Consider the following 132,883-nt stretch of genomic DNA (forward strand, 5'->3'; position numbering starts at 1 on the left):
ATTTTGATTTCTTCACGAAAACATGACAGTTTATCACCATTCTCTGTGAAGAAAATCCAAAAGGGATTCTGACGCACTTCCAAATTTCCTCTTCTTTTTGAGGGGAAAACAAAAATAGCAGGGATTCCTTCATTTAGAAATAAAATTTTTTTAAAAAGATCAACTTTCCTTTGGTCATCTGTCCCTCTATATGCATATTAAACTGGGAAAAAGACAAAAAAATGTTTGGCATTGTAAAGGCTTTTAGATCAGTCATAAATGGAAAATTGCATGTTCAAACTTGCTTTGCTATAAATAGTAGAAAATTTACAATAGTCAGTATGCTTCCTTCCAAAGGACCCTAAACCTTTTTAGAAGAAAACCTCTGAAGAGTACCATGATGAATTACTGACATTCAGTCATTCCGCTGAAACTCAGCACCTTGTCAGGAGCAGCACTACCCAGTTATTTAAGACAGGAAGTGAAATATATTTCACTTAATTGCAGGAATAATGCATATGGCTAGAGTAATACTTAGACTTGGTATTCGGTCACGTCACACATTTAATAGCAGTGTTGTTGGGACAAGTGTTATGCAATTCTCTGCCACCCAAGAGGTCAGCATCATTTCATCTGAATAAAGTGCCCTCAGCAGCAACTGGAGCACTGCACTGGCTCGGAAAGGCTGTGCTCATCTGCTAAACTGCAAACACTCTTCTCTACTCAATCCATTTCCCTGATATTTTCTGCTCAAAGCAGGATCTTTGTTAAACTTACTGGTTTTGAGAGTTGAAGAAGAGCTAGCACATAGGGTGTTGAAGCATCCTGTAGTGAGTTAGAGTCGCCTCTCACTTTTAGCTTGCTATTCTGATCTATGTATGCTTGCAAAACAAAAACAACATAAAAAAACAGTGCAAATTCTGCTAGATTTCAGCATGGACTTAACTGTAATATAAATCCTCAAATAAATTATCGCTAAAATTCATTCTGCTTTCCAGAATTTTTCTGCAAAGTTTCCTTTCCTTAAAAGTGATGTAAATAGCAAGATAAGTCGTGCAGGTAGCATCATCCAAACTTGCACATGACTGATCATTTCCACTGCAGGAGGTACCACATCAAGTATGTGCCATGAAAAACCTCTTGCATTTCAACCAAAAAGCATTTGTTATTTGCAAGTTTTCTTTACCTTTTGGCCATCCCCTTGTCCCAGAAGAGTTTTCTAAGGTATGTGTGGAATCATGGTCTCTCAGTTACATCCCCCACTCTGTTTTGTGAGAGTACGACAAGTTAATTGTGCCTGATGATATGGATGGCCCTTTCAAGTCATGGAAAATGATACTGCTTTGCTTATCACAGGTAGATAACCATTAATATTATGTGTCTCATCTATGGGAAGAGAAAGGGACTTGTTTGTTTTGAAAGTTTTCAAAGGTAGGAGACAAAGGGTTCTGTGGGGACACCAGCAACAGTGCAGCCATACAGACTGAAATCAGAAGACTGGAACCTGCAGTAAAAATGGGTAAAAAAAAAAACGCAGAAACCTGGCTGTTTCTTTCAGAAAAGCTAAGCTATTACCCTAAGGAATACAGCGATGTGGAAGTAGAACAATATCATATTCAACTCAGGCAGAGCTCCTGGCTGAAACTTCTTCTTGGTCAGCTCCTATTTTAACTGAACAAAATTCTGAAATCTGACTTATTCTTACTTGGGTCACCTGTAGCAAAATCTCTTAAAATAATTGACATACCTTAGAATGTGAGCCAGAAATACTCTTTTTTTTTTTTTTTTTTTTCCAAGAGAAGAGAATGTGGAGATGGAAGCCTTTAGTCTACTCTAGTATTAGTCATTATATCTTTTTTAGTAGCACTCAATGTCTATCTCACTCTGAGGAGTCCTATATTTTAAGTCAGTGGAAAATGTCTTATTAGCTTTGACTGGCTTTGGATCAAGCAGTAGGTGCCTGAGGGCTTCAGACAGTCCCATTTTCACAAGTGGAGTACAGCAGTATAGCAGTGCTATTTTAAAATCATATGATGTGCACCACATCACGGTAGCAAGTAACTTGATAACAAATAGCAAGTTTAGATTCCATCTGACAGATTTTGTGCCATTTGCAGAGAAAAGGTGCATAGAATTGCCAGGCAGGCAAGGAGCTGATTGAGGAGAGGAATCTCTCAACAGAGCTCAGTGGAACCATGGTGCTTCAGAGGAGGATGAGGATCCCAGACCCCTGGTGCCATAGTACTTTGCAGTAATTAGGGGTTCACTTGCTAAGGGTCAGAACATTTCTTTGACCTCTAAGAACTTCCTTAAAGAAGCAAAAATCAAACAAGAAAGCTCACTCTGCCTTTTCACATGAAAATAAAAATATATGATTTCTCTGTAATGATTTAAAACATTCAAAACTGTTTCTCTTTTGAAGCCTTTCAAAAAGACAGCTTTTGCCTCTGCTGACTGAAAAGATAATATTTCTCATATCTTGCAAAGAAGCAATGCATTTTATAGTTCTTCTAAAGTAATATTAAAATGACGAAGTTGGAGACAAGTTTCAATGATCTTACAAATAAAATAAAATAAAAATGATGTTAATCAGTTATTAATAAATGACATGTGTGTAGCTGATTTACAGAAGGTTGCAAAATACATATATATATCCAAAAGCATTTGTAGAGCAACAGAATTCAATTCTGTTCAATTCCAGGTCTGCAGGGTTGCAGTGCTGACTTCGAGCAACAGCTATAATATGTACACAAGTTCAGCTCTTCTCCAGAGTAAGACCTCCGAAGGAAAAAAATAAAAACAGTTAGAGATCCTTCAACTTGAAAGAAAATTGAAATCATACCATTATATGCTTGTATTTTCTGTGTGCTTTGCAGAACAAATGGTTCTTCCGATTCTCACTGGGCACACTTGACACTGAATCATAGAATCATAATGCTGGGAAGAAAACCACTAAGATTATCTACTCCAACCACCAACACATCCCCACTGTGCCCACTAACCATGTCTCTCAGTGCCACATCACCTACCCATCTCTGCAATTTCTTTTTAAACAATTACATTAGAGATTCATTCTTCTCAAAATAAATCTTACCATTATAAGAATTGGGCAAACAACAATGATATTAAATTACCAACTTCTGTGAAATTAGGACTTTTCCCGTGATCCTAGGAATAAATTTCTCAAAAACAAATGCACAAAACATCATGAAATAACCTTGCTCCTGTTATTGGTGCTATGTAGAGGAAATTTCAAAGATTCTCACGCACCTTGCCTCTCTGAAAACATGATAGTTGTTATACACTTAAATAGTGTTAGTATTTAAGCATTACACTGCAGTTTTTCATAGCTAGCAGAAATACTGCACACTCTGTCATTTTGAAGTAAATCTCCCATTTGAAAAAACTTTTATGAAAGAGTTCATTTTATCCGCATGAAAACTGAAGTATTTTGAAGAATTCTTTAGAAAAAGCCCTATTTACTAACTATAGTCTACATGCAAAATAATTTGTGAGAAACCACTGTGACTATAAATTTTAGAGTGCTCATAAAACTTTATGTGTGGGACAAGTGAGGCCATATTACACTGAAAAGTGGACTCTGTCCATGGTGTTATCAGTTAGGTTAGTGGTTAATATATAATCTTCAGTCTACAAACCCTGAAAAAGGAACTCTCTGCACTCCGTGTCACCTAAAAAAATGTGTGGGTATAGTCACTTTCCATGATCTCATAACTTTATCACTGATATTGCTAACTTCAGAGAATTAAACTAATCAATAAATTTCCTTCCTTCCCTTTTTTTTTTTTTTTTTTTTGTTGTTGTTGGCCACACAGCATCTTTTCAGGCTAAAAAGCTTCTTTAATAGTTCTGCTGTTCTCCTGCTGAATTCAGCTTTTTATTACAGAATTTGTACCTACATAAAACATTGAAACTATTTTATCTTTTCATATACTATGTGATCCCAAACTGCAACACATAACATATAAGTATATAGATATATAATAAATATTTTCTTAGGTCTCTCAAAGATCTAATATACCATCTCTGATAGGATCCTCACGATATCAACAAAATTGGTCAAACAAGTTGTCACTGGTTTTAAAAATGAATTGTGTCTTTCGTCAACAACTTTTTAAAATGCCATGCTGTATTTTGCCAGCCTAATCTCTCTCCCCAGCCTGATTTAAATGTGGAGATTCTTGTACTGCATTCTCTTCACAGACACCCCAGGACCGACATATCTAATGCAGAATTATGCAGACACCTCTAGATCTACGTTGTTGCCACTACTGCATGTTAAAAGTAGAAATCTTGCAGAAATACATTTTGTGCTAGGTAAGAGTGGATTTGGCTACACTGTTTTCCTTTAGTATGATACCCAGAGGAAGCTGTTACTCAAATAGCAATGGGAGTGCGTTCTTCAAGTTTCAGGGAGACATTGTGTTCCCTAATAGACCCTAAATAAAGACCCTATTCCCTAAATAAAGAGCTGACAAACCTGCCTTAGAAACTACGGAAGTTACTGAACTTTTTTTGAACCTCAAAGTTTTGGCTTATCACTTGGGCAACGGCTGGGTTCGTTCTTATTTATATCCCTGTTTAAAACAAGCAGATTAATTCTTAAGTTTGCTTTCAAATTCAGTCATAAATGGAATGTCTTAATTGTTTGTTAAAGGAACAGCAGGTTGTGGTCAGGGTCAAATGCCCCTGTGCTCAACAGATTTTAGCTTTGCATAGTACTAACTCTTGAGATGATGATAAGTAAGCAAAGCAAACTCAGAGGAGGATCTTCATGCTTTGTATGAGGGAAATGCTGAGTATGCAAGAGTAGGGAAGAGGGAGGAGGAGACCTGATTCCTTTTGACTGGGAATTTTTCACTACATTGGGCAGCACAGTATGTACTAGTACCTGGGCTATTGGTGCATGCACTTCAGCAAGTATGGAATTCTGCAAGATTAGCAGCAGAATAATGCAAGATATCTCTGCTGGAGAGTTGACTTGAATCTTGGCAGAAAGGTTTAGGTATATGAGCTGGTTTGCTCCTAGTAGCTCATCACTTGCTTTGTAGTGAATCTGCTGACAGGAGCACAAACCTAGTGATGGTCCTCTAGCAGTGCTACTCCATAATTGCATGGTTTTCTAGAATGGGTGAACTCCTTTCTGAGTCACTGTGAGTGATCATGAGGTTTGCAAAAACTCAAGAACTCATATAGGTATTGCAGAATGGCTGTTTTCATCCAAAGTACGTTTGACATGTGTAGGCACCTACAGCTGTCTATTTCTGCTGAGGTATGGTGAGATGTCCTTCACATGTTCATGAGGAAGGGCGAGGGCCTGGTGGATGGCAGAATAACAAGGCAGAGCAGAAGAGCTACCAGCAAGTGTGAGCTCACTAGCTGGGCCATGATCTGGCTGGGTGTTTTCTAATGTAGAGCCCTAGGAAACAGGGGGATGAAAACACTTTTCATTACCTCATCACTATCATCTTAGACCTGATTCTGCCTTTTCATGGATGGATTATGAGAGGGCCTGGAAGGGTCAGATAGCAATATGGAAGAAATCGAGTATTTTCTTTTTATGTAACCTAGGAAGCATCAGAACAAGTGTAGCACACCACGCAGTCTCTGAGTCCCTCTCCCAGAACACAAGCAAATCTTTCCAAAAGGGAGAACTTGGCAGAACTAAATAAGGGGAGTCTCATCCTTGCCCCACAGCCATGGAAGTGGGTGTCAGCAGATTGCTGCAGCCTGGTGGCTGGCCCCTATCTCACTTGAGTATCAGACAGACTGCAGGGAAGAGAAAAGGGTTATTTCAACTCAGCCAAGAAGGATTTCAGCTCTTTGCTCTTCTGCTCCCAGTGTTTGGGTCTGAGGGACTAGTTCTGTTTGTTTTCCCTCAGAGAAGACCGATTGCCAACTTTTTCCATTTCTTGGAATGAAGGAACTGGCTTCGTTTATTTTCAGCACTCTCCAGGAAATGAGGCTGTTACATTTATTATCCTGAAGCTGGAAGGCCAGTTCAGTTACTTTAGTAGGTGTAGGGGCACAGTTGTTAAATTTATTGTGCTTTTTCCAAAGGGCTGAGCCTTGGAGCAAGTATGTTATTCCCACTAATTATGTGGTGCCTTCCCTGTGTCTTTGGCTGAACAGGCCAAATGTTCAAATCATGACCTGCCAGCAGAAGCAAAGACCTTGCACGGGCAATTCTGGTAAAAGAAAAATCCTATGAGCTGTGTAGAAATATCTCCATTGCTGCATTCCTGCAGCAGTGTCTGTATGATAGTGAGCGCAGCCATAGTATCAGCTCAGGGCAGTGAGGGCACAAGTGACTAAGGCTTGAAGCAATATGCCAGTCTGCTGCAAGACAAAAAGAAAATCCAGGTAACATTACACAAGAGAAAGGTACATTTCTTTCTCTGATCTCTTTTAGTGCTTACAAGATTTAGATAACACACTTATCATGAAGTAAATGGAGATATTTTGCAAGTTTTACTTGGTGTGGTAACAACTATTACCCTTTATACCTCTGTAAATACTCTGAAGTTTGCACGACTAAGGGCATAAATAAAGCTAACAAGCACAGCCTAACATCAAATACCTCCTAGCTTTTCATATGCATGCCTAATTAAATAATGAGGATGAATTTCTTTCAGGTTGTAATAAAATAAAATTGTATAAATAATTATTTAAACAAAGTACTCACATGTCCAGAATAAATTACCATCATGTTTTCTGATTACTAATGTTATGTTAGGAGTAAATGAATAATATTAAAATATTTAATTCATAGAGGGGTTATTTGCAGCACTAATATCAACAACAGTACATCTAACATTATTAGTGATCAAAAGAGACTGCTACAACACTAACATCTAACACAATAAATGATGAAAGTTTACTAGGCAAGCAAGACCCTGCTTGTAGAAGATATGGTCTCCCAGTCTTTATTTCTTGCATTTCTCTCATTCCAGTTTCTTTCCCAAGTACTTTCATTTCATCTAGACCACTAAAACATTGGTAATTAAGTAAGTTTTGTAAGGAAGCAAATGATCCGCAGCAGTAGATTGTTAGTTCTGTGATGGCTGCTGAACACTGACTTCACAAGATGCACCTGTGAGAGGGATGGGGCAATGGGAAGGACATGGTGCTGTTACTTACCACACACACTAATTTCAACATGTTTCCCAAGATGTATAAAAGGTCCTTCTGGGTAATCTCAGCAGAGCTTTGGTGTGGTAGGGCTGCCCTATAACCAGATGTTATATATTCACCTTGTCTTATGCCTTTTGATGACTCTCAAGCAGGATTTAGAACAGGACTCCTGACAAGAGATTATGAATTAGATTAAATTAAATAGATGAAAGTTCCTGGGGATTTTTTGTGCAATTCTCTTCCTCCAGAACGTGCCATACATATTTCTGCAGTTTCCTTGACTTGCTCCACGTCTCCTGACTGTACTTAGGAACCTGTTCCAGTCAATGATGAAGATGTCTCTTCCTCCCAGAGTGAAGGCAAAGGAATTACATCTATTAAAAACGATCAGAGGAAGAATTTATTTTCACAGATTTTGTCTCAATTTCTCTTTCTTCTCACTTTTGTCAGAATTCCAAGCCTTTTAAATAGAAAAATTAAAGGAGATATAAAGGCTTGCAAAAGTGTGAAAATGTCAAAGCAAAAATAAAATGTTATTCTTGTTTGAATATCTATTGGGTCATTGAAACTGCTGCTCCTTTGACATTCCTGCACACTCTACCATGAGGAGGAAATGATAAAATGCATGCAAAGCATTTGTTTTCAGCATTATTGTTGCGACCTGAGAAAATTCATCTTCTAAACTGTCTGTCTACTCTGTAAATCACATACAGTTTTTCTACCAGCTTTGCACTAGATTAAAATCTGTGCATTAAAAAGTTTTGGTGGCAGGATTTAAAATCACATAGGTATTAAAAGATTTTATTATCAATAAATCTCATGTGTAAATAGGTGAATAATGTGCCTTCCCTCTGTTGAGGACTCCTCCTCTCTGGGTAAGCTCATCTGTAAACACAAGCCCAACTGCTCATGCTGATGATTCAAATCCACTCTTATGCTCCTTTCTGTCCAAGCCCAGATCTCAGCTGTCTTCTCTCCGAGTGTCTAGCCATCGGCTCAAGCTTAGTGCAGCTCACCAGAGCTCTTAATCTTTCTTCTAAGCTTTCTTTGCTTCTTCTTTTTGCAGCCACAGTGGCTAACGTGATTGCCCTGTCTTCTGTGTAGTCCTTGAATTTGTCAGCACCTTCAGACCAGATCTTTCTCTGCCTCAGCTTCTCATATCAATGCACTGTGTAAATGACTGTACATAAAACTTCAAAGCTATAACCTTCCTCATACTACCATACAGATAAGATTAGCAGTCTGGGTTTCATTCTCCTGCATGTCTATTTCCACAAGATGGCCCTCTCTTGTTTTGGCAAGTGAGTGTTTTCTCACTCTTCTTTATCCGCAATTGAAAATAAGTTTCTTCTCCTCTCATTTCATCACAAGGACTCCCCCATTGCCAAGCACAGCATAATTTTCCTCTTTGTAGATTCCAGCCCCACTGTCATCTCTGATAAACAAGATATGTGCCAGCAATCATCACATATTTCGCATCATTACTTTTCCTACACTGCCTTCCCAGCCTGGGAAGAGTTCTCTGTAAAAAATGCACTGCGCACATGGTTCGTGTCTGAACTGCATAGACAATACAATGACAGAAATACAGAGATTTCACATTCAACTCTGCAAATGTTAGGAATGTATTCCTCAGTTACAGAACTAGGTTTAATTCATACTCCCTTACAGGAGATGTTAATGTCACCCCTATATGTTAAAAATATTACAATTGGATTATTTACAAATGTAAAAATTTAGTGCCTATCAAAATTTATACTGTTCTTAAAAGACAATTATGGAACTAGAACTATTTTCTTTCTAGGAACTAGAACGATTTTCTTTCTTCTTATTTTTGTCTCCATTGTGGAATTGTAATGATATAATTCATTTTAAATGAATTATTACAAAGGGTGGCCAGAGCACAGTGATAACCTAGTACACTGTCATAAATAGTTTGCATTTCCAATTCAAAGGTCACAGATTTCATAGTTTTACTTCCTCCTTTTTCCCATGTAATGAGAGGTTCTTCTCAAAAGCATGTTAAAGCTTGTTTGAAATCGCATTTCTGGTGGTCTGAATTTTATTTTTTCTTCAGGGAACTATAGTTTCTATAGCATTATAACCCAAACCAAATGTTTTCTGAGGCACAATGCAAAACTCTTCCTCTAAGCTATTTGAACACATGTATATTTGAAATGTGTTAAATATGGATATATGATGGCTTCAGAAGAAGATATTTCTAGATATGAAGTCTTCTAAAAGGAGCTAAAACTGTTTTCCTCCCTTCCTCCCCCCTCAACAACAAAAAAAGTAAGTTTCTCTATGTTTAGTGTATTTCAAATTCTGTCAATAAGTCATAAGCTGTTACCAAGAGGTTGCCTCCTGTTTCACTTGTTGCCAAGATTAGGGCTGACATTTCTACTCTCTTGAAATCAGTGACAAAGCTTCCCTTGACTTGAATGGGGAGAAGATTTCATTCAGAACAAGATAATAATTATCCCATATTTTCTGAAATGTAAGGAATAAATAGCTTCCTTTAAATTCATATTTATTTTCATATACTATCATCTAAGAATTATTTATATTGTGCTTGTTTTTTTAATATAGGAGTTATTTGAGTTGGTTTTAAGATCTGAATACAATGATAGGCTTATAAAATACTTTTGCATCACCCAACAGCCAAAAAGAGGAGTTTAGAAAAACCAAAAACCCCAAAACAGCAACAACAAAACCACATCAGAATAAGCACTTCCTTTTCCATTTTATTAATGTGGATTATCTATCTTTCCACACACACAGAATAATTAGATTAAAAATGCTTATAAAGATAGAGTTATTTTTACAGAATGTTACTTAGTGGAAACTGAAATAGGTGGGATGAAAAAAAGATAGGTAGAAAACCTCTTATTGGCAGTGTTGGAGTTTCTTACCTGTTAAACTCTGTATACCAACAAAAGTTCAAACCCTTCTAACTTATCTGCAAAAGCATTTTTCAGAAGACAAGCAAAATGCAATAGAGTTGTAGACGAATTATTGAGACAATAACATCAGGATGCATTTCCAGAAATGCTGAAATATACATAAGTGTCAGGACTACACCATGATCTGGTTCATAAGTACCTAATTTTGCAGACTTTGAAGGACTCTGTGGTAAATTATAAAAAGACCCAAACATTCCAAATATCCAGCAAAAGCTGAGAATTCAGTATCTACACAGGGATACAAAAGCCCAGATTCTCCTATGTGATCTCTGCTATTTGGCAAATCTTTCTTTTAGTGGCAAATTGGTATCAGATAAAAAAAATTAGGGAATAAAAGCAAAGGATCAGGTAAGAATTCCTTGGACATTAGCCTCTTCCAGGATTAGAATTTTGTTCATTCTTCACTTCACAAGAAGGTCCATGCAGAAGCAAAAGGTAAGCAAGCCTAAAACATCTCAACACTTATCCATCTGAAAAAAGAAGAAAAAAAAAAAAAAAAGACAACCCCAATTCCTTCAGTCTAGGGAAAGATAGTTTTAATTGGCTGTATTTATACTAAGATGATTTATATGTCAGTGCTCATATGTCTGTTTAGATATGGTTTATCACACCATAATGATGGTTTAGAATTGCCTGCTCGATTAAATGCTTTGAAATAGCTACTCTGCGGTTGCTATTCCATGCTAACTCACCATGTAAATATCCCTTATTATCTATTTGACTTCATAGCTCCAAGAGTGTACCAACCCACAATACCAGAGAAGGATAATACGATTCTGTAGCATACCACTGACTTTAATGCACCTATCCTGACCCTCAGTGTGCAGAGCAGTTAACCATAACAAAACAGTGTTTTGCTTGACTGCAGTTTCAAACGTAGATCATTTCTACATCATGTAGTAGTGTCTATAACTGAAATAATGCAAACTTGCTCTATGTTATGTAGGTACTCTACAAATCAGCTCAAAAACCGAGCAATCCTTCTGTTCTCCATAAACGATACAGAGTTTTTTAATTAAAATGTAGAGTAATATTATTTAGAAATTAAAGACTCACTGCTAATCAGTAAGACTAAGGCTTTCAATTAGTGTTTTCAAAACAGAAATCCAGCAGGGCAGACACCTTCAGAATTGCTTTCTGCTGAAACTTGAATTATTTGTATGCCTCAGCACATGTTCCTGTTAGTGAAAAACTGAGGTTCTGCTGACATCTGTTGATAAATGTCTGAACAGCAGAACCGTGTCTTACAATTAAGTAAATGACATTTTAAAAACACAAAGAGAACAGAAGTAAATGTACAGACCTGGCTTCTTTCTATAGCAAAAACTTTCTAGTCATTGTCAAATCATGGCAGTAGAATCAGATAGGGGAAAGGATGAAAAGGAAAGGTAAAAACAAAATTTGCTGGTATTTTTTGGTAAGATGTTCCCCACAAGAAGGATGAGGTCACTTCCTACTGAGTCAATACACAACTTGCAGTGAGTCAAATTGGATATGCTGATTAAGCCGAAAGAAATCGGCTAATGACTGGATGATCAGCAGAAGTGTAATTAATATCAGCAAAGACCAGAATGTGTTTTTCTAATGATTGAATTCATGCTAACATGGAAATGTGATGATAACGACAACCGTGAGATGTTAAAGCTTGGGTTTGTTTTGTTTTGTTTTGTTTTTTGAAGTACAGGAAGAATTTTTGCTTACTCAGCAGAGTATCCTCAAAACTTAGCAAAAAATCATTAATAAACTCTATTGGAGGGTTTTTGAAAAAGTAATTTCTTTCTAGAAATTTCATTTGCTGCTACAACACTAAACAATTAAATCTGATCTCAAAGCTAAAATTATGATAAAGTCCCAACAGTAATTCTTTTAACTTTGTGTTAGTTATGAAAAGGGAGTGTGTTAAGAAAAAGGGAGAAGATGGCTATATCTTTCATAGTAAGTATTTCTGTTAACAAAACGTGTGCTACATCCTCTTCCATTTATACAGGGAGCACATGCTCACCACTAAGAAAAACATGTTTTGGGCAATGTTTTAGGCACTGTGTAACCTGTAATAACTGCTTTTCTGATAAGGAAAGCTCAGATGGTGCAATTTTGCTTCTTTATTTACTGTTCACATGTGAGCCCTCCTCCTTCCTCCCACCCATAAGGAACAAAAGGGAAATTTACGTTAAAGAGAAAATTCACTTTCTGCCCATCCCTGGTGCTCACCTTTGAAAGAATATTAGTAGTTGTAAAATACGAGCCAAGTGATCTTATCCTGGACAACCATGCATGTGGGTATCTTTGTATCTCCCCACTTTCTCTGTATCCGGGATGAATTGAAAGGTATTATGATGGATAATTACTGTGACTACTTGGATGCTTGCCAGGTCATGTTGTAATAACTGTGCACTGGTATGAGAGCATTGCTCTAGACTGAAAAATAGGGGCATTCCTGTGCCAGCTGCACAGAAATGTGTGGTCTGGCTGCCCTCTCCTGGCACATCAGAGCTCTTCAAGTGCCTGAATAACATCTGTCCATAACTCAGTGTGTGACAGCTGGTCTGCTTTTACTGCACAAAGCCGATCTACAGATTGTGGAAATGTCTGGGATGTTTGGATGCATGGCTGGCTGCTAGGTCAGAAGTACTTATAAGCATAACCAAGATGCTAAACATCCAGGAATTCTGGACAAATGTGGAATGTTCACATTAACAATGGACAACATTTCCATGCTGAAGGAGATGACATTTTTTTTTTTTTTTTCCTGCAGGAAAACTGCAGCTCTGAATCAGATTCAAAGACTTGGATGTGTACAAACTGAAGTTGAGAGGACTCAGAACTCTGCCAGCTGGACAGCCAGACTAAGAGGGCAGTGTCATTGGTGAAAACCCTGTTTGGAGATCAGTAACCAGCAGAGTACCCCAGGAGCTGGTTCTGCATTTAGTCCTGTTTAACATCTCTATGAATGTTCTGGATGATGGAGCACGGAGCCTCCCCAGTAAAGTTACAGATAACACCAAACTGGGGGGACTGGCCAACACAGCAGGGGGTTGTGCTGCCACCTGGAGGGGACCCCAACAGCACAGGGCTGACAGGAACCTCCGGGGGTTCAGTGAGGAGAAGTGCGAGGCTGCACCTGGGGAGGAACAGCCCCAGGAACCAGAACACCCAGCTGGAAAGCAGCTCTGCAGGAAAGGGCCTAGGGCTACAGGATGCACTAAGGTCATGAGTCAGCAGCTGAGTGCCATGTGTGCTGAGATGGCAATCACTGTTCTTGACTGCATTAGGCTGAGTTTTCAGGAGGTCAAGAGAGATGATCCTTCCCCTCTAGATTGGTGAGGTCCCAGCTGGAGCACTGTGCTGGGCCCCCAATACAAGAGAGACCTGGACATACTGGAAAGGGTGGCCAGTGGAGGGCCACCACGATGGGACTGGGGCACCTCTGCTGTGAGGAGAGGCTGAGAAAGCTAGATCTGCTCAGCCTGGAGAAGAGGAGGCTCAGGGGGATCTCATCAATGCCTGTAAGTGCCTGAAGGGAGGGTGCAAAGATCCCATACTTTGGCTCTTTTCAGTGGTGCCCTGTGCTCAGACAACTAGCAAACTTTTGGCGGCACAGGGAACACCAGGACACCTCCATTACCATGCTGGCTGCATTTTGTGAGCATGAGTGCAAAAGTTGTAGTTGGCTTTACACAACATTAAATAGAGCAACAAGGTAAGAAAGAAAACTGACTGAAAGAGAAGGAATGAGAGACATGAAGACTTATGGATGTAAATGAAACTGATGGATGTAGTTAGATCAGTTATTAACAGTGATCGCTTTTGTGTGGCCTTATTCCGTCACACATACACAATCCACCCTCAAAGTAAGTCCATTTAGAGATGGTAACTCTTCTCATTAAGTGTATCGAATCAAGACGCATTTCTGAGTTGGTAAGTGTGAAGGTTTGATTCAATTTCTGGAATACTTTATATTATTGTCATACTAATCACAACTTTATCGGGGGCTAAGCTGTCTTTGGGCTGCTCTTGCCTGTAGACTCTTATCATGTGTAAACATTGTTGCCTCCATTGTTGCCTCTGCATCATGCATCAATGTACACGGGAGTTGCCTTGGTAGAGAGCAGTCGAACTCACCCCATAGTAAGCATGGTTTTGTTGGGGTTGTGAGCTGAAACTTGGAAGCAACATCAGTTCGGAAGGCAAGCAATGTGGTCATGCTGCTGGTCAGAGGACCAAGAGCTACATGCTTCCAGTATTTTTGTGACACTAGAGATCACTATGTCACTTCGAAGAAAAACGGTGAGTTTTCTAACACAAGAATCCCTACTACAAATAAACACCGGGATGACGATGCTCGAAGCGATCAGCCCCGTACTCCTAAGGGAGCGCCCCGGGGGCAGCCGGCGTGGCGGCCTCCAACAGAGGGCGCTGCCGCCTCGGTCCGCCGCCGGCCTTCCCTGGTTAGGGCGGGTCTTATGGCGGCCCCGCTGCGCCTGGGCCGTGCTGCACGCTCGCTGCCGGCCGCTGCCGCTCGAGTTGCAGCCCCGCAGCCCTTTCCGCTCCTCTCTTCCTCCTCTTCTCGTCTCTCCGCGCCTACTCCCGCCATGCAGGCCTTCCAGTACCCCGAGGTGTACCGCGACGAGGCCGCCGTGAGTACGGCCGGCTCGGGGGCAGCCCGCCGTGCGCCCGATGCGCCCCGCACCCGGAACTCCGATTCGGGGGCGCCTCGGCGGCCCGAGCGGCTTTGTCGGGGGGAAGCCCGCCGCGCTCCCTTCCGAGGCCCTCTTTCTGTTAGCGCCTGGGGTGGCTGGGCGCGGGGATGGGCCGTGCGGGGCCTCTGCGGCTGCGGCCCTGCGGAGCCGGGTGGGGGGCTCGGGGGCGGCTTCCAGCGCGGCTGGGAAATATGGGCCTGCCTGGCTGCCTGAGAGGCTCTGCCGGCTTCTCCGTAGTGGTGCGCCGGGAACATGATGTCTCCGTGCGTTCCAACGTGGTACGCGCGTGGATCGCAGTGTGAGTTTGTCCGGAATTGTGCGTGCTTTGCAGTTCTTCTACATACTGCTGTGCTTTGTACACCAGGCCAGGAATTATTTGCAGCACGAACTTTGCTTTTAACCCAAAATGTTGGCAGAGGTGAGCTGGCGCTGGAAAGACTTGAGTATTTACTCCTGTAGTTTAGTGGAAGGCTGAACCGTACAACTCCAGGTATCTCGGTGCCTTTTGTAAGCTGGAGCAAGTAGGTAGATAGGAGACTAATTTGAGTGCTAAAAATGGTTTTCTTTTCATCAGTGTGTGTACTTTGCTGGAAGTTTGTGAGTATTAGAGGGAGGGGTATAGTAACTGCCAGGGGCAGAACCCAAATTTACACTTCTGGGTGCATCCTGTAGTCAGGTTTTGAGATTTCACTTAAGCATCTGGATTTGAAGGAGGTCTTGTTTGTTTGTTTGTTTTTAAATTAGTTTTCTAAGCTACCTTGTGGAAGGAGTTAAGGTTTGTCCTGTGCATTTCTCTGGTGTTGGTTTTTTTCCTCTAAGAATTATTGCTGCCTTAGTTCTTCCACCAAAAAATGAAAGAATTAACAACTTACCTGAGAGCAAGATGCTGGTGTCTTCTTCTTTTGCTTCTTAGCACTATGTGCTTCTGTTGAAATTCCAAATAAGCTTTGTTTCAGTGTGGCTTGTTCCCTGATAAATAGTTCACTTGTATAAATGTCCTTTTTTAAATTATTTTTTCAAGTATTGTCTCTTATTAATTCAGGTATTGGATTACCATGGACACAAAATCAGTGACCCATATTGCTGGCTTGAAGATCCTGACAGTGAGCAGACAAAGGTAACCTTTCTTTGTACAGAAATGGCTGTTTCAACATAGATCTCTTTTGTAGGCTATGGTATGTATTCTGTTTTTAGAAGACCTGCCAATAGGTTTAAAAATCTTACCATTGTGAATGTAGGTGTAAGGTAATACACCTGATGCTTAAAGTTGCCAAGAGAGCAATGCTGTTATTTTGCACCTTTGTGTTAAGGTGGGTATAACAATTTGGAAAACTAAGGCTCTGTTTGTCTTGTGCTGATTTTCTTTGACAAGCCAATTTTCCAGTTGCACTATAACACTGAAGGGGAGTGCTCTGTTCTTAAGATCGCTTTGCCTAATGTCCTAAGTACATCTAAAATTGCCATATTAAAACAAGTCAGAAGGGGTAGGAAGAAAGCTTTTCATTTTCCTTTCCTTCTTCTTACAGTGACAAGTATGTGAATCCATTTTGTATGTTTTGAACTATGTCCTCCTTAGGTTAGGCTTTGATAATGGCTTTTATTACAGATGTCACAGTATTTTCAGGGTGTGATCTAGTATAGCTAGACTCTGCTTCTGGAGTAGGTCTTTCACTGAGAGAGACCCTGAAAAATAATGAAGTGTGTCTGTGAGCCAGTTCCTCCAATAGTCATGGCACAGGGAGTTGCAAGGGTAATGGCAAGAAAGTTGTAGGTGGCAGTGGAATGGAAGGGGGTTGTTCTCTTAGAATGGCTAATACCTTTGTGACAACTGTAGTTAGAGAGCTACAGGTCTAGCTTCTACCTACTGACATGACTGTGTTGGAAAGAAGATGAAGGGCTAGTTCCTGTTAAAAATAATTGTGTAGGATATCTTTCTCTTAGTAAGATTCCTTTTAGATTCACTCATATTATGCTAAGCACCTATGACATTTCGATAAGCTATGGGATTTTTAAGTAGGATTTGCTGTAACAGTTAAGACTAAGATAGAAACATACACGGTGTTTCATTCCCTACTTGTAAATGTGTATCTAGGATTTATAAATACTTACCTGCATTCAAAAAGTTATTTGGGGACTGTATTGTAGAGAAAAATTCATCCATAGACATTGACAATGAAAATTACACGTGTAGTAAGTTTGGAGTATTTGGTGTTTGGATTCTAATATGCTTAAGAAATGGTACACTTAGATTAGTTTTGCATCGCATTTAATGGGATTTATTCATAGGGAAGTATGGTTATATCTTTGCTTTATAAGGGCCATGCAAGTACCCGCCCACTCAGGTGGTTTTCAGAACCCAATGGAGGAGAGGTGGCACTGTGAAAATGCCAAGATGTCACCTTTTGTGTCACTGCTTTTGCTACATGCTGTGAGCAGACTGGGGAGAAACAGTTGAAGGCAGGTCAATCTCCTGCAGAGATGGTATTTGTATAGAGGAGACAAAAAAAGAATGGGGAATTGCAGCATCTTTGTAAAAATGAAGCCACCCAGGCATAAGATGTCATTTTGGTGGAACGAAAATTCTGTTACATCATACTTACCTACAGTCTAAAAAATACACAACTTGGCAGTGCTGCAGTAGAACGATGCAAAAAGTGAAAAGAGTTCCTTTGTGTCTCAGTACTTGAGTAGGTCATCTTTTTGCTGTTTCTCAGGAGTTACTGAACAAAGACAGCGAGTTTTTTGCTTTCCTCCTTCTTTCACAGAGGTCAGAAAAGAGTTGTGAAGCTCTAAGCCTCTTTCATTTGCTCTATTACTCACTTTCTTGTGCTCTACAGCAGAGGTTGCTGACAGCTGCTCTTTCTTACTAGCTTTTTTTAATGGTTTTATCTCTGTGTTCTTCAGATTGTTCTGCAGGAGTCCTGCAGAATAACCATTCTGTACTTACTGGATCAAACAATAACCAGACCCTGGTAATGGGACAATTGAATGACTGTACAGACTTCAGAGGGAATTTCAGGTGTGCTTTGTAGACTTTTCAAACCTTGAAATTACTAATCTTGAGACGTGCATCTTTTCTTACTCTTCGTCTGAGTCCTGTGTTCTCTTTATGCTCTATGTAACATCTCACACTTCCATCTATGTTGGGGGAAGATCAGGTGTCCAATGTATACCCCCCACCCATAGGCTAACTTGAATTTTCCACATATTAAATACAGGACTAGAAGAATTAACTCTGGCATTTGTACTCATCTGCAGTGAAAGAACTCCCACTCCCAGTTCCTGTCACATCCATGCAAATCAAGCATGTTGTAAACAGGGAAAATTCTGTTTTAAGCTAAGAGTGAAGGCTGAACTTCATTTATAAAGTTAGGGATCTTTTCTCACTTGAGAACAGTCAAAAGTATTCTATATGTGCTGTTGAATAGCAAGACAATTATGTTGGGTTCTGCTTTAGAATTCTTGACTAAGCAGAAATAGTCAAGCAGTGGAGTGGTTGTGATTGGTGTTACTGTGTTTCTGTTGACATGAGTTGATGAAACATAGTTTATATTTATTGAAGCATGGAGTAAAAAGTGCTAGCGAATGATACCAGTTTCAACTATGGAATGTTCAGGGTTCTAACTGATACATACTGTAGGTTTAATAGGACTGAACTGGAAAGAAAATATCCAAAATACCTGTAAAGAGTCACAGTCACTTTTGCTTTGTCTAATCCAAATGATTTTTCTTTTTGTAATTGGCTTAGTCAGGTGTTTCTCTAGTGTTGTTAGAGTGTAGGTGGTGCTGTGCCTAATCCACTGTATTTTGTAAATTTCCATTAAATTGGTTGACTCTGTGCTTTCTCTGACCTCTCTCTCATTCTTACACTGACTGGAATGTTTTTGTTCCTTTCTTGCATCAGTATAGCCATCACAAGGTGATTTTCTGGGGATGAAGCCTTTAGGCAAATGAGTTTTGTGGTGAAACACATACTTAATTCAGCTCACCCAAAGGCCACGTGATATTTGGATCTAAGAATTAGATACTTCCTTTTCTAGCAGCACACAAGCTATTTTTAATTAGATGAAAGTCTGATAGCTATAGAAATCTTTCAGTCAGGTTACCAGTGCATGTAGCTTCAATTAAAAAACAGATTATTGAAGTCTGCAGGTAGGTAGCTAGTACTGCTTCTTGTCAGATGCACAGTCTTTGAGTTGACAAAGCCAACCATCAAGTAACATGCTTCCATGTCTATGTATTAGTGTGTCTTTTCTTTTGGTTTTGTTTTGTTTTTGGCTTGTATGTGCTTGGTGGATGTAGTTATGCACAGTTACAACTAAAAATCCCTTCTGCAGACACATAAGTAGAAGCCAAGCCTCTACAGGAATTTCCTGTCTTACCTGGGAGAAAAAGGCAGAAGCTGGGTTTCTGCTCTTGTTCTGTTCAGCCTTTGACTTTTAAGACAAACCGAGGAAGATTTTTTTTGTCTCATTTGAAATGTTCTACTACTCTAGTAAAGCTCTTCTGTTGATGATCAAAGTCACAATTGCAAAATCACACTTCCTCTAGTGTCTTCGGTTTGGCTTGGTTGGACTTTAACTTCTTGGCATGTTTTAGAGCTTACATCCCACAAAGTGTAGTTTAGACTAGAAAAGTCTTTTGCTACTGTATATCAGTCAGTTGTATACAGTACCTTAGTTCACGAGAACAGCTTTGTAGACAGGAAGGTGTAGCATATCTTAGATGTGAGGGATGGAGAAAGGATAATAAAGCAGGGGTTGTGTAGCAGACAGCTTACTTTGATATTATGAACTGGTGTATGTATGGATTGAGATTAGAACTGAAACTCTCAAAACTAAGATTAAATGGGTTTGTAGTTACAACTCAACAGTTTTTATACACTTTTTGGATAACTTTGCAGTTAAACTTTGAGTTTTGCTTTAGTAAAGACTGAAGAAAGTGCTAAGGAGCAAGCCACCAGAAATTTCTTAGTTTTATTTTGGAACATTTGATACAAAGTACATGCACTCTTGTAGGAGTTGGACCAGATTATTTTTCACTGAGATACAGAGATTTTTGGAAGGTAACTATTAAATGAACTGTAAATTCTTTATAGATTAATAACAAAGACTTTTAGTATTTTAAAAAACAATCTATATCCCAAGACTTCTCCATGGAAAATGTACTGTGAATGCCTTGTTTTCTTCTTGGGTAGTTTTATTCTTGGATAGAAATCATCTTGTCAAGAGAATAGCATAGTAGCGTGTAGCTGATGGGTTGTAACAAACTATGGTTTAAAAAAAAAAAAAAGTGTCATTTCTTTATTTCTTTTTTCTTATGAAATTTAAATATAAACTTCTTTTAAAATAGCAGTTGGCCTGCTCAAGTGATTGTCATAAACTTCAGCCTTGTGTAGAACATCTCTGGCCTTACTACCACCTTTGCTTTTTGAAATTACCTTATTTTCTGACACATGCAAGTATATACCTTACTTTGACCCTTATTCTGTTCTTCTTTCTGCTAACAAATTGTCTTGGGTCAAGGCTGCTGTTAGTTTGTCAGGTGTAGATTTCAACAGAGGAAGTATTTTCTCTGTAGGTTCATGAGAACATATGGACAATTGCTGTAGGTTCTTTACCCTTGGTTGGCATCTGTTTAACTCAGCATGGTCAACAGAGTTGTCTGCTGTGAGAGTTTTATTGGTAACATCTGTACTTCACGCAGAGCAATATTTCAAATATGTATTGCCTTTTGAATGTGAATGCAGCCTTGTGGTTAAGAACAGATTCCAAACTGGACAGAATGTCTTTCAAAAATCTTTAATTCCTATCTCCTTTTTTAGACAGTGATGATATTCCCTTTTCTAAGTAGTCTTTTCATCTTTGGTGCATACTAAGTGGTAAAAAAATGTTTGAAATTTCTTTAAAAACAAAATTACTAATAATTCACTTGAGTGCAACGGTTAATTTGTAAGCATGTTGTTCTGCAATGAACACTTGAAAGGAAAAGCTTGCGTCTCCTCTCTGAGTGCCAGAGGTAAAAGCAGATGTGGTAAAAGTGTGACTGCAGTTAAAAGTGAGTAACACACAGTCTCAATGTACTCTACAGCAGTGTTACTGTTTGGGTCATACTTAATATAGGAAACAAGGATCTGTGCCAGTTTCTTTCTGCTAAATGCCACCACAGAGTGCTTTTGCCTGTCCAGTACGTTGGTGTTTGTGTGTGTGTGTGTGTGTGTGTGTGTGCGTATGCATATATTTTTTTCCCTCTGAGAATGTCACAGCACTTTGAGTATTTAGCCTACATGGTATGTGCTGTGCTTTTAGAAATTTCTGTATTTCCACTTAGAGGATACAGATCAGATCAAAGTGATTCTTGAGTAGATTTAAGTTCTTTTTCTGATAGAGCCTGGGAGTGTTAGTACAGCAAGATAGAGGCTACACCATATTCTGATTGGATCACTGGGATGTGCTGTGCTTCTGTGCAGGATCTTAAAGCTGCCTTTGTCAATTTAATCCTCAGGGTGAGAACAGAGATGAAAATCAGCCTTCCGCTGGCTTTCCCCTCTTTCATTCTTGGGGGATAATTTCCTGACAGTCCTCACTGATGCATGGAATCTACTGTTGAGTAAAGGTCCATAAATCATCATTTTAGCCTTCTTTTGTGTCTTTCCTTTTTCAGTGCTACAGTTGTTGTTTTTCTGTGTCATCCTTAAGTGGTGACTTGCATGTAGCCAGCACGTAAGTTCTTAACCTAAAGTATTTCTGCACTTAGCCAAGTGTTCTTAGAGCATTATTAATTTTGCACTTGTGTTTAAAGCTTATCAGTTTCTGTATGCTTTGTTGGACATGAACAAATATCTTCCAAATGGAAAATGACCAAAATTAATGTACTTTTCTCCTTATCGTGTAGCCTGACAAGTCTCTGAAAACAAAGCTTGGCAATGCAACTGTTGGCCATGCACTACTGTGGCAGCAGGGTCTGTTTAACCTCTGTGCCTCATGGAGCCACTTCTCACCGTGAAATGTCTGTAAAATGCTACTAACAGACAATTTTGTTTTATTCTTTCCTCTTTTTCACCTGAAGAACTGATAGATGGGTGAACACTGACAGCAATTGGTAAATGCCTGTTAGGTGCTTTGTCTAGCAGCTGTCTTTCCTGAAAGACTGCGAAATACAGGCTGTGCATTATGGTTTGTAGCCCACCTACTCCCATAGGTCATGTCCTACAGTGAAATGTAGCTCAGACATTGCTATGCATTGATCCACCTGCTTTGTAACAGATTCCGGAGAGGGTAGAAACAATAACTTTATTCAAAGAAGCTGGGGAAGAAACCTGTGTTAAGCAGGTGTCAAGAGTCCAGCATTTCAGCCTCGCCTCATTGCAGTAACAGCTAGAGGCTGGGTTGTGCATGGTACTGCAGCTGTCTTTGGAAAGCCTGGTTGTGATTTACAGCTACAGGTACTGTGCCCTATCCTTTCTAGCCTATGCTCATGACAGAAGAGTCTGTGTGTCTGCTTCCTAACAGCTGTGGTTCACAGCATGCTGCCTTAAGACGTTAGGTATTAATTTTATGTTAATGCACTGTGCTGTAAGTAGGTCTGATGAAACACCAGCATAGCACCATTTTTTCCATGGGAGTGATGGCCTCTAACAAACAGCTGAAGTGGCAATAGCTTTGTCCACTGGAGTTAAGTGCTTGCATCTGTTTGGTAGAGTGTTCTAATGAAGCCAGACCCCTTAATGTTCTCTTTCCAGAGATTACATATGTTTCTCTTTTGTAACTAACAATTTATCTTTGGACAGAGGGAAAAATGTATCATCTGTTCTTGTAAAGGACAGTACATTGGGCTTTCCAAGAAAGATTGACTGGGGCTAGTAATCCGAAATGTTATGTTAATAGAATGAACAGATGGTGCACATGACGTTCTGTATCATCATCTAGCTTTTCACAAACCCTGAAATGATAGTCATGTGTATGGGCAAAAGGGACTCTGTACATTATCAGTTTCCTAATTTATCTGCTATAGAGGGCTGGAGCATTGTATATTTGTGGTGAAGTAAGAGAAGGTGATTTTTTTTCCTACGTGTTTTCTGTAACTGATATTTGCTTAAATGGTAGCTGTAAAGCTAAGAATTTCTTTTAAAGAAAGAGCTTTGGTGTGTTGTTTTGTTGTGTTTTGTTTTTAAAAGGGAGTGGCAGGAATCTGGCTTGTCTTTTGCCTGATTGCTGACTACCTTAATGTGTGTCCTGGAGAAAGATAATTCAAGGTATAGAATCAGTCTTATTAAATGCTGCAACAATGTAGTAATGCAGGTCAATATGTGAGATTGTTCAGGTGTAATTCTACACACCCTACATGGGGAGAAAAAATGTCTGTGATTAATTGCATCAGAAAATAGTGTTTCCTGTAGGAAATGCACATTTCTACTTGAACTAATATACTTTTCTGGGGGGGTATTATTTTCTTTCAGGCATTTGTGGAGGCTCAGAACAAGCTTACAGTACCCTTTCTTGAGCAGTGCCCTGTCAGAGGACTATTCAAAGAACGAATGACTGAACTCTATGATTATCCTAAATACAGTTGCCACTTCAAGAAAGGAAAAAGGTATGTGAGGAATGTCTTCGTAGGTGACATAGATGAATGTGGAGCAGCTCAAAAGCAAGTACAGGTTAGATAAATTATAGAATGTGGAGCAGGTCAAAAGCAAATACAAGTTAGATAAATTGTAAGCTATGCTTGCATTTATTTCTTTATTATTGGGAATTAGGAAAGGCATGTGTTCAAACTGGTATTTAAGATGTGGTTGCATGATGCAGAGCACAAGATGCTAGAGTGTCTGTGATTCTCAGTCATATCTTCTTGTGCATTTGTCATCTTTTTAATAAGAACAGTGAATTTATCAAAACTCTGACAATGTAGGACAGCTGCTGTAAAAATAAAACTCTGAGGAGTTTCTTTGAATGTTTATCACTACCAGTTAAACACATTTCCTCCAAAAAAAAAAAAAAGAAAAAACACGAATCTGTCAGGTACATGTTCTAAATGTTTAATAAAACAAAACAAAATTAGTCTGTTCCAGTAATCTCAATTAATTTGATTTTTGTTAACTGAGTACCTACATACACCAGGCATGTTTTCACTGTTATGCACAGGGAAGAGCAAAAGATACCTCAATTACCTTGAGATTTTGCACTGGTACTGAGAGAGATCTGCAGATCTTTAGTTACCTGTCCTATGCTGTGAGAGAGGGCATAGATTCTTGTTATTAACAGAGGGAAAGGATACTGTGTGTGTTTTGGTTTGGGAGAGAGGGGAGGCACTGTTTGCTTTCTGTTTGTTTTTGCTATATTATGGGGAGCTGATGTTGATTTGGCACTTACATGACACAGCATGCCATCTCTTAAAGGTGTTAAATTTAAACCCAGAAGTGGTGAAGCTGCTGTAGGACAGTGCTGTACTCAGAGAATTAAGCCCTGTTGAGCAAGTCAGGAAAAGCTTATAGTTATATGTGATGCTACTGCATGTGTGTGCCAAATCTGATTCTGGAGCAGGCTTGGTCAGCAATTGCTCTGGATTCTCTAAGCCATTCTTCCTGTGCAAAGCAAACATGCCCAGATGTGGTTATTAATGCTCATAATATTTATGTTGCAGAAATCTCATGGCATTGTTGAATACAGTCTCCTAGAGATTAAAAAAAATAAATTCTTGATTTGTTGTAACTGACTGTCCTCCAGAAAGAGCAATTATGCCAGCAACTTAATGTGCTTCAATTTGACACTTTACTTTGATTTTGATAGATGTCTTTTTAGTTTGAGTGTTAATCTATTGATTGGCTTGTGCTGAGCTTAAATCATAGTGGTTTAAAAATTGTGCCCCTAAATTTCATAATTTGGTAGAACCAAGTTAAATAACACTTGCTAAGGGAGATGGGAGTCTGTTCCATTGGATGAGATGTATAAGCTTTATATAAGCTATATAAACTTTAATGTAGACAGTTATGTGGAGCTTAGAACATTTTGCTTTGTTTGAAATAGACTATGGTAAATGCAGCTTTTATTATTAAAAGATGTTTTAGATGCACCTATAGTCTCCTTTATGTAATCTATGTGTCTTATTGGACTGGAATTCCTTTTATCTTCAGAGGCCTAGAAATTAATGCCAGGGCCTCCTCTGTGTCAAAGTGGATCATCAACTCTCTGAGGGTCACAGGGAAAGCCATGGTTCCTGTTCTACTGTGATGCTTGTATTTCCCTATTTACCTGTCTTTTATTCACTTCATGACAATCTAACACAAGTTTTTCTTGCTAGTCTAATTGAAAAATCTGACTTCTTCATAGTCATTTTGCCATCTTTTGTTCTTTTAGGTATTTTCACTTTTACAATACAGGACTACAGAACCAGAGAGTTTTATATGTACAAGACTCCTTGGATGCTGATGCCAAAGTTTTTCTTGATCCAAATAAGCTTTCTGATGATGGCACTGTGGCTTTACGAGGTTGGTGACACAATAGTTACTCCTGAACAAGTCTGGGTCTTCAGTAGTTAGAAATATTTTGCAACTCTTATTGTGTTTAAAAAACAACAAAGAAGTATAACTAGAGTGGCTTGTTAGCATCAAAATAATCACAGTAGCCATATGTTTTTGTATAGCCTTTCAGAAGAGCACTTCTAAGTCTGTTATCTTCGTAATTAACTGGGTTTATTTTTTGCCATATCTTTTTCATAGATCTGGAATGTATTCCACTGAAATATGTATGGATCTTGGGGCTTTCTGTAGCTAGGAAAAAAAGTTTATGAACTTCTATTAACTAATTATCTTAAACTTGCATTCTTAATACAAGCCTGCAAGTTAAGGTAAGAGAATGAAGTAGCATAGTTTTAACTTCTGTGAGAATCACAAGATGATTTGTGTTCACTTCAGTGTTAATTCATGTTAGCTGTCCATTTTCCCATTCTTTGTTGGCTTATTGTAGAAGAAAGGCTCTTAAATCTAGAAACTTTCGAGGTCTTTGCAAGACCAATTGATGAAAACTACACAAAGGACAGAATTAGGAGACACTTCAAGTATAATCTAGTAAGAAAAGAATCAATATGGCTTTTTCAGAGAGAAGTCCTGCCTTTGAAGTGTGGATATCAAATCAGGTTCATGCTGCATTTCTGAAAGGCTTATAACAAAGTCTCTTTCTAAATGCAACTAGAGAGAAGACAGCCCTGGAAAAAGAGGTGAAAATCCTGGCATTGATTTTAAAATAAATAAATAATGTAAAGACAGGGAATAACTGTCTAGCTATCAAAGTAGAAATCACCAGTGAGGCTCTCTCAGGAACTGTGAAAGGAGTTGGGCTGTTCTATATATTCTCATATATCTAGAAAAAGGAGTGAGCAGAGAGGTGGCAGAGTAGGTTGATAATATGGAGTTATCCCATGTAAAGACTGATGAATGACTGTGAAAAGATGCAGAAAGTAGATAAACTCATGATGCACAGAGGACAAAGAACCTTGACCTCATTTGGAGAGAAATGGATGGGATTCTGAGTTGACCATAACTACTTCAGAAGAATTCTTGGTTTCTAAAAGATAATTCCATGATACTCTCACCCTGGTTCCTTGTAGCATCCAAAATAAAGACGCTGAATGTCAGAAATAGTTAAGAAAGAAATGGAGACGAGAACAGAAAACATCATTATATTTGCAACCCAGAGGTTTATGTGGTAGCGTTTCAGAATTAAATACAATGCCAGCCTGGTCAGCTCCCAAAAAGGGCTCTAAATTATAGTTCAGAGAAGGGCAAGTGGAACAATCAAAGATTCAGAACAAAGGTTAGAAACAATTGTATGTGCCCAGATCAATCGATCTGGAAAAGAGATAACAAGGATGTTATAGCAGTCTAGAAAATCCTGCATGGCAATAAGTATGATGGAGAGAGTGCAAAAGGCTTTTTTCTATTCTGAGAATGAGAGGATATCAAATGAAGGCAATGGGAGTTGAGTCCAAAGTAAAGAAAGTGTTTGTTTATCGTGGAAGTAGTAGATTTAATCAACAATGACAGTTGATGTTTGATACAGGGAGCTTACTGTGGGTTTGAAGGTAGAGAAGGTCAAGGGAAGGCACGCACTGATGATGGCTAACAAACTGCTTTGTGGAAAAGAAGTTTCCTAAAAATGGTCAGAAGCTGGTGGAATACTTGCAGGAAATAGGTGTGCTGGTGTTGCTCTTGCTCTTGCAGGCATCTTCTTGTTACTTCTAAAGAATCCTATATGGATTCTGTTCTGAATCAGAATGACCACCCTTGTTCTTAGGGGGGAAGAATATGTTGGGGTGCATGAGTGGTGTGTCTTAAACCTGAAATTCCTATTAAGTGTTTTTTTTTTTGTTTTTTTTTTTCCCAGTAGTTACTTTCAGGTCTTGATAGGCTTCTGATAATTCAGTCTCTTCAGTTGAGTTGATTTCCAGAAGTGAATTTGATCCTTGTTGGCTGTAATGGAAAATCTTCTGAATTTTTTTTAGAATCATATTTTCCTCAAAATTTGGATAGAACTGCTTATATCTTGGAAGTCCTAGCTGACATTGTGGTAATGGATCCATTTGTTTTGTAGTGGGGAACTCAGTTTTGATGGTTTTGCAGAGTCTAGTTTTCAGTGATTGCAATATTGAAGCAGTAGTTTCTTCAGACTTTCGTTTTTGCATTTCAATTCATGTTAACTTCTGTTGTGCTTTTACTGTCTTAGAACCTCAGTTTGTGGTCTCTGCCTATGTGCATTTGCAGTCTCCATCCTTACTACCAACATCAGGGAAGAAGAATAACTATTGCTCAAATTGTATATCATATGCTACTAAACATACTTCCTGAGTACACATGGCTAAACATGAATCGGCAGTCTATTTGAGAGGCCCAAGATAAGAAAACTACTGCAGATCCCAAATTATAGTTGGTGTAGTTGCTTGCATAATCTTTAGAAAATAAATCCTCTTGGTGTTCAGTGAGCACAGTCCTTTTAACTACTTTCAGTTTTACCTCTCTTTTGTTGAGATTTGACTAGCGTGTAGTAAATAGTAAAAAGCCATGTGGGAAAATAGCAAACACTTTATTGAAAACTCTGATTCCTTGTTCTGGTTCTTACTGCATCTTGTTTGTTTCTGATTTTCTAGGTTATGCATTCAGTGAAGATGGTGAATACTTTGCATATGGCCTGAGTTCTAGTGGTTCTGATTGGGTTACTATCAAGTTTATGAAAGTGGAAGGTCCTGAGGAACTTCCAGATATGCTGGAAAGAGTTAAATTCAGCTGCATGGCATGGACCCATGATGGAAAAGGCATGTTCTATAACTGCTATCCAAAACAAGATGGGAAAAGTGATGGTAAGTATGGCTGTACCAGTTGCATGCTATTTGGAAACAAAGTAACTTCTTAATTAATTTGTGCAACAAACAGTTAATACTAGTTTATACAGTTAGATATCAGATTATCTTATATGGCCAAAACCTGTATTTAATTAGTGCCCCTTCCTTTCATTCTTGTCTGTCTGACTCTATCCTTTTCTTAAAAGTTTGCTGGCCCTTTTATTTTTTTTCTTGTGCAGGCTGTGGTTGACTGGAATTTGATGTCTGGAGACAGTTTACTCTAGATCTCTGCCTTGTTACTCAACCAGACCCATTCATCTGTGGTTCACTGCACAGCAAACCTGAACGTTTATGCTAGCAAAACTTAAAGTAGTACAGAAAGTGGAGTAAATTGTTGGAGAGTGTCAATATAGAAGGAATTTAGGAGCTTTCTATTACTGTAAGGGAATGCTACTAATGTTTCTTCTGAACCTGTTCCCATTGTGAAATCTTGAAGAGAGTTGAAACTCTATGTCTGTATTTAAATTTGTAGCATGTAGTTTTGCCAAACTTGTAATTTAGACACCCACCATGTGTTGTGTTTACTTTTAAACATATTTGTAATTTAGAATCTGAAGTATTGCACTGGAATATGTTGCAACAAAAAAAAAAAAAAGGAAAAATCAAATAGCACATTGTGCTGCACCTTATAATGCTTCATTTTATTTTCAGCAGATGAAAATACAACGGTTCCTAAAAATAATAATTAGCAACAGATCTCCCCTTAATTCCCAATGTAAGATAGAAGCAGAAGCATCTTTAAAGGGAGGCAGAGATTGTTGCTTTTCTTTGATTGTTTAGTATTTCTAGAAAGTGTAGTTTGAAGTGATAAACTTTCACATTTGAAGAAACTATTGCCTGCAGTAAAAATCTAACTATTTGAACAAGGCTGCCACATGATTTGAAGACGCATCTTATAGTAGAGAATGTTGATTTTTGGAGGGGAATGGTTGTACACTTCCTAGTACACTAATTATTCCTAGTTCTCTCTGCTGAATGGGTCTCTTCTTTTATATGCAAAAAGATACAGAGGTTTCTGAGGGTTTTATGTGGGTGCTGTTGGATTTCTTTGAGAACTAATTGTTTAATTATCTTCATTTCACTAGGTACTGAGACCTCCACTAATCTGCACCAAAAGCTGTATTATCATGTATTAGGAACTAACCAATCAGAAGATATCCTGTGTGCTGAATTTCCCCATGAACCAAAATGGATGGGTGGAGCTGAGGTATGATGAACGTGCTGAAGCTTAACATCATCTTTTTAAAAAAAAGTTTTTTATTAGGTTAGGTATTAGGAGGAAATTCTTTACTCAGAGGGTGGGTGAGGCACTAGAACAGGTTGCTCAGAAAAGCTATGGATGCCCCACCCCTGGAGGCATTTGAGGCCAGGTTGGATGAGGCCCTGGGCAGCCTGATTTAGTGGCTGATAACCCTGCCCACAGCAGGGAATTGGAACTGGATGGGTTCTAAGATCTGTTCTCAACCCAAGCCGTTCTATGAATTTGTTAGAGTTGCAGAGCTTAGCACTGAACTAAAATTTATTGACTTGGAATCATTGACTAAGAATTGCTGAAAGTGAGACTGGTCTGCTTTAAATCAGTCCTTGAGTCTGTAATGAGACAGTCATGCAGCATTTTTCCTTTTTCATGGACATTGTCTCATGTAAATTTTGGGATAAAAAAGGATCGCTTGGTGGAAAATTTATCATTGTTCTTTTTGCTTCTTGTCAGTGAACATCAGCCTTCATTTCTTACAAAAAGTCTATTTCAAGAAACATGTTGTGGGGAATACTCAGACCACATTTATTTTCTTTCTATTTGCTTGCATAGCCTCTTACCTAAAAAGGAAATATCTTTTCTACTTAAAGAATGATGACAAACAGGAATTCTGTTAATAATGTATGCACAATTTATAGTTCATATCTTTCCTCTTTGATGGACTTCCACAACACAAACATGGTGTGGACAGTGTTACCAGAAAGTGACTGCTGGAAACAATTTCTTTAGTTGTAGTTCAACAAAATAAACTTTATTGTTCAAAGTCCCAGTTAACCATAATTGTACGTAATCATGCTTTGATCATCTTTACTTGAATGATTCAAAATGCCCTAACTCTTGTAATTACCCTCTATATTAGAACTATAGGATAGGGTCTGAAGCATGGATCTTATGAGGAGCAGCTGAGGGAACTAAGTGTTTAATCTGGGAAAGAGGAGGCTTGAGGAAGACATATTGCTATCTTCAACTCCCTGGAAGGAAATTGTAGCAAGGTAGGGGTTGGCATCTTCTCCCAGGTAACAGTGATAAAACAAGAGGAAATGGCCAGAAGTTGCACTGAGGAGGTTCAGGTTGGATATTAGGAAACATTTATTCTCAGAGTGGTGAGACATTGGAAAAGACTGTCCAAAGAGGTGGTGGAGAGTTACTGTCTCTGGAGGTGTTTATATGTGCCACTGAGGGACATGGTTTAGTGGGCATGGTGGTGACGGGTTAGTGGTTGGTGATCCTAGAGGCCTTTCCAATCTCAGTGAATCTATGATTCCAGATTAGAATGGCACATTCTCTTAAGTGCCATTGAATCTGGGTGCAGTTATAATGTTGAGATCATCCAATTGGTCAGGGAATTGGGAAAATTGTTTTCCAGTGGATAATATCCTGTAATTATTCATACTTTTCTGGCTGCCATGCTTAAACATTATGTTTTGCTTTTATGGGAGGTCTCATCAAGGATCACACTTTTCATAAATACGAAAGACTTTTATTTAGATTGGGGTAGTTGGTTCCAGGTACAACTTCTTCCTAGGAGCACCTCTTTTCAAAGATTTGATCATCGCTTTATCCTCACCATTCAGCATATCAACCCATGACATCAACTCCAACCATGTGGGGTTCTTTACCTTGTGCTGCCAGGAAACAAAAGTTCTCTCAAAGAATTTGAGCACTTGGATTCAAAATAGAACAGCAAATAAACATGTAACAAGCACCTCATCAAAGTGACCACACTAAACCTTGTCTATACAAATAGTATTTATTTACAAAATGTAGAGATAAACAACTCTTTTACACAATCTCATCTGTTATTGAGGCATACCTTTACTATCTGACCTGAATATTGGTGTGAACTTGCAAATATGACTTTCAAGCATTTTTTGAACAGCAGTAGCAAGTTGTGTTGAGTTCCAAATTCCATCCTATTGCTAGTTTAATTCATTATTCTTATTTTTCCCCAGTTCTGTAAGAAAAAAGTGGTCTTTCTGTTGGTGGCAGATGTCTTACAGTGATATATCCACTGATTCATACCAGTGTTGCATATTATTATTATTGCTTTGTAGTGTCATGAGCTAAACTACACCCATTAAGGCAAATTAATTTTCCTTAGTGGTGGAATATTACAATGTTGATTTATTATGACCCTGATTTATTAGCATATACTGTTTTTTAGGATAGTGAAAGTTTGCTGCCTTAGATCATACTAAATGAGACAGAAATTATATATTCTATATTAGATATAGAGGTACTCTTGTGTTCTAGGTAAGTTCTTGTTTAGTAAAACCATATTTGAGGTAAAAGGTAACAAAAGGCTTTGTTAGTGTACTAAGTTGAAGAAGCAGGGCTGAAGCATTTCAAGATCAGAAATACAGAACTGAATATGAGGAGGATGATGGCAAAGTAACATGGAGCCTGCAGTGATTAGCGAAGAGTTTACCAGGCCAGAGTGCAGAGGAGCAGCCATCCTGCATCTCCTTCCTCTTCTGCCATGAAAGAAAACCTTGAGACAACCTTAAAAAAAGTGCCTTTTTCTGTGACAGCAAATGTCTCAGGTAGTTTTCCTCATTGATGAGAATATATTGCCCTTGTAATTGATCAAAAAGTCTGTGGGATGGGAAGAGTGCATTGGTAGTAATAACTCTTACTGTAGTGTAGGAGAGTAATAGACTGTAGTTCAGCTACTGATTCGAAGTCTCTGGAATGGAAACATTCCCATAAGTATTGGGAAGAGAGGTTAGGGTGTTGAATAGAGAAGCACCTCACTACTGTTGGCTCTTGTTAATGTATATAGTTGCCAGTGACTTTTCCTAACCTCTAGGAGGCTGGTATGTAAGATGAAATACTATTTTAAGGCAGCAAGGTAAAACAGAGATCCACTTTGGTAAACAATCATGAGCTTGTCGGAGTGATAATACTATAAAACAGCTGACTTTCTAGGACTGTGCTGTGAGCTGCAGCTGTAAAATGTGGCTTGGCACCCTGATATTAATGGAAGATGGTTTTTAATGGTCAGGAAAAGACAAATATTCTGCAATTGAAGTATACCATTGTGATTGTAAAATGTGGTTTTATCTTTGTGGAATAGGTCAAAAATCTCCTTTTTGAACCATTCAAACAAGTTTTCTGGTCAATTTTATTTTTTAAGTACGCATCTGAGAAAGCAAAGGCCCACAAAATAATTGGGAAGAATTAAAATAGCTTTAGTAAAAATCAAGTTATGTGACTTACACGTGCCGCTCTAAATAGTCTTACCTGGTACTATCACTCTGCCAGAGATTTTAAAATCTAGCACAACTCAGTATTTTATGAAAGTCTGCTTACTTGCATTCTTGTAAGATAAATAAAGAAGCATTTTTATTTTACAGTGCCTCATTGGCCCAAACAGATAGAAAGGGATTCTCTCCTGTTTTACTCAAGCTCCAGTAGAGTCAGTCAGATTATGCCATCGATGGTCTACATTCAAATGTCAAACCCTGCATTATAGCGGGATCAGATCTTGAAGTTCGAAATCAGATATAGAGGAGAAATTGCAGGTTTTTGCAACCATTGGGTAGAGGGAGGAAAATACCTGACTTTACCCATGTCAGGCTCTTTTCACTTGCATCTTTCTCAGATAGAGAAAGTTATAATAATGCCATTATACTTCAAAAAATAAGAGTGTCTCTGTGATGTATATTTAAATGGAAAAATGAAATTGGGTCTACAATTAGAACAGAAGAGGGTTGAGTAAAATTTTGTAAGCTTGTTACACCTATGAAACAACATGCAAGCAAATAGCTTCAGTTTAAGTAGTTGACACTACTTATTCACACCATCACTAAGTATGCTTCATTTAAACAAAATGTGTAATGCATAAAATTGAGTTGGCATAAAAATGTAGATGCGTTTCCAGCTTCTCACTGGAATGGATTGCCTGGGGCGGGGGGAGGGGGGAGAAAATATGTTTATTGCTAGTCGTACTTCAAATTTATAGCCAGATCAGTTTTGAAGAGGATGGTATCTAATCTCTTCATTAGTGTAGAAAATGCGTATGTTTTTCTGGTGTGGATTCTAGGATGGTAAGGGATTTGGGAAGAAGCAGGAATTGAGTGAATTTCCAGTAGATGGCAGTATGGGATGAAGATTATTGTTTTTTGGTGTGTTTTTTTTTTTTTTTCCGAACCTTTGCACTGTTACAGATAATCTTTGAAACAGGAGCTTCCCAGGCTTCTACCTCTCTGTTAATGGTATGTTCTTGCTTCCTCTCCAGACTCATATAGTATAACTGTTTTTCACAGACAGACTGTTATTCTCAAAGTTAGTCAGTAAATTATGTAAGAGTCTTTCACAGCTGGTAGTGTTCAAAGTCTCTACTACACAGACAGGAATGAAAGGAGGGCAATGGGGGAATCCTCCTGTCCCACTTCTGCCAACAATGAAGCAAGTACAATTTTTTATGTTGGGTTTTTTTTTTTTGACACACTGTGAGCAGTCCATAACCTGACAAGAAAAATATTTTTAAGTGTTTAGAACTGTCAGTTTACATCAGTGGTTCCCAGCAAGGAAGGTGAACTTGCAGATGAAATTCGGAGTGCAGAGGAACAAGCTTTGCCAGATATGTGCTGGCTGTGGCATGTTTTCACTACAAGATCATGAAAGTGCAGCATCAACGGGGGAAGAATGAACAGTAAAGGCTCAGAGAGTTTGCTTAAGTAAAACATCCAGGTGGTCTTTCTGGCTGCATGTGGGTATGTGGTAGGTGTAATGTCTTATAGACATTGTATCACAGAATCATTACGGTTGGACTTGACCTCTAAGATCATCAAGTCCATCCTTTCTCAATGCCCACTGAGCCATGTCCCTCAGTGCTAAATCTCCACGGTTCTTGAATACCTCTAGGGAGGGTGACTGCCACCTCCCTGGGCAGTCTGTACCAATGCTTGACTGCTCTTTCTGAGAGGAAATTCTTCCTAATGTCCAAATGGCTTTGAAGGGAATTGGATCTAACCTAGACTTTGGAACCTCCTGAATTTATTTTGGTGTAATATGTTTGCAGCTGTGTGACTTTCATTGCACTTGAAAATGAGCTGAAGACCACAGGGAAAAAAAGTGATACGTTAGTTTGTCACCTCAGAAGGCTACAAATTTTACTCTGTACTAGAATTAAAGAGGATGTATGTAAATACCCAAGTGCATATTGTTGTGTTCCACTTGGGAACAAGGCTGTCTCATGTAGAAAATTGAGGAAACGGTGAAACTGAGTTAATGCCCAAAGCAATTTTTCTAAGCTGAAAGATGGAAAGGGAGAGCATATTAGCTTGTTGTTTACATACAATAATGTCCTTAGAGTATATCAAGCCTGCTTGTCAGTATAGAAAGGTTTCTGATGGACCTGATCCAGAAATCCCGCATTCCTGTAGTCACCCACTGTTAGGTCTTCTAATTTAAAAAATCTAATTTATTAAACCAGCGTGATACAAATAGGTAACAAAACAAGTATTTGTAGCATTCTTCAGGGGATTCTCATCTTCTCAAGAACACAAAATACTATGGGAACTATCATAGACTCATAGAATGGCTTTGGTTGGAAGGGACCTCAAAGATCATCAAGCTCCAACCCCCCTGTCTCAGGCAGAGCCACCAACCTCCGCATTTAATACTAGACCAGGCTGCCCAGGGCCCCATCCAACCTGGCCTTGAACACCTTCAGGGACGGGGCATCCACAGCATCTCTGGGCAGCCTGTGCCAGCACCTCACCACTCTCATAGTAAAGAATTTCCCCCTGACATCCAACCTAAATCTTCCCTCCTTCAACTTAAAACCATTTCCCCTTGTCCTGCTGTTATCTACCCTTGTAAAGCATTGACTCCCCTCCTGTTTGTAGGCCCCTCCTCTAGGTTCTGGAAGACTGTAATGAGGTCACCCCACAGCCTTCTTTTCTCTAGGCTGAACAAGCCCAGCTCCCTCAGCCTGTCGTCATAGGAGAGGTCCTCCAGCCCTCTGATCATCTTTGTGGCCCTCCTCTGGACCCTCTCCTACAGTTCCTTGTCTTTCTTGTGTTAGAGGCCCCAGACCTGGACACAGTACTCCAGATGAACCCTCACAAGGGCAGGGTAGAGAGGGACAGTTGCCTTTCTGTCCCTGCTGGCCACCCCTTTTCTGATGGAGCCTAGGATACCATTTGCTTTCCAAGCTGCAGGAGCACACTGCTGGCTCATGTTAAGTTTTTCATCCACCAGGACTTCCTGGTGCTCCTCTGCAGGGCTACTCTCAAGGACCGCTCCTTCCACTCTGTATATATGCCTGGGATTCCCCCAGCCCAAGTGCAAAACCTTGCACTTTGCTGGAACTATACGTTAGTTTGAGTGACTTTAAAACATACAAGTGAAAACTGTAAGAATGCTTTACCTAATTTCCTCTTGTAGGAAAGGAAGGAGCTTTGCTTTTTCAAGCAATAAGCTAATAAAAGCAGAATTTGAATGGCTGGAAGATTACACTGGGGATTCTTGACTGTCATCATGCAGCAGAACTTTGTGGCACATCTTTGACACTGGAACACTTGAGGCCGTTTAAATAAAATTGCTCTGATTTCTTATTGACCAAGTGTTTTGACAGATTTCAATGGATGTTCTTATATCTCCTTCTGCAGAAGGCTTGTGGTTTGTTGTTGTTTGGTTGTTTTTTGTTTTTTTTTTTTGTGCTTAGGATTTTAATTTACTCATCAGTTAGGAAGATTTGAAGTATTTGTAAGTGATGGAAGGCAGGTAATTCCTATATCAGTCTGAAGTGTCTTTTGCGTGTAGATTCTTCAGGTTCAAGTTTGGTGAAATCATGCCCAACATTTTTGCAGCATGTATGTAAAGTTTTGGAAATAACAGCTGTCATCTGCCTGTTTTATACTAATGGCTTCCTACATTCGTAAATGAATATTTATGGGAGGAAAAACAGTTTTTACACAGTCACTCCTCATGGTTTTAAACTGTTGTATGCAGAGCATGTAATGAAAACTGTAGTATTAAAATGTAACTTACCAATGCTATGAGTTTTTAATTTCTAGCTATTGTCACAGACAGCATTGTTTTATCTTTATTGCCACCCATCTTGCTTTCGCTGAAAGGTTTGTTGTTCCTGTGTCTGAGTGCATAGGATGCAGTTCTTACTTTAACAATTTGGCTCTATTGTTTACTTTGTTTTATTAGAAATGTGTTAGTAATGGCAATTAACCTTGTTCCATATACAGAGGATATTGGTTTTTGAAGAAAAGCAGTAGTTCACAAAGGTACCGTGGATGCAGGTCAAGATGCGGGCTATAATGGTGTTAATATCTGCAGTTAAAGAAGAGAAATCAGTTTATCTAATTCTGGATGCAGGCATATTATTGTATGATTTTTACTTCGTTTTTCTACTTATTATGCAGAAGCAGATTATGCAGTGATTAGGAATTTTTCTACCTTGATGATAAAAGAGGGAAAAGTGGTAAAACTTGTCATTGTTTAGTTTAAAATGACATGGAACGAATAGTTGCAATAATAATAGGCATTCAAAGGACCTGTGTTTGTGAAGTAAAAATAGAGAGCTCTTCCCTGTTCTAAATCTTTCAGTGGTAACTACCCAGGTAGTGCTCAAAGAACTAGAATTAATTTTCACAGGAGTTGCTGTCAAGCCACTTTACTTGGAAGGAAAGCATTTTAATGTCTTTCCTATTGACTTTTTAGTTGAGGAGTAATACATAAAGCCAGGAAGCCAGAAAACCCTACAGCCTTCTCCTGTTTGTTCTTTTTTGTTTGCTTGTTTAATTATGTATGATTTTTCGATCTGGAGTGAGTTTCTACGAGACAAAATATTTAACTTCACTTTTGCTGCGGATCCTCATAGATTGTTACTGCTATTGTAAATAACAGAAGATAGGACTACTTAGGGTTCCTTAAACGACTTGCAGAATGAATTACATTTTTCTTTCTTTTACAAAATATGGTTATGTAGTTGGAAAGCTCTTTTTATGTGCATGCACTTCTTGGACTTTAAATAAATGTTTATATCCATTAACTTACCTAAGCCACAAGAAAACTGTTTTCTCCCTGAGTATTTTTCTAAGAAGTGGTTACCTTTCCTGGAAATTGACAGAACAGGTAATAGGAAACAAAACTGCTATTAAAAACAAAAAATGCCCCCCTATAAAGTCTCTGTAGAAGAAGTTTGGTTTATAAGGTGTAATCCGTGAAACAAATAAAGCACCGCTGGTGAGTAAAGCTATTGCAGTGATATTTCTTTGTGTACTGTAGAGATAGTCACTGAAAATAGTGCTGAAATAATGAATCTAATCCATTCAGAATTGCCACATGACTGAACAGTAGCTGCAAAACTACAAACTATGTACCTACACTGTGTTTTTGAAATAATCCTTCCTTTACCAGTGCTGTGTTAGGGATTGTTGCTGTACTACTCCAGTAAAACTGTTCATTGTTAACCTGAAGTTTTGAAAAGCACTGAATGGATTCAAGAGTCAACTCCAGTTGAAAGGGTATAGGACTATTTCTGTCTTATTTTAACAGAAACTAAGTGTCAGAATAAGATGTTTAATTGCTTTGTAACTTCCTTTCCTTTTATCAGTGCATGTTGTCTGAAATAATAGAAATCGTATAATGAGAGAAAATGCAAACTGACTAGTGTTCTAAATCTCTCTCAGAAATTCTCAGTGTGTTTCTTTCCATCTAGGATGGAGGGAAACACAAATTTACTTCTGAGCCAGGCTGTCAGCTCTGATATTACAGCTGTCTTTTTTTTATATTGAACTATGAATGCATTCTGAGATTTGAGTGAAGTGCTGATATGACATTTCAATTCATAAGTTTGTGGGCCAAGAGCAAGGGTGAGGTTACCTTTCTAAGATGTATCTACTTAAGGATAACCCAAATGTTCTTGGGAAATCCTATTTCCTTTTACCATTTGGATAACTAGTCTGTTTACATTATAGAAAAGTTGGGGCATAGCAGCTGAGCTGCCTTCAAAGCAATCTCTGCCCCTATTACTCATGTTTCCAGTTGCTCAGCACAGTATCTTAACTCAGCCATTTGGCAGCTGCACAGTCAACTGAGATACTGGTCAGGCAAAGGAGGCTTTCTCTATATATTTCTTTCTCTCTCTCTCTCTCTCTCTCTCTCTTTTTTTCTCCTCATCCAAGTTTTTCTGCATGGAGCAGTGGGGGCTCGTTTTTGAGCATGTTATTTTTTTCATCTGAATCAGTTCTTCAGTGTGATTTGCCACACAGATAATAAATGCCTGCCCTAACGTGTATGGTTAGGGGAAAGAACTTGCATGTATACAGGTAACACTAGCAGAAAGAAGAGGAAAGAGGGGGAGATGACATACACTGGTGCTGCTGCCAAAATTTGTTCATCAAACTGTAACTTTGCAATGTGGATTTCTAAATCTGCAATATAATACTAAACATTTTAGCATGCAGCAGTCAACAGTGTCTCATTCTGTTTTTGTCACATTCCTTTGGGTTATAGAACTCACTGATGTAAAAACAGCTTCAGTGATAGAGGCAGACATAATTGGCATCCCACCAGGAATGTGCTTTGGGAGTTCCTACTTCAAATTAAACATAAACTGCTATCAGCTCTTCACTCATTCAGCTGGGAACGTGGAAGGAAAAACTGATTAGATGTGCTCAAATTTGCTGTCATGAGAGGTTCCGAATTGCCCTTGCTATGACAACACATGAGAAAATGGCAAATAAGTTTTCTGTCTTGTGTGAAGTGAGCAGTTTTCAGTTAGCTTTTAATTCATAGCATCAAAGAACAAATCTGTTTGGGTTCTGGCTATGACTGAAAGACTTGTGTGTGTCTTACTACTGACTTCTGCAGTGTATATTAGTGTATTCCACTTGCCAGTAGCGTATTTCTTGAGTTAGTGAGGAAGAGGAAGAAACCTTGAGCTCGTACAGATATGAACAGTAATTTAACCAACATATTGCAGTGGTTTAGTTTAATTAAAACTGACACTTTCAGTGGATTTTTGTCTAAAAACACAGGAGATGCTTTTCAAAAAGAGATCATCTAGCCTTGATTTCTGTTCCTGAGCATATTCCACATGGAAAGGAGGTGGCAAAATGTCACAGTATTGCCTACTGTAGGAATCTTGGGTGTTCTTTCCTGTTCATCTAGTAAGCTTGCAGATGTATGGCCTTTTTTTAGTGACATAATTCCTGGTTGGTAAAAATTCTTATCAAAAAGGTAACTTGGAAATGCTTGTTTGTTGGTTTTGGTTTTTTTTTTAGTTAGTTTCCACATACTGAGATTAGGTGCTGTATTTTACAGTGTTCCTTTGTGCCTTCAAAACTATGGATCTGCTTGAATAATTGTATGGCTACAGGCTAATATTCCTGAAATTTATTTTGCTAACTAATTCTAAGAAAACTTTGCACAACTAATGTTATGAATATTAACTCCATAAGCCTACGGACTGATTCCAATTGATGAATAAGGACCTTTTGAAGATGTTTAGCAGCAAATGGAGAGTTTTCAGAGTTCAGTTTCATGTTTTGTAACTAAAGGTTTAAATTTCCATTAGATATTTTTGTGTAAGAATGTAGACAGTAAACAGTCTTCTACATCAGATGTTAATAAAACGTGTAAATCTGGTAATTTTGGAATAAGCTCAAAAGAGCTTAGTAAGGAAAGGGAAACTTTGAATTGATGACTTCCTGTTATATTATGCCTTCCCTTTGTGGACTTGCACTTTCAAAAGCTTTGCAAGGAAGCAAGTTATGTTTGCAAAAATTGAGCAGAAGAAAAAGGCTTAAATGATAACTCTTTGTGTACCAACAGACACAACTTTGGAAATTTTATCTTGTGTTTCTGTAATGGCAGAACAAAAAGCTTCATCTGAAAATTTAGAATGTGTTTGTATCTTGTAATGTTCATTTAGCAACAGAACTAGATTTATGTATAAAGCCTATGAAAATGATAAAAACAATAATTTTTTAAGTGACTGGGAGGAGAGCAGCCAGTCTCTTTGCACGTCTGAAGGAGAGACTTTTAGCAGCTACCTTTGGAAGTTCATTGTAATTAGGCAAACCATGAGTCCAAAGCTATCTTTTATCATCTTGTCAAATCCTTCTGTTATGTGTGCTGCTGTAAATGAGGGTAGGGCAGTGCTTGGCTTTTTCTATTAAAAATAAATTGACGTAGCATGCATGTTTGCCTTATGCACAGACTCTTTTAGATCAAATATGTTTATTAATAAACTTTTTTTAGTTGAAGATGGGAATAAATGGATACAAGTGTTTTGTTTTAATCAACTTAAATTTTTTTACTTCTGTTATTTGCCGATATAAGTGGTGAGTGAGGATTCTTGGTGAGTTCTCATATTCCATACACATCTGTTCATTCAATTAATTGTAGCACTGAGTAATTTTCTTGCTAGAGTTTTAGGGACTGCCTTTTCAACTTGGATTTTTTATTTTATTTGCTCTTAATTTATAGATATCTGATGATGGTCGATACGTCTTGCTGTCCATTCGAGAAGGGTGTGATCCAGTGAACAGACTGTGGTACTGTGATCTCCAGGCAGAGTCTCAGGGTATATCAGGTATGTGTTTTCTTGCTTTGTAGATTTTTCTTCATTTTTCTTTCATTTCATTCTGAGAAAATACACACTTCTAGAACTCGGTTTTCTTTGTTATGTTTCATTAGAAAAAAAACATTCTTAGTTTTGTAGTTTAAAAAGTCCAAAGGAAAAATTGAGACAATATAGACACCCTTAGCAGTGTATGTTCCATTTTTTTCTATTCTACTAATATTTTCCAATGCTTAATTTTTTCACGTTTCACAAGTGCATGTCTCTCTTCAATCGTTAATCTCCTTTTTTTTAAAAAAAAAAAACAAACAAAGCAACCTGATTCTCCAACTTCTATGTAACATTTTCACTGTATAGTGAAATGAAAAAAAGCCCTTTAATGTATTAGTAATAAAACTTGGCTCTGTAGTGTTGTTATTCTTAGTAGATACTTCTACTGTAAGATTTCAAATAAACATTTATAAACTGTTGCCTATTTGTCTTCTAGTTGGATTGCCTTCTGTCTTTTGTGTATTTGCTATGGTAGCCTCAACACTATGGGCAAAACACTTGGTACTTTGATTCACCATAATATGACCATTTTAATGATCATTGGCTTTTGTGTTGCCAGAATACTGGCATTGTTGAAATCTCTTCCTAAATATATGCTTTGCTCTGTACACAACAACTTAATTCTTTGACTCTTTGCTGCTTCTATTTTCAAAAAAACTTCAGGAGTAATGAATACTATAGCAGCTCCTCATTGAATATTGGATTTAAGCAACTTGTTCTCTTGCCCGTAAACAGAATATTCAAGGCTTATGAGAGTGATTAGAACTGGTAGAAGCTCTGCAGTGTAGGGAGGGAGAGGGAAATGTATTTTTGTTTCTCTCTGTCAGTGCCTTTATTGTTCTTATTGGTTGCGTGGTCTTCCCTTAATTAGTTGAACAAGTCTTGGTACAGTAGATTGAATTTCGGTGAGTTAAGTGTTAAAGATGATAGTTCATACTTCAAAACTCCTTCCCATGAATATGGAGAATATTGATTTTTATTTTGTGTTCATGTTATTCTGCCCTTTTATAAATGATATTTCTTAATTACTTTTAAACCTGTCTTAGACAAGTTGCATTAGACAAAACTGCTAAGTTATTTACTGCCCTCTTGAATGTAGAAAATGGCAGGTCTAATGACAATCTTAGAGATACTTTTGGTGGAAATCTATTACAAACATTAAACTGCGTAGATATCACTGTTTAGTATAGTGATGCATTTTCATAAATGATAAATTGGATTGTCATTCAAGATGACACTTTCCAGCTAGAGGCAGATTGAATTAAAAAGAGAAGCTCTTCTCCCATATTTACCCTGCCATATTTAGTCTCCCATTTATAGATACGTTGAACAACTTTGATAAGAAAACTAGCATGAAGCTTTGACAGACCATGGATGTGATAATGAAGCTTCTATTTTATACTGCCTGGTATTAGGTAAAAGTATAGTTTAACTTTTCCAGGCTTGGAAATGCTGCTTTACAAAAAATATTTCCTTCAGACCAGTGTTTTGACTTGCCTTCTTGTTTGTTTGTGAGTGGGAATTCTTTTGCCTCTCTAAATTCTCTGTTTCCCTTTATAAAAGAAAAGATGTAGGTATAACAGTTTGCTTGCACAAATTCTGTTTTATAACCTCATGTACCTTTATTATCTAAGTTGCCAAATGCATTTTCAGTATGAAGACTTATCTTTACCCATGTCTTTCTGCCTTCATGTTAGTAAGCACAGATTTAACAATAGACATATGAGATGTTTCCTAGAGATGATTCTCCATTCACATGTAAGCACCCTGAATCACTGGTCCTCCAGTCTTTGGCCAGAAATGGTAAATTTGAGCAAGCATCAAATGTGTAAGCTTTGTTTTCTGACTAGCAACTTAGACCACAAGAAGTATAATTTCAGCTCAGTTTTTAATTTTCTGGGTCAGCAAATGTAGAAGTAATTATTTGTTAAGTTCAGAGAAACTAATACCAGATTTCATTAAGGTGATTTAGATAATAAATGAGCAGCTCTAGAATATGCATGAAATTGAGTTTAATAACAATTCTGTTTCTTGATTTAAGACTTGCACTTAACTGCAAATTGGGAGAGACTGTTCAATAATATTCCAAGGGATGTTCAGATGGGTTAAGATGGAGAGAATTATGTATGATGGAAGCACATTCTTACAAAACCAAGGGATACAAAAATACTGGCCCTCCTTATGCTATCTATACATTATGAGTGTGTGTGTAAGTAGTGAATCATGCTACCAGTTGCGAAGGCTCAAGAGAGTTAAGTCTTGAGTGTCTGTGCTTTTTAAAGCATGTTACGTTATTCATCTATCTTTTAGCTTTTAGAAGCTTTTATTTATAATGAGAAGAATTTGTTCTTTTGGTTAAGTCTAAGGGATTTCTTACCATTTTTTTTCCCTCAGAATTATTGACTGTTTAGTCTGAGCCTTTTTATTTGACCTGTTTACAATGACCTGTTTATTCAAAAATCTGTGGTAGCATTCAGAATATCACCTTTCTTTCAAAATAAATAAATAAATGTGTGTGTGTGTGTGTGTGTGTGTGTGTGTGTGTGTGTGTGTGTGTGTGTGTGTGTAGGAATATATAGGAATATTATAGGAATAAAAGGAAAAAAGCAGGACAGTATTTTTCCGGTGTCCTAGATTGTACTTGAATTAAATAATCAGTTTTTCAGACTTTTGTTTTTCTTCCCTAATACAAGTTGTCCAGTAATGCAGTCGTTCTTTAAAGGTTTTTAAGTTTTTCAAGTTTTACAGTTCTTTAAACTTACCTGGGGAGCACTGAACAAAAAAAGCAGTGAATCTTTTTCAGAAGATATGAGGTATGCCCTCCCTGGTTTGTTTGTTCATTTTTGTTTTTGTTTTGGAAGGAGTGGGAGAAGAAAAAGCAACTGGTAATCATGACACGTTTCAACTGATTGTTTTTTGAAGTTGCTCCATAGCATATCTTTGTAAATATCATTTCCTCTATATCATCGTGAAATTGTTTTTTAAAATACTCTTTCCCATAGTCAATGTGCCACTGCAGTTGAAATGCCCACACATGAACTCATGAATTAATGGCATTTAAACAGAATTGCACAAAAATGCAGAGAACTGATTCTGATCTGTGATTTATTACCCGAAAAGCCTATTTCAAAATGTCATGTTAACTAACTTAGTCTACCTTTCTTGATTTTGATTGCTGGCAGCACAATCTTTTCCTTTGACAGGAGGCAATCAAATTTCTTAGTTGTTTAAATAGTTTTCTTTAAAAAGGTGTTCTCATAGTCAAGAAATATGACCACTGAAGATTGGATGTACTGGATTGGATTGGCCCTATGATGTACTGAGGGCCTTGTGGAGCTGATTGTAATTCTTTCACTACTTTCCTGAGACAACGATTGCAGTGATAAATAGACATTTGTTTGGCCCGCTTACTTCCAAATGGTTGTGTAGAAGTCATGTAGTTCAGTGTTGTGACCTCAATACTGAATGCCAAAATTGCCAGGTTGTTGTTTGTTGGAAAACTGTGGGAATGTCTGTGAAATTAAATTATATTTATAGGCCATTACTTTGTTCCGAAGACAGGGAAGCATATCTTTCTTGGGAGCTAAATTTTTGTTTTACTTTTCTTGATTCGTGATGTACAGAATGTGAGAATTTCCTATTTTTCAAAAAGTCAAATTATTTTTTTCATTTATGTGTATAGTTTTTGGTGGTGCAAAAGTGAAGAAAATGAGTACTGAAATGCAGAAACTTCTGTTATTAACGCTTTTTACTCCTGAAAAAGCAGAAAGAATGTCTTGGAAGATCGGAGTTGAGAGTGTCTCTTTTATGTTAAGAATTAAAGTAGACAAAAACTGGAGAGAGAGGAGAAGAAGCTCCCATATCTCTAGACGAGAGGTAAATTAGTAGAGGAAGGGTTGAAAATGGTAGAGTATATTGAAAGAGTGTGTGCATGCACATTTCCTAAACAACTTTCTTTCTTTCTTTCTTTTTTTTTTTTTTACCTGTGATGAAGTTTGCATTTGAAAATTGTCTTTTTCAGTGTCAAGATAACAAAATGAAAAAGTTGCATCAAACCTAGGTTTGGTGTGTCCTTATCTACTATATTAAAAGGAAGCTTTTATTAGCAAATATGTATCAGATCTTTTAATTATTGGGTTTTTTTGGGGTTTTTTGTTTTTTTTTCTCATTATTGAGAGTAATTTCTATGTTAGTCTCCAGTGATTCTGCAGCCTCAGGATCTGCTGAATCCTTGAATGAGTCAGAATGAGTAGAATCAGTTTCTTGAAAACAGTGTAACTTTACCCAAAAAGAAGCACCAATTTGTTCTATTCAGGGAAGATTGTATGAAGAAATTTCAATAACACATCTGTTGCCAATACTGTTCTCTCAATGAAATGAGAATTTTTTTCCTTCTCATAAACCTTAGAATTCTTTATTTTATACCTTATGTGTTAGTCTCATTCATTGAAACAGTGAACAAAAAGCAATAATTACAGTGTCTTCCAAAGGTGGACTCAAATTATCTGCTCTTCCAGACTGTTTTGAAAGTTCACTATTATAGGTTAACCTTGTCTAATTGCAAAGTGATTTCATTATTGTACATGAGAGGAAAATATAAGATGAAAAACATTAGGATTCTCCCAATGTGAGGGAACAGAAGACAATATAAATGACCTCTTCAAAAAATAGTGTGGTGAGTTTTCATAGTGTACCTCTTAATTAGCAGTAATCTCCAAAACTGACAGAAAAAAGAATCCAGCTTCCAGGGCAGCTGGGCACTAATGATTCTAATAACACTTCCAAATGCAATTAACAGAAAGATTATCTAGGTAATTATGCTGCCTCTTTGTAAAACTTTAATTATTACTGTCTTCACATTAAAGAAATGAACTAAGGCAGCTCCCATCTTTTATCAACGCATTACTGCAACTTTTATATTATGTTTCATGAAAAGTAGACAGATCTCAGATATTTTGGCACCCCTTTGCAATCATCTGAGTCAATATATCCTCTACTACCCTTTGCTCTTGTTGAAACAGAGACTTAATGTGACTATGTGTTTTATTTGTGTTGTTCTCAGTACCACCCTCGTGCTATAAATCTTGAACCCTTCACATCTTCTGAATGACAGAAGCGTGTATTCTGGCTTCCCACTGCTTCACCTTCGGTATAGGATAGGCTGCTTGTGTAACTCAGGCTATGTCTGTACACAAGCAGGTTGGACACGGCCATTTATGCTCTTACACTGAAGCCAAGAGGTACATGCCAACTCATCTCAGTGTGGTAGAGGTCTCTTCACTCCCAGACGTTGTAACTGTCCAAGTGGTCTCTTGACCACTTGAATGACTTTGGTTAACACCATCCCCCAGACTGTGGCCAAGGGTTCTCTCCCCTATGGATTATCTGAGATACGAAAATCAATAAAAGTTTATCTGTCAGTTGTGATGTGAATAACAGCTCTCTTCTTTGAATTCTTTGAATAATTTGATGGCATCCTGCTTATGCTGAGTCCTACTACAGTTGAGCTAAAATGTCAGCAGATGACTTCATACAAATCTCTACATCAGATTTCAGAATATCTAACTTAGATTAAAAATTCTTTCATTAGCATAAAATAATGACAAATAATGAGAGGAAAGAAACTGAAAGAGTTTGGAAAATTGGGATGACTCCTGTTCTTTTTAAGAGATTGGTCTCATGACTGAGTTACTGTATGAGCTTGATGGACTTATGGTATAGATTAATTTTGTACAGAACTTGTGTACTTACTGGAGGGTGACACTCCCGTATTTTAGTGTAAATTCTTACCTAGAACATAGGTACAGAAAAGCACCCCTTCTAGTGGGCTTGTTGGTTTGTATTGTTGGGTTTTTTAGCAAGGTTTTGTCATTACTGGTAATTACTGTGACGCAATATGGTTCAGTTTTAGAACTGATCCATGGAATAAAAGGAGCAGTAACAAATGGATTGGTTTCTAGAGAGCTCCTTAAGCAACTCATTTTCAGTCTTTTCCTAGATATAAATAAGTCATAAATCAATTAATAGTGTGTTATGCAACTGGTTGTCTGTATTGAAATATCACTGTAAAGGAGGATTAGGCACTGTGTTGGTATATGGTTTAAAGGATGTACAAGGTGGACAAATGCAGGCTTGTAGTAGTTGCTTTCAAATTTTAGTTCCATTTTTTTCTTGGGCTGGATAACAACTGACACATAGATTGAATATATAATAATAACAAGGTATAGTTGTTTTAAATCTCTTCTGAGATTTAAATGATTTAAATTCTTTTTTTTCATTAAGCTAATCCTACAGCTAGCTTCATTATTGAGTGCAGCAAATTCCAGTGTGGCTGGAGTGGGTGACGAACTTTCTTACATTCTTCTGTACTGCAGAAATGAAGTCACAGCTGAATTTTGTTAGAAGTAATGGGAGAGTTGTTTTCAGACCCTTCATGTCTGAGAGGAGGTGATGGACAGAGCTGATATGTTTCAGGTGATTAGCTGGATTTCTGTGCTCTCCCTGCAACTATTAAACAGAAAGTGTCTCCATGAATTGCAATTCTTTAGGATAATTACAGGCCTAGATCTCTGTGCTGCTTGCAGAGGTACCCGTGGCAGTGAAGCTGTTATCTCTCATAGTCCTTAAGATTAAAGGCAAGGGAAGAAGCAGAAAGGACCACAAAACTAAGACCACTTTCAAAAAGTTAAAAGAGAAACATTCCTCCCGTGGCATTTGAAAAAAAGTGTTAAGTGGAGGTGAGAGAGAAAATAAGCCAATTAAAATGCAACTGTTCACAAAAAGATTTCATAGAGAACTAGTTGCAGAACTCTTAAATGAGCATTCATTATTTCAGAAATTGTACTGATTGGCGAAGAGGGAATGAGGGATACTGAAAAAAATGAAAGGAAATGTTAGGATAAGATAGGTATTAACTCTCTCCCAGCCAAAACTGGAACAGCCTGGGATCTAGCAGATAATACATCTGTCGTAGGTGCCTTTTACTTGTTTTAAGGACGTAGTTCTTTAACAATGAAACTCCAATTTAGTCACATTTAAAAAGAGATGAAATAGCATTAAATTAAAAATTGGAGGTGCTTGGGTTGCTCCAATCAAAATTCCATTCCATTTTTATAGAAGCTTGCTGTGCAAAGATTCATACAAGTAGTCTGACTTAGCAACTGGAGTTAGAAATGTACAATTTAAGGAGAAGAAAACAAAAACCATTTATACTTATCTATTAAGAAAGATCAGAGTAAAGTTGTTTTTATTTATTTTCTTTAGTCTGAAAGATAAATGAAAAATCATTGTCCTTCTAACAATTCAGTATCCAGTTCTTACATTGTTTGGCTTATGTTCCCAGGAAAGTAGGGGGGAAAAAAAATCCGTCTAAAAAAATCCATCTTGGGAAAAGAAATGAAGTAGGAAAGGAAAATGATGAAGTGGTGTATTTCATGTATAGAAATGAAAAACACTCATCAAATACTTGCCTGAGAGAACTCAGAAGATGACTGTGAATTCAGAAATGAGTCAGCTACTGTGGGAATTATGGTCCAACACAATATAGCCTATAGCAGGCTTACAGGACTTAGGATATTTCTTTCCTCAGCAGATGGAATCAATGTGTAGTCTTCCCTTTTTACTTTTATTTACATTTGGAGAGCTATCATACCAAGAAAAATATTTCCTTTTTCATTTCAAATTGAATTCATTAGTTTCTGGCTGGTTTGAAAAGATGAATACAACAAGATAAACATATCCAGTTGGGGGGGAAAAAAAAAAAAAAAGCAAAGCTGTAAAAGCCTTTTTACATCCTTAAATTTTGAACTTCTTTTCCTGTTTATGTTCAATTACATGCCCATCTTGTTTTTCATTGAATATTTGGACAACACAAATAAATTAAATTTGCAGCTTTTCTGTGTAAGAGGCTGAAATGAACGAAGCAGGTTGTCCCATGAGAATTAGCAAGAAATGGAACAAATAAATAAGTAAGCCTTTTTTGTTAACAATTCATAAGTAGTACGAGCAATGCCTTACTATCCAAAGCAGCAGGACAATATTCTAGCTTTTCCTTTGTGTGTCATTCCAGATAGTGATTTGTTTATTTTTTTTCTGCTCCTTTCAGCTTTTCTTCATCCCACTGGTCTCCTTCTCTGACTAAGAGAATCTGACAGTCATCAGTGCTAACTTAAAGTGTTCTGTTGTCTCGAGGTGCCTGACTTTGCTTCCTTACCTTTAGCTGTCTTTGTTGTTAAAAAATAATTTCCATTTTTTCCCCATATAATTTGATGTTTCCATTTGCAAGAGCGAACATCATCTTCAGTCATCTTGCTATTGAGGAAGAATTACAAATAAGGAACATAATGTGTATTTTAATGTTTTGTCCTGTACTGAATAGCTTTGTAACATGATATGGACATTAAAATATTGAAATGTTTAAGTATTTATCTTTCAGGTTCTTTACTACCCCATGGAACTCACAGTCCTGAGCTACATTTCTATTTTGTTAAATTCAAAGAGGCAGGAAAAAGACGCATTATAAATCTGCATACTGAGCTACTAGGATTAGAAAATAGGCAGTGTTGAAGTGGGAGGCACAAAGTTGAAACTACATAGGATGCAGACACTCCCTCTGCTTTCATGCTGCCTCTCTGAGGTATTACAAGATATGCAAGGAGGCAGTGTTTCTCTTGTTCCTTTTGCACATTTTCCAGTCAACTCGGGATAAGAAGTGTTCACCTACAGAGTGAGAAGATCTGATTTCAGCTCTCTTGCTTTGTTAAAAGATGAGATGCGGTCTCTCCCACCTATCAAATACTGTAAACATCAGACTTTATTACTTATCTTTCTAAGCTTTTCTTGCATGTAGACAGACCCTGCTTGAACTGGCTTCCTCTATACCAGTAAACTTAATGGATTGATGAATGTTTTCTGGCACTAAGATCAGCTGACTTTCAACAACCTATGTCAATACTTGTACAACCCTCTTTCTCTGCAGTGCTTAGGTGGCTGCATCCAGATTGCTTATTAGAAATGATTCCTGGCCTAAAATCATACCCCAGCTTGGAATTTTTTTTAAGACTAATTAATTTATTTTTAGTATTGATGTAGTCTGTGATTTACACAACTGACAAAAATCAGTAGGGGTTGACTTCTGCTACAGTCTCTTTTCAGATGTTCAACTGCTGACATTCAAGACTTCTCAACTGTGTGCCATTGCAGTTCTCTCTATCTCGATGAACATTCATTGTATCACTTACTCCACGTGCAGTAGAAAGTTTTGAGACAGTACAGTGTACTCAGTAACTCAGAGGTTTGAAGATAAAGAAGTTGGAATGTATGTACAGCTCTCACCCTATATTTCCCAACTCAATTTGTAGGAATCCTCAAATCGTTAATAGTAATAGGAAGTGCTGGCATCAGTACTCTCCTGACATCTAACTGGTAGAAAATCGCATGAACAACAAGTCTTGTACTCTAGTGATAGCTGCTTAGAATTTAATTTAGTCTAAGCTAGTTGGCTAGGATCCTTCGGTCTCTGTGGAGATGAGGAAAGTGGCACTTCCAGGTAGTAGTTTTCTTTATCCTAAATGGTAAGGAAGTAGTGTCTTTCTTTTCATGAAATGTATCAGTATTCAGGATTAATAGCTTATTTTTACATATCTTAGGTAATAAACTTTTAGTGGAATGATTTTTATAACTACCTGAGTAACTACCTGAATGGCAAATAAGGGAAGTTAAATGGTGACATTTGTATTTGATGGCAGAAGCTGAAGAGGACTATGGATCTCTTACAGTAGGTTCTGTATATGTAGTCTAGGTTTTGGAAAAGCTGGAACAGGTACCTTAAGTGATCCAAAATAAAAGCTCTCCTTCATAATGAAACAACTGTTTTATGGTTTATGGAGTTTCAAAATGGTTAGTATGATCATGTATTGTAATAGCTTACATATCTCACTAGCTTCCATGCCAATTTTCTTCCAGAGGTTAGAATATACTTTCAAGTGTGCAGTCATCATTTTTTTTAGAAGTAACTGTACAGATGTTTTAGCCAGATAGGTGTTTTGCTAGGAGTGAAGTTTCTCTTACCTATCATTTCTAACTTTAAAGAGCAGACTTTGTTAGCAGTGTAATCCTGTTAAATAGAATCAATCTTTTTTTCCTTTAATGAGTTTGGCAGTTTTGTATTTGTGCTATTTCTCCAGGCTGAAAGAACCTCTATTAAATGCATTCCAAAACATGGCATGGTTTTAAACTTTGTCGTATTTCTTTGCTGGTCTTCAATAGATCTCAACTATCAGCAACACAGATTCACGTTATCCTTCCTTTTTTTTAAAAAAAAAAAAAAAAAAAGAGAGAGAGAATCATCTTTCAGCCTCAAAAAGGAGATCTTGTTCAAACTACTGAGCAATTAATTCATTTGGATCTTACTTTTTCTGTGGAACTCAGTCTTTTTTTTTTTTTTTCATCTCAGGCATCTTATCTGTTGTGGCTAACGTTTATGCAACAGAGCAGTTATTACTCTTTTAGGGAATACCAAGTGGACTTCACTTGGTGCATGGTAATACAAAGTAGTCAGTACAAAAGTTACTCCATGAATTGCTTGTAGGTAAGAATTAAACTGTGTGTCTTATATGCTTCATTGTGCACTGGGGCTGGCGATGGAAATAGGGTAATACAATGCTGGAGTTACTTTTCTAAGGAAACTCATGAGAAGATTTATCTAAAATTGAAGTGAGAGTGGTATGATTGTGCTGGTGAATTACAAATAGGTTGTAGCAAATAAATGGGCAGAACAGCAATACACTTATCAGCACAGCTAAGTCTAAGGAATTCAAGACCCATGAGTTCTAGAAAAACTCAAGGTGAAATCGCGTAATTGCTGAGGTAGTGTGTAACCTTTGACTTAAAACTGACATGCTAATTTAGAAAGGAAGGGTAGCAAAGTGATGCAAAATTTGTAGAAGACTTCTAGAAATACTGAGGGAAACTGCAGATTCATAAATCTGATGTCTGTGCAATGTTAGTAGAAAAGTACAAGAAAGTAATTAGTAGTTACCTGAATAAAAATGAGTCTGCTTCAGTTTTGGAAAGGAGAAGTTTGTCTTAGCAGTTGGTATTCTTTGAAGGGAATGTAGGTAAACTAATTTGTACAGTCATGTTGGATTTCTGAAAGGCTTAAAACTGAGTATGTCACCAAAAAATTATTTTTTTCAGTTTGAACACAGCGTAGAGAATATACACCATTGTGTATTTTCTTTGATGATGTTGTCTTTTGAGATGAAATTGTTTTCACTCCATACTTTGTCTTCAGCTCAGCCTCTTAGCTTAGATGCTATATGTATTTTAAGTCCGAAACTGAAAATTGGTATTTTAAGTACTATAGGAAAATGTTAGTTGTGGAGATCTACTGAGGTCTTCTGTCAGCTCTGCTGTACATTTAGTACAGCATTGTAGATGTCAGGCAGTCCAAAAAAATTACTTCTATGTGGAGGGAACCTCTGGCTTAACTCTCATTTTTTTTTATGAAATACAGTTTGTCCAATATTTGCTATTTCATTATTAATTTAGTAATTATCACTTAATACATTTCATTAGCTTTCTATACAGCATGAATTGTGGCTTCTTTTTGCATATACTCTTTAAATTGTGAAAGAAAAGTGATATAATTAAAGACTTTATGCAAGCATGACATTAGTTCTGCTGTAGTGAGAACAGTTGTCTTCTGTATTCATTGATTCTTTATATATTTCAAGTGTCTGGGGACCAGTGGAAGTCAGGTGTAGGATAGAAAATAGTCTTGAATCTAAGTGGAGATCTAAGAAATGAGAGTAGACTGCTTCCCCTTTTATATATAGAAATACTTGTGATACTTTGTCAACAGCCATGGGTTAATTGAATTTACAATGTGATCTTTTACAATAATCCTTGCCAGAGTGTTTTCCCTGGAAGATAACTTATGAAGCAGTGCTTCTATTTCCTTCCTCTAATATTAAAGGAAGCATCTTTTCTGCTTCTCAGGTTAGATAAAATGTTCTTCATGCTTCCCTTCCCTCCTTCACAGTATTCATATTGTGTATAGGATGAGTCATTTTGCTCTTCAAATATTCAGTTGGTTTGCTAAGGTTTTAACTGGGCCACTGTGAGCTATTTGTGTTAAGAACAGGCTTTTCTAAACTAGAAGATCACTGCATAGTTTCTGACAAATTTGTAGCTATTCTTTAATGAGTGTTGGGATTCTTGTTGGTTTTGTTTCTCTGTTTGTCAGCTACTGAACCTACTAATATAATTTAATTTTGCTTTGAGATTCAGTAGCAGAGGTGCAACAACTGTATGTTGTGTCAATAAGGATAGCACTGTGGGTTCATGTCCAGGAGTCTGTCTCTCATTCAAGGCATCAAATTCCCTACTTTTCCTGCTGAGCTGAACATAAATGTCTCAAACATTGATTTATGCAAATTTTTTTTAAAAAATCTAATGCTGTATATTTATTAAGAAAAGAAACAAAAGCAGCACAATTGCCCAGTAACTCAGTATTGTAAGGCGCAATTTTTAGTAGCTGTTCTATTAAACTTGTCTTCTACGGTGCTGACAAGGCTCTGGAGTTTGCTTGTGTGTTGAACCAATCAAACAAAAGAAACTTCTCATTAATCACCTTACTTACCTGTTGTATTCAATATACCTGAAAATGCATCATACTAAGCAAACAGTTGAATACATAGCAATCAAGCATTTATATATTAGAAGTCCTCGCTGTACAAGTTCAGTGTTTTTTAAAAGATAACTTTTTTTCTCCTAACATGTTTCTTATTTTTCCTGTGTCTGGCAATAACTTTTTCCTTCTCTCTAGAGATTGTTTTTTTGATTACGTTGTCAGCCTTGACTATTTATTCTTTTGAATCTGTTGTTTGGTGCGGGGAGAAAGGAAGTTAGCACAAATATGTAGGCGTGCAACGGGGAGTAAGTGAAAGCTCTTTAATCAACCTTGGATAAAAACTTAAACCAATATGACACAGCCAATTGGTCTTTTTGAAGTTCTTAGTACTGACCTTTTTCTTTTTGTATTATAGCAGTGCCCAAGAAGCCTGATAGAGAATTGAGATTCTCTTGTTACAGGTACAATAGAGCTGATTTATTAATCACCGCCACAAAGCTCTGAACAGACCCTACTCTTTTCTTCCTGGGGGGGGGAGCTGCATCATGAGAACAGAGCAAGAAAGAAGGGGCACAAAGCAGGTTGGGGTGCAGAAGAGATAGCTTTCTTACATCCTCAAAGGATGCATCAACTCTGAAAGGCTGCTGTGGTTTCTGGAAAGCAGAAGACTTAGAGTAATAGCCAGTTGAAAAACACAGGCTACAGCTTAGGTTGTTGATTGGAAGAGATTTTCCTGTGAACATAGGATTGCAGATGTTGGAGATGTGGGGAGCTTGGAGAGAGAGGATGGTGATGGAAGTTATTACATTTGGGTATTTGGGAGCAGAGACTTTGAGCTGTTTTGGAAACTGATAGTTTGTCTGAGAATCAGAGAATTGCTCAGATCAGAAAAGACCTCAAAAATCATCAAGTACAACCACAACCTAACTATACTACTCTAACAACCCTCCACTAAATCGTGTCCCTGAGCAGCACATCCAAACAGTTTTAAACCAGGGATGGTGACTCAATCATCTCCTGTGGGGAGCTTATTCCAGTGCTTAACAACCCTTTCTGTAAAGAAGTTTTCCCTGATATCCAAACTAAATCTTCCTTGGTGCAACTTGAGGCCATTTACCCTCATCCTGTCACCAGTGAGAAGAGACCAACCCTACTGCTGCTGCACCCACTTTTCAGGCATTGGAAGAGAGCAGTAAGGTCTCCCCTCAGCATCATCTTCACCAGACTGAACAGCCCTGGCCCCTTTAGTTGCTCCTTGTAGGGCATATTTTCCAAGCCCTTCACAAGCCTTGTTGCCCTTCTTTGGGCCTGCTCCAGCAATTCAGTTCCTTTCTGTACTGAATTGCCCAAAACTGAACACTGTACTCGAAGTGGGCCTCACCAGTGCCGAGTACAGGAGCAGGATTACTTTTCTAGTCCTGCTCACCACACCATTCCTGATACAAGCCAGGATGCCATTGGCCTTCTTGGCAACCTGGGCACGCTGCTGGCTCGTATTCAGCCAACTGTCCATCAGTACACCAAGGTCCCTTTCCATCAGACAGCTTTCCAGCTACTCCTCCACAAGCCTGTAGGGTTGCCTGGGGTTGTTGTGACCAAAATGCAGGACCCGACACTTGGTGCTATTGAAACTCATGCAGTTAACCTAGGCTCATGAATCCAGTCTATCCATGTCCCTCTGTAGTGCCTTTTTCCCCTCTGGCAGATCAACACTCCCTCCTAGCTTGGTGCTGTCTGCAGACTTAGTGAGGGTGTACTCAATCCCCTCCAAGATCATTAATAAAGATGTTAAATAGAAGCAGCCCTAGTACCCAGCCCTGGGGGACACTACTTGTGAGCAGCTGCCAACTGGATTTAACTCCATTGACCACAACTCTTTGGGCCTGGCCATCCACCAGTGTTTCACCCATCAAAGCGTACACCCATCCAAATAATGGGCAGCCAGGTTCTCCACAAGGATGTTGCGGGGGACACTGTCAAAGGCTTTACTGAAGTCCAGGGAGACACATCAACAGCCTTACCTTTATCCACTAAGTGGGTCGCCTTGTCATAGAACAAAATCAGGTTTATCAAACAGGATTTCCCATTCATAAATCCATGCTGACTGGGCCTGATCCCCTCGTTGACCTTAAATTGATCCACGATGGCTTCCAAAGAAGAGTGGGAGGTAGATGAAGCACATGAAGGAGATAATCTCGTCTAAAATATTGAAGAACTATTAGCTTGAAAGAGGCTAGACAAACTGAGCAAAGACTAAAGTTCAGTATTTGCTGGTTGCAAAGTTATCAACTGGAACTGCTTTGTACTAGACTGGTGTGAGAAGCAAGGCAGACTGCAAGAAGGACTTGAAAAGCAGTGTTATCGGCTGTAAGAATTTCTTTATTCTGTGTTTTTGTTTAGAAGAGCGTTGTGTTTTTCCTAGACAAACTGAAGAAACATGCTCTGTGGGCAGGCAGAAAAGCAAATATGATGTTTGTCAACTTTCTGTTGTTACTAGATTTATGTGATCTTTTTTGTACTTTTCCTTAGTCTTGCAGCTTATAAGGTCATCTCTAAAACAGATAAATAAACAGCAATGAACAGTGCTATATACAGTAACATCAAAGGGATGAGTCAATATATTCTATAGAGGCTGAAAATGTAGATCAAATCATTTGTGGTGAAAATGGACAAGAGAAAGGATAGTGAGAGGACAACAGACATCAGCTAGAAAGCTGAGTGTAGCGGGTGGAGAAAGACTTTTCTGTGTTTTAAGAAACTTTAAAGTAATAATAATTAAAATAAATTAATAAACAAACACTTCAAAAATCTGTATTGAAACAAAGCCTTCCCATCCTAGTTCCCTAGCAAATAGGGAAAAAAAATCAGCTTAATCTTGTAAAATATATGGAAGCCTTAACTAAATTGTGTTTGCTTTAAGAAAACAGTTTCATATCCTATAAATAGTAATTCTCAGTAGTTTTCTCTTGTTGTAGATGTTCTCAATTCAAGGGGACTCATTAGCAATAAGGTTAAACAGGTTACAATTTGAATAAAGAGATCTTATGTCTAGCTGGACATCACATTTATCAATAGTACTCGCAATCAGGTTATTTTTTAGACTGTGCATATTAAAGAAAGTGTGGTGTGAGAGATCACTGGTTCCTGTTTTTCTATTGCTCTGTTTTGCTGCAGTAGGACATAAGCTATAACTCTCTAAACAAAGCATATATATTCTCTTCTGTCGTTTGTGCAATCATCTAAATGGAAATAGAAAACAGAATAAAATAGAAGCCTTGAAATTGATGAATCTCTGCTCATAAAAGTGCTTGATTTCTTTCTTTAGGGTGAGTCTTATGTATCTTGACATGTCTGAACTTTTTAACCCAGAAACAAAGCTTGCCTCCTTCCATTTTTATTTTTATTTATTTATTTATTTATTTATTTATTATATATTGCATTACAGTGAGTAGCCACAGGATAAGTTGTACTGGGAGCTCTCTTTACAAATGTGACAAAGGTTCATTCCTTTAAGGGAGACCTTACTATCTCCTCTCCTCCAGACATTCATAAATGAAGTCTGATCCTGTGAGGTTCAGATATTAATTTCAAACATAGTCCAAATTTCTTGAGAATCTGCTTTACCTTTGGAGACCAAAGTGACACACTTAAAGATTTGCGGCTGTGAAGAAGAAAGGGGGGGGGTGGAGGGGGAGGAGAGAGAAGAGTTATTTTTTATAGCTGCCTTGGTCTGAGTGAAATCTTAAAAGCAAGCCATATATTGCATGATTAAAAATGCAGGTAGTTTTTGATGCACATGAGATGATACCAGTGAAGGGCTGCATGCTGCCCTGGATATGTTATGATCCTACCACTAAGGCCATGAAGCTGTCTTCCGATATGAACCATAGCATCTACTGTGAGAATATCTATCACGTGTTGAATGTAAAGATTATTGTGGATTAGTATCATGATATAAATTCTGGAGTAAATGCTCAGTTTCCAAAATCTCTTCTCATAAAGAATATGGATTTTCAGGTTTGAAAAATCTCTAAAATAAAAGCTTGATGAATCTAATTTGCTGATATTCTGCAGTAAGACTGCTTCTGCATGAAAGTTCAGACACTTTTTATACGGTGACTTGCTGACCCTGTGCAATTAAGCTGTTGGCTGGTATGAATGGAAGCAGTGAAAATTAAAAGATAATTTCATCTGCAAGTCAACATAATTACTTTTGCAAGGAACGTACTACCACTTTTTTGGTTGATTTGGTTTGGGTTTTGTTAGTATGTCGGACACTAGAAAAGGATGCTGGCTATATAAACTAGCATTCTAAACATCCTATGGCTTTTGTCTTCACAAGTGTCTTCTCTGGTGACAAAGAGTGTGACATTTTATAGTAGGGATGTAACTTTTCATATAACTTTTTTAATTGAACTTTCTTTGGCACCCACTGTAACAAGTTCAGAAATTGAGGTAACAAGGAAACTTTTGATGCTTAAAACATCAAAAATGGTATTATGTATTTTCTTAAGAATACTTTTTTTGCATCCAACTGAAACTACAGAATGTAAGATGAAGTATAATTAAGTGGCGATTAGTATTTTATAGCTTTACCTGATCACTTTGACTGCTGGAATACATGAAAAAGGTTGAATAAGAGTTTTTCTTGCTCTTAAATTTTCTTCCAACATCAGATGAAAAACTGCCATTAGCTGATAAGTAAAAACCCTGTCTCTCCAGCCAGCATAGTGAGGCGGTTATTTGCCACAAATGGATTGTTTGGCCTTTCCATGAACCATGAAATACGGAAGGAATTACTGAGAACATTTGCAAGCTGATGAACAGTGGTTCTCTAGCACTTTGTCTTTCTCAAAGAGGGCTGACAGCAGGCTCTCTGTGATCATTCTTGCTGTTATAATCACAGTTTGTTCAAATTAGCTTTTCCTTCCCCTATAGTTTTCATCAGTCAGCCACGAAGCTGCTTTATCATAGAGAGCCCTCAGCTCTCACTGAATGTTTTGCTGTGTCCTGCTGAGGACTGAATCTGTGCTGCTTATTGATTTGATTTTCTTTTTGATCTCACTGATCTGAAAATCTTCTTTGAAAATCTGTGCACTTTGTTATTTTTGCTCTAATTATTGCTGAAGAAGGGTCAGCTCTATAGGATTATGTTTTTCTGCTATGTGGCACAGCTTTTACTGATGGTCAGGTGAAGGTTATAAATCCTGTTCCCACAGTTGCAATTGTAATGCAGTTATTTGATAGTGGATAGTTCTCTGGCAAAACATGTATGCCAAACTGTCTGTAGCTCTTCAGCACTGCACTTTAGTGGAAGGACTGGCAGGAGCAAGGATTAAGTTATAGCAACATATAGAAAATTATCAATAACCTTAACCTCATGCTTTTCATACTTGTATCGCATTGCATGCTTATGTGGATTAAACTTTGAGTCTTCAGTGATTTTGGTGTTGAGGGTAAGGAAGCCTGGACTGAAAACACTTTTTAGTGGATCACCTCTGAGATATATTCTCAACAGATTGCTAGTAAAACCTGCAAGTCTTAATAAAGATCTTGTTCTTTACCTCTTCCTGCCTTCCCTTCGTTTAAAGAAGAATGATTTGAGTGCACCACCTCTGGCCTTGTCTTCCTGGAATTGGAGACTTTTCTTTCTTAGTGCTTAGTTATTTTTGCCTATCCAAACATAAAAAAATTAAGAAGAATTTTTTTATTTTTGCAAGTGCATTATTTTTTTAATTCATTTTCTGTCTGTGACTATTCTTAGTTACAGAGTTAGATAAGTTAGTGCTTTTGGAATGCTTTTTTTAGTTCATAACTTAGAGGTGTATTGTTTCTGTTACTGGACCGCTGTTTGAGTTTGAGACTGAAACAGGAATCCTTCGCCTTCCTTTGGATCAGGGTAAGCAGCCTTCCACTTACTGGCCTTGGTGACCTTTTGTCAAAGTACTTCAGGGGTGAGGAGAAACTGTTTAGACAACTAGATGCATGTATGTGTTTGCTTTTGGTCATGGATTTAATCAGCAAGTTAATGCCCATCCAGCCATACAATGGAAGGTGTGCATGTATCTTTCACTATTTGCTAAGAATGAGTGTGCTGTACACATAACCAGTGTACAGGGATCTGACTGCAGTCTATGACCCATAGAAGGTCCATCATCCTTGCTCTGATGGAACATCTGGGCACTGCAGCTCCAATTAAGCTATTTTCATAGGTTATTTTGCATGAAAACTGTTCAAACTTCATCATGCTTCCTATCTGTTTTGAATGGTTGTTCCTGTGTCTTGTCTAGCTCCTGTAAAGACGGTGAACCACTCCTGTGGAGTACTCCCCAGTTGCCTTGTTTTAGAGAAACTGTGTAGTTCATCTCTCTATTTCCGTAGCTATATACCCTTCACTAAGACATGCAAGTTTGGGGTTGTTTTTATTTTTGTTTGTTTGTTTACTAGTACTAGTATTTTCACAGCCTTTCTCAGATATTCCCTGGGGGTTGGAATTTGTGACACAGTGTTGAGAGAAAGGACTTGGGAGGTCTTGTTATCCAATCTATTATTGTGTATTCTTTGTTCTCCTTCTAGTGGTAGTTATAATGTGGGTCCTCCATGGTCAAGCACACTTTCCTATCTGTACTACATGCTTGACTGCTTTTTTAGTTACCTCTGATCTCTGGAACATCCTCTTCTGTTGATGATGCTTATGATAACAGCTCTCAATCTTACTCATTCAGCTGCTGTAAGACCTGCTCTGTTACACATGTGTAGAGAATGTTCTGTAAGGAAATGAGCACTGCTTAAGGCCCACGGTATATAGTTCACCTGGATTTTGAGTGTTTGATCAGTTACTGTAGAATCTTCCTAAATTCATGCCAAGTGAAGGCTGCATGCAGAATACCTCCCATAGTACTCAGTAGCTACCCATATAAACAAAATACACTTGAAGAAACAGAAGAGTTGCACTTAATCCGGTTACACTGTGCTTAAATCTAAATGTGTGTCTCCCCATCTAGACAGACTCGTAGATGCATTCCTGACACAGAAAGACAGAATCTTTAACAAGGCGTACTTTGCATTTTAAATTATGTTCCTTTAAACAAGCTTTCCTCCTGGTGTAATGTGCTATTTTCAACAAAAATCTGCTTTGTCTGTTCCCCTTTGGGTACTGGAGAGAGCAGTTGGAGACAGACAACTCCTTTGTCTGGCTCTACCTGTAATTTCATGCCCACAGGTTACCTACAGCTGGCCCCTCACTTTAAGTCAGTCAGCATCTCCTATCTCAACCTGTGATTAGGTGATGACCCTTGCTAATCTGTCAGGGAAAGAAAAATCCTGTAAAACAGGTGAATGTTCTTTTAGGTAAACTAATTTAATCTGCTGTACTGTTCACTCAAGCAAATGCCAAAGCAAGCATGAAAGTGGAGGCCTGCTGCTGGAGGAGGGAGATAAAGGAGTGTGCAGTTTTGGTTCAGTCAAGCTTCTATGGCTCATTAATCATGAAAAATGTTCCTACTCTTCTGCTTCTCTTTGCTGCTACCTTGTACATACTGGTGCTCCCCTGTCATAGCAGTGTGCTTTGTCAGGCAACCAAAGAGAGAACCTTATTTTGTAGCACTTCTAAGGCAGATAAGCAAAACGAAAAAGTAGGCTAGGAAGAGCAGGGTGAAGAGCAACTCTTGAAGAGCTGCTGAATCAATGCAGCATCATGGTCATGCTGCTCCATACTGGCATGGCTGCAAGGGCTGCCCCTCCGCTTGGACTGGCATTAGGGAGACCTGGGCATCAGCAGCCTAAAGGGGCTCAGCCACATAGCAGATTCCCCCACCCCTAGTCAGCCTTATTGGAGCCCAGGAAAGTGGCTGTGCTGGTCAGCCAATTGTTGTTCTTAGCCCAAAGGAAAATGCAAAACAGAGTGATACAAGGCAATGCTGGGGCATCTTTTCCAGTTGCAAGCTATATCTGAGTCAGCTGCAGTCCGCAATACAGATGCACCTTCTATGGCTGTGTTTCTTCCTCTCACTGAAAAACTACAGCCAGTAGTAGCAGCAAATGTAGCTGATGTAACTGTCCTTTTCAGTTGCTTGTAGTTGCCTCGTTACTGGCTCTTAACTCAGGCCAGATATTGATGTAATTAACAACTTCAGTGAGACAATGGTTTAGAGGTAATTCATCTGCAGTATTTGTCTTCAAAGGACTATATAATATCCACTTTAACAAGATGAATGCTCTTGATTTTATTTTTTTTATTTTTTTTGTAATAACAACTTAGTGTATCCCTGTAGAGTATTGACTCTCTCACAGTGTACTGACTGTTCTTTTGGGACTGGAGAAATGAGTTGCAAGACAGCAGTATAAATCACTAATGTAATGATATTGTTCTTTTTCTCCACTGAATCCTATTTTTTCTTTTGACTGTGCAGTTTACAGTTACTATGTGCATTTACCATAAAAAAAAGAGTCTTTTTCAACAGTCTTGGGATTCCTTTTTATGAAGTCTCTTTCTTCCTTAGGAGGATGATTTCATTCTGTCAGATACTAAAATACAAATGTGCCAGTATTTTTATAGTGTTATACTGCAATTAAATTTTTATCTTGTGAAACTGTTGTATGTGTGAATTGGTATCTTACAACAGTTTCACTGGTATATTACAGTTAGATGTAGGATAGATTTTCTCCTTTTACTGGACTTTAAAGCAAGTTTTTTTTTCCATAGAACTTCAGGGAGGACCTAGCAAGGTTTTTCTTTAGCATGAAATCTCTTGAGAAAAATGAAAGTTTGGGCTCCAGTAAAAAACAGATTTCACATGCAATATGTTCTCTCAAATACTAAGTTGACAAGATTATCTGCAAAGTTTAAATTACAGTAGTATAAAAAGTAAAATTTAATTGACTAATCTCTCACTTTGTGTGAAGAGGCAGGGCAGTTTTCCTTAAACTAAACTGGCAATTAAGTGAGTGATATGAGCTTTATGAACATACTAGACCTGACTATACTCTTACTGTATTTAATGAGTTTAAAATGTCACTGCTTCCTCAGCTATCTTTTTTTGAACTTAAAATTATAGCCCAGCTATGACCTAATTCTATTATCCTGACCAACTATTAGTATTGTTGTGCTGATTTATGGAAGGAAATATTGTGTTATGGACTTACATGAACAAACTTATGCACAGTTTGGGTCCTTGTCTTTATGCAGAAACAACCTTTAGTTTTAAGGATGAGGTAGAAAATGGACAATTGTTATTTACAAACAGAAGAGTTTCAATTTCTCTCATCAGTAAGGACTCTTACTTATTGCATGCCTATAATAGTATGCTTGGTTGATAGGTTGAGTTGCAGATGTAACAAGCATATTGATCATATCTAATGTATTCTTCTCTTTCTTTCCACTGGCCTTTAAATCTGATGCAAAAAAAAAGTAAGATGTGAGTAAATAGCAGATTATTTCTGTCCCAACTCCAAGTTATTCAATATTAAGACTGTGGTAGGGAGCGAATACATTGAGGCAGCTCATGGTCAAGAGTGCTGTACTTCTATTATTGGATGTGGTATTCTAGAAGGTTGATAGGGAAAATGCAATATCATTCTTGATAAACATAGTTTAGCTAACTATGTGTAGTCCTTCTGGTGGTGGTGACAAGCTTCTGTAGAATAACATCCAGGAATGTTGTCTCTGAGTTGACAGGGAAATGCTTTATATTAAAATGTACTGTACTCATTCAAATAGCATCATTTCTTTTCTGTGATAAACTATTCGCTTTCAAGGCATATGGAAAACTTTACACTTCAAGAAGAGAGAAAATCTTTTGCAGAAAGAAAATGAAGGACTTCTATAGCTGAACACTAACACTCAGCAACTTTGCTGATGATGTGAAGCAGGCAGGAATGTCTAAAACACCAAAAGGTTGTACTGCCATTCATTGAGATCTGGACAGGTTCCAGAACAGACAGGGAACTTCTAGAGAGAGTCCAGTGGAAGGCCACAAAGATGGTGATGGGCCTGAAGCATCTCCCTCATGAGAAAAAGCTGAGAGACATGGGGCTGTTCAGCCAGGAGAAGACTGAGGGGGCATTTTTTTGACACTTGTAAATATCTAAAAGAATGGTATCAAGTAGATGTGGCCCACCTCTTTACAGTGGTGTCCAGAGACACAACAAGAGACACTGGGGACAAACTGCAACACAAGAAGTTCCATATGAACATGAGGAAGAACTTCACTTTGACAGTGACAGAGTACTGGAACAGGCTGCTCAGAGAGATTGTGAAGTCATCTCCTCTGGAGGTATTGAAGAACCTGTCTGGATGCTTTCTTGTGTAACCTAGGCAATCTACTTTATCATGTAAAAATAGATGATCTTAAGAAGTCCCTTCCAAATCCTACAGTTACATGATTCTCTGGTAGTTCTGGCAGTATTCTTCATGAATTTAGTTAGAAATTCTTCAACATGTCCATGAACAACATGTCTATGCAGCCTATTAAGCTGGTTAATTATTCATGCATATTAAGCCCCTCCAATAGCATTACCCCTTTTGATTGCTGTTGTTACTGGAGAAAGAACCTACAATGATTGTGAAGAAGCCCTTGTTCTTGAGTGTAAGGAAGCTTTATGTCAGAAGTTGAGGAATTCGCTTTATATGTTTGATCTTGCAGGAATTCTTCAGTGGGTGAAGCTGATAGATAACTTTGAGGCTGAGTATGAGTATGTCACCAACGAAGGAACAGTATTCACTTTCAAGACAAACCGTCATTCTCCAAATTACCGATTAATCAACATTGACTTCAGTGACCCAGAGGAATCCAAATGGAAAGTTCTCATCCCTGAGCATGAAAGAGATGTTTTAGGTAAGAGTTTGTCATGTAAAAGTCTTTCTATTCTGTTTTTTTAAACTAATACAGTCATTAGTCAGTTGGATGATCTTGTACAGACCTTACTGTTTTACTGTGTTTAAACTTTGTTTAGGATTTCATGTGTTTGCTTGCAATTAAGTTTTGCCTAATACTTGAGAGATCAGGATTCCATTTCCCCGCTCCCCTCTCTCTCTTGCATCCTATGTGGCCATAAAGGAATCACTTCATCTGTCCTTGTTTTAGTTCTGTTTTTGTAGGAAATGAGAGGAAGATATTTTCCTGCTTTGTGTTAATGTAGTAAATGCTTATTAGACAGTTGGAAATTAAAATTACAGCAAGTGGGGCTTTGTAAGCAGAAAGAAGGAAAAGAACAAGTATAGTAGTAGTATAGCACACTACGAGCAGACTTGGTCAGAGATAGGGATAAGTAGAGTAGACAGCAGTAGAAAAAAACCCGCAAGACAGTCAAAGTGTATGAAATTCTTGGAGTGTAAAAGTGACTTAAACATAAATGTTTGTTTTTTCAAGGTATATTGTGATAAATTTTCTGAACTAAGGTTCAGCATTGGGATGTTTTTTTAATCCTGTTTTGGGGAAAATGATACTAACACATTGTGCTTAGATTAGTTTCAGATAATAAAGAAAAACTTCTCTGCTATTTTTTTGACAGATGCTTTGTGTACATTCATGTAGTCTAGTCTGCAGACTGCGCAAGATCTAATCATGATTTATCCAACTACCATAATTACAGCTATACAAAAAGATTCAACTTCTTTTTTTAATCCTTCTTTCTACAAATTCACTAATTCGCTGTCTGCTACTTTTCCGGTGAGGAACTGTTTCTTAGAATGAGTAAAATTCTCTGTATATGTGATGGACATACATATATGCTACCATATATACTTCTGTCTCTTACTAAGACAAATCTAATTGGCTGCTATTTTGAATTCTGATTAAGATCTCACTTTCCAAGACCTGTAAGAAATCTCTCGTTTCTGCACTGTATCTTGCCTGATTTCTGCTGCAGTCTAGACAGGCTACACCCTCCAAAAGGCATAAATGGAGAATGAAGTGTTTATGACATAGTATTTGATCTATTCTTCGGTTGACCAGAAGCTCTCTGGGCAGTCTTTGTCCCATCCGTCCAGTGTAACAAATCTGGGAGGGAAAACGAGGCACCTATGGAGCATGTCCAGAATTGCAGTGATGTTGCGAAACAACTGGAGTCTAGTTTTGCAAGATTTTGGGTAAACACAGAAGTAGTGAGCAGGGCTTAGTGAGACACCAATCTTTTTCTCAAGGTTATGAACTCTTTGAATCATGAACAGTCTGGATTTTAAATGAAGTACATTTCCAGTTCTAGACAGTGAATAAATGTTGCACATAAGTTAAAAAACTGCTTCCAAGTTTGATTTTTGATTGCAAGCAAATTTGCTGACTGTCCATGAAGCCATATGTAGGTTACAAGGAACAGTATTTTATAGAAAGGGACCAAGCTGGAGAATTGATTCACAGAAAGCAAGTGTTGAAATAGAATGGGATAGAGGCATGTGATTGGCATAAAATACATTTAACAGACGAAGGTTTACTTGCACTGTGATCTGGGCAGCCTAGAGGCATTGTGCAGTGTCTATGTAGGCACTAGCTAGATATTCCTTTCTAGCAAACTTAAAGCCACATCTGTTCTTTACTGCACCATGTCACATAGCTCAATTCCATTTTGTTTTCATTCTAAAGGAAAGTCATACTGAGTTCATGTTTGTGCATGTATTAAAAAACAGCATAATGCATGCAACATTCCTCTAATGGTTGATATGCGACAGTCTTGACTATATAAACATAACAAATGCTGCAGTTAGAGAATCAAAAGCCCAGATAAATGGGTTTTCTGGGGGCATTGGCCTTCAGACTATAAACACAACGGGCATTTAGCTCTTACACGCTTGAAGGCAAACATAATCTGTCATATGAAACTATCACAGTGATTTTCAAGACTCTATTGTGTATTACCAGGCTTCTGCTGGGTTTGAATGTGGAGCAAGAAAAGGCAATCATATCCTTCTTTTTTGCCAGCTTTTTGAGGTAGTGCGTAATGGTATTGCATTAAATGAGCAAATGAAAGCATCTCCACAAGGAGGTCAACTTATAAGAGTTTCTTAGTGCTACAGTAAAATAAATTTGAATTGGTTAGTTGCTTTGCTGCGGTAGACAGTTGCAAGTTAGTGTAACATGCTCAGCACCAACATGAGGGAGTTTTACCATTTTTAGGAGGTTGTAGCCCTGAATAAATTAACATACTTGAAGATAGCAGGCAAACCAGTCACTGTCATTTTGTTTTAATCATTCCAAGATTTGGTTTGGAAATACATAATTATAGCAGAAGGCAGTTAATAATTCATTGCCTTGTGTAAGCCTTGCAGTCTAGGGAATTTGATTTTGTGTGATCCAGAGATGACACTGTAATGAAATGCCTTCAGCAAAAGCTAGGACAGCAGTGATTCAGAGGGTAAATGAGTGTTGCTATTTGTCCACTTCAAGGTATGTGAGGGAAACTGTTTACTCAGGTATAATCAGTTGTGTTAGAATTTCCTTATAAATACTTTCAGTGATCCTCCAGGCCACAAATGTCTCTTTGTAATTTTACTGGATGTATAAATACTTGACTCAAAACTCTTACTCTGACACAATCTGCTTTTATTTCTGTGAGTTAACTTGAATTCTGTTTCAGAAAACCTTTGCTATATGCATATACATTTTATGATTGATAAATTAAGTATTAATAACAATAAAATTCTGCCACTGTCCATTGGTGGTAGAAAGAGAAATTCCACAAAATGTCATAATGCATTCTTAAGGAACATGCTAAAATGATTTAACCAAGAAACAAATATTCTTGCCTACAAGACAATACGGATGTCAGTTTTACCAGATATACTTTGTTTTAATTGACTTTGACTTTTTTTATTTTCAGAACTGTTTAGAAATGAGCCAATTTGGGAAATACAGGGAAAAAGCAATTATTGTCCCGCACTGAAGCTGATCACACACCTCATTTTACAACAGGGACTTCATGGTGACTTGAGATTAATTTGGATCTCTTTTCTCTGAGTTGAGGGGAAGAAATAAACGATAGCTATTTTAAAATAAAATTTAAGGAAGAACCTGAGGACATCTTGGTGTGCAATGAAACTCATTTCCCTCCCACTTTTGTGCTTGTTTATAACGCGTTACTCTTGATTTTCAGGAATCTGAAATTTAACTCTAGGGGAGGTTCATGTCTAACATTGAACTTGTGGTTTAAATGACTGCATAGCTGCAAAGGGGCATGCTGATTTCATTCAAAAGCAGCTGTGTAACCATGACCACTGTGGTCACTAGAAACACTTGGATGGTGGTTTGTGTTGTTATAGATCTCAAAAAGTTACTAAACTATCTCATTGCCCCAGAAGTGCTCAGTACCTGTGGAGTAGGGCAACTTAAAAGTGGCAGTTGCATCCTGCCATGTATTTGGGACTGTGAAAAGAAAAATAGAATAGATCTCCTGAGTAAAGAGGGCTAAGAAGTAAGCAGTATTTCTGAACGTCATAGATCAAGTAAGTGATTTTAAACAATAGAACCATATCCTAGAATGACAGAAATTGGGTTGGATGGAACCTTAAAGGTCATCTAGTTCCAATCTCCATGCCTCAAATCTCAACCATTTAATAAGCAGGGGCAAACCTAGCAATTGCAAACATCTGCACACCTAAATTCAGGGTATGTAAAATGCTTGCCTTCCTTCCGCTAGCTTGTGCTAGAGAGAGGCAGTAATTTCTCTAATACCTCTAGCCTTCTAAATCAGAAATGCTTAAGAATCTGCAGTGTTAACGAACAAGCATCCAGAATTATCAAGTGTTTTTGGAGATGGTTATCTTTTGGTAGCATAGTGAAACCAGGAGAGAAAGTCTGAACTGAGATCACAAAATTATTAATCCTGAATGGCAGGGAATCTGTATGGCTGTGAACAGTCCTTCATCTTTATCTTAGCTGGCAGAAAAATTGTGCATTCCTTTATTGTGTGTTGTCTTTCAAAATACCCCTACTCCACACTGGAGAGTTTTGTGTTCAAAGTAAAGCAAATGAAGGCTTGCATGGATGCTCTGAGGAGCAGCTGTCTGTCTGTTACCCCAAGGAGGTACTCTTGGGGGCTGGCTGGCATGCCATCATGACAGAGAGGAAAAACTTGGCTGCAATGCAAAGGACCAGATTGATAAGTTCCTACTGCAAGATGCAGTGTGGCTTAGCTGCCATGTTTCTTAGCAACTAAGAGCTAAGATCTGGCCAAGCTAGATGCATCCCTCAATCAGGGATGTAGAGGATGTGGTCTAGATGCATGTCCCTGACTTAAGTCTTATTCCGCTTCCCAGGGTAGGGCTTTGGTGTATCTGTTTAACTCAGTTTACCATGGAGAAGCTGTATCAATCACAGATGACTAAAGCCTACTGATTATTTCAGAAAGCATTTCTGATGTTTGCAGCTTCAGAAGAGCTTTGCCCACCCCCCTGCTCTCTTATTTATCTGTTTCATACTGAGAGAATGTAGAGTATAAAATCCTTGTTGTGCTGAAGTTGGCTGGAGCTTTGCCCTTAACTTAATCATGGCAGTCTGTCACTGATGGTGTCTCAGAGGAAAGACAGATGCTGTGAGGACTTGGTTGCCCTCACATGTTTTAAAATGATTCATGGTTTATTCTGCAAGTTGTTAGCGCTTTCATTTCAAGTCTATCTTCAGCTATCTTTTAGTGGTGGTTTTGGGTCATTTTGCTTGATACCAGCATGCATATATATTAATCTGCTGAGGCCCTGAATATTGATTGCCATCATATTGATGATGATCATTTGGATGACCAAAGAATCCAAAAATGACCCAAATCCATTTCCTAGCTAAAGTTTTCACAGCCCATTAACACATTCTTATTTGTTGAGTGGATGCATGAGCATATTGTATAGAAAATAACTTGTCAGTTTCTTTTTATGACTACGTAGTCATCAAGATGGATATTTTCATTTTCAGAGAGAAATGGAAAGTACCAAGGATGCTCCTTCCTGCCTGCTTTTAGCACTGACCAGTGTTTCCATCCATCTCTGATGCCTAAGCCAAAGGATCAGGTTGGAAAAGGCAACCTCCTACTAGTTTATTGTTCAGTATGTGAAACTGTAGAGAAACTGAACAGGGCAGCCAAAATAGTTAGGTGATCTACATCCTACAGATATTTATTGCTGCCTGTTTTCTGTAAAGGGAGTGTACAGCAGTGGTGTCAGCCCGAACTTTTAGAAGTGTGAGGCTTGTACACAGTCTTAAAAGCTTCAAGGAAGCGCAGAGGCATGTAGAGCGCATTCCGCAAAGCATGTGAAAAACCAGAGGCTGACCGCTGTCACAACAACCTCAACAGTACCTGCAGTTCTCAGTGATGAGCAGGGGAGTAACGGGCTGAGCTTGCAGTCAAAAATAGCTCTTGTTAATAATTTAGCGTTGTTTGCTTGCTGTATATACAAATGTTGGGTCTTAGTCTTTCTTTTCTTCTGCTCTTTCAAGCTTGCTTCAGTTATTTTGTTCCATTTTGATTTGCACGTATTTATGTAGGTTCCATTACTGTAAGTTTTGGAGGCAGTTATCAATGCATCAAAACAATTTTTACAAGGATATGCTGCTGAAATCTCACAGACAATTTTACAACAGTTTCCCATTGTCTTCTCATCTAATATCTTCAGCTTGCTGAAAGTATCTTATTTGTAAATGAACCAGTTGGTGATGAGGTTAATAGTCCTGCTTCCTAGGCAAGTTCTTTAGTAGCAGGAATCCGGAAGCCTTATGCCTCCAGGGCAAATGAGTCTCTCTTTTTTTTTTTTTCTTTTTCTTTTTCTTTTTCTTTTTTTTTTTTTAATAGAAAAAAGTAATTTCTAATGTAGTTTGACTTTTAATGAAAACATCCACTAAATTGCAGTGTTTTGCTAAATGATTAGTGAGGAATTAAGGTTGATCACAATTTAATTTTTAAAATAAAGATGTCCTGAAGAGTACCCTTGCTGAAGCAGAGCTACGTGTATAATATATTTGAAGTTGATCTGAGAGTATCTCAGTCCATTTTGTGAAACTTTGCCAGGGAATTTCAAGAGTAAACAGACACACATTTGTCATAGATATTGCTGAGAATAGAGTTCACAGGAGCTCATTGTTACAGCGGGACGTTACTAGAGGGATTTAATTCAGATGTTTTTAATAGTGATCTGGTTATAGATGTAAACGTTGGCAGATTTGTGCAACGACAGTGTAATAAGTGCTTCAAATGACTGCATATTTTCCTTGTATGCGACCAGGAATGCTTCTATGTTTCAAAATATGTATTTATGTATAATGAAGTCATGAAGCATGTTTTATTCTCCAGTCTTGCTTAAACTCCGGAAGTAAAATTAAATGACCATTAAATTTATAAACAGTGTTATATTGTATGCTATTATACCATTTCAGACCATTTCAGGCTTTGTGGCTGAACTTTTGGTTTATGTTGTATTCTGGGACTTCTGCTCAAAAATCCCCAGATTTAGGCTAGAAGTTTGTGAGGGAGTTGAAATGTCTGAAGGACAAAAATAAAAATAAGAAAAAGTGATTTTAGGGGTGATTTTTGGAAGAGTAGTATGAATGGAGTAGTAAAGCTTTAATTTCTTGTTTATATAACAAATTTATATGGTTCTTTCTGATCAAGCTGAAAGAAGGGTAGGCTGTAGACTTGTTAGATTCAAGCTCTTGTGGATCATGACAGACCTAAACTCCTTACGAAAGCAGAAGCTATTAAAGAAGCTAAGCTGTGCAAAGTAGTGAGTTCAGAAAGAGCCTGTTATCCTTGGTGGAAGGGCACATGATATGTCACTGAACTTCTGTTCTAGCTCCTGAATGCTCAATTATGTTTTTATAAGACAGAGTTCAGTACAACTCTGTGAATTCAAGTCATTTTTTACAGGGCTTTGAGGAAAGAGAAAGAGCTGTTAAAATGTGAATAATATAATATAGAATAAGATGGAAATTATGCCAGTGTTTTCTTGCTTCTGTTTTGTCTTTTGCTCCTGTGTTGGCATTTTAAATTCCCCACTTGCTGCTTTGACACTGGCAGTATGCCCAAGTCATTCCAACCTGATTTTTCTTGCTCACTTGAGTCCATCTTTTTGATTTTGCTCCAGTAGATAAGATAAGGCATTGTGTAATGCTGGCACCCTATCCATAATTTTCATTTCCAGTCTGACTTATCAGGGGAAAAGTGGCATGTGTGTGGTTGGAAGAGGACAAGAACCACAACCTCACCAATGCTACAAACAAAACTAATTAATCATGTCCGTAATTCCTGTATGCCTGTTTGAGTATTTCACAGTGTTCAGAACAGCTCTTTTCTTATGCTGAATAGAGCTTGCTTAGAAGAATAGTCTCCTGAATACTGAGACAACAAAAACAGGATGGATGCTACCCTCTAGGTTCTATACTTACTGTGCAATGCAGGATAATACATCTCTTTGTTATTATTAGTTTAGCTTAAGTCCAAATAATAATGATTTTATTTTTGTCAGTAATACTTACAGAAATGCATGAAAGTTAAAACAAGGTCTCAAGGAATTTTTTTGAAATCTGTGGTATTTAAGAATAATGTTTATCTGTAAGTGCCCAAAATGAGGAGCAATCTTAGTTAAACGATTCGTTCTACCTGTGTCTGCGTAAATTAGCTTAAAGCAACATGGTCAGCACATATCCAAAGAATGTAATCTTTTATGTTCGGGTTCACTTTTTTGTTTCAGAAGTCAAGTGACTTATAACACTTTAAGAGAATGGTGTATGTATTTAGGTATGTGAAAGAACTTCATTCAATTTATATATTTTGTTTTTTCCTTTTCCACATTCTTCAGAATGGGTTGCTTGTGTGAGGTCCAACTTTCTCGTTTTATGCTATCTGCATGATGTGAAGAATATCCTGCAACTTCATGATTTAGCCACTGGTACACATCTCAAGACTTTCCCATTAGAGGTTGGGAGTATTGTGGGATATAGTGGTCAGAAGAAGGATAGTGAAATATTCTATCAATTTACTTCATTTTTATCTCCAGGTAAGGTGTTGTTTGTTTTTTTTTTTTTCCCACTACATATTCTTTTTCCTGTGAACTTGAATTCTCTTGTTCAGTAGGTACTAAATACATCTACAATGTAGGTAAAATTGTGTTTCCTTCCCTGCATGCTGCAGAATCTACCAGTTGGGAAGTCCATGTTGCTTAAGTAATGAGCATGTTTGAGAAATGAGCATGTTCAGAAAGTACAAAGGACTGGCTTGTACCAGAAATGACTATGGTTTGGGATATTAAGTGCCAAGCCATTACCAAAATGCCATCCATGATTGCTTCTTTCATCACGTGGTTTCCTAATATGCACTTATTCTGCCTGCTCTGAGCAGCTGTATATATGTATAGCAACTGCTCTGCCTATGACCGCTTTGCGTGATTTCCTTTGTGCTTTCATGTTACTTTAATGCTTCTGTAATGCTTCTTTGTACTTTCACCTGCATTAGGCTTGCTAGTCACTATATGGCAAGTACAATTAAATAAAATACTTCCCAGCAGGTTAGAGTATTCCTCCTTTTATTCCTCCTATTAATTCATCATTATGAAAATAAGTTTTATCAGTTTTTAAGTATTGGTTTTCATTTGTATTCCTTCGCCAATCTTTATCTTTGATTTTCCACAGTCTATAAAAATGATTTAATGAGGCAATTAACTTGTATCAGGAGTGTCCTCATTATTTCATTTTTCAGTATAATTTTTATAGCCATAACTTCTGTAATACTTTCAGGAAACCAGAAGCAATTACCTAAAAGATATACAATACAGCAGTATTTCAATCAAGTATTGTCCACTCTGGTTAATTTTATTGCAGAGAAAATTTCTGTGGAAGGCTTATTGCCTTAAACTTTTAGTGTTCTTTACCTTAATGCATGTTTAAATAGAAGTTTTATACTGCTCAAAGGCAGAGATTTTTCTTGTTCAAAATCACTTGGAAAAAACACAGATGTGTCTCAAGCAAGTGAGGCTGCCTTCAAACCTTCAGGATCAGGATGTAAAATAAATGGTAGGAGACCAAATTCTATTCAGTCACATAGGTACTCTCTACTACTTTGTCACAATCTCAAGTTGATGCCTAGCTCTTTCTGTTTTCCAGGGTTCTGTTTGAATTGTAATGTCAAAATATTTTATTGTAAGGAGAAAAATTACTTGAATAAAATTCTTAATATAGTTATTCTTGGTCTGGTAGCTCTGGGGGAGATGTTTCAAAGTGAACTTTATACTACTTCCAATTTTATCAGCCTCAATAAATGCTATGTTACTTCGTGTAACATATGATTTTCTTTTTTCCAGTTTGTTTAATTCACTTTCAATACTAACTTTGGGCAGCAAGAACTATTGTCTTTACAGAAAACCTTTGCACCCCTCTTAGATTAAACGTATACATGTATTTTTTAAGAAGTGTTAACTGAAAGAGTTATCAGGAGCTTTTTTTTTCCACCCTGCTGAATTATCATTCATTACTCCATCACAATGCCTAACTATCATCCTTTTAACAGTGCCCCTTACTTGAAGCTGACAAAGTTGCACTCTGTTACAGGTATTATATATCACTGCGATCTGACTAAAGAGGAACTGGAGCCAAGAGTTTTTCGGGAGGTGACTGTGAAAGGATTTGATCCTTCGGTTTACCAGACCATTCAGGTAATAAATGCAACTCTTTCCATCTGCTTGTAAACGCTTAGACCAACGTTTAACAAAATTGTGCTTGGCTGAAGGTGAATGATTTCTTTAGCTTAAGACTCTGCAGGGCTCTTTATAGATACCTGCTGTGAGCTCATAACAAATACTATTGCTAAAAATATTATGTGAAATACACATTTTAAGTAACAAGTGATCTTGCCATTAAACACAGCTTTGGTAAGTGCCAATAAGGTATTGGGCCCTGGTTTGGACTTTAAGAAAACAGATTGTCTAGGAATAACTTGTACAAATTCATTGAAGTAATAAGGGGTGTCGTTATATCCTAAGGCATAGCAGATTTAATCCCTGCAATTTATAGAAGAAAGTTTTGGAAAGTGGTTTAGTTACTTTATACATAGGATTTTGCAACTGTAGAATAAGAGCGAAGTAGAAGATCTTTGTTTCTATAGCCAAAGGTATAACAGGAACCGGTGCCTGAAAGTGAAACTTAAATAAGCTTAGTGTGGAAAAATAGGGAATTACCTCGGAGATACTATAGTGAAGTGTGACACCTTTCATTGGAGTCTTGGAAAGGAGATGTTATCTTTCTTAATCTCTTATTTTAATTTTGCCTCAGTACATATACAGGACAGATTCTGTAAAAGCAGAGAGACAGTTCTTTGTGTTCATGTCACTGTTGTAAGCAACTCATCTGTTTGTCCATGCAGCTGCAGACAGAAATAAGAGTTCTGCAGATGACAGTTTGTTGTAAGTGTTCTCACAGAGTCTGTTTCACTCAAATTCATTTCAGAGACTTGCGCAAAATTACTTTGTGGCATAGTGAGCTGAAAAAGAGGAGAGCATTTTCTTTAGGGAAGAACTTGGTACAAATAGAATGCTGACATGAAACTTGAGGATAATAATGGAATACAAATACCCATCTAATTAAAAAAAGTTTTGAAGGAGTTGCCATAAATTAGAAATAATGCATTTTTCTAGTAAATCATATTTTATGACTGGAAAAACAAAATCTCATTTTATATTTAAATCAATTACATGCTAAATTAGGATAAGGTTTAGAGTAGTAATGCACGTTGTTTCAAAAAAGAAGCATGCTCTGCTATTCCCTGTGGAAACCTCTACTCTGTGAATCTCTGGCAGAGTGGAAGTCGGTATTATTGTTCTGGTTTTCTCCTTACTCCTGCTTAGTGCCAGCTCTAGGTAAATGTGAGCTGTGCAGTTACAATAGGATCATAAAAAAGTGTTCAAAGAACACTCTTGGATCACCACTCATTCAACTTTGCCTTCTGTCAGCAAATTAGTCCATTCTGGTAACACCTTTGAAATTACTTCTCCAGTCATTGGAATTCATGATTCACCATGAATTACACTGTTCAGATTCATGGGGAATTCTCCCCATGAATGAGCTGTGAAAGCAGCTGCTTGTTGCAGCTGTGACTGGGACTATTTGGTCACCTTTGTAGTAACCTCGCCTGACAGTGCTGCATGCTTTTGCACAAACCCAGTCCTCATTCCCATTTGTGGAATCCCACGTGAACCTTTAATGTTTGTGCTAAATCAGACTTGGATGAGAGAAAGAGAAATGGTGGCTCATCAAAGGAATTTATAAATGGCTGTCAACCTTGCATATCCATTTCAAAACTCAGGTAATGGTTCAGGGAATTGTGAAAGAAACTGAAAATTAAGAATGCAAGAAAAATACTGAGGTTAGGCAAAAGTTGTTGATTATAGAAGCAGCAGCAGCATTATGGAGTTCATGACATAACTTTAATTTCCATCAGAATTACTAAAGTAGTAAAGAAAAATGTAGTTGGCTCTGTTCTGGTATATGACCTTAGGGAAAAGCAGGTCCCCTGCAAAGATTATTTTTTTATTCTTGTATACCTGAAGAAATATCTCTTCCTAGATTTGTCTGTATAGCATATATGAAACTTTAATGACCTGTTGTTTTTTTAGCAGTCTTTGAATATAACTGTGTTAAGAAGACTTGAATTGAAATTGTAAGGTGTCATGAGTGTGAAAACTGAATTATGGCAGCTGGAAAATGTCACAGCGCCTGCTTTTTGCTCTTCTGGATCCCCTGTAAAGCTTCCTTCACAGACTCCTTGCACTGCAAGTATAGACCAGTAATAAAGTTTACTTTCTGTATATAAATTTATGATTTATAGAATCATAGAGTGGTTTGGGTTGGAAGGGGCCTTTAAGATCATCTAGTTCCAACCTCCCTGCTATAGGCAGGGACACCTCCCTCTAGACCAGGTTGCTCACAGCCCCATCCGGCCTGGCCTTGAATGCTTCCAGGGAGGGGGCATCCACAACCTCTCTGGGCAACCTGTTCCAGTGTCTCACCACTGGATACAAAGATAGATACAAAGAGCAAAATAATATACTATTTGGTAAGAGTACATTTTCAACTACAGAAAACTATTTTTCCAACCTAGTCATCACCATTAGCTGTGCATTCTTGCTAGTGATGAACAAGATCCTGCGTGCTGCACTTACTAAAATCTTCACCAGTACAGGTGTCCCACTGTCATCACTGCTGAAATGCACCACTTGTCATCTCACTGTGCTGACGTCCACTGTTTGGTCTCCACAAACTCTCAGCAAGCATTGATGAATGACAATTGGTGCAGCATTTTTTGCATGGAGCAAATTTGTCACACATCTTCACTTCTTACACACTTCCATGTCAGATGCCATTTTGTCAGACCACCCCTCTGCTGCCATCTGTCACACTGCATTGGCAGGAAGGTTTGTGCTATACCACCAACGTGCCAACGTGTGCCTCTGATATCATAAGCCAACATAGCAAAATAGGAGGCATTACTTTCAGAGCAGCCCTCATAGTTTGATGTGAACCAAACATATATGCTGCTATTGACAGATGAAGTTTGAATTAGCTCTTGCAAAAGAACTGTAAAATTCATAGCACAACTTAATTTGTTTTGAAAACAGTTGCTCTTCAGATGCTGTGATGAAGAAGAACAAGTCTTTAAAAGGGTATCTGTTTTCTTGAGGCTGTGATTCTCTTTTTTGCAGAAATTGTTTTTACAAGTGAAGTGATTTTCATAAGAAATGCGTTCTGTTGTTCTGCCTTTCAGCCCCATTTGCACTCCTTTGCAGCACTGATTTCAAGTTATGATTCATTGATGAGGGAAAATTAGCCTCCAAACATTCTAATTCCTAGTGGAACTTAGCACTGTACAGTTTGGCACAGTTATTAATCTCTGTATCAGGAAAATAAAACACAGAAGATGAGTCAGGCTGGAGATTGATTGACAGAGCTGTGGGAGAGATTTGTGCACAGCACCTGCCCACGCTATTCCTGGATTTTGCTGTTGCTGTTCAAGTCCGTTCACGAGCATTAAATGCTCTCATTAAAATGAAGAGTAAAAAGGGCAGCAGAGGAAAGCAGTGTCCTATGAAAGATGTAGCAAGCTCAACCTGCTTAGCAATACAAGAGCTGATGTTATCATTTTTTTTCAGTGTGGATAAGGAGATACAAGCAATAAGAAGACTATCTCTCATCTAATAGGTACAGAGAGGTCACTGGATTTTGGAGAGCTACTGAATTTTGGTTCAGTAGCTGGGTCAGCTGTGTTTCTTATACTTGAGGAGAAAAGTGCATTCATTTTACACTGAATTTGTGCACAAAAAAATAATTCTTCCCATTTCAGAATTGATTAATTTTTGAGGAGCTGGACTTGTTTTTAACAGCATATGGAGTTTGACTCTCATCTTTATCTCATGGGATGAGAGAATAGAATTAATACTTGGGGAAACAAGTTGCTTACTATTGCTTGTTTCAATTTTATTCATTTTTATTTCCTTGAGGTTTCATATTGCAGTGGGGAAGAAGACTAAGAAATTCTGTGGGGGAGGAGGGAATGTAAGGAAGTGCATGGGTTTTAGTGCTTGCCACAGTGTAGCAGACCATCTACTCTCTTCCAAGGGGAAAATAAACTCTGGACTGTTTCACTTCTCATCAGAACTCCGAAGATAAAACTGAAGTCTTCAGCTTCGAGCTTTTCTGGTGCTTTGGTAGTGGCTTTGGCACTTAGTCAACAGTCTTGCTCTGGATGGCATCAACAAAATCACAGTGACAACTGTGGCAGCACTGGCAGTATGCCTGTGTGAGTTTAACTTCTTACACCCTTAGCATGTGATTGCTATGAGCACCACTTTAATCTGCCATTAACTTTTCTACTTACAGGTCAGTGAGGAAACAACTCAAAACACAGTCTTTTGGTTTTAAGGCTGTGTAACTCTTTAAAGCCAGAAGTTAGTATATTGAAAAATGGCTTATATTGCAGCCATATGCAATTCCATTTTAAGGTGAAAATTTGTGCTTGTGAAGGATGTTATGTCTAGGAGAGCAACAAGTGAAAAATTTCCCATAATGACCTCAAATGATCTTGAATTTTTGAAGCCTGCCTAAACAGAGAAGAATTTTACTCTGTACCCAGTATACTTTAAGAAGCAGCATCCAATGCACTCAGATAATTCATACCAGTAATTCTGGCAGACCATGATATTCCCTAAGTCTGGAGTTGAATAGAGTAGGAATCAGATCTTCATATTCCAAGCAGGAGGGGTGTAGTAATTGAATTTGAACTGGATTGGCGAAGAAAGCAATGCAGTTTTCCTGTTTTAAGACCTAAATGTCCAAAGTTGCTCTCTGCCCTTCTTATATACTACAGAAGATTGCTGTACAGTTTAGATGTTGGGAGTTTGTGTTCAGCAGAATGCAGAACAATAGAAATGTTGTTTGGGGGAGGAGTCTAGAACTGCACTTGGGAAGAATTAATACAATACCAGACCACACAGTGTGGATGGATAATATTAAAATACTAGTCTTTCTCTTTTTTGGATCATCATACAGGCTTTGTGATTCGCTATTCCCAAGCTTTCTAATATCAGATTTTGTTTATTTTTCTGCTAAGTGTGCAGGGAATTGAAGAACTTCTTAAAATGCTAGTTTGCAGAACCTTCATTGAGCTAGCAGTGAGTGCTTGCAGCCCAGAAGGCCAACTGTGTTCTGGGCTGCATTAAAAAAAGGGATGGCCAGCAGGGAGAGTGAGGTGATTGTCCCCCTCTACTCAGCTCTTGTGAGGTCCCATCTGGAGTACCGTGTCCAGCCTCGGGCCCCCAGTACAAGAAAGACATGGAGTTCTTGGAACAGGTCCAGAGGAAGGCCACTAAGATGATCAGAGGGCTGGAGCGCCTCTCCTATGAGGAAAGGTTGAGGGATCTGGGCTTCCAGTACTTGAAGGGAGTATATAAACAGGAGAGGGAATGGCTGTTTACAAGGGTGGATAGTGATAGGACAAAGGGGAATGGTTTTAAACTAAGACGGGGAAGTTTAGGTTAGATATTAAGAGGAATTTTTTCACTCAGAGGGTGGTGACACACTGGAAGAGATTGCCCAAGGAGGTTGTGGATGCCCCATCCCTGGAGGCATTTAAGACCAGGCTGGATGTGGCTCTGGGCAGCCTGGTCTGGTGGTTGGTGACCCTGCACATAGCAGGGGAGTTGAAACTCGATCATCGTGATCCTTTTCAACCCAGGCCATTCTATGATTCATATTAAATCATCATAGCTTAACTAAAATGTGTTGTGAAATAATCTTATGCCTTACTCAGTAGAATCTTTGATTGAACTTGTAATGGTTTGTTTTTGTAATGAATAGAGATGTTAGTTAGCATGCTTGATCCCAAGCTGCATTACATGCTCCATTTCTTTCTCAGAATTTCCTAAAACACAACATAGAATCACATGGATTAAAACAGAGTTTAGTTATTGAACCTAGTGTAGAGAATCTGTTTTGGTATACAGAAGCTTTATACAACTGTAAAGGAGTTTAAATGATTATTTTATAGCCTTCTATGTCTTAAGTTATTGCATTGTTAGCAGTGAATAAAAACAGTATAGATTCCTACAGTAAATGACATGCGTTTTACCATCACGAAAAAAAGATTAAAAGTGTTATTCACTCAGACATCTTAAATGAACATCTGTTTAAATCCTCAGGAATCTTGGTAGGTAGATTCTTTACTGATGTAGAAGGATTAAAATGAGAGTGCTGTTGTAGTAAAATGCTTATTATTCGTCCACTTCTAAACAAATTGCTGAAGATCTTTCCCTTCTCTTTTTTTTCCAGCTGTCATATTCACTCCTGTGGTAGTTCTTACATCCAGTAATTAACCATGGACACATCCCTGTTTTAATTAACTTCCTTATAAAATAAGTAAGAATTCTGATGATTCTCAGTGGGAATATTCTCACAGCTCTTATTTTCCCTTTCATATAAGCAAGTTGGTGTTATTACTCAAAGGTAGTGAGGAGTATTAACTCCATTTTACAGGAATGAAAACGTTCAGAATTAGATTTGTCTATGGTTACACGCTGATGTGCTAGGGTTATTTTTAGATACAGGTTGCTCTTCTTTTTGCTGATCTCAGGAGTTGACTCTTCAGATGTGATCAGGAAACTGGTAAATAAGTTTTTGTTATCGCATGTGTCAATTCATAGAACTTTAGCATCAAATGTACAGAAGAAAAACAAAATAAAAAAAACAAAACAAAACAAAAAACGAAAAAAAAAAACCAACCCTAAACATTGCCCACTCTCAATATCTCCAACAATGTTAATTCCTGACAAAACAATGTCTTTTGATCAGTATAGTATACACATGTCTCATAGAATGCAGAATAAACAGTCGCATTCTATAACGGTGAAGGATCAAATGCAGAGAGTACTTCTACAAATAACTACTGTTCCCAACCTTCTTTATAGCTCTTCAGGTCTTGTTCAGACCCAAGCAGTCATAAAAGTAGAAAATTTCACCATATTGAGGACTGTATGTGTAATTGTCCTCTAAAAGAAAGGAACAATAACTACCAGTTTTCTCTGTCTCTTTCATGAGGCTAAAATCAACTTCACTGGCATGCCAGTGCATTGTTCATAAGGGGAGTGCTCCTCTGCAAGTATAGGAATATTTTTTTTATCCATCCTGCCCGCCTATTACTTTGCCTCACAGAGCCTATCCAAGAGTGGGTTAAATTGTGATTTAATGCTGCACTGAAGGCAGCTCTCTCTGGGACTACAGTCATTAGTTTTATTCACTTTATTCACTGGCAAAAGGACACTAGATGATTGCAGCTGTCAGACCTCACTGATGCAGATCAGAATTCAAGCCACTGATTTGGCATGGAAAGGCATTGCATTCAAGTACTAGGCTACTGAGACAGTCAGACTATTCAGAGAGCTGATGGCAAGTTTATCTTTTTTACTATTTTGCTAGTGGTGTTGTATAGTCCTATTGAATAGTCATTAAATCATCAAGAAGAGGACTTGCACTTAATAAACTGTATGGGCAAGTATCTGTCTTTGCCACTGGATGATTTTGAAATTGGAACAGATTTGCAAAACAGTAGTAATTGTAGTTGCTTACTTGTTAGTGAGGTCCATGCTACTTATAAACATGGAGTGCTCAATATTTTACAGGCATTTATGCAACTGTAGTATATAGGTAAATTTAAAAACATAACACTTTTTATTACATGTAAATATTTAAAAGATTTTCTGAAACATAGCTGATACAAATAACAATGAGTTGGTGGATTTTTGAAAGTATTTCTGTTCACACCACCTGTTCCTGAAGATTTTTCTATGATTCTATGAAATTTTATTACATCGTGGCTTTATGAAAGGCAGAGAGGAAGCTTGTTCTCTTTCATTCCTTTTATTTTCTCTTCTTATGAAGCTTCTCTTCCTGGGATCATATAAAGTATAAGTTGAAATGATCTTTTGAGGTTATTTTTTACATTGCAGTTAAAGAGGTTGGATTCTGTCTTTTCCTACAAGAGGAAAGGAAGCAACTATTTCTGCCTAGCAGGGGATGTTGCAGTCATGAACAGATAAACCTCTGGCAGAGCTGCTGTGATAACAGGACAGAAAAACTGGGAAAGGGAAGAAACTGCAGTGTGTGCATGCAGTGGCAATGTGGTCATGTATCCATCAGGACTTCTAAGACAGGCCACTTCTGCCTGTAGTATATATAATAGTATATTCCTGACTGGCGTTTGTCTACTTGGTTGTTAAAAACCTCCAGTTTCCCTAGGCAATTTGTCCCAGTGATTCACTGCATTTATTGTTAAAAAGCTCTTTTTTGCAGGGGAAAGAGGAGTCTGCCACAAGGTTTCACCTATATTCCCTTGCTATGCTTGCTATGCATTCCATTCTCTCACAGACAGGGAAGACAGATAATTCTCTTTCTAGTTACAGTAAATTGTCATTATGTGTCTCTTCAATTCTTTGCTTTAGAATATAAACATCGGCAATCTGTTCAGTTTTTCTAGACAGTTTTATCTTCTGCTCTTCTTCCTTTTCCCTGGATTCTCTAAATGTCCAGGATGTGATGTGACATGCTAAGCAAAGTAACCGTAGCTGAGGTTTGCAAATGTTGAGTACAGTAGAAAGAGTTGTTTCATTTGTTGTATTCATGTTGTAGGTAAGACTTCTGCTTGTATGTGCCAGTTAAAGGGTTTTTTCTTGCCTAAAAATTCCTTGTTTGCTCAAGTTCAGTTTGATGTGTTCTGTATACCTCTCATATGCTTCTCTGAATTATTTAGTCAGTTCTTTCCCATCCTGCAGGCAATTTACCTGTCCGAACATCATGCTGCATTTCTTTCCTTACTGGATTTTATTTTACTTCTCCATGTAGCTTTGCCTTGTGTTCTCTTTGCAAAAAGCACTCCCTTGCTGCCTCTTTTCTGCAGGAGAGTCTTAGTGTTTCCTGTTAGCAATGAAACTTCCCCACAGTTCCCTATGTTCCACTTAGATACTTCACAGTGAGTGAATTTCTCATCCTGAACGATGTCCCTGTGGGCCACCAAGGGATTGGGGTGTTTTCGGAACAGAAATGGCTCTGGCAGAGCTGAGGGATTTGTATTTGTGAACCCCAGGCCTCTAAGCACACACAAGTTAGTAACTAGCTTATATTAGGCTTGACATACAACTGATGCAGAAACATTTAAGTTAGTACAGCAGCCTACAGAGAACAAACTAGAAGTTATTGCTCCTTTATTTACTTGTGTTGTTGGAGCACTTTGGCAGCTTAGTCATGGACTGTGTTCACCTGTACACTGAAGTGCTATGTACAGACAGGCCATTAGCAGGGCCCCTTGCTAACTACACCTTGAAAGCAAGACAGATCAAGAAATTATGTTTCTGGGTGGTTAATAATAGTAACTGTGTGTTAGCTACATAGAGGCATTGGAACCAAATTATAATTAGCAATATTTAAAAGTAGTGAAAAATACCCATAAACTTTTTGCTTATATTATAAAAACCTGATAAGGTTCTACTTGATCCTTAGTGACAGAAAATTTAAATTTCAGTTGTTAATTAACATTAATCACCTTGGTGGAAGATAGATAGAGTTGAGTGGTGAATATTACTGTTAAATAGTAATTCCAGGTGTTGATAAGATCTTAAGTAGACTTCAAACACTGTAACTAAGTTGTCTAGAGCCCTCTCCCAAGTTAGTAAAGCTTTGAGACTACTGCTCTGAGCAGACTCAGCAATTGAAAGGTAAAAAGAGGAGCAAATGATGGCATATTTGTGAACTGAAGTGATGACTCTTACTTCCACTGTGAATACGATTGCCTTAGGAAAGGATGGATATTATGCAAGATGATCATGTAACAGCTGTGAGCTATATTAAAATGACACAATCTTGGTGCATTCTGAAAGAATGCTTTTTTCCAAGAAAAAGCAGGGAAAGTAGCAGCTTGCTTTCCAACCAGCACAGTTCAGTCACTAATTATGTGAGGTTTTTTTTCCTTTGGACATTTATCTATCTGTGATCCAATACAAATTCATCAGGGCACAATTTTATTAAGGATAATCTAGTTTGCAACTTCATTTATCAGGTGATTTTATTTTATCAACGCTGCCCGGAGGTAGTGATAGAATATCATCTTTCCTTTGATTAATTATTTCTGCTCTCTCCTGGAGGCATAGCTTAGAAAATTTATGGGACAAGGGAAACCTCCTAGAAGCAGTTTCTGTTCACAGCAACTAGTTTTTTACCCATATAGATGAATGATATCAAGAAGTAGATTTCCTTAGTTCTGACTTGCTTTTCTCACGTACACAGAAAAATGGGTGGATAATTCTTCCTGACAAGTATAGCTTGCTTTTCAGGCAAATGCTTTTGGAAGTCATAGCGCACAGTGTTCAGTGGTAATGACTTAAAATACACAAGATACAGAAAAGATTCAAAGGATAGTGGTAGAATCCCTGGAGCTGAGGAATCTTACTTTTTAGAATCCCTGAAATTATTCTTCCATTTCTTGGTGTATTTTTGAACTACTAGTAGTCACTGAAGTTGACTTGTAGCAGTTAGACATTTCATCTGTTTTGTGATTATTAATATTTGGATTCTTTGACTGTTATTAGTTTGTTGAATTTTCCCACCTTTTCAGATATTGCCCATGAAAGAAAAGATCGGTGCAAGCTGTCTATAGTTTTACTGTTTAAATAAGCAAGTTTCTCCTTCTTCCTCTTGTTTTTTCTTCCTTCTTCCAACATTATTATAGAGATGCATTAGCATACCTCTTGGTGTTCCTATTATGAAGCACCTTCAAGACTTGTTATGATGTCTGTCTGGAAATTACATCATAAAGTGAAATTTTTGCAGGGTTTCATTGTACTACTGTTGTTGTCATCCCCCTCCCCCGTTGTTAAAGCAATGTAAAAAAACAAAAAACAAAACAAAACAAAAAACACAACTAACTCATTCTCATCATTCTTTTCCACTTCCTGCTTCTCACTGGGTGATTTTTCTTCATCATAGAAAGAGAACTGCAAATCTGAAAACAACAAATGAGCCTGAAGTACTGGCTCTCCAACAAGGATGTGGTCACCAGTGTTCAGTTGTTGAAATCAGTTTGATCTGATCCTTAAAAATATTTTCTTCTAAACTGGCACTCTTAGGTATTTTCTAGGACTTCCAATTTTTTCTTGACTGTTTTTCAGGTGGTGTCTTGGTTTGTTTGTTTCTTTCTTTTTCCCTTCTGCAGCCCTTTTGTTTGTTTTAATCTTGTAAATTAACGTCTCAAAAATTAAATTTTACAAATATAATTTGAATCAAAAACCTCGTGTAAAAGTGCTTCTAAGTGTCCTGTTGTTTTCAGGAAGTTCTTCATAATTCTGTAACATTCATTGTCCAGAATAGATGATATGTTTCTTTTCAAGCCAAAAAATAGAAGTTAAGGTTTTTGCTGTACTAACCCCATGTTTAGTGATTTATGGTGCCTCTGGTTTTGAATAGCAAGCAACATCTCTAAACAGGATAACTCTGAAATTATTCCGCTATCAGAAGTCATAAGCCAAGCTTCTTGGCAATGTAACTGGAATATGTAGATCCTTCTCTGACGTAAGCTGGGTATTTGACATCACCAGTGTTGAAATTCAATTTATTCTGTAGGAGGGTTTTTGGATATGCATTTACAAGTGAAATTTGAATACCGTAGATGCCCTGCATTAGGAGTTAGAGACAAGGTTTGGGTCATCTTTTTGAAGCAGCAGCTCAACAGCATAGCTGTCTTGAGATAACTAATCAAGTTCTGACCAAAACGGGAACAGAAATGCTGAATTAGCTGGTTATTTTTTGAGTGAGTGTATCTTTCTCATTTCCCATTAGATGTGCAAAACAATAAATAAGAATAGCTTGTTTTGGAATAGTGTACGTAATGTAAGTTCCCTCCCTTGCATAGTGGCATTTTATTTTTAAAGTGTTTACCATTACAACCTGAACTGATTTCCAGCATGGTAAAGAGGAGGGTTGTTTGCTTTCTGGTGCTTACACAGTGTTGCAGTGAACTGTCTCATGTCAGAGCAGATTTCTCAGTGAAGTAAATCTCGGATTTAATGAAAGAAACTGCACTAGCCAGCAGATGTTACTTGTGTGTGTGCTGCTTCCATTGGGATATCTCTTTTCTTAATCTCATTCTTGAATACCTAAGCCTAGACGTCATTGAAGAAAGAGATCATAACTCCCATAGACCTATGGGAAAAAAAGTTTAACTTTACTTCAATATATATTTAATTCAAAAGGTATATTATATCTATCTGATATGCCTCTGTACTGTACTTTCAGTGTTCTTTACAGCAAATTGAGGAAAGAAAATGGAATAGTGCATGGCAGATGCCACTTGGTCTGTCTTAGGAAGCACTGAGATCACTATGAAGTGAAGCAGGGAGAGAAGCCAACAAGTCTGTTAGGTTGCAAAAAAGGAGTAGAAGGAATTCCCTGAATCTAATTTGCCACTAACGCTTTATGTAATGGGAATGCTACCTCGTAACTGATCACAAAAAATGTGATTTAGGAACAATGTCTGCCCTGCTTGTCCTGCAGGATTTCTGAACTCCCAGCTATATTTTTCTCCTGCTTCTCCCCACCACTACCTTGTGAGATATTTCATGAGTCATTTGCAGAAGAGCAGCTGAACTTAGAAGACATTTTTTTCTAAAAGACCATCTCCTAGCATTTAGCCTCTGTCATCAGGAGGCTGCTTTTCATCCCAGTGGATAGATAGAGAAACAGGTTCTTCTAAGAGATTTCTTTATTATTTTCTCAGCACATTTGAAAATGTCTGTAGCGAGTGCTCTTCCTTCTGGATTTTATCTGCATTAATTTCTGCTGCGCTGAGTCACTTTGGCTCCTGTCCAGTTCTGTGTTAAGCAAGCTTTGCAACCAGCTCAGCATTGCTTTGAAGCTAATTTAAGAAACTTAAAGAAGATTGATTAGGATTTCCCTCTGAAGAAGGAAAACCTCAGATCCTGTGGATTTTGCTGTATGTATGGTGGTAATAGGCTGCCAGATCTACGATGCTCTTCAGACATCTTTTTTTTTTTTTTTTTTATAGTTGAGTGCTTGTCATTGCTGCAGTAGATGGAGTATTTCTTCTCTGGTGTGTTAAGCAGCCTGCAGTCCAAAAGTAGGGGTTTTTGTTGGTTTGTTTTGTAATGTCAGAGATTATGAGAATTTGAATGGACTCTGCAGAGGTTATGTTCAAGGCCACGCATTGGGAGGGAGAATCTTGATTCTATGGCAGTCTATGAGACTTCTGCCTTCATATCTCAAGCAAGGAGAGTATTTCCCCCTGCCTGCCAATACTGATACTTCCAGACTTGTTGGTAGGGCCTTTGTGATTTGCCTCCCTGAAATGCTGAGCAGCAGTTATTACAGTTTATCAATTGTAAGTGTTGCTGTACGGCGTTGTTCAACCTCTGGTGCTATCTATGCACAAGTTCGAAGTTTCTCCAGGGGCTGCTCCATTAGGTTTACCCTTTCAGTCTTCTTTGAAATAGAGTTGTATGGTATTTTAAACTGTTAAGCCTTTAATAAAGCTTTTGCAATGTTTGGGAAAACTAATGACATTACAATTTACGAATTTCTTATACTTTTCTTTACTAAACTTCAAAGCATGAATTTTTACATAAGTGCAGTGAGACATCTTTGTTTCGCAATTAATGAAGGGAATACTGCATATGAAACTGAATGTGTGAAATGTAGTCCCAGGAAGTTAGAAATGAAGTGGTCGTTCCTACTGATCAACCACTCAGCACGGGTATGCTCAGTTCACCCTACTTGTGTGTGCTGGGACTGAAGGTAGCAGCCGTGGGTGAAGGGGATGTTGCTGTCTGCAAGCACAAAACAATAGAAGAGCTTCACAAGTCTGCTACATCCTGTTCTTTTTCAAAAGGAAAGAAATTAACTCAGTGAAACAATAATTGACAATAGAACAAAAGTCATTTTGAAGGCATTGTCTTTGTATTGCTGTAGTTAAATTATGGTACAGATGTTTTTAATAAGGCCTGTTCTATCATGATTTATATGCTTTAGTTACTTTTTTGTAACATTCTTTGGCATTTTAGCACAGTGAATGTCAGTGCACTGACAAATAAAACTTTCACCTGGTTTGGATCAAGCACACAAAGACATGGAAAGAATTGATATCTCTGGTATGTAGTAACTAATCTTGAAAGAGAAGTTGAGAGACATTTTTAGAATCACTAGTGGCTTTCTAAGAATGATTAGCCTATTGTGATTTAGGGAGTGTTTCAAATCCCAAGTCAAAAGTTTCTTTTCATATGTAAAATTAATGTATTATCTGCAAGGAATAATTATTTCTGAAAAGTTGAACAAAACACTTTTTAATTGGAATTTAATTATTTTTGCTATTAATTAGCAAGTTAAAGTTATAAAACATTTCTAGACATTTAGATATGGTTTACTGCTTTAAAAATATGCATTAGACTTAGATTGTTTTGATTTTTTTTATACTATGTTTCAAAGCAGTATTTCAAAATCTGTGTTGAATCTTACCTTAAAATTGGTACAAGTTTGGGGTGGTTTTTTTTTTTTTTGGCCTAGGAGGATTTTCAGTTTTATAAAAGTAAGGTGATTTCAGGTATATGTGCACCTTTTTTTTTCCTCAAAGACCACAATTACATTCACCCTTTAATCTGTATATTCTGTAAACAGACAAAAGATATTTAGAAGTGAGAAAAAATGACACTGAGTATTCCCAAATTTCTGACTCTTAGTTTTTAAGAGTGGAAGCTTGTATTTAATTTCAGTAGCTTAAAGTATTTTTAGCTCTGTCATGCAGTGTTGTACTCAGGCAGATTAATTTTATTTATTTGTTGTGATGAGCATATCATTTCCCATGTTGTATAAGATACTGATTTGGGTATTTATTCACAGAAGTGCATGGAGAATGAGTGCCAAAATTATTTTTAATTCAGTGTGTATGTTCTTGCTGTCTGATTATATTATCTCTAGGCAAATAAAAGAGAAAACTTGACTTTTCATCTGCTCTCTTTCAAACTCTGCTAACTTTTCAGAAGCTGAATAATTTACATCTGCTTCCTGGCCTTTTGTGATGCTCTTGTTGTCATTACAGAGGCATAAATGGATAAACTGAGGATCTTTCTGAATTTATATCTGCATCTGTGGTACTGGGTGTTGGTTGTCCTATTACTTAAAGATCGTGTAGCATAAATTCTGTGTGTTTATAACAAACAGGAACTAAGAGGGCAAAGACCACCACAGATCTGAATGCACAGCACACTTTTTATTCTCATTAGCTGCTAAGTAAATTTGCAAATCATTTATCTGTAGACCTTACTCTACAGGATTGGAAGTAAGCTTCTAGTGTCTGTTTTAGATCAAAATTGAGTGTAAATTGTTTTGAAGTGCTAAGCCTCATTTCTTTGTTTTTTTTTTAAACAACAACACCAACAAAAAAAGGATGGAAACTGTATGTACTAAAGAGGAATAACAAGTATTCTTGATTGTAGTTTGTATTGTTTAATCCTCAGGTACTTTGTAGTAATGAGTAGATGTGCAAGAAGTGTTCCTTTCTCTCTGGATCATGCTTATTAGGATAAGGTTTCTAAATCTATGCCTCATGTTCCAGCATCTGAATTAAGAGAGATTCTTTCTGGCACTGAGATCCCATGCCATGTGACACATAGGGACGTTAGTGTGAGACAAAATTATGCTTACAACTATTTCAGGGCTCCTCTGCTGCTCCCACACATGCTCTGAGAATAGCCCGAGAGGCTGCACGTGGCAGAAGCACCCTGCCAGCCACACGCTGTTGCTGGTACGCTCCTGGAGACTGAAAATATTTATTTTCAGCATTTCACACCTCCCTCCCATACTACTTCTATAGTTTCATTCTTCCTGGTATGTCTGATGCATTGCCCTCAAGGTGATTCTGAAGGAAAAAAATGTTGCTTTTTATATGTGCTAATGGCTGTAGTGATGTGAGTCTTCATTTGAAAATATGTGAGCGATGAGTAACGTAATGGGACTGGCACAAGTGGATCACTCCTCACTGCGATAAAGCAGAAAACCATAGAACCCTTCTGTGAGCAGTAACTCTTGTAAAAACTGTCAGCTTCTAAAATTAAGCATGAAATGCCATCACGGAAAGGTTTTTTCTTCAGGGCTTGCCCTTTCCAGTTTACCTTAATCTTTGAGATAGAAGCACAGCCCTTTATTGGTTGCATAAATAAACCATTGGACTTGCTTCAGAGATAACACCCAATTTAAAGGTGAGATTGAATCAGTTGTTGAAAATAGTCTATTTGGAGAAGCTTAAATAGGTTCACATATCTTGGTGTCTCACTGAATTGATTTTTTTTCCACCTCCCATTTGTTCCTCTCGGAGAGAGAGGTAATGATTATTTCAGTAAAAATAGGAATGAAAACCCTTACATTACAAATGTCACCTTGACGTGCCGTTTTTTGGTTTGGTTTATTTTTTGGATGAGTTTGCATTTACTGTCATGTTATTTAATCTTAACTGATGATGATAAAAGCCTTGCTGAAGTCATTTTCCAGAGATTTCTATAAGGAAAAGAAAAGGCATCTGGCCCAACAGCATTGTTACTGGAAACACAGGAAGGACCAGGTGTGCACACTGTGTGAATTGCCAGCAACAACTGGAGTTGTTTGGAGGGTATTTTAGAAAGGATTCTCTCTGGAATGCCTCATCTCTATCCTCAGCAGGTCTCTTGTTCATCAGCTATTTTATTAGCGGATAGTGTTCAATTTGTTTTCTTTCTAGATATTTCAAGTGTGTTCTCCTGTAATGAGTTCTGATGAGTACTTCAGTGGTAAAGAGATCTTTGTGGCAGTAGCTGGGAAGGGTAATTTCATCTGTGCAAAAATACTTTCGGCTTTTAGTTCTAATTATTATTTTTTTAATTTAATAGGAATTAAAATACTGAATTTTACCTAGAATAAGCCTAAAAGACTAGGTGAAGCCTTCAGATGTCAACACAGTTTCTTTTGAAATTTCTCACACATCTTTAGCCATGATTAAGCTAAAATCAAATGTGATTTCATTTTTTTACATGCCATGTGGCTTTCTGTTTCACGTTACAAGCAGTGCTCAGAATAAATGTGTTGCACGAGATCGTATTACTGGTGGGGTTCATTAGTTATAAAAACAGATCCTGTTGATCATGTACACTTTATAAAATATGGTAGGTTTCTTTCCTCTAAAAGTGAAGAGGTTGTAAGCATACAATGAAGTAAGAATGTGATTGTATTACTTTGTTCTGATTAGAATAGAAACCACAAATGTTGATACCAAAACAAATGCTAGGAACTTCAGGATAAGCAGTAAATTGCTTTCATGCCCATGTTTTGTTTGATTGTCAAAATTGGATATGCTGGATCCTAAACTAGAACATGTTTGCAGGTACATGCATCTAAACAACAAGATGAAGAAATTGTTAAGCAATTGCAGTGCATGTTTCGATATGTGGAATTTAGCTTTTAAGTTACTACAGCGCTGTGACTTATTGTAGTAGAGGGGCACGTAGGAAAGCATATGCTGCCTGGATACTTGATTCTTTGCAAGCAGATTTCCTAAAAGCCAGCAGATAGCTCTGCTGTCTTGCCAGGTGGGTTTGGGGGTTCTACAGTGCCAGCACTCCTGGTCCTAGCTGCTGGGAAATGTCTGGAAATATGCCAGGTATGACAACAGTGTCTGTCGTGGATTATGTTACCGCTGTGATTAGGGGAATTTGAGACAACCTGGAAAGACTGGCCAGTGCTCAGTCCATGTTTGCTGGATACAGTAATGCTGTTATGAGTTTATGGTGCGTGCGCAAGTGTTGAACAGTCACCTTTTTGATGCTTTCATAAGGTTTAATAAGAAACAGGGTCTTCAGCTATTCAAGGTTTATTCTTTTGATTTGACTCTGGTGTGTGGAATGACTCTGTTGAGAAATGTTATTAATGTATTAACAATGTTATCAAAATGTATGCCAATATATTAATACAAAAACCATAATTCTGTGGCTTTTTTAATATCTTTAGCTTTTTGCTCATGATTAACTTTATTTTTACAAGCAAATACTGCTGCATTTCAGCAGACAAGATCAAGTCTTAAGGGAGTTATACATATTTTGTCTGGGAGTCACATAGCTATTTCTTACTCAAAACAGTGAAACATTTGCTTGGGTCTCACTAAGTTGCAATCCTACGATGTGTTGTTTCTTCTCCATACACTGTTCTCTCGTGTTTGAAATTTAGAGTTTTTAAAAATGAGAGATTTTTAGGAATGTCTTAGATTACAAATTTTAGTCCTATTCATTCTCCTTACCAGCTCAGTCACAGTGCAGGACATGTAAAAATTAATAGACATACCCTTTGTATTGTCATGTTTTGATGTTTTTCAGAGCTATCTAGCAACCAAGCAGGTGATGGCTTGATCATTCCACATTTTTTCTTGTCTTGTCTTAGGTTTTCTATCCTAGCAAAGATGGTACTAAGATCCCCATGTTTATTATTCACAAGAAAGGAATTAAATTGGACGGTTCTCATCCTGCCTTCTTGTATGGATATGGAGGCTTCAACATATCAATTACCCCAAGCTACAGGTAAGCAGCAGGGTATTTTACACTTTCTGAAGCAATTTGATGTTAACAACTGTCAGAAAGGACTGAGAGCTGGCTGGACTATGGATCTGCAGAGTTAAGGCTTTCAGGTCCTTGAGAAGTAAGAATTGCAAGGGCTGCAGATCAGAGTCCAGACATCATATATTTGTTTTGTTAGTTCTGAATTCAAGGTACTTGCCCAGAATCACAGAAAAAAATTCTGTCAGAGTAGAGAAGTGCTGTGCTCTTGTCAAGTTTACAGCAGGCACCCTACTCTGTGAATTATAGCTTAACCACTTCCTGCTTTGTCATTGAGTTCAACAGAAAAGACATAATGAATTAAAATGCTGAGCTGATAGTATAGGAAGTTTCCTTTTTATCAACTATGTCTTAAGTACTAAAGAAAATTCTTGTGTACTGTAAGTTGTGAAAATTCAGATGTATTTTAATATACTTCTGAAAAGATTGTCAAAAGGAAAATCATACTGTGTTCCTACATAATCAAAAAGAGAAAAGATTATTTTGTCTAGAGGTATGTTTGATACAGGCTCTGCATATGCAAAGCAATGCGTTGTAAACCAAAAATGCTGTTTGCAAAACAGGATTTGTAGCTCTCCAAAGCCATAGCCTATATTGAATAGATGTCCTCTTTAAAGAAAGGGCTTATTTCCTCTGTGAGGGAATTCAAATAGACTTAGCAAAAGTGGCACTGATTGTCTTAGAGCTTTGATGTATAACAGTTGTTTCTAAGCAAGGCAGAAGTAAACAGAAATGCGAAGGGCTGAATGGAACACTGTGTTTCAGATAGAGGAGCAGCTCACTAATACAGAAATAATCTAATATCAAAACATGCTGTTAAGTTTGTGTACTACCAGTCTTCTTTTAGAGTCAGTGTATTTCAAGAAATTTTTTGTAGTGTTAGCTTTTCCAGGTCACTGTGGTTGTATTTCTAAGTAGGTTTTACAGTCTCTGGTGGTCTATATCAAGTACCTTGTCCAACAATGGACCTCACATCTTGCACTCTGTGATTACTGGAAAGTATTTTATATGCCTTGTAAAGCTACATTTTTAATTTCCTGTGGTTTTTGTGAGACAATTATATAACCAGAATAGGTTTTAAATTCCCTTTTAGATTAGACTCAAGCACTGATTTATTACGGTCTATTGTAGATGCTGAAAACTGCAATAAAACTGACCATGTTTTCTTTTCTAAAGTAAATATAATGTATTTATTGATTTGGGATAAAATTTCATGTGGTGCAGAGCCAACGTGAGTTGGCTGCTGGCAAAAGGAGTGGAAAGTATCCCGTGGTCCCTTGTTCCAACTCCCTTTCATTAGCCCTGATGTTATTTGGAACTGTTGCTAAGTTCATTACCATCACAAGGGTGGCAAAAAACTATCCTAGCAAAAAGGATGGGTGGTTTTCTGCCACTTGGGCAAGTTGAAATTTGACTTGTTGGAGTCCAGCAAGTTAGCAAGCAGCAAGAAAGTGTAACTAACAGAAGGGAGGATGGGAGAAAGGGAGCAGTGACCTGTATCTTTTGGAGCTCCATGAAACTGTACACTTGAGCAGTGGATTAAATAAGAGTATTAATCTGTTGCAATACCTTAAAAGTAAGAAGCACAGATAACTATCAGTTTGAAGAGATTCTATCTTATTCCATTAATAATGTGAAGAAGACACAGGTGAGCTGCATCTCCCTCCTCATTCTTTCCTTGTAACAGCAACACGTCCCTTCTTAGCCTTTCAAAAAAGAGGGAGACAAAGACCAAAGCCTTCGAATGCACCTTTATTGTTGATAAACTCAGAGTTGCACACTTGATGAGGAAGAATATTCTGGAAGTAAGCAGGCAAGATCAGGAAAAGAAATTGTAATAGAGAAGTTATGTCAGAAAGATAGGACTTCCATACCTAGTAAGTTCAGTGCGTGACTGTGTCCTAGTTACTATACACTACAGTATTCAGGAGTAGTTCCCAGGTCCAAGAGCTGCTCCCATTGCAGCCCTACACCACACCATTTTATTTTTTTTAATTTTATTTTTTTTAATAGATGAACTCGGACACAAATGCTCAAAAAGACCAGAGGATGGTCAAGGCTGCCACGTATCTCACCTGACCCCGAGCTGAGACAGTTGCGGAAATGCAATTGCATAGTAGCCTACTTACACACACACACACACACACACACACACACAAGACCACTCTATTTCTGGGTAAATATTCTTTTTTTTTTTTTTATTTGCATTTAAGGCTTTTGTAACTTTTTACAGAATGTTCCTACTTCTCCTATCATAGAATCATCTTGGTCAGAAACGACTTTTAGGATCACCAAGTCCAACCATCAGTCTAACCTACCAAATCCTATGACTAAACCAGATATCTTGGTGCCACATTCACACAACTCATGAATATCTCCTGGGATGGGGACTGCACCTCTGCCACGGGCAGCCCATTCCAATGCTTAACCACCATCTCCATGAAGAATTTCTTTCTAATATCCAGTCTAAACCTCCCTGGTATGTTTTTAGACTGCTGATTATTTCCAGTGACCATCTTCTGTCCTATACTACTTCAAGTCAGTAAAATATTTTCTTGCTGATATTTTGCATCCATCAATGTGAGCCAGCTCTTGGGCTTGGGAAACTTATTTTTTAATTCAAAAAGCGATATTGCTTTTCACTTATTCTCTAATACACACACAAAAAGTCTTTTCCCCTGAAAGCAACAGAAACAAATCAACAAGAGGATCCAAAAATAACTATAAGAATGATAGGCCAAAGTCATTAAGTCAGTTACAGCAGTGTTTTATTTTTGAATGCAAGCATGCATCTTTTATGTGTTCCTCTGGACCAAAGAGCTGTATTCGGTAGCATTTCTAAAATGTGCACACTAGAGCACTATCATTAATTATATACAGCCTGCATAGTGAGTGCAAGTTAAAATTGATGGAATTGGCACCTGTGGCTTGGCAGATCTGCAGTGGTAACGCTATTGCAAACCCACCAATAATGCCTCAGATTCTGCTAATTACACTGCAGGAACCAGCATGTTTCCCTGTACTGTTCTGTGGGTGCCTCTGCAGGTGCAGTAGAAGCAATTTCTTATGCACCCAGAAATACAATTGATTGTGAAGCAGACTGTGAAATTGTATTTCACTGCTACAGGGCCAGATTCAACCAAGCCTTTAAGCATGGAGGCGGTGTAGGGAAAGTCTGCAAGCCCACAGAAAGGTCAAGCAACACCACAGCCAATGCTGCAGAATGTATGATCACTAGATGACTCTTTTCTGTTTCTCTTTTATGATTGCCTCCTGCCCCATAAAAGCCAATGAAGTCCAATGACTCGGGGATTATGAGATTTTTTCCCTACTACCAATGCACTAGCCTGTGTTTTTTCCAAAGAAAGCTGCAACCATCAGCTGATGAGGAAATGGCTATAAAGACTGTCAGAGGGAGAAGGGAGCCAGATTTCTCCATACAGAAGGAGACAATTTCTAGACATCAGAGGCTACTGTACAGTTTACTGTGACTTAAAAAGCAAGGTGACTTGAAATTGAATCTGGAAACAAGAATCTACCTGGAAAAACAGGAGAAAATAGCAGGCTTTGGATGAAAGTTGAATTTTATGTTGATAATTTCAGATTTTTACTTTCTTAAAAGTTAGTCTATCTTAATTCCTTGAATTTAAAATTGACTTTGAGAAAACCTGTTATGAACACTAGGCATTTCCACCTCAAAATATCAGTCGAGTTGTCTCACTTTATTACTGATCATACCCAAGTGGGTATTAATTAATAGTTTTTTGCAGTAGCATTACTAGATGTTTGTGTTGAGAGTGTACGGTTGTAACATTATCAGAAGTGCCTAAGTTCCAGTTGTACCAATGAGAGTGAACACAGATACACAAGCCTTACTTACATTTTTTGCAACATAATGATTATTTCAATCTCTGGACTTTATCCTATTGAGGGTCTGTGCAATTGAAAGAGAATTTGATAGGGGAAATGGAGATTAGCTTCGTATAATCAGTGACTGCATTAGGAACTCTTCTGAAATTCAGTATCTTAGGAGATGACAAGTCACTTCCAGGCCCTCTGAAAATTATCGCCAAAGTAGCACCTGTGTTAGAGGAGTCTCCATGAATGTGATGCACTCAAGAATTTGGTTCCATGTTGCTCGGATTATTTGATTAAATATGTTGACTCCTCAGGCACAGTTTCCTTTTCAGAGGATGGAAAGGTGTGGCATGTTTTATTTTTAAAATAATCTCAGACAATATGTTTGGGTAGCAAATTCATACCTCATCTTCAATTCCTCTTCCTTGCACCTTTGGTTGGTTACTCAATCAAGTAAGTAGTACCCAAACTTTCTATTGATATTGTCTGGGATAGAGACGTGGAAAAGCAGTGCAGAGTGTTCTATGAGATTTTGTAGCTTTCACATAGCAAAATTTAAGAAGCCACCATCTTATGGAACAAGCTACTATGAGACTACTGTACATTGTCAATGAATTAACCTGAAGAAATTAGACATCCTTAAGTTTGTCAGAATAATGCTCTTTGACCTTCGCACAGTATGCTTATGGAATATCAATCTTACCAATGATCAGCATGTCCAGTGATCAAAGGAAAAATACTGTTCACAGTGGTGGACTTAAGAATTGATTTTACAGAGGTCATTCATGCCATCTGATGGCCACAGATACAGATTTCCAGGCGGAAATTCTTTTTCTGACAGGTTATATAAATGCAAAAGTCTCTTATTTGTCATCTTTCTGCTTTTTTTCTTTATTTTCTTAATCCTTGGCACATATGTCAAGATCAAGTGCCAGTACATACATAATTACTTTGTGAACTATGGAACATTTACTTGTTTTGGTATTACATCCATGTGAGAAATGCTGTAAGACAATTGTCTTTCAGGATATTTCAGATAAGCAGTAGGGAGGGGCTTAAAGTTAAAAAGACCTAACCCTTGCTCTTACAGTTGAATAGGTTTAACTTTTGCAGGCAGTGGTCTCTTGCATAAGCAAAAAATTCAAGTAAGAAAGAAAATTTAAGTAAATTCGACTAAAAAAGAAATTTAAACCTACTAGAGAGGAGGAAAAAAAAAAAAAAAAAGACTTGTTGGTATTAAGTTTGAATATTTACTGTTCTCCTTAACAATAAAATAGTTTTAAGTCTGGAGCTTCCACTGTGTTAAACTATTGCCTCAATACAGATAAATATATCTTCTTAATTGTTAAACTTAACCTAAATTACTTAAATCCCTTTTTTAATAATACTAATAGCTTTTATACTTTTAGCAATTCGACATTTAAGAAAAAATCATGTTACTTCAGCTTTCAGCCAGGTTTGAAAGCTATAAGGGAAGGCAAAACTTTTTTTATTTTTTTATTTTTTTGGCAGAACTTTTTTTATGTTTTTACTTTTTATATTTAACAAATCAAGTGGAAAACATGAGGAATGGGGCTGACTAAGACTTGACTGCAGAGCCTGGCACAAAACAAGGACAAATACAGTTTTATAAAGGTCAGAGAAAAAGCATGAAGCAGAAGTTGTATATATCAGCCCATAAACAAATGTCATGTGCTGATCATTATTCTAAATTTGCTTTCTTCATTTGGGCTAAACTTTCTTTTCCTGAAAAAGCAAGGGACCACTGAAAGGCAGCAGTTAAAAAGCCTCGGGTTCCAGTGGTACTTCGTAACTTGCTTTATGTCCCAGGGGAAGAACCAGTGGCCATTCTCCTCAAGGTGTGAAACTAAAGAAGAGCAGAACAGCTCTGGTTTCCTTTAAGAGGCTGCGGAGTGTTTCATTTCCATTGACAACCATTGAAAAGAACCTGGCTACTCAGGTTTGCCATCTAAGGAGGACTTTATTCATTATTTCATCATTGATCTTAGGACTTTCCTTCAAAGTATTTTTCTAAAAGTGGTAGGAATACAAGTAGTTATAAATAGATAATAATAATAATCCTCTGCTTGCTTTTTCAGTGTGTCAAGACTTATTTTTGTGCGACACCTGGGGGGTGTTCTAGCAGTGGCGAACATCAGGGGTGGTGGTGAATATGGAGAGACCTGGCACAAAGGTAAATCAGTCCAAGCACAGGAACAAAACTGCAGATCTAACAGTGAGGCTGAGGGACAACGTTTTCATTTGTCCCTCTTCCATCCTCAAGTCTCATTTCGCTTTACATTTATTCCATAGAAAAGTCAGATTTTTTTTCTCATTCATGTGATCTCTACCTTACCCAGTGTTATCTGAAATTTTCAGTGGATTTTCAGTGAATTTTTTACATCCTAATTTGAATGGTTTTGCAGAAAGTATTTTCCAAGATAGTGAAAGCTATTCTATTTTTAAAAGCAAGATCAATTTCCTAGATAATAGGATTGGAAATCCAGCTATTTATCGTGAACAGTTTTCTGAACAAAGACTGTCTGTACTGTAGGAGATCTGCCTTGCCTTTACATCTCTCTTACATTACTTGTAATGCACATGACCCCACAGTTCTAGATCCGTAAGACAGTGCAACAATCTATTTAGTCTTTATTGGTATCACAGAAATTAACCACTTGCAAAACCTTAAAGAAGATATGAACTTTGGAGTTCAGAATGTAATTCTACTAGCTTTGTATATTAGAAAACAAACATCAACAGAATTGATTTTACACAATTTATGAATAAATCCTTTATTAGTGAGTGAGTGAGTTTGTTTTCATATGATCTTTAATCAGCTCAATGAGTGACGTGTCATGCACTCTTTACGTAGGAAATACAACTTGTAGGTAGACATTTTTTAAGTGACTTTAGTGTTCCATGTCACTTCTTAGCAGTATTTCTCTCCATATTTTTCCAGTACAATCCTCACCTAAATCCTTTTTTTGTCAGCTTTTCTGATTGTTGACAATTTTCTGTATGCCTTCATCAGAAGAAAAAGCTGAAGAAAATCCCTCTCAGATATGCAATATAACCACCATTATTTGGTGATGATGCCTCATTCATATCCCAAGAGTCTGGAGGATAAGTTGCTGGAAATCTTGTCAGTAAGACAAATGCACAAGAACAGTGATGATGCAACTTTTTGCATGGGGAGTAATCCATAATAACTTTGTATTAAACATAACAGTATTCCCAGATCATTACATCTTGATATTACCATTTCATCTGTGGTAACTTTTTGTCTGGGTCATTTCCTTACAATTGAGTTAAGAAGTAATGGTTTCATAAATAGAAGCTATATGTGCTTGCAGATGCAGGATATTATTGCTGGAGATGAAGTATCCTTCATTAATTTTAATTTGCAGATTGGCTTGTAATAGGTTTTAATAAAATTTATTTTAATATGATAATGCTTCTTTATTCCACCTATTTCCTGCTTAATTTTGACCCAAGTCTTTTTTGCAGTTGCAAAAATAGATATACATCTGTTCTTTGCTAACTCTAGAAGCAATTACAGGTTTACTGTATGGATTTTGACCTTACACTAGTTCAGAACTTGAAGGAAAGAGTAAGATTTATTTATTTCTCCTTTGCTGCCGTACATTTGAAGACTTTTTCATTGTCTCAACACATCTTTCTTCAATGGTCTTGTTAGTATGAGAATATTTGCTTGCTATAAAATAATGCTCACAATTCCACAAGGAAATCCATATGATTAAAGTCTGGAGTTACCTTACTCAAATTTTGCAATGTAGGAATGAAGCATCCAATTTCAGTTGGATGTGTAGGGTCATTAATGGATGATGGAAATAAGCACCTTCATATTATATCTAATCCTGCTTATTTTAAGGTGGAGTTAATTATCCTGAACCATAGTGGGAGCCCGGGCAATTAGTTTAGGCTAAACCACTTGGCTTTAAACTAAGTGGAAGGAAATGGAGTTCCATTTCTGCCAGGTACAAGCCCCTAGTACCTGACTGGGCCACAGTCTTTCCTTCAGGAATGTAAAGATATTCTCCTCAGACTGTTACAAACATTTAATTGTCTGAGAAGGAATGTACCAGATCTAAGGTAGGGTGATCTTTGAGGAGAAACCATTTTTTAGTCCCTTACCAAACAAGCATCTGAAGAGAGGAGGATGCCAATATTGAGACTGGGTCATCTGTGAGCCCTCTAGGTTGATATTCTTTCCACACTGATAGCTCACTAATAAAATTTTTAACCAAGATGCGATTCTGAATTTCTTATTTGACCACAGCTACATATCATCTGATTTGGAAACATAATAGGAAAAAAGGTAAATTATCAGCCGCGTATTCTTCGTCCAGGAAATTAAAGTGCTTATTTTATATGGGTGCAAATTTGAAGTTTTATCGCCTTAAGAAACTGTCACTGAGGTTAATGCTGTTAATGTCCCATTAGATCAAGCCTCAAGTGGATTGTGTGGTTATTTTGTATATATTTTGTAATGCAAAGCTTTTAGCTTTAATATTACTGGTTTGGAATGTTACCTGGCGCTCATTCCACAGTGTAAGTATGTATTATTCAGAGTTTCTGAAAGCATTAGAGTTATTGACAAAGCCATTTTATAGTCTTTGTGTTGAAAGAATATTTCACTTTTGCTGTCTTTCTGACCTGCATCAATTATTAAAATGTTCATGAAATTGGAATTGTTCCCAGGTATTTTTGCACATGTGTTTTTCTGAAGAGATGGATTCACATGGGTTTTATGGAATCAACTGGTTTGTTTTATTTGTGTGCTAGGTGGTATCTTGGCCAACAAACAAAATTGCTTTGATGACTTTCAGTATGCTGCCAAATACCTCATCAAAGAAGGCTACACATCTCCAAAGAAGCTGACTATTAATGGAGGTTCAAATGGAGGCCTCTTAGTTGGTAAGAACTGCTTGTATATTTCCCAGCTTTGGTACTGGAGTTTATCAAAATAACCAAGCAGAAATTTATCAGAACCTTTTTTTCAAGAGTTGCAGAATGTCTGTGCATTAATATATACCAAGCATTAAGTATATACAGTCCCACTCTATTTGCCACTTACAATGGACATCAGGATTCTGCAGTGAATACTGACTGCAGTACTTACGATTATTGTCTTGTTTGCTAGAGCCAACCCCTTGGTAGAATCACAGAGTAAGAATGCATTGAAAAAAATGTGTTTTTCATCTCTTAAGGCTGACTAGTAGGAAACAATAACTGAATAACCAGAAAACCTGTTATGGAGCGTTCAGGAATTTTTGTGTGCCTATGGCATAAGCCAGAATCCCAAGTTCTGCAGTACTTCATTAGAGCTTCTTATTCAGTCCCTCTGTAGCCATGCATTCTCATTCATAGAGGAGAAAATGATAACGTGACATTTCTGCATTTAAGGCCTTTGTACAAGGACACGTGACTGACTTTTAATCGTGTAGTTAAGAGATGATGACAAATAAATCCAGGAATGTCTCTTGTGCGAAACAATAAATTCAAGGACTTTTAAGGTACTATGTAAATGTAAATGATGTTACAGGTGCATTTCGTTCACTGCTATGTTCTTAAATTTAAGGAAATTAATAGCTTTCTTAGAAAAAGTTGCACAAAAAATCTTATATTCTAAGCAGTGTTTTAAAAGCTACATTTATTTCTGATTATATCCTAGTTTCTAAAAGTGGTAGAATAAAAAAAGAGTTATTTGTTTTGGTCTTGGCAGGAGAAAGAAACACAAAAGAATAATGTTGTGGTTAGTTTGGATTATTTTAAAAACAACATGAGAGATATGAGACAGTATGACAGAGATGATCTACTCATGATAAAAGCATCTAGTTTATTGGAAATGAGATTTATTAGGACCACCCTTTGCATGCTCTACTCTACTCTCTATTTAACAGCTGCTGAATACTGACTGTTGATTTTTTTGTTGTCGTTGTTTTACAGTGAACTAGTATCTTGTATAAGAAACGACATTTGAAGCTATACAGCTCTTTGATCTGTGCCATCTTGGCCACAACAATTGTTTTAAAGACAAACATGTAATGTCATACTTTTGCATATTTGCTTCTCAGATGGCAGAAGGTGTTTGTGTACTGTAAACACCACCAATAGAAATGGATGAAAAAAATAGAGGAAAAAAGATTTTACACATCATTGGGAGTACAACCACCATAAAAGTCCATGTTATGTGAGCACAATTATATATATATATGAAAATTCTGTTAAACTTCCAATGTATTACATAGCTTCTGCAAATACTGTTTTGTCCTTACTTGAACTTCAGTTTCACTCAGGATGGGATTCATCCTACTTTGCTTTAGTCACCAAAAAAATCTGTGTTTCTTCATGAACAAATCAGCTGGGCACCTTCTTTAGGTGAGGAAATGAGTGCAGAGTGCATGTCATGTCTGTATTAGACGGACATGTGAGTCTAGACGCTTCTGTTGTGAAAGTCTAGTGTTAGAAACCTATTGCAATTGCTGACTAATTACAATCCATCTGGATTTCGTTGTTCTTAATGAGACAGATTGAAAAAGGTGAATTTAGGAAATACAAAAGTGCTTTTTCAACTTAAGTTTTGCAGTAGCTGTTCATACAACGCTGGCAAGCATAACTGTTACGTTAAGTGCAAGCATCCAGTGCCAGATTTTCTTAGTTTTTCATTTTCTGAGAGAAAAAAAAATTATAAGGAAGAGTATTGTCATTCTTCCAAAATACTGTTTCTTTTTAATCTTAACCAAGAGGAGGTGTCTCTGAGGAGCACAGGGCTCTGAACTCTTGCCTCATTGAGTTGAGAAACAATACTTCCTTGTCCTGCAGGATATGATCCCAAAGCTCAGCATGGCAGCACAGCTGTGACCTGAAAGCCTCTTTCATGAAAATGCAGCATTTGTCCTCTTGTGTTTGCTTAGGCAAACAGTTTGGAGGCTTTGGTACCAAATTTTAAAGCTCAATGTGTAGAGGGATAAAATTAATGAATAAATTGTTGTTCCAGGTTACAGCTCCATAATGCATATAATTATGGCTAACAAAAGGGGTGTAATGGGAACTAATAAGTGGCTCCAAAAATGCTTTCTTACTGGAGTAACTATTCTGAGAGCTAGGAGCAGCAGTTTTGATATAATCCTGAGCAATGCACAGTTCTTCAAGAGATGTTTTACAATGAAGAATTGAATGAATTCAATCTTACGATAGGTGTTTTGGCTTTTTTTTTTTCCTGCCAGAATAGCATTTCTCTTCAAAAAAGGAAATGACTTGAAAAGATCTGATTGAAAGACTCAGTTAAAAGGATGAAGAACTTTTAGACAATAGTCTTATATAAGAAAAAGACCCAGGAAGTGCAGTTACGTATCAGAGATGACTAGAAGTAAAAAAACATCCTCCAGAAAACAGAAATAAGATTCAAGTGAAGAAAATAGGTTAAAAATAAGCTTTGACAGGGACTGATGGACCACAGGAGGCTGTGCAAATTGCTAACAACATAAATGTTGGTAATAAAAACTTTCTGTGTGTGTCAGAAGCAGGAAGCTGACCAGAACATCTTTGGGGCTGTGCAGGAGCACTAAATAAAGATAATGACAGAACAGAAAAAGGAAATGGTTCATTTCTATTGATGTTCCTTACTACAGAGCACTGGGATTTCCCTTCACTAGTCTCTCCTTCTGGGTGATACTCTGAGGAGTTGCCTCAAGCTGAAGCATTAGCAGAAGAGGTTTGAGAATAAATCGAATGAAAAATCATCTCTTGCCAGGACCAGACGGTACACACACAAGATCCTAAATGAATTCCAATGTGAAATTGCAGACTACTAAGCCTGAATGTCTGATGAACAGAAGGGGACAAGTTTAATGCCAATTTTTTAAATGGTTCATGGCTAACCACAAACTGCAGTAAATCTGATTTCTGTAACAGATAAGCCAATTGAAACCAACAAATAATAGTTGACATGCATGGGGAAGAATTTTGCAGGCTGAAGTTGTATCTTGAAATCTTATTGCTATTTGAAGGAGTCAAGGAGCATATGGTGCATGTAACAGTGATCTGGTTATTCTTGGATTTTCACAAGCTTTTCACAAGATCTCAAGGAAGTTCTTGTTGAGTTGGATGGAAGGTTGCCATTGTGAAAGAAAGCAAAGAATGGGAAGAAATAATCTATTTTCACAGTGGACAAAAATGAGAAGCTGACGAATTTGAGAAAGACTATATCTAGGTTTGGATGTACAGTGATGAGATCTGAATTAAGGAAGGAATCCATTGTGGTAGTTAAATGAAAATATAGGTACTGTTATTTCTTATGCTACAAAAAAAAAAGTGTAGGGAATTTGTAAAATCATCTGGCAGATTTAAATCAAGCAGAAGTTGGAATTGAAGAACTCATTGCTGCAGGATATCATAACAATAGATGAATAAGCATTAAGAAAGGAAATAGATGTATTTATGGGGGATACTTGTTCTGATGGCTGAGGATAAACTCCAACTCAGGAGAAACCAACTGACTAGTTGCAAAAGCTGACAATGAACAGGAAATCTCTCAGTATTTTCTGTATTAAGGCTTTTTCCAGAGCACCTGCCAGTTGTCACTCTTGTAAATTGAACATGGCGCTAGATGGTCCTAATCTGGTTATTTTTTGTAATAGAAGACAAGCATTATTCTTAAAGAAATTTTCCCTTCCAGAAGTAGGGAAATGAAAATAATAAAAAGAAAAAAATACTGCAGTAACTTTTTTTTTTAAATTAAAATGAGGTTGTTCCTCTGATTTTGTAAAAGTTTGCTTTCATTAGAACTCTTTTCATATGAATTGACATAGTAATTATGGAAGAAAACTTATCAGTAAATGGAGAATTTTGCTCCTTAATGTCCTTTTCTTTGTTGACAGTAATGTTAGAAAGTGAATGGTTCAGCACACTTCAATTTCAGTCCAAAAGTTCACACATTTAACAAGTTTCTCCTAGCAAACTCAGTTTGCTACTTTGGAAGACATTTGCTAAGAACTGTGCTTAGTGCTTTAAGAGGAAATAGCTCTTAAGTTCTTTAGAAAATATCAGCTTTGACAATTATAGTTGTTATCCATTTCTATGTTTGTTTCCATTTTTTTCTTAAAAGACTGTTTCATTTCATATATACTGGCAGGCTTCTCTCATTGCAATTGGTTTTATTTTGGATATTCTGTATTCAAGTTCTTTGGCTTCAGATATTACATGGGAAATCTGTATTTCTTATCATGTTGTTTTACCTTAGCAATTTTCTGTTTTGTTGGTTGTTTTTTTTTTTTGCTGACAATAACTTACTGCTATTGGACCTTTTACTGCTGAATTTAATTCTTTAAGATATTAATACTTATAGAGTTGTTTTCTTGTCAAAGCTGCCTGTGCTAATCAGCGTCCTGACCTCTTCGGCTGTGTTATTGCCCAAGTGGGAGTGATGGATATGCTAAAGTTCCACAAGTACACCATTGGCCATGCTTGGACTACTGACTACGGTTGCTCTGACCATAAAGAGCAGTTTGAATGGCTATGCAAGTAAGTATCTCTCAGTACTTCTGTCATTGTTAAAATGCCAACTCTGCTCAACAGTTTCAGGTTGTTGTGATAAATAGCTATTATTATTAGCTAATATGAATTATTTCATTCTTTTCTCACATTAGATTTATGGACTTTAGAGTTTCTTTACAAGTCAACTTCGCATGAGAGCAACTCTCTTCAAAGCCCTGTTGAGTTAACTGATTATAGTTTCTGAAACCATATTCTACTAGCAGCTTTAACCATTTGTTAGGTACTCTTTCCAGACAATGCTTGCTTTAGGCTGTCACAACAGAGTATTCTCAAGTGAACCACTATGTAAATTGTATTTTTTACAATGGGGAAAAGAAAATAACCATTATTAACTGTATTATACAGTGTGGATAGGATTTATTTGTAGGAATTGAATGGCAGTAGACCATAACAGGATATTAGTTCAGTTCTTAGGCTCTTGCTAAGAGTTCTGGAAAGATTATTTAGAAGGGGAAAATAAAACAGACACTGTGAGAGAACAGCAATAGTCTGCACATTTGATATGGTCACTAACGACTGTGTTAAAACATGTTCCATCATTTAAAATTATTTTTCTGGCATCTCATCTCCTGTTACTGTAATTGTATTCCTTCAATAATGAAGATTGGCATTACAGGACAATGCTTCAGACATGCTAACAATTTGGCTTGTCTGAAACACAGTAGTTTTTAGATAATAAAAAATGTGTATGCTAGAGTACACTGAGATCTAACTTATCTACAACATTTACTAAAAAAACAAGCAATATCAATTCCAAATACTAGATAATCAGTTGGGCCCATTGTAATTACATTGTTACAAGATCCCTAGTTGTTCAATTTAAGGTTTCAGTGGCAAACAAAGTTTGTATATACAATGCACAAAACAACTAGCAAATTTAATAATTTCTTTAATCGTTAGTTTTCAAAAAATACTGTTTGCTTTAAAATGTAAGTATCAATTAAGTAATCTTGATTATTTTGGACAGTAAAATTGGCATGAACATCTGTAAGTTCAGATATCCTGAAGTTGTAAAGTGGAAGCAAAGTTTTAAATTCATTCTATGATTAGGAGATATGCATCTGCATAAAGGACTCATACTTTACCTACTTATTTACCTGTTTATTTATATGCTTAACTCACAAAATCCAATGCATAATTTTAAAAACATAATATTACCTGAAATATTTCTACTTGGCAAAATTTCTTTAAGCTGCTTTGCCTCCTGTTCAACTGGCAATGGTACATCAAATCATCAAATATAGAAAGATAAATAATGTTTCAAAAATGTTGTCTTTACAGATACCCAAAAAATACCTTATAACTAAACTGCCATGTACTGACCATCTTTTTTTTTTTTTTAAATAAAAAACAACAAATTGTCATCTGGAAATTCACTTACATTGCTCTTTCAGTGGAAATGAGGGAGTTAGGAATCTGTTAGGTTAGACAATCAAATATTGTTATATTGCTGTGTGTTCTTAAAAACAATTTGGGATTACTTAATGGTTACTCATCTAAATGTGAGATTAATTTAAAAAAAAAAAAACAAAAAACAGAATTCCCTTTGTATTTTCTCTGATGAAATAGAAAAAATAAATTGTGTCCTACTCCTGATTTCAAAAATGTAAGACTATTCTTTGGTTAGATGGAATTCTCTGTGACTATTAAATTCAATTTATAATGTCAGAGTATTTTTGTTGTTGTTGTTGAGATATGTAGATACATTCTTTACATTATGCTGCAGTCGTGTTTAAAAAATTTTCCTGCAAAGAAAACAAGTTTCTAAGTAAGATTTCTTACTCAAAAAGTAAGAATCAGTCATCTGTCTAGACCAATAAAACTTGCAGTTCTTTTTTCAGTTTCCTGCATGATATTCCTTCAGGGTACCTGCATGTTCAAAACTGGTATAAATACTAGTGGGAACAAATTTTGGTAAATATATATAGCACTTGTTGTTCACCATGAGAAACTGTTTTGTATGGAAAAGAGACATTCATTCACATGCAGACCTGGAAATACATGTGTGTGCTGGAAAAGTCTTCATCTCCTTGCTTCGCTGCAGAATAGATCCTGCTATGAGCTTTAGAGCTTCTGTTGTTCTTTCCCTGTTGCCCATTGCTGCTATTTTGATATTTCTGTGAGACGTAAGCATACGTCTCTGTAAGTTACTGTATTTGCTTCACATTTGAGAGCCAGTGATTTGTTATGTGTCATTTGCCAGTAGTGCAGTCCTGGTATGTGCAATGGGGAATTGTACAATTGAGTGCTATCAGATGTCACTGTGATAATTTCAGTGGGAGAGGACCTTCTTATTGGATCTTGAGGAGAAAATATATAAATGTTTGTGTATTCTTCTCAGGTATTCTCCACTTCACAACGTTAAACTACCAGAAGAAGATGGCATCCAGTATCCCTCTACACTGCTGCTCACAGCAGACCATGATGATCGTGTGGTCCCTCTACACTCACTGAAGTTTATTGCTACTCTGCAATATGTTGTGGGTCGAAGCCGTAAACAAACCAATCCACTTCTCATCCATGTTGACACCAAAGCTGGACATGGAGCAGGAAAGCCAACTGCTAAAGTTATAGAAGAAGTGTCAGATATGTTTGCTTTTATAGCACGTTGCCTAAATCTTGATTGGATTGAATAGGCAAAATGCTTATTACTTTCTCCTTTAGGAAAAAAAGAAGGGCTTTAACACCATTTAAGACCAACCAGATACTACTTGGTGTAGTACTTACATTTAAGAACTACAGTTCAATATTTTATTGATCCAACCTGCTATGGAATTTTGATCTGTGCTTCCCTTTTTTTAGAATTTCTTTGAATTTCTTTTCTACTGCATTTCAAAGTACATATTAAGTAGCATGTTCAAATACATAGCTGAGCTACTGTCAGTGTTGTTGTGAACATCTAGATTCCAGATTTAGTGTTAGTTGAGCTAATTTCATGTAAACAATTTTAATGTATTTTACACCTATAAACATATCCAGATCATCTGTAATTAAATGTAAGTACTGTCCGCATACAAGAACTCTGAGCATACTTTATTTACACAGTAACTTATTGAAAAATGGAAATGTAAAATGTTCTTTGATAATCATGAAATATCGAGGAGATAGTAGTCTAGGTAATTAATTACCCAGATATTATTTAAAAAATTGTATTACTTCATACTGTTTGTAACAGTGTTATTACAGTTATAATAATGTTACTAAATTGTCTTTTCTTACCACAAAGACTTGAAAATGTCCATTTTCTCTTCTGTTGTTTATTTTCACAAAGAAGAGAAAATTGGAGGCAGGAAAACTTGAAGAACTCTTCAGGTACTCAATTATCAGTCAAGGTATGCATATACACTTCATAGTGTTGCCTTTCTACTGTTAATTCTTCAACTATTTTTAAACTGTAGACAGATTTGTCTAGATTGTTCAAATTCAGATTTTCCCAATGCATATGACAGGATATTCTTTAAGGTGCCAAAATTTGAAGATACATACATAGCCTTGTCCTGGCTGCAAAACAACAAAAGCATATAAGCAGACTTCCTAGTGAATTGACATGCACGCAGTACCTGAACTGCCATTTCATTAATCTGATTAGGTTGTAGAGCTATTAAATATGAGTAGAAGTTGTCTAGTAGCTGTCTAAACTGTGATGTGCTGCAGCAAGCAGATTTTTATTTTGGGGACAGAAAGGTTTTCTACCATTGACTATTAGTCTTGTTCCCATCAAGCAAATACTACTGCTTCTCAGTTTTGGATAAACTGATACTCTCTTCCAGTATTATGTTTGTCATCATATTCATACTTGGATCCCAAGGCTTTTGGAATTTTTGAGCTATTTGAGCTCTGAGCTCAAGAGCTTTATCTCTAAGCAAGTAATGTCTCAACTTGGGAAGAGGGAGTGGTATTTAAAAAGTGAGTAGGCTGCTGATTATCTGTACCAAATTCATATTGTTTCTCTCACTCTCAGGGACTCTTCCTGATTCACTCTGTAGCCTGGGAAGGATCATGCCTCCAAAGCCCTTATAAAGTACAATCTGATTTGGGGGGATGGAGGGGGGTGGGGAAGAGGGATTTCTGCTTTCATAACAAGTACCATACCGATAAACCTGTATGTGATCTGAAGCTTATTTGTGAACCCTGGACATTATTTTTACCAAATAATGTATGGATTGCTGTATTTGATCACAGCATCGAATTGAACAATCAGACTAGAGAGCTGAGGGATTTTTTTTTTTTTTATTCCTCCAGGCTGTGAAAGCGGAGTTTGGGTTCAGCATCTCACCCTGACCTTTTTCCCATAGACATGTGAACTATTTTCTAAGATCATTTTGGAATTTTTAACAGCTGTGCTGTAGGGGCAGGAATGAAGCTGATGATAGAAAGCTGGGACGAGTGTCTGACACACCAGAAGGCTGTGCTGCAATTTGGCAAGACTTGGAAAGGCTGGAGAGTTGGGCAGAGAGGAGCACTATGCAGTTCAATAGGGCAAGAATCCTACATCTGGGAAGGAGTAACCACACATATCAGTTAGGGGTTAGGGGACTGACCTGCTGGAAAGAAGCTCTGCAGAGAAGGACCTGGGGGTCCTAGTGGACAACAGGCTGGCCACGAGTTAGCAGTGTGCCATTATGCTTAAGAAGGCCAATGGGATCCTGGGATGCATTAAAAGGAGCATGGCCAGCAGGTCAAAGGAGGTGATCCTCTCCTTCCGCTCTGCCCTGGTGAGGCCTCATCTGGAGTACTGTGTCCAGTTCTGGGCTCCTCAGCTCAAGAAAGACAGAGAACTTCCAGAGAGAGTCCAGCGGAGGGTCCTGGAGCATCTCGCTTGTGAAGAAAGGCTGAGAGACATGGGACTATTCAGCCTGGAGAAGACTAAGCGGGGATCTTATCAATACTTATAGATATCTGAAGAAAGGGTATCTAGTGGATGATGGGGCTGGGCTCTCTTTGATGATGCCCAGCAACAGAACAGGGGGAATGAACACAAACAGGAGCATAGGAAGTTCCATCTGAACATGTGGAAAAACTTTATTGTGAGGGTGGCAGACCACTGGAACAGGCTGTCCAGAAAGGTTGTGGAGTCTCCTTCTCTGGAGATATTCAAAACCTGTCTCGATGCTTTCCTCTGTAACCTGCTGTATAGAATCTGCTTTATCCAGGTGCTGAACTACATGATCTTCAGTGGTCCCTTCCAGCCCCTACGATCCTGTGCTCCTGTAATGCACAAGTGCAGTGCCATCTTTGAAAGTAACACCCCAGAGAATCTAAACTCTTCTTGAATGTTATGATATCAACAGGGCAGAGGTTTTTCTCTAAGCAAGAACTTTGCTTGATAGGGTTTGTAGAAAGCAGGATCCTTGGATAACTGTGAAACTGAGCTGAATTACATCAGCGCCTTGACTCTCAAATCCTTGAGCACAGCCACCTCAATCATCTTTTCAGTCTTTGTTTTACCTTGTTCCGTAGCTGCTCAAACACGTCTTTTTTCTTTCTGTTTTTACCAGGTAAGTTGCGAAGATTGGAAACAAACATTTCTCTTTGAGTGGCAAATGAGAGTGCTGAAGGTGGACCTCCCAGTCACAAGATTAATGTTCAGAATTCCCGCTGTAAAAAGCTGCTATCTCTATTAGAAAGATATTTTGTTTCAATAGTAAGGTCTTAATTGTGATATTTTAATTGATCTTAAGTAGATATTCCAAGTACAAGATTCAGGTTTCAAAAAAGTAATCTTGCAGAGCTGTCCTATTGACTGTACTGCTCCTTCTAGTACAGAAAGGATGATGGCCCCACATGGAATCCATGTTAATTCCAAGCAAGTAATACAGGAGTAATACACTGGAATTTAAACCTTTAAGATTTCAATTAAATAGACCTGGAACCAAACAACTCCTGGTGTAGAAAACCATAATGAAATTTCAGCTAATCTGCTTTCAAGGGTAGCAGTGGTAATGCTATTTCACAGAGAGGCCCTGTGTTCTGTGCCTTCTATTTCCAGTGCATGAAGCAAATTTCACTCGAGTCCTATAAGAGTCTTATGTTATATAAGCTAAAATCTGTTTTTAAGTGGAAATAAATGAACTTTTCACACAGTACTTCCTTTCAATATTCTTCACAGCTAATGTAAAGATATCTTAGTTGTCTTTGCCTCCATTATAATACATTTGCATCAGAGTTTATATGTGTGAAAAGAGTTGGAAGTATTTTAAAAGTTTTAAGTCTTCATATCCTTCACAAGAAAGAGCAAATTAATTTCCCTCATATTGGAGTTGATTTAATTTTTGGTATCTGAGGAAAAAAAAAACCACCTGAGTATAGATGGATGTTGAACCCTCCCCACCAGTATAACCACCAGCATCTAAGGGAAGAAGGAGGGCAGTTGTCTGTGGGTATGTAAGAGTAAGGAATGGTTAAGACAGAATTTGGAAACACCTGTTCCCACACCAGAACTTCTCCTGTTTCACCAGGATTTTCTTGACGTGAGTTTTCTTGGCCATCTGTCTGTAGGAAGGCAGAAACATGAGCAGCAGTTGTTTGGATTTGATACAGCAAGCAACAGCTTTCAGATATCTATGTTTGAAAGGTGATGTCAGGTCGTTTAATTTTAGCCAAAGGCAGCCCCTCAGACTTCCTGTCAGCCTCTCCTATGAAAGGGGTTTTCTAAGCTGAGTAGGTTTTGGGGGGAAGGGCTGAGGGAGGTGCTGGTAAGCCAAGCTAATAAACAAGCACCCAATTTTCTGCCAAGCTCTTCTACTTTGAAAGTCTTTAGCTAGACAGTTTTTGTGCAATCGCCTCTTTGTGCAGACCTCCCAGGATTTGGATAGTTCATGCTGTTTGAACAGCCAGGTTTGGCAACTTCTTTCAGTTCTCCATATGTTCTTTTAATTGTTTTTGCCTTGCTATTATTGTGTGCCAGGAAAATAAAAAGCATTTCTCCAGGTTTTTTTTTTTCCCCTTACTATTGAAGAAAGGAAAAGTGAGGTAGCCTTCCAATTCTCTCATCTATGAAGATAACCAGAGTGCATTCTCAGACAGTGTTACTCCTGAATAATTCTATACTGTTTCTAAACAGTCTCACACCTTCCACATGTTCATGGCAGAGGGATCCCTGTGATGGAGTCCCTGAGTGGAACTGAGACCAGCTGCTGGCATCTGCAGAAATAATACGAAGTTCTGGATTAGGAGGTCTGTGATTTGGCATTTTCCCCCCCAGTTTTTCATAAGAAAACGAATGGAAAATTCAACTCTTAAAGCTGAGCAACAGCATGTCAGCATCTCTGCTCTGTAGATACCCCTCTACATTTATAGCAGGAGTAATAGAGGCAAGGAACAAATGTGCTTGCATCCTTACCCATAGCAGGGTAAATTTAATTTTGGAGGTCTGAATAGTGAGAGTTAATCAATTAATGGTGGTTTTCACTAAAGATTTCTGGCTTCCACAGCAAATGCAACATGAGAGCTGGAGTCAATGGATCGATGTCTGCAAATGTGACATTTCTGGCCTGGTGTGCCGCTCAGAAGAAAAATGTTGGTGTGTGTGTTCTACTTTCAGCACGTATCAGGCCCTCTGTGTGCAAAAAGGAAGGAGATGATGTTCTTGAATGCCTCAAAGGGTATTTTAGCTAGCATGCATGTTAGATAGGCATCTGATAGTGCTAGCTAAAGCATTAACCTAGACATTTGTTTGTAACCTAAGCAGTGCCCAAAAATATTGTCTGTAATTTTCATCTTAACATTACTGTAAAAATATAGCAGAAATAATCAGATGAAAAGCAAGAGAGCTTAATTTTGTAGTATCCATGTTGTCCTACCCTTTCAGTGTAGTAGATGGATGTTTATTTTTCCAAGTTCCAAAATAAACATCCCCCTAGAAATGGAGAGGGGTGGAATTCCCTGGGTTTAGGAAATGAGGTAAGATCACACACCATGCAGACCCAGCTATGGCTGGGTTAGGAGGATTGATTCAGTCAAAAAATTCAACATAGATGGATTGAGCAACACAGAATACCTTAATTCAGCAGAGGCACCTGAGCTCATAGGTGGAAATTCCACTTAGTTCTTAATACCATCATTTTCACATTACTTTTCTTTCCCTGTGAAGAGCTGTACTTCACCTCTAACAGTTCCTCAGTATATTAAATATTAAATTACATTGCATTTCTGGAAGTTCTTTACTATGAAAGTGGTGAGGTGCTGGAACAGGCTGCTCGGAGAGGTTGTGGATGCCCCGTCCCTGGAGGTGTTCAAGGCCAGATTGGATGGGGCCCTGAGCAGCCTGGTCTAGTATTAAATGGGGAGGTTGGTGGCCTTGCATGTGGCAGGGGGGTTGAGGATTCATGATCCTTGAAGTCCCTTCCAACCCAAGCCATTCTGTGATTCTGTGATTTCAGTGATGCTATCAAATATATTCTCTTCTCCTGTGGGACTTCAAAAGCATCAAAAGACGAGCAAGAGCTAAAAAATTATCAGTAACTTTGAGTAACTGCGAGCATACTAAATAACAGAGGAATTTATTCATTAGTTGTATGCCAGTTAATGCAGTTCTTTAGGAGCTTGGATGAGATTGCCTAGCTGATGAAAACACTTATTTCTGTGCTGTTTAATGCTTTGAGGCTATCTTCTGGTGTGCACCATGAGCGTGTCATTGGAGCAGCAAATGATGAAGCACTGCAATATGAGCTGTTGTTTCCTTCCTGGGAAAGAAGTTGAGTAAAGTGTTGGGGCATTTCACTATTCAGAATCTTTTAGAGTGGTAACAGGAGCAGAAAATACATCATTAGATGATTATTGCAAATGAAACAGTGTTATTTCTCAGCAGATTATGATGTTTTCTGAAAGTGTTGTATTTCGGAGGGAGTTCTGCTGTAGTAAAACATGCTTTGAGCTGTACATATGTGCAAGTATCTATTTCAGTAATGTGGCAAAACTGTTAAGCACTCATGTTTATTGTTATATAACTAATATTGTGCTGTTTTGCACTGACATTGTTTTCTGATTTTAGTTTAAAGCTCCTCAGCATGAAAGGTGTCTTTTCATCATGAATATACAACTGACATAAAACTGTAAACTTATGACTTCTTACAATGACCCAAGCTATGGTTTACCTTTCATCTTACATTCCACAAGATAGGCATGGATATTAGGAAGACTTCACCTTATTGCCAGAAAAGTGAAATAAATCTTTATGATCACTGCCTGCAGATTGCAGAGCTTGGGAAGCCTCTGTCGTTAATTGCAAACACACTTCCAGCTGTATTTTGAAATTAAAGGCAAAACTTTTCGTAATTAGAGATGCTCAGACCTCCTGAGTTTTGAGAAAGTACAGATCCCCATCTTATCTCTGCAATAGCATCCATCCCTCGAAGACTGAAAGCAAAATAAGTCATTCTTGAAATTCTCCATATTTGCAATGCAGTTATCCTCCAGCACTAGCTTCCAGAGCATTGGCTGCCAAGCACAAACTGGAAAACATCCTCCTCTCACAGATGCCAATCACTCGCACAACAACCCAGTCATTAAACAGTTTGCTGCCACGGGCCAGCTGCCCATCCTTTCTGCTCGTTGGAACCTTCCAAAGCCTTCAACTTGCCAGAGGAAGTAGATGGAGGAGGAAGGGTATCAGAAGTATAAAATTGCTTCTAGCTAATAAATTAGAAACCCTGTCGAGACCATTTCATTAGAGGCTTTGAACAGTATTTGTTGTTTTTTATGCTGGTTCCCTTTGGTGAGAATTAGGCAGCCAGTCTTGCCAAGTGGTGCCAGTAGTGCTGGGTCAGAGGAAGGATGATGTCACCTGGAAAGGTATTCTATAGCAGATGCTTTCTGTTCATAGATTTAACACCAACATGTGTTGATTTCTGCTACTTATCTAATTAGGATTATTTTGAGGGAATAGCCATCAGAACATCAACAGTGGAGGGGTGTTGTAGCCTGTCTAGTCCCTCAGAGAGGCTGTATGCCTCATATGGGTGCAAGACAGTATTGCAGCAGGACCTCTCCAAAACTTGGGGAGCAATCACTAGCCAAGTCTAGAAGTGGCACATCTCAGAGGATAGCAGGATAGAAACTGTGTATCTATCTTGTCAGAGGCACAGACCTATGGAGGCTGTACTTGTAGAGCTGAAGGAAGAGCTGTCCTCCAAGCAGTCAGAGGCTGGCTTTGGGGTGTGTTGGCCCTAACTCATCCCAAGCTACCACACTGACCATTACACTGGTGCTAAGCCAGTGTACTGGCTAAGTAGAACTATGAGTTCTCTGTTGATCTGTTATTTTGGAACCTGAGGATAAAGGACTTCTGGGGTGTGATAGACTGAATCAATTAACTGTTCAGCTATTTAACCCTGCTCTGCAGGCCTAGATGCAAAAGCATTAGTGGGCTGCCTGCAGGCCAAGGTGCCAGAGGGCAGCCTCCTTCAGCAGTGGAGGGCAGGTTTTGGTTGGGAGACCTGGCCCTCTGTATGTGGCTGGAAAGGCACAGCAGTCTCCTGCTGAGCCTCCACCACATTGCTAACCTAAGGGATTTAGGGATCTCAGTCTCCCGTGATGTCAGGAAGCACTGGAGAGATGTGAGCAGGAGACATTAGGTCCAGCCAAGGGGTCCACACAGGAGACACGAGGGGATCTGTTCGAGCAGATCAACCATGTATGTAAAGCTTGTGTCTTGTAGCTCCTGCCTTGGGTCTGCCTTTACCTGATGTGCCCCATCATGAAAAGTTTCATAGCTCTTTAAATAAATAAATCTTTCATCCTTTCAACACCTTCAGCACTGCAGGCATCTGGTCAGATTCAAACAGCTGGTGATAAATCATCCTGGCAAAAAAAAACATTTTCTGCTTTGTCTCATGTGTCCCCACATGCGATATTCTTCCATCTGACACCACCCCGGAGGCAGAAGTTGGGTGGTAAGTTTTTGCTTGGCTGCTGCTTTAAAATTCAGAGGTCTCACAGGGCCATGGTCTCCCTGCCCCACAGGAGCATGGTGCCATTGTGTAGGCAAAGCCCTGGGCAGGATCCTGGCAGCCTCCCAAATGCAGAGCTCCAGGGTGGCCTTGGAGGAGGATTCCTGGGAGGAAGGCTGGAAGGAGAGCTGCTTCCAGGGGGTATTTCATGCCCTGTGCCAGAGTAATGCCAGTGCTTAATACAGGTCTCATCTTCAGGAGCTGTACTGGGAGCTGTGTTTGAAGCGTGAGGTTTCTCGGACTTCCTGCCCTTCCTTAGCAGAGGACATGAATGTTGCCACATTCCAGGGGCAACTTATCTCTTCCTTTAAGTATAAACATCCTCTGTGCTCAAAGCTTTTTTTTTTCTTCCTGAATTTATTAGTGCACTCATCTCATTGTGAGTTTCTTCCACCAGTCAGAATGGCAACAGATGTCTAGAGAACCTAATCGCTCACATGTTCAAGCCCTAGAAGGCTGTGCAAGATATCTAGGGGATCGTGTCATTCTTGTCTCCAGCACAAATGTTGCTGGAATGCAATGCCAGCCTGGAAGCCGGCTTCCCAGGGAGCTGGGAGTGCAGTGGGGAAGTGAGTGAGCAGGCCTTCAGGAACAGTTCCTACCTCCATGCAGGGAGCCCCAACCTCCCCAGGCCTTGCTGAGCACTTCCCAAGGACAGGAGAGGCTGCCAGCTCCTTTACATGAGCAGTACTGCTGTGCTGAACCACACAAAGACACAGCATCACAGACTGGCTGAGGCTGGTGGAACCTCTGGGCCCATCCCAACCCCTGCTCCAGCAGGGACACCCACAGCAGGGTGCCCAGGCCCACATCCAGACGGCCTCTGAAGATCTCAGGGTGGAGACCTCACAGACTCTGGGCAGCCTCTGCCAGTGCTCCATCAGCTGCACAGAGGCTAGCAGGGGACAAGGCAAGTAGAGCCTGACCCTGCCGCTGAACCAACAAGGCCTGCTGCTTAATGCAGAGAAGTCCACCTTGTTGGACTAACAGTCCAGAACAGGACAGGACCTCCAGATACCAAGGGAGCTTCTTGGCCTGACTGGGAGTCATTGCTGGGAAGAAGCAGTGAATTGATGGGTTTCTGAATAGCAGTTAAATACTTAATGCCTGCCTGACTCCAGTTTCAGGTTCTTAAATACCGCTGTTGACTCTGAGCCTATATCTAACAGCAGCCTCGCCCTCCGCATTCTCCCATTCTATTTTCTCTGCACAGGATTACACACTGCAGGAATACTGTTTTCCTTACCTGCTCTGCACTCCACAAGGTGCTCTCTTTTCTAATTCAAGCTGCAAGTGCTCATTTTTCATTCTTCACACTCCTTGCTGTTTTAACCTTGCCTGTTCCTTGAATTATCTGGAGCTTCAGCATGCAGGAGCAACTATGAACCGTATGGCAAAAACATGCTGCAGGCTCACACGCACATAGAGACCTTTCCTTGGGGCTTTGGCTTAATTTTCTCTCTGCTTTGTTCCTGATTGCTCATTAGAAAGGCAGAAAGCCCTGGAGCCAATTTCCAAAGACTGGGCGTACCCACTGGGTGACATATGGCTCCCACAGACATGGCCCTCCAAAGGACTGTGCACTCAAATTGTATTTCTGGGATGCAGTGAGGATGTCAGGCAACGCTTCTGTTTTCAGTGAATGACTGGCTCTCACGCACTGGGAATCTTTGGTGCTACTGTTACTTTCCATTCAGTCCTCTGGTTTTCATCCCTGCTCTCAATGCACCTTCACTTTCTTCTGCTAACTCTAGATGTTGTCTTTTGCAGAAGGGGTTTCTAAGCTGCCCTGGCTCGGGTAAATCTTGCTCTTGTTCCTCAGAGCTGCCAACTGAAGCATTTTGCAGAACTCTCCTCCCAGGCTGGCAGGCTCCCACTCCAGCAGTGCTTTTGCCACTGCAGCAGTTCATCACAGCCATTGTTGTGGATGCACAGCCCTGGGGATAATTAGGTTTTCCCCATAAAGGTCCTCCAGTTCTCATTATTTCATCCTTTATGGTGGCACAGAGAATATGTTTTCTGGTTTTACGTTTTCTTGTTCTCATTTCAGGTAAGCAAATCCACACAGATCTAATTGAGATGAAGTCTGGGATTAAAAGTGAACCACCGTTCCCTTGCCTCTCGTTTTCAGTACTGGAAACTAAGAACTGTCAGCAAAAGACAGTCCTCATCCAAGACATAAGAACCAGTGCCTGTCTTCCTCTTCAGAATGGACCCAAAAAAACAAATGTCAATGGGGCTGATGGAGGGTCTGTGCCCTGGGGAGAAGGTCTATCAAGAAATTTCCTGAGCTCTTTGTTTACTGAACAAGACAGAACTAAGCTTCAGATGCCAGCTCTCATCTCTGGGAATGCCTTTAAACACCCACACACCTTTTGCTCTAATTGCACTTTGTGGTAGGCTCATTTGACAGCTGATACCTAACTAACCTGATTTCCTCCCATTATTTTTTTTCTCAAACATAGCTGACTGCACTAGAGGCACTAACACTGATGCCAAGGCAGTCTTGGCCCACGCTTTGTTTCTTTCCCTGCTAGTCTTGTGCAGAAAGTGGTTTTCAGGTTTCTGGCCAAATTCAGAAGTAATGGATTAAATTTCTTCATTGTGTTGTTTCTCTTCCTCGCTGAAATGCATGTCCTAAATTTAATTTTGAGTTGAAGAAAATGTGTCATTCATCCAGGAAAATAAGGTTAAGCACATCTATCCCAAAAGGGAGGCAGTTTGAAAATGAAACGACTTTGCCAACTTTTTCTGAGAATCCTTTCCAACAATTCACTGAGTTTGTCATGAACACATCACTTGGTGATCGTCCTATTTGCTTCTATTGTTGCCCTCCACATTGTTCATGCACTGAACAATCCCACATTGACAGAACAATTCCAAGTTTTTCTTAAAGCATGTGTGAGAGGTTTGGGGTGTGCTTCCTCCTTTACTTTGGTAAAGCTTCCCCAACGAGCAGGTCTGCTTCTGTTCCTCCGAGCTTTCCTATCACGCTGCTGCTAAAATTACACAGAAGTCTCCAACAGAAACTGGTGCACAGTGTCATTAATCAGTGCTGCCCACGATATTCATGCCGGTATCTCGGAGCAGCACTCGGGGAACATTTCTCAGCCTTCATTCACAATCAGTGATCTCCTGCTTATTATTTTTGCTGCAGTGACAGTTTTGCTGGATCAAGAGACGCATCCCCATGAGTCCTCTTCTGAATTTCCAGCAGTTTAATTTCAGTCTTCCTAAATTTGTATTTGGTTGCAAGTTTCTGCCCCATTTTAACTCTCCTCTTGACACTTCTCATGACACAGCATTTCCCATTAACATTCTGGGCTGTTTAAAGAGACCTGAGACAAAGCTGTCAGAGTTCCTGGCAGATCTCCTTGAAGCCTCTCACCAACACAGGTTTCACCATTTTTAGCTCATTCCTGCTCGCTTAATGTGGTGCTACACCAAACCTCATGGACACTGCCACAGCAGGAAATGGAAAATATCTTGTAGTTTGCCAGCAGCAGAAAAAATGTTAAGATTAACAGCTTTGTTGACAACGACTTTTGCAGATTTGTCCCATCTTAGTGTTACTGTCACGAGTAGTAAAGCATTAGCCATTGTATTCCATCAAAAGCAAAAATTTCCATTTTCTTAGCAGTCTGCTAAAACCTGAAAAAAGAAAAATTGTCCTTCATAATTCCCAATGAGATTCCATTAGACTGAAAGGAAAAAGTGATGTTGTATTTTGCATGCCTCAGAAATGATGTCTTAAAGGCTGTGATGCTGGCTGCGAGAATACTTTTCCAGAGCAGTGCAGTTACTCTCAGACAACTCATACATTACCTGCCTCCAACTCTTCCATTCACATAATGCAGGAGTGGGTTCTGTGGAAGATGCACAATGACTTTCATGTCACATCAAAATTAATCGAAATGCCACAGTCTAAGAAAATAAATATTTTTTTTCCCTCTAGATCTTTAAACCTAATAAATTCTCCAGGGAAATGTGTGGGTTATAATAAACAGACATTTCTTAAGCATCTAAATAAGCTGTGTGATACTGTTTCAGCACACAGTTCTGTAGCCTGGAGTATCGCAGCAAACAGAGCGGGATGAACCCATGACAGCTGAAGATGAAAAACCCTGCACCCATATAAATTCTCCTAACTTCATCAAACTCGAGCAAGCCACAGTGATTTACACTTCTCCAGAGTGTTTTCAGTGCAGTTTCTTTCAGAAATAGAAGGGCAAAAGTGGAAAGGAAAAAAAAAAAAGGTGGAATTACAGATAAACAAACCAGAGGATGGCAGCTGCCTGCATCCTACCAGGGACAGAAACAAAACAGCCAGCTAATTATAAGCAATTCTGTCTATAACTCATATTCTCTTTTTTTTTTTTTTCTTTTTTTCTTTTTTTCTTTTTAATTTCTTCCCTGATTTCATTTCATTTTAGTGTGGTTTCAAGGAAATAAGATCTTTTGCTTGAAGACTTCATCTGCTCCTGCTTGCCACAGCCCAGAAGCCAATAATCCTCTCCGTGATATCAGGCATGCTTGCCTGATACCGTGCCAAGGACAGCACATGAGATTCTCGGGCATGTGGAATAGGAACAAGAGATGAGAAACCGCAACAGATGCAAGGTAACTGCTGAAGACAAAGATTTATAATGTACCCTTCCACAAGAAAATGAAGGGAGGATGGAAAACAACTTGGCAGTGTTGTCTGCACCCTGGGGATGCTTTCTAAAACCCCTCACCCATAATGAACAGCAGTGGACTGATACGACCAGAGCTGGTCTTCACCAAGGAAGTGTGCAGGGCGAGCAGATGCCATGAAAACATGGTGCTAAGCACAGCCCAGCACTTAGTGTAACCAGCTCCTGGTTAGCCTTAGGTGGCTTTCAGGGCTAAGTGAAAGCATGGCTTTATTCCAAATCACAGTGTCATCTATTTTCTCATGCTGCTTGATACGATGCTCAGTATTTTTTTGAACAGTTGTATTTCATTTGATCATTTTTAAAGGAGGCATAGCGCCGTGAAGTGAGCTGGGTAGGAGTGACAGAGAAGTGTTGGGACATTTTGACAGCCACTAGGCCTATCCAGTCTCATGTTTAAACTGGGATTTTTTGGCCAAAGGAGTCCCATGTTTATTAAAAATGCTAATGCTGTTAATAGCATTGTAATACAGTCAAGCAGTGAAAGGAGAGCAGCACTGATCCCTTCTTTCAGTGCCTCTCACAATTTCATAAACTTCTGCAAGGCCCCTCTGTTCAGATGTCTTGCCTTCAGTCAGCTTCGTTCTCTCTCTCATTGCTCATACAGAAGCAGTTCTGTGTGTTGATCACTCTTCTTGGCCTTTCTGAAGCTTTTGCAGCCAACCTACACCTCTAGAGAAAGAAAGATCAAAACTGCAGGCAGTATTCCAGGGGTGAGCAAGTCATGGACTTACACGTTGGCACGATGGGGTCCAGTTTTCTCTCTCTTACTTTGTTGACAGTTGTTAATAATTGGTCTGTTTCTTAAACTGTATACTGATAGCAAGCATGAATAAGTCTCATCAAGCTATTTATCATAACCCACAGCTTTTGCTGCTGAGGGAAGCAATCAACCCATCTTTTATATGTGAAATTAGAATTGTTTTTCTCCTAACATTCATATTTATCTACATCAAATTTCATCTGCTGTTTTATTGCCCACTCAATCTCGTAAGCTCGTTCTCCAGCTCTGCATCATCATCTTTACTATACAGAATAAATGACAGCTAATATTGTGTCAGCAGCAAACCTCATAGGACAGATTTTCCTGCAGGATTCCTCTTACAATCTTTCTTCACCACGAAGGACCATTTTCTCCCACCCTCTGGTTCCTTTCTTTTCATAAATTATTTACCCATGCAAGAACTTCTCTCTTGCTACATGGCTGCTTTGCTTCCTTTAAAAGCCTTGGTGACGGACCTTGCTGAAAGCCTTTTGGAAACTCAAGCAGGCAGCTTGAGTTTTATCTTATTTAATTGCACTTGACATTTTCAAAGAACCAAAGGTCTGAGAAGGTGATATTCACCTATAAAAACTATGATAGTTATTACTAGCAAAAGCGACTGCAGGCACTCCTACCAGGGAAACTTCCCCAGAGGAATGACAATGTAGGGAATCCAGCATCAACACAATGAATATTTTTCACGTGACATGTAACCCCAAACCCAGATCCAGAGGAAACTGCCAAAGCCAAGAAGGTAGCAGTATGCAGAAGGTTGGGCAACCAGGTAGAGAGCTCTCCTGGCTTGTTTTCCATTGGTACAGGAAAGGATTTTGAAATACATCAGGACTTAGATACTTGTCTCAATGTAAAAGATGAGGATCAAAACTAACGAAGCTTGGTAGATAATCCCCTTATTTTCTGAATACTTCATTTGAACCTGACCTGACAAAAGGAGGCATAAAGCTTATGGGGTACCATACGAGGATAATGAGCCCTTTGTCAGGCTGCGGACCACAAAATGCCCAGAGCCAGTGGGCTCCAGCACCAGTCACAGACCTCAGCATTTTCTGAAGCTTCCCCAGACTCACACTGCTCATTTTCTTTGGTCCAGAAAATAACAGACAGCATCATTCTTTTTTTCCAGTGCCAGAAAGGATACTTCCAAGCAATTGAAGTGATTAATATTCAGAATGGAATTATTTTACAAAAAGCACTGGAGAAATTGCTGGACTTGTAAAGATCAGCATTTCATTGCTTGGACTGCACATTAGAATAAGGACTAAGACTAAATTGTTTGTGAAGCTTTTCAACAACTTATTGATCTTCATTTTAAATGCTGACATGAGCTATAAACTGAGATCTCAAAAATCTTAATTTAAATGACAAAGCATCCTATTTATAAGCCTTGTAATAACTGGCAGCACTCAAAACCTTGTCTAATGTTTGGGTCTGGTTTTTGTTTTTGTTTTGTTTTGTTTTGTTTTTTTCTTGTGTTGGATTTTCCCCCTTCCCTTCTTTTCCCAGCAATTTGCAGTAGGATGAGATTCTCACACTCTTCAAGCTGAATCTTGTGCTATTTAGCATACTGCAGACTCTCAACCAGTGCTAGAGCATTTCTTAATTATAAGCATGAGAGCTGATCAGCAGATTGGGAAATACTTCGGTGCTCTGCAGACATAACACTTTTGGGTTTTTTTCTTTGTTGTTCCTTCACTCCACAGACCATATGGCAAAAAGTAATATGTTCAGTGATGTATATTAAATGATGTTTCCTCTTTTTTTTTTTTCTGTGTAATGTTTTGTGTCCAGTGCAAATAATAACCAAATGCAAAATATTAACCCCGTAGTTTCCACCTTGCTTCTCTAAAGAATCTGGTCATGGTTTCCAGTATACACACACACCTCTAGGGTTGAGACATCCTTGCAAACACCAGAGCTACATCGACTTCATAACTCTTGCACTGTAAATTGCCATGCTGAGATGGCTGTGATTTAACCAGTTGTAATTTAACTTGGTATGTATCTGCCCACACATTTACATCTGAGAGTTATCTACTCCTTCCCACAGAAACAGAGGGGAAAAAATAACTTATGATGTTACTTATTTACCCCACTTTCATTTCTATATGCAGCTCATCACTGTGGTACCTAAGCAGTTATCTATGTTCAGACAGACATAATTAATAGCTAATAGTTAATGCAAAAGCAGTAAAATTTCCAGTGGCAATTGTTCCTTATTTGTGTGCAGTGATGCATATATGTAATAGCCTATTGGCATTACGGCAGGCAGTCCACAACCATAAGTAGAATGACCTTCCCAAATTTCTGGTCTTCTAGAGAACATTTCAATTGCCATCTCCTTAAATGCTTCTGAACAGCTTCATTCCTGAGAGCAATCCCAGTGTGGGACTTTAGCCTACCAATCTGCACTTAGATTTCTCTGTGTTACTGTTCTGGTTGAATGTGTTTGGCCACAACATACTCTGCAAATGGTAAAGGTAATGTCAGAAAGGACAGGAGAAAAAAGTGTTCTCAGATGCTATAAATAAGTGCAGGCAAAAAATGTCTGAAAACAGATTGTGAAAGGAGTAATTGCGATACCTTTCCAAAGTCATTAAGCAAGTAGGAAAGCTAACTCAATTGAAAGACAATATCCTTATTAAGGAAGAAGATAAAGGAATATGTTAAAGTGGATGACATTTTCCAGAAAGAATGAGTTATTTCTGAAGTCTCCAAATTGAATTCAGATTGGTACTCATTTACTTATCTGTGATTGTGTATGCGTGCCCTGTATGAGTATGCGTACTAGGAATGCCACCCTCCTTTCCTTTATTGATTTTATCTCCCTCAGTGCTCATCTGCCAATATATTTGTATAGTAGCACACAGGAAAGCACCTCGTGTACATGCAGTCCAGTGAGAACACCATTATGCATCCTGCCTGGAGAAATGAGCCCTCCAAGCACTGAAGTATTGATGCTTGCAAATCTTTCATATTCTGTTGTGTTTACACCCTCCTGCTGATTTCCTTGGCATAGTAACATGCTTTCACATCACAACAGAACTGTGCAATTGCTCTTTGCTGGCTGTTACACTTGGTTGGTCTGGTCGTGAGCCTGGGTGAATTCACGTTTCAGTGGGCTGCTCACCACTACCACTTCAGGCTTGCCAGCCTGGCTTGCCAGAGGCTCCTTAGCAATATCAGGGGGAACTGAATTCTGCAGGAGGTGTCTGAGCAGCTGTCACATCACAATGGCCTAGGGAGCTAATTCCAGATCCAACCATGCCAGGCCCTGCCCAGCCTCTGAGAGGGAGTGAGGGGCCTGCCCTGTTCTAGCTGACAAGGCTACAGGGCCTCACAGAGCAGCAAGATGGAATCAGTACTATAGCTGGGAAATGCTTCTTTGCCCCACATGAGGATTTTCCACAGCTGGACTCGCCCTCCCTCTTTCCTCATATGGAGATATTCCCAAACTCCTCCAGAACTCAGTGGGAGGTTTTCACAGTGGGCTTAGAGACAGCCTACCCAAAGGGCCACTGATTAAATCCAGTGAGCTACGTGTGCAAAAACAAAGGCAGGTGGGAACCCAGAAAGAGGCATATTGACATGTGAAATAAACTGCGTTCTCTTTCGTGCTCTGTTGTTGTTGGTCTTTTTTTTAGTGCTATTTTCCCCAAACATAAATGTTGCACTTTGAAGAAAAAGGCCTCTGTCAAATTCAGTTATCCTTGGTTCTGGTACCAGTTGACTTTTATCTGACTCTCTGAATATTGAAAAAATACTCAGTTTTTAAAAACTTATGTCCTCTTTCTTTCCCCACAGCCTATGTTCAAGATATTTCTGATTATTTCTTTTAACTAACCTTTCCCTCGAATCAAATATCTTTAATACAGAGTATACAAATGATAGATCTTCTATGTCTGGATGTTCATCATAATGGAGTAATTGCATTTTGGTCTTTAAATTTCATCGATTTTAGCAAAACCACACACATTGAAGGCAATGTATCAGACAGCCATGTGTGGTAGACACTCACCTACTTCTACTCCTCTCCATTTTCCGTCATTGTAAATAGGTTGTTTCACATTATGCAAATGATACTAACCTCATTTTCCAGTTCTTCTTTCTTTCCATGTAAATGCATGCGTTGATTAGTAGATTAAAGTAATCTGCTTACTGACACCTGAACAGTTGGGTACCTGAGCCAACACCATTAACTATCTTCACTAACATGAAACCCATCGGTGCCAAGGACAGGTCGTAGTCAACATTTTCTGTATGCCTTGTGCTAGGAAAATAGAATAGGATAGTTAAATTCAAGATTTACTTATTTAAATTCAGTGCAAAAGCATTTTTCTTTGCTCGTTGCCACTTTCATTAAGTCAATCCTAAGCTTTCAACAATGATGTGAATGCCATTATGTAAATAAGCAATGACTTTTCAGACTCACAGAAATGATGACACCTATACAGAGACTTCTGAGGCTATTTAACAGTGGCAGTCTCTGAATTTCATAAATGCCCATTTGTAAGTGTTGCATTTAGTAATAATGATTATTTTTCTGTGAGGCTGGCCACTTTAAAGCCATATCTTGAAGCTGAGAACTAATGAAACATTTAATATTCCAGAATAATTCACCTCTGCACATCAGAATGCTGTAAGAAGTTTCCTATCTGATGACGCCTATACCTGGCACTGTTTGTTCTGCATTTATTATGGTTCTTGAGATAATATTCGTATTTAATGACTGTGCACCGATAAGCTAAAACTGGATGAATAGAATGTCTTCCATCTCGTTCTGCTTAAGTTGACATGAACTTTCATTTATGTCATCACTACTTGCAGCTGTTCAGATACACTCTAAAAACGCTGGAAGGAAGACTCCATCAATCCACAACCAAATGAATGACCATAAGAATGAGTCTGTTGTCTTACTGTCTCTGGATTGCTTTAATAAAAGCATTTGTATTCCAGGAAGGAGGCAAGAATATAATTAATCACTGACACAACTGAATAGGCACATTGTCTAAGTGATTCATTAGGAAGCGATTTCAAGAATATTTATTTTGATGATATACATTTTATAATTCATTAGCAACATAATAAAGTGAACATTCAAAAGAATCCATTTCCTATTTTTATACCTTTGAATTAAATATAACTACACTCTTGCTATCTGCGGATCTTTACAAAGCTTAGTGCCTGAAGCCAAATGCAAGTGATTGTGGCAAATACAATTATATCGGAAACCTAAATTTACAAGAGTGAAGTCCTTCTTGTATTGACTTTCAAATTTGGTTTGAAAAGGAGTTTTTTTTGACAAATATTTGAATGGTAATTTTTAAACTTTGTGAGGCTTTATGGCAAGTCTGCCCACTAGGGCTTACCTTGGTTCTGTTTCCTTTTGTGGCATGACGACACATGTTATCCATAGTTTGTAAACACTTGTTTGTAGAAACATCTTCATAACACAGAGAATGAATGCTACAATGGTTGAAACTAGTTAGTTATAGTGCATGGGTGGCAGTTAAAATTGGTGTAGTTTTGTGTCAGTCCAAACTTGTTTTAACAATAACATGGACACCCCAGAAGGTCAGAATATTCTTGCATTAGCCATCACACGTGTCATCTGGATCCCTCTAAGTAAAAATTGCAGTGTATTTAAAAATCTTTATCTATCCTCAGTAACAGTGTTTGTGAAAATGGCTTGATAGAGAGCTGGAAAGTGGTGAAAAAACAAACTGAACAGTGGGAGTATACAGAGTTAAAAATAAGGAGTGTGAATCTAAGAACTATTAGAAAAAACAAATAAATGTGTAACTACTAAGATATCTGATGTGAAAACTTAGGCTGGAAATTACAGGTTTCCTTTCTTTTTTCTGACAACATCTAGTAGAGGTTGATGACAACTCAGAACTTCAGCAAGAGAGAATATAAAATAGTGATATCAGAATTCATCTCCTTGCCTGAAATCTTTAAACATTAATGATGGAAAGCATCTGCTTTCTTTGCCTAACAATAATATAACCTTTAAACGTTTTACAGTTGATGTCTTTCTAGTTACATAATGTTTTGAAGAGCATTTAGATTCACAGTCCTTATTTTTAACTTTATATTCTCACTTCTGAGCAGACATCTTACTTTAGTGATTGACTGACCTGCAGCTCTGCACCTTGTCCACAGAGCCTCGTCTCAACCACGTGCTTCCCTGTGCATACCACCCCTTGCATACCACCATTTAAGAAGCTGCGAATAATCCAAATCAAGATCTCCTTTTGCTATACAAGCAGTTACCATGCTACATTTGCCGGTGTTTGAATATCTGGAAATACTATGCATCACAAAGTGTATCTGAATGAGGCAAAGAAAAGTGCTCCATAATGGAGTGTTTATGGCACATAGTGCAGTTTTAGCTCTAACTTCCAGAGTTGTTTCTCTATTTGGCATTAAAATGCATTTAGCTGCAATGTGGAAAAAGCATTGAAAATAAGACTGAAAATGCATCTCTTTCCAAGCTCTCCCATGTAAATGCCCTAAGCACTGGAATTTCAGCCCACATGGTTTTGGAACCCTTTTTCTTGATCCAAAGAAATCTTGGACCCTCTCTGTTTACTACATTTGAGGACATATTCCTGCAGTGCTCAAACCTTAGAGGATGAGTGAAGCAGGCTCTGGCCTGTCCTTGCTTCCGTCACAGCTGAGCAAACGAAACCAAAAGCCAAGAAAGAACTCACTGAACACTCACAGCAGTCACAAACTGGACTCCCATATTGTTACAGCTAAATCTCATGCTAGTTGCTTCTTCCATCTCTTTTAGATGCTGCTGTCTGAAAAGAGCTCAGGGTGGGAAGAGCCAGTTCCCAGAAGTCCCCTTCTCTACAGTCATCCACTTTGAGAGTTTAAAGTCTTTAGGTGAGAGAACTGTATTCCTTGCGCTCTTGGTTATGAAAACCTGGGTTCAGAAGAGGCCCTCCACCTTGACTGCAGCTGATGATACTCACTTCTAATTCTATTATCTCAAAGCCTTTAAGAGACAAAAGACAAAAACCTAAATGTGCTGTTTAGCATGTTATTTTGCTGATGCATAAAAGAAAAAAAAAAAGCCTTTTGCCTAAATTACAGCTATTTTACCTGTACCTGACAGGCGATGTTGTTAATTGAATGCCATTTTGAAAAATGTTTCCAATTTGAATTTTGCTCAGTTCTGCAAGCTGAATATATGAACTACAGGATTATATTGTGTTATGACATGACTTGGTTGACATCTTGCTTGTAAAAGGCAGTAATAAAACTGGTTTAGTACCCAAATGCAATGCTGTTTCTTCTTACTTTAGCTGTACCAGCAAACAAAGGAAGGAGGGGCTCTGTAGGACAATCCAGCTATATAGAAGTCTGCTAAAACCTTTTCAAAGTACATTAAGAATTTAATTCTCATTCTGAAATGACTAGGAGCTCCTGCATATTGCCCTCTTGTGACTACCTGGAAAGTACAATATTACATCCATCGAGAAAAAGTACATCACTTCCTAAAGAGATAATTCATCTTGTCACATACTACCATATCCCCCTGCTCCATAAGTTATTTTTATTGACCAAGGACATTGGAGTGAAAGAAAAAATGCAGTAGAGATTTATTAAGCATTTTTTAAAAATCTCTCCCATAAACATAGTTATTGATAACTTCAGCACAATGTAAGGAACACCACTGCTTCACTCCGGAGATAGTGGAGAAGACAGCTATCTGATGTTGTAAGTCAGTCCCTCCTCAAGCAGGTGCTGAGGAAATAGATGGGGCTGCTTTCTGGGCAGCACAATATTGAGCTTTCTCCTCCCTCTGCCTGGACTCATTCAGCCACACAGCCAGGGCAGGTGGTGCCAGCACTGGGCACTCCTGGGTCCCTGCTCCGTGACCTGAAGGCAGTGTGCTACCTCTTGAGGCAGTGGCAGCTACGAGTGGCATTTGAGGACAGGGCTGCTGACAGCCTGCAGCAAAGCAATCTGCCTGTTTTATGGAGGTGTCAGACTTCTCGTAGGATGGATCACAGCCAGAGACAGGTGCATGTAAGGTACCTCATCAATCTAACTGTGTGTGAGAGAGCTGTTCACACCCAGCTGAAGCTGTCCGGCTCCATGGCTGAATGTTGGGCCCAGCCCAAGGGTGCCAGACCAGGTGCTCAGTTACTGTTCTATCTGCAGGAGCAGTCTCTCAGTTCTGACTGCTCCTTCGTTGTCTCCTCAGTGGGACTGTCCCAGCAGAGTGCTGGCCATCGCCAGGTCTCTCCCCAGAGCCGGGGCCACTATGTCTCTCTCCAGCAGCCCTTCAGTTCTGACGCTGCATTGCTGAGCCTTGCCACCGGCTCTCTGTAAGCTCACCATTACGTGTGACCTTTACATCTTGTCATGCTACTGCAAAGAATGATACCAGTTATAATTTGGTTCTGCAATTATTAGGTTACGTGACCTTTTAAAAACAGTCCTTCTATACAAATACCACAGGTCATTTTACATCAGGGAGCAGTCTGATCGCCCCAGTAGCTGATGTGAAGGGTGCCAGCAGCACTTGGCTCCTCTCAGTGCATGGAGGCTCAGCCATTTTGTGCCTGTCTCACTCTGGTCTCTCACCCAGGCCTGTCTTCCAAAGATGAAAGCCAACCTCCAAGCACCCGCAACATGGCAGGCTGAAAATTAAGGCTGACAAAATTGCATTTGACTTAAAAATCTTTACCTAAGTTGTTCTCTCTGCTGAGCCTTTCCTAAGGCTTATAACAAAGCATTTCATAGAATCGCAGAACCATTAAGGTTGGAAAAGTGCTCTAAGATCACCTAGTCCAATCACCAGCCCATCCCCACCATGCCCATTAATCACATCCCTCAGTGCCGCATCCACAGTTACTTGAACACCTCCAGGGACGGTGACTCCACCACCTCCCTGGGCAGCCTGTGCCACAGCCTCACCACTCCTTCTGAGAAGAAATGGTTCGTAATACACCACCTGAACCTCCTCTGGCACAGCTTAAGGCGGTTAACTCCCATCCTGTTGCTGTTACCTGGGAAAAGAGGCCAACTCCCACCTCACCACAACACCTTGTCAGGTAGTTGTTGAGAGCAATAAGGTCTCCCCTCAGCCTGCTCCAGTCTGAACAATCCCAGTTCCCTCAGTTGAAACTCTGACTGCTCCCTCGGTGTGTCATCTCTTAGTTGTCTCCATTTTGCCTTTATGTGCCACGTTTCAAATGTGTACATCAGTGAAGTGCAACACTGAGTACATTAAGATTCAGATTCAGGTCATTGGCAGTCTCAGTCTCACAATGCTAGAGAATATTGGATGCAGAGTTTATTGAAATAAAAGAACTGTTATAGCAGAATTGTTCCTTGGTGACCTATATGACATGGAGAATTACGATGACTGTCGTTTGCAACTGAGTACAACTCTGAAAGTATCCCGAAGATATGCTATGAAAGTATACTGACTTCCTTGCTTCTTTTATGATGAAAATTAGGGGGAGCCCATCTTAAATGATCCAATATTGATTTGTTAGAATAACGTAATGTTGACAGAGAAATAATCCAACATAAAATTTCAGCAGCCCTTCTTTTATTTGATATTTTTCCATCCTATTCGCTATTGTCCCAATGACGTGTAAACATAATGGCCAAATTTATGCTAAGGCAATTTGGGATGAATGTGAGTAAGAATGTGCGCGCTTTCACTTCTCCCCAAATACAAAAAGCAAAAAGAGGAAAAAAACCATGAATCAGCCCTGCCTCAAGTTTGCCAGTGAAGTAATCTCATAGAATTCTAGAATATCACAAGTTGGTAGGGACCCACAAGGATCATCACATCCAGCCCCTGGCTCCACACAGGATCACTCAAAATTCAAGTCCTATATCTGAGACTGTTGTTGTTCAGATGCTTCTTGAAATCTGGCAGCTTGGGGCCATGAGCACTTCCCTGGGGAGCCCACTCCAGTGCCCGACTTCCTTCCAGTGAAGAACCTTTCCCTGATATCCAACCTGATTTTCCCAAATCTCTCAGATGAGACTGCCAAAGTCAGACAAAGTTGACAAAGTTGTAAAATAGCATATGTAGGATGTGTCTGAAAGGTAATTACTTGGAGTGACACTGTAAAACTCTCTAAATGCTTAATTAACTACAAGGATCTTAACATGTACTTGATAAGATTGATAAAAAGACTTTTCTCTTTCAAAAATAATAGATAT

General features: G+C 38.2%; 1 protein-coding gene across 2 annotated transcripts; it reads left to right on the top strand.

Moving 5' to 3' along the window:
* Positions 1-14,521: 14,521 nt before the first annotated feature.
* PREP (prolyl endopeptidase) lies at positions 14,522-109,276 on the top strand. Of its 2 annotated transcripts, none has more exons than XM_085217579.1 (15): positions 14,522-14,734; positions 15,840-15,914; positions 23,256-23,389; positions 25,150-25,280; positions 27,935-28,144; positions 29,272-29,393; positions 40,905-41,010; positions 64,327-64,518; positions 72,453-72,650; positions 74,197-74,300; positions 92,644-92,780; positions 98,774-98,868; positions 101,484-101,615; positions 106,067-106,223; positions 108,598-109,276. In XM_085217579.1, the coding sequence occupies exons 1-15, from the start codon at positions 14,561-14,563 to the stop codon at positions 108,890-108,892; spliced, it is 2,262 nt and encodes a 753-aa protein (XP_085073705.1). In that variant the 5' UTR covers positions 14,522-14,560; the 3' UTR covers positions 108,893-109,276. The 2 variants fall into 2 exon arrangements, with proteins under 2 accessions (XP_085073705.1, XP_010705858.1); XM_010707556.3 differs by lacking the exon at positions 14,522-14,734 and adding an exon at positions 15,189-15,215.
* The last annotated feature ends 23,607 nt before the right edge of the window (positions 109,277-132,883 follow it).

The sequence above is a fragment of the Meleagris gallopavo genome, chromosome 2, assembly GCF_905368555.1.
Source record: "Meleagris gallopavo chromosome 2, MGAL_WU_HG_1.1, whole genome shotgun sequence".
Classification (NCBI taxonomy): domain Eukaryota; kingdom Metazoa; phylum Chordata; class Aves; order Galliformes; family Phasianidae; genus Meleagris; species Meleagris gallopavo.

What these genes read in the sequence shown, in the direction of transcription:
- PREP (XM_085217579.1), top strand. Translation starts at nt 14,561, where the DNA reads ATGGCGGCCCCGCTGCGCCTGGGCCGTGCTGCACGCTCGCTGCCGGCC. An exon ending in TGTACCGCGACGAGGCCGCC is followed by an intron (nt 14,735 to 15,839) that starts GTGAGTACGGCC and finishes TTATTAATTCAG; the next exon opens with GTATTGGATTACCATGGACA. An exon ending in AAATGGAGGCCTCTTAGTTG is followed by an intron (nt 101,616 to 106,066) that starts GTAAGAACTGCT and finishes TTCTTGTCAAAG; the next exon opens with CTGCCTGTGCTAATCAGCGT.